At 40.7% G+C, this 138,699-nt stretch overlaps 2 protein-coding genes across 4 annotated transcripts; one reads left to right on the top strand and one right to left on the bottom strand.

Annotated features, from left to right (window-relative positions):
* Window positions 1-63,334: 63,334 nt before the first annotated feature.
* On the bottom strand, window positions 63,335-94,084 carry CCDC25 (coiled-coil domain containing 25). 3 transcript variants are annotated; one of them, XM_063086113.1, is made up of 10 exons: window positions 93,970-94,084; window positions 89,344-89,391; window positions 85,621-85,660; window positions 82,250-82,301; window positions 76,007-76,082; window positions 72,074-72,177; window positions 71,673-71,875; window positions 69,001-69,057; window positions 66,611-66,656; window positions 63,335-64,847 (listed from the first exon to the last, which is right to left on the bottom strand). In XM_063086113.1, the coding sequence occupies exons 1-10, from the start codon at window positions 93,995-93,997 to the stop codon at window positions 64,818-64,820; spliced, it is 684 nt and encodes a 227-aa protein (XP_062942183.1). In that variant the 5' UTR covers window positions 93,998-94,084; the 3' UTR covers window positions 63,335-64,817. The 3 variants fall into 3 exon arrangements, with proteins under 3 accessions (XP_062942183.1, XP_062942185.1, XP_062942184.1); XM_063086115.1 differs by lacking the exon at window positions 69,001-69,057 and having other exon boundaries at window positions 71,636-71,875; XM_063086114.1 differs by lacking the exon at window positions 69,001-69,057.
* A 2,645-nt stretch (window positions 94,085-96,729) lies between these two features.
* Window positions 96,730-132,309, top strand: ESCO2 (establishment of sister chromatid cohesion N-acetyltransferase 2). Its single transcript, XM_063083156.1, has 10 exons — window positions 96,730-96,782; window positions 97,645-98,473; window positions 101,630-101,717; window positions 109,385-109,442; window positions 112,576-112,702; window positions 113,942-114,073; window positions 115,017-115,106; window positions 115,734-115,877; window positions 120,387-120,562; window positions 132,177-132,309. The coding sequence occupies exons 1-10, from the start codon at window positions 96,730-96,732 to the stop codon at window positions 132,307-132,309; spliced, it is 1,830 nt and encodes a 609-aa protein (XP_062939226.1).
* Window positions 132,310-138,699: the final 6,390 nt, after the last annotated feature.

Genomic DNA, 138,699 nt, shown 5'->3' with positions numbered 1-138,699 from the left:
GAGCGATGCTTCCTGCTTCCCTCTTTTCATCTCTAAGACAGGGAGATAGAGCAGAAAAGGAGAAAGAGGCCAGGCCAGACCTGTCCCAAGGCGCCTGGCCAAGAGGGGTCTGCAGGAAATGGGGCACAGCCGGGTCCCCTGTGGATCAGCCAGGGCCTGTGCCCAGAAGACCTTTAAGGCATGGTAACCTCATTCACTAGTAAAACACAGCCTAGTGCAAGCCGTGGGCCCTGGTTTGCTTTTTTTTAGAGGAGGGGTAAGCAGGGCTGGAAGAACAGGGTGGGGCCTGGGGCCACCGCATGGACCTTGCCCCTTCCCCTGTGGCATGTGGCATGAGAACCTGCCTCCCGCCAGCACCTGAGGCATGTGGCGAGTTAGGTGCTCTGGGGAGTGGAAGGGGAGGTTCACGTCTCCCAGGGGAGAGGAGCACCCAGCAAATGCCAGCTCTCCACCTAGAGCCGGGCACGGAGCAGTCCAGGGTGGGGAGGGAAGAGCCCTGCAGGCAATTGCAGCAGGTGAGGCCGGGCGGGTTTGGGAAGGTGACATCTAAGTGGTGGCAAAAGCACAGGCCTCGAAGGAGGCAGGCAGGACACACCAGTGGTGTCGGTTTCCAGTCCAGGTCCCCATGAAAACCTTCAGCAAACTCCAACTACTTGTTGTCTGGGGGGCATGCCCTGTAGGGGCACTTTTGGGGCAGGCCAGCACGAGTCAAAATCCAGAAAAATTAGATCTGGGATCCGGTCCGAGGCAGTTTGGGCCAGAAAGGGAGATGAAGCCACAAGATCAAAAACTGAGTAAATGACATACGAAAAACTCATGAGTCCCACACAGTTGCCACAAACTAGTCCCTGGTCACGTGGCTTGCGAGGATCAGCTTGATCTAAAGGCACGGGGTGGCGGCGGACACCACCGAGCCCACCCATGCTGTCCCCTCAAGCTCCATCACGGAGATAAGGGAGGGGCATTGGTGACAAGGATACAGCAGGTGAAATCAGGGCTACAGAAACTGAAGGCCAGCGGAGTGCCACGGTCTCAGGTGAGGGTAGCTGTGAGCGTCTGAATCTTCTCTCCTCACTCTGCAGAATGCACTGGTCTCTTACCTCTGTCTCTCAGGGGTGGGGTCTCTCCTCTCTGCTCCCCTTTGTCACCTTCACCTTGCCCAGCATCTTCTGTCTCCACGAGGCCCGCCAGAACAGGGTGACTACAACGACTAACTCCCACTTCCTAGGAAAGCCATTCGATCACTGAGCCCTTGGGTCAGGGTCTACTCTGCTCCTGTGAGCGGTGACCGCAGAGGGAGGGGGGTGGGGAAGGGCATGGAATTAAGTTAGAGACATGGGAGCAAGAGCACGGGCAAAGCTGGCACAAAATCCGTGTGGGCACTAGAGCGACAGGAGAACCACCACAGTGACAGTAACAGCAGTCACCGTGGGGAGCTCCTCCACACCTGAGTTCCATTCTGAGCACTTTACACAGCAGCTCATTTAACCCTCACCGCAATTCACAATGTAGTCTGTCATCTTCCCTGCTATACAGATGGGGAAACTGAGGTTTGGAGAGATGAGTTAACTTCCCAAAGTTGCAGAAAGAATGAGTTTTTAGCCATATCTGTGTTGCACCTCAGCCTTGGGCAAGTCACTTAATCTCTCTGTGCTTGTCCACTTCCCTGCAAAACAGGGTTAGAATTGTACCTACCCCAGGAAGTGAGAGGACACTCTCGGCTGACTGCCTGGTGTCTCCGCCTGCTCCGGCCACCATAACAAAACACCAAAGACTGCAGGGTTTAAACAACAGAAATTTATTTTCAGTCTAGAAGCTGGGACATGTACTATCAAGCTGCCGGCTCTTCCTGGCCTGCAGATGGCCACCTATTCCCTGTGTCCTCACATGGCAGAGAGAAAAAGTTGTCTTCCTCCTTTTATAAGGCCCCCTTATGACTTCATTTAACCTTAATTACCTCCTGACGACCCCATCTCTAGACTCAGTCACACTGGGGATTAAGGCTTCAACATAAGGATCTTGCAGGGACACAGTTCAGTTCATAGCACGCAGCAATGGTCAGCCCTCCATAAACACCAGCCGCATCATTACGTTCCTTGTGACGTGGATCGGAGCATCCTGAACCATGGTAGGCACTCGCCACGCTCTTCTGCACGTGTAGCCAGCACACGAGCCCCTGTACACTCCTGTCCCCACATAACTCCCTGCACTGTGACAGCTGAAACAGAGCTGGTGAATCATCACGCTCAGCCCCTCTGCTTTTCAAGAGGCTGACGGGTTTGTTGCACGTCTGAAACCAGAACACAGGTCTGTGGGCTCCTGGGCAATGCAGTTTCCCGGCTCTCCAGCTGGGCGGCCACTCCAGTCCTCAGGCCCCTTTCCTGTTGGTTAGGACCATTAGGTGATTCCCGCTGCCCTTTCCCCAGGAGGTGACCCCCCTCCATCCTTCTCTCTGGCCCATCATCAGATAGTGCCTAGTACTAACGTGGCCCTTCAGACTATCCAGACAGTTGTAGGTGCTCCTGAATATTCAAAGAGCTGACCCCAGGGTTTAGGGGGTTGGGCAGTCAGAGCCACAAAGCTCATAGCAAACACTATGAATCCATATATCTATGAATCTTGTGAAATGAATTCGACCCCCATCAAGGCAGGTGATTGGGCAGGCTCCGTGATGGAGGTCTCTCAGTGGACATGGAGCCGGGGCAGGTCATATTGTGCCAGCTGGGCCCTTCATCTTTGTGGGACCTTTGGCCCAGCACTGGCTCTCTCTGACCTTCTGTTTCTTCATCAGAAAACAGAGGGAGTGGACCGGTCTTGACTCCATCAGGCCTGGCATGCTGCATTCCTGTCCTGTAGTTCTAACCAAGCGCTCTTTCTTTTGCCTTCTTTGTTTGCTTTCCTGGAACCTGCTCAGGCCAAGGCAGTAAAGTCTGAACCCAGATTGAGAGGTGACAGCTGGTAGAATTTCAGCCACTGGATTAGAAGCACAGCCTTCACCTTTGGGATTAGAAGCCTGGCCTTCATCTTTGCAAAGCCCTGAAGTTGCTTCTGGGCCTCCTTCTAAGAAGAACAAGGGGGATTCCTGGAAGCCACAGTCTTGGGCCACGTCCTTTGAGTGCCTCTAAAATCCCCAGGTCTGCTCACTTATTTTCCCCCTGCGACCTCATTGCCTCTCCAGCCAGAGCAGGACAAGGGTCTGGGCAGAATCTCTCACCCTTCCTCCAGCTCCTCTTCCCTGGCCAGGGCTGAACTAGCAACTTCTGCTGTGCTAGCCCTAGATACACCTGTCAAAACAGAGCCTCTGGAGAGGAGAGCAGAGAGCTGAAAAACATGGTCTGACCGCACCGAACTTTCCAGCAGGGTTGGGTCAGGTTGGGCTGGGCTGGGCGGGCTGGCAAGTGACTGATGTTCCCAAAAGCCTCGATCCACCCGCGTGCTGAGCAGCCTTCGGGGGCCTGTCTGACCCGCAGAACCACTGGTCATCTGTTTCCTTGCCTTCACCTGCCTGGCCTTTTGTTTTCTTTTGAACACTTCCAAGTGCAAGGCTCTGCACTTGATGTCGTACAAAGGCTGGTGTGGTGCTTCTCGGTGAGGACCGCCGGCCATGGTACAAGCACATCAGAGCCCACGATGATGTGGAATGTGGGCCTCCACCCCAGAGCCTCTGATTCAGAACCACAGAGATGGGTTGGGGAGGGAGGAATGGGGGCAGGAATGTGCACTTTGCCCAAGTCCCCCAGGTAATTCTGAGGTCCTATATAAAATTTGAGAACCATAGAATGCAGGAGATAAAGAAAGGAAAATATCAGCTTTTGATTTATGCATTTATCTCATTTAATCCTTACAAGCAAAGTGCATTTGCATTTTATAGGTCAGAAAACAAGACTCAGAAAAGCGAAGTAATTCGCCCACATCCATAGAGATGTTAAGTGGGTTTGAACCCGTGATTTACAGAAGCTGCTCTACTGAGCTACCTCTTGCAGAATGGTGGGGTTGGAAACTGGAAAAGGCCCGTGTTTGCATCTGAGAAAGCTGAGAACCACAGAAACGAACTTGCTCAAGGCCCTAGAGCAAGCTCGTGACAAAGCCATGACAAGTCCTCAAACGAAGGGCTGTCAGGTTCTCCTGTTCCAGCTGCCTCGACGCTAAACACCAAAAGCAAGAGCAGTGCAGTCATTAGAAACAGAAGTGCGCTTCCTGATGTGAGCTGGAGCTTCTCGAGGAGAGCTATGCCACTACCCTCTCTGTGGCCTTTTCCTTAAGCCCAAGGTCTCCAAAGTGCGTGCCCAGCCAAATCCTCGGGGGGGTGGGGGGGGGGTGGAGGGGGGGTGGGCGGGTGAGAAACAAACCACCAGATTAAGAACTTCTTATTTATGTATTCTAGGTCACACTTTGTTTTCACATGATCAGATCTGACCTAAAGTCAGCCAAAAAGTTTGGGATGACCAAGAATATGATTTGAAAATGAATTTCTATTTCCTATCCTCAATGATAAACATCATCCTAAGTACATATGATGCATTGGGACATTAGCCAATAATAGTACATAAATATAATTTGTAAATATATAAATTTATATCTATTAGGAGGATGATCCAAAAATAATTTTTTTATGGGTGGGGGGTAGTAAGTGTGATGATAATATTTGAACACCACTGCCTGAAGCCAACCCTGTTTTTTCTGACATTCTCCCTTGTAATAAAGCAGAGCTCCCCCATAGTGACAGGAAGAAAGAGAATCTCCACATGATGATTTTACCCAGATTTATAATCTGAGGGTTCCTTCTCCTGAACTCTCAGATCCTGTAAATGCCCCCAGAGGAGCCTGCCACATGCTGTCCTGGGTGCAGGAGAGGTGATCTCCAGATTTACCTTAGGTTCCTGCCTGGGGCCACCTTCCAAACTACAACACAGGGAAGTGGAGCACTAACAGAGAGCAGTGGTCACAAGCATGGAAGAAATAGAGGTCGGAGTTTGGGGCTGCCAAGGCAGCTGGAATTGGGCACTGAAGGGCAGTAGGCAGGAGGGAGCTGTAGAGAGGAGCTCAGAAATCTGCACAGACTTCCCCTTGAGTAGTTGGCTTGAATGTGCAGGAAAAGAACCTGGGGGGATCTGTGAGCTGGCTGGGGATGCTGAGGACGGCACAGTGGTGGGAGAATTTGGAGATGTGACCACCTAGGCCTTGCTAAACACACCAAGCATTCAGCCAATACACCAGAAAAGTCATCACTTGAAGGTAAATCCACTATAGCTCTGGAGTAAGAGCTACTCTAGACATACAGTAACAAAGCCTAAAAACAACATCCCTCTCTCAGTAATTGATATAATAAGTAAACAGAAAAGCAGTAAGGATACAGAAGACTTGAACATTACTATCAACCAATTTGATTAATGATGTAAAAAAACCACAACCAATAACAGGTGAATATTTACTCATTTCAAAAGCACATAGAACATTTACCAAAATAGGGCATCTTGTGGGCCGTAAAACAACAAAACAAGTCTCAGTAAATGTAAACTAATTCAAATTACACCAAGTATGTTCCCTGACCTTAGGGAATTAAGTCAGAAATGAACGCAGAAAGATGTCTGCTAAGTCCCCAAATAGCTGGAAATGAAACAACACATTTCTGACTGCTGAAGAGTCAAAGAAAAAAGTCACAAGGGAAATTAGAAAATATTTTGAGCTTCATGAAAATGAAAACATAACACACACAAAAAATTGCATGATACAGCTAAACCAGTATATGGAAGGAAAATTATAACATTAAACATTTATAGTAGGAAAAAAGAAAGTTCTTAAATCGATGACCTAAATTTCAACCTTAAAAAATTAGAAACAGAAGAACAAATTAAGCCCAAAATAAACCCCCAAAAAAGATACAATAGAGATAAGAAATAAAAGAAAATGGAAAAATATAGAGAAAAATTCATGAAACCAAAAACTGGTTCATTGAGAAGGTTAATAAGTGGATAAGCCTCTAGTCAGACTAATCAGAAACAGAAGAGTGAAGATACAAATTACCAATATCAAGAACATCAATGCAGATCCTACAGACGTGAAAAGGATAATAAGAGAATATTACTAACAACTGTGTACCAATAAAGTCAACACCTTAGATAAAATGGACAAATTTCTTGAAGAATGCAAACTACCAAAGCTCACTCAAGAAAAAATAGATAACATGAATAGCTCTATAACTAATACTACAATTATTAAAGAAATGGAATTGTAATTAAACACCTTCCCACAAAACAAAACAAAAATCTCCACACAAAAATGGGTTCACTGATAAATTCTGCTAAACATTTAAGAAAGAAATAATACAAATTCTAAACAAACTCTTACAGAAAATAGAAGAGGAGGGAACACTTCCCAACTCACTCTGAGTCCAGCATTACCCTGATAACGCAACCTGACACATATTACAAGAAAAGAAAGCCACTATAAGAAAACTACAGACCTATATCCTTCATATACATAAAAGCAAATTTTCTTACCAAAATTCTAGCAAATTGAATTCAACAGAAGGATAATTTCAGGATAAAACTTGTGGTTGTTTTAACACTCAAAAATCAATGTAATTTATCACATTAATAGAAAATAAACCAATATGCTCATATGGATAGATGCAGAAAAAGCACTTGAAAAAATTCAAAATATGTGTTTGTGTGTGTGTCTCTGTGTGTATAAACTCACAGCAAAATAGAAATGAAATGAATCCTTCTCAGTTTGATAAAGAGCATCCTAAAAAAGCCTACAGTTAACATACTCAGTGGTGAAAAACTTAATACTTTCCCCTAAGTTCAGAAAAGAGGCAAAGATATATGCTTTTACCATTTTTAGTTAACCATGTATTGGAGATCCTAGCCAATGCAATAAAGCAAGTAAATAAAAAAAGAAGTTATTCAAATTGGAAAGGAAGAAAGAAGTAAAACTGTTTTATATGAAGACAGCCTGATTATATATGTAAAAAATCCTAAAAATTTAAACACCAAAAAACTACTAGTAGTAAGGAGTGAGTAAGCAAGGCTGCAGAACACATCAATGTACAAATATCAATTGTATTTCCACATACTAGCAAGGTGCCATCGGAAATTGAAATTAAAAAATAGTAACACAATAGTATCAAAAATATGAAATACATAGTAATACATTTGACAAAAGATGTATAAGACCTCAAATTTAGAAAACTGAAAATCACAAGATATTACTGTAAGAAATTAGGGAGGATCTAAGTAAATGTAGATGTATATCATGTTTATGAATCAGAAGACTAAGTATTGTTCTGATATGAATTTTCTCCATATCAATATATAGATTCAATGTAATTCTTTTTTTTTTTTTTTTTTTTTTTTTTTTAAAGATGACCGGTAAGGGGATCTTAACCCTTGACTTGGTGTGGTCAGCACCACGCTCACCCAGTGAGCGAACCGGCCATCCGTATATGGGATCCGAACCCGGGGCCTTGGTGTTATTAGCACCGCACTCTCCCGAGTGAGCCACGGGCCGGCCCTAGATTCAATGTAATTCTAATAAAAATTCCTGCAGGATTTTTTTGTAAAAAGTGAAAAGTCAATTCTAATTTTTTTTTTGGAAATGCAAAGGACCTAGAAGAGCCAAATAAATTTTTAAAAGAATAAATTTGGAAAACCAACACTACCACTGTCTTACAGACAGTAAAGGATAATAATGGAAATATTGTAAACAAGGTTATACTCACCAAATTTAATAACCTAAATGAGATGGGCAAATCCCCTGAAAGTCAAAAATTTCAGAAACTAATATAAAATAATAGAAAATCTCCACAGCCCTATGAATAATTTAAAAATTGAATTCATAGGTTAAAACTTTTCCTTAAAGAAAACTCCAGGCCCAGATGGTTTTATTAGGGATTTATTTCAAACATTTAAGAAATAAATAATATCAGTCTTACACAAACTCTTTCAAAAGAGAAGTAGGAAAACAGTAAAGTCCAAGAAGATAAAATCATAGATGAATAATCCTCATGCATATAAATGCCAAAATACTTAACAAATTGAATTAGCAGTCATAGCAAATCAAATCTAGCCATAAATAAGGAAGATAATGCATCATGGCTAAGGGGGTTTACCACAGGAATGCTAGGTTTAACATTTTGAAAATCAATCAACATAGTTCATCACACATACAGAATTAAGGAGAAAAATTATTCGATAATCTCAATAGCTACAGGAATAGCAATTGTTCAAATCCAACAACAATTTATAATTAAAACTCTCAGCAGAACAGGAATCAAAGGAAACTTTAAACTTTGATTAAACTCTCTTAAGAAAATTCTTTAGTTAATATCACACTTAAAGGTAAAAGACCAAATGCATTAATCATAAAATAAAAAATCAATAAACTGGATTTCATCAAAATTAAAATCTACTCATTAAGAGATCCATTTATGTAAATAAGGCATGTTACACATTGGAAGGAAACTTGACAAATAATTTATAAATAGAATATATAAATATCTCTTGCAATGCAGTAATAAGATGTAAAGTTATCAGAATCAAAACGGAGTTGCTTGTGCTCAAAGAAAGAAAGAAAAAAAAAAAAAGAAACCCTGACAAACAGAGCTGAGAAAGGCCACGAAGGGAGAGTTCTTATGCCTGAATGTCACATAAAAAGTATCACAAAGGACTCTGCAAAACCACAATCTTACACAAAGACCATCACAACTTTACACAAAAAATACTTCTGCAAGGAATATGCCCAGCAACCATCTGTCCAACCTCAGACTGGCGTCACCTTATTATTGACACTTGCAGTCAAGGATAATTATCCCCAAACAATTATGTAATCCTCCATCACTTTTCCTTTAAAACCCTTTAACTTACTTGACCTCCCTGAATATGCACGTAGTTTACTACGAGTGCTGCCATTGCAATGCTCGATACCCAGTTAAACTTTACTTTACATATTTGGCCTCAGTTTCTCTTTTAGGTCCACAAAGATAACCCACAAAAGCGGGTGAAACACTTATATACTTCACAAAAGAATATTAGCATGTGAAGGATGGCTAACCTCATTAATAATCAGGGAAATGGGCCGAGCCCGTGGTGCACTTGGGAGAGTGCGGCGCTGGGAGCGTGGTAACGCTCGCGCCGCGGGTTCGGCTCCTATATGGGAATGGCCGGTGCACTCACTGGCTGAGTGCCGATCACGAAAAAGACAAAATAATAATAATAATAATAATAATCAGGGAAATGAAAATTAAAACCCTTGCACCCATATTAGAATAGTTAAAATAGAAGACCTATCATACCAAGTATTGGCAAGGATCTGGGGCAACTGAAACTCTCATTCACTGTTGGTGCAAACGTAAAATTACACAACCACTTTGGAAAACATTTGGGTAGCTTCTTAAAAAAGTTAAACAGACACCTCCCATATGGTCCAACCATTCCACTCTTAGGAACTCCAAGAGAAATAAATGCATACATCAAAAAACACTTGTACAAGATTATTCATAGAAGATTTATTCAGAACAGCCAAAAACTAAAAATAAGCCAAATGTCCATCATCAGGCAAGTGCATAAACAAATTGTGATACCAATGGAATAACAAATGCAGAAATAATGTTAAAATGCAAAAATATGGATGAAGCTCAAAAAAATTATGCTGACCAAAAGAAGCCACACAAAAAAGAGTACATAGTGCATGATTCCATTTATGTGAAGTTCTAGGACAGGCCAAACCAAAGGGTGGTAGAAATAAGATTAATGGTTACCAGAAGTGGGGTGTAATTTGACTGTAAACAAGCATTTTTTTTTTTTTTTTGACCAGTGAGGGGATCAGAACCCTTGGCTTGGTGTTGCCCGCACCACGCTCAGCCAGTGAGTGCACCGGCCATCCCTACATAGAATCCAAACCTGAAGCCTCGGCGCTACCAGCACCGCACTCTCCTGAGTGAGCCACGAGGCCGGCCCAAAACAAGCATTTTCTGAGGTGATAGAAATGTTCTGTCATCGGACAAAATTACAATAATTCTGTGCAAAGATCTTAATTGGCTTTATTTATGATTCTAGAAACAGGCAACACTTCATTACACAAAATAGAGTAAGTGTTCCAAATAGCTGAGTAGGAGAGGTTGATTTTGTAGACAAAGGAGGGCTGAAGAAAGCAGAAAGAAGGAACGACAGATTGATCATTTCAAAGTTCCTTTCCCTGTAATGCAGGGACAGGGAGACAGAACAATAGAAAAATAACTGATTGGTTATTGGTTAACTTCAGTTACCTTTTTTTTTTTTTTTTATGGTAAGCATTAAAGCAGAGTGTACGCCACTATTATGCTATAACTGGCCTATTTGGGAATTTGGTTATTATCTTTCTTTTAATTTCTCTGAAGGTCAGATAACAACTTAGTTTTGGTTTGGTGATGTGGAACTTTAGTGTAAGTGACTTCATTGTGGTTTTTAGTCTGGTCTGTTGTGTAAGAGCTTAGTCCAAAACAATGACATCCTGTAATTGTTATGTAACAGCCCTGTATCTTGATTATAGGTGACGGTTATACAGGCGTATCCATGTGTCCAGACTCATCAAATTATACATTAAAATTATGTAATTTATTGTGTGTAAATTATACATTGATTTTAAAAAACAACTAGGATACCATATCTTATTCATAGCATAATTAAAATTAAAATGACCTAAAATGTCAAATGTTAGGGAGGATTTTCCTGGGAGGAGTGTAAAACGGTAGAAGCTCTTTGGAAAATCATTTGGCTTCTTATAAAGCTAGACATACACCTGCCAAATGACTCAGCATTTCCACTCCAAAGTATTTGCCCAAGAGAAATAAAAGCATATTGTACAAAAAGATTTGTACAAAAACATTCATAGCAGCTTTACTCATAATTGCCAAAAACTGGAAAATGGCTAAATACATTGTGGTGTTTTCATGCCGTGAACGCTATAAAGGGGGAGGGGGAGGAGCAAGGGGACGGAGGGGGAAGGGAAGAGGACGAAAAAGAAGAAAAAAAGGAAGAAGATGAAATCCACAATAAAACACAAGCACAGCATGGAGAAAATTCAAAAAGAAGCTAGACACGAAAGAGTGCGCACAGCACGCTTCTGTTTATATCAAAGTTTAGAACAGGCAAATCTGCTCTGTGCTGCTAACAATCAGAACAGTCTCTGCCTCGGGTTATGCAGGAGCAGAGCAAGGACTGACTGGGAAAGCATAAGACCTGTTTCTGCTGTCACGGAAATGGTCTCTATATTGATCGGTTTGATTTACACAGGTATATGCATTCAGAGAACTCACCAAACTACACACATGATCTGTGCATTTCACGGAACGTAAATTAAAATCCAATTTTTAAAAAAAGTCATAAAAAAATACAAATTTACTTTCAAAAGTGAAAAAAAGTCAAAAAAGAAATTATAATAGAAATTAGTTTAAATAAATATTTAAAAATTTCAAACTACTTTATAACGAAAAGACTATATCTCAAAAGTTGGAAAATGTGGCTGAGGCAGTACTTGAAGAGACTTAAACATTTACATTAGAAACAGAAGAAAGGCTAAAATTAATGAACTAACTGTTCACCTTAAGAAGTGTGAAGACGTGCACCAGAATACACATAAAGAAAGTAGAAAAAAGGAAATAATAAAGCATGGAAATTAATGAATTGGAAAAAAGAGTTTAGAATATAGAAGCTCAACAAAGCCAAAAGTTGGTTCTTTTAAAAGACTAAGAAAATTGATAAACCCTAGGGAATGTTAATCAAGAAAAATGAAAGATGGAATAAATAGAAAATATTAGCAATGGGAAAGGTGACATTAAGAGGAAATACTATGAAAATTTGATGCCAATAATTTTGAAAACTTAGAACAAAAAAATTCACAGGAAAATATAACTCATTAAAACTGATTCCAGAAGTAGAAAACCTGAACAGTCTGAAACCATTAAAGAAATTGAATCAGTGGTTTATAACATTCCCAGAAGGAAAACACCAGGCCCACGCAGAAAGACTTCCAGGCAAATTCTACCAAAACACTCAAGACAAAATTCCAATCCAACACAAACTCTTCCTGAGAACAGGAAGAACAGGGAGCATTTCTCAACTTATTCTATGAGGACAGAAAACCGTGTTATCAAAATCAGAAAAGAAAATAGATACACAAATGTAGAAAGAGCATTAAGTAAACATCCACTCACAATTAAAAAAAAATCTTATTAAACTAGAAATGAAAGGGAACTCTCAGACGTAATATATAATATCTACCCAAAAAGCCCACAACAAACATCTTTCATTAAGGTGAAAAACTGAAAGTACTCCTTTTAAGAGAACCAGACATTACATGTCTCTGGTTATTTATGGAGCAATAGAAATCGCACAGCATCACCTGTAAAGTTGACTTGCCAAAAAGAAAAATCTAGCCTAAACGTAATCGAGCCTCTAGATCAATCTGCCAATTTACAGGCAACTTCTCCAAAGAGAGAAACATGTTAAACAGACCCTCACAATACTGAGGTGTTGGCCAATCAAAGAGAGAAAATGACCCAGTTTCTCCAACAAATAAATGGGATGGGGAAAAGAAAAACAAAAAGCAGTAGAGAGAATGTTATAGATTAAAAGACATTTAAGACATTTAAAATGAATCTTCAAATAAAAGTTTATTGAAAAGAGAGAGCGTCTTAAGACACATCAACTAAATGCAATGTGTGGACTGCGTTTGGATCTTAATTCAAACAGATCAGAGCATTTTTTTTTTTTTTTTTTTTTTTTTTTTGTCTTTTTCGGGACCGGTACTCAGCCAGTAAGTGCACCGGCCATTCCTATATAGGATCCGAACCCGCGGCGGGAGCGTCGCTGGGCTCCCAGCGCCGCACTCTCCTGAGTGCGCCACGGGCTCGGCCCTATAAGAGCATTTTTAAGAAAGAAAATCATAGAAATATGAGCATAGATTTGTTATTAGCGCATATTAAGCAATTATTAAGTGGGGCTATGTATTGTAATCGTTTTTTTAAAGCCTCTATATGTTAGAGATACATACCTGAAATATTCAGGGGTAAAAAGATGTGATGTCTGGGATTTGCTTTAAAATATTCCATGGGGTAAGATAAGTAAAACAAGATTGGAAAAATATTACTAATTGTAAAACTGGGTGATGGGTACGTGGAGGTGCATTATCTAGTCTAATTACCTCTGTGCACATTTCAATCTTCCATAATAAAAACTATTAAGACAAGAAACAGTAGGGATGACAATGATAACAACAACCAATGTTATTTCAAAACGAGGCGAAGAGGGCATGAGGCTTCTCTCCTGCTCACCGTCATGGAGCCCCCCCCAACCCCCCAAGGGTGGGTGTCTCCAGCCCACCTCCCTGCTTAGGCATGTGCTTTCTCTTTCTCCCAAAATTCCCTTCCTGTTTACCACTCCAGGCTTAAATCCTGCCCATCCTGCAAACCCAGCTCAAATGCTACCTATAGCAGACAGCTGTTATTAGTGCACCTCTTCTTCAGGTGGCAGCACCCCTATTTTCCTTCGGATAAACACCTTTAATCACTTCATGTGGTTCCAGTGGGACTGACCTCACCACCCCCCAGAGGTGAGCAAGCAACTTGGGTCTCACTGATGATAACACCATGTTGCCTGCAGGAATGGGCATGTTCCACAGGCTGGACCAGTTAGCCAGAGAGTCAGCCCCCAGACTTTTGCTGGAAATATTAGAAAAGAGGCCCTTTCTTTTCACTGGGTTGCTTATTCAGAAGACTGAAAGCCTGGAGTTGTTGTGGCCATTTACCTAAATATGAGAGAAGACCCTTCTTGCTAAGAAAGAAGCCACCATAAGAAAGCAGAGACACACAGCCCGATGCCAATACCAGAGTCCTTGAATATAGCCACACTCCCCACTTCAAACCAATCTCCCCCCTCAATCTTTCGGTATGCTAATTAATAAAAGACCCTTTTGCTAGAGAGAGAGAGAGAGAGAGAGAGGAGATAAAGACAGAATGAGAGAGAAAGACAGAAAGAGAGGGAGAGAGGAGAGGATGAAAGAGAGAATGACAGCAATATAGAGAGACAAGCAGAAAGGAGGAGGGAGCGAGGGGGTGCGTTCTCCTGAGGATCACGAACAAGACAGCAGGGAGCCTGCTGTCACCACTGCATTCAGCACTGGACTGGAGGTCCCATACAAGTGCATTTCAATAAAGAAAAATAAATAAATGGCAAAAGGCACAAAGAGGCTTACTTTCTGGTGTCTGAGATAATTTTCACCTCATTTTCTACAATGATGTGCTAACTCAGTCAATATCCTTTATTTTGCCGTTTGCTTTTCACCATGAACTTAATACAGCTGACTTCCACGTGGGTTACAGATCACATGGCCCACCCCCTCTGCCATAACTTGGAGGAGATTTTCTTTGGCCCTCTCTTCCCTACTATAACCTAGAAGCACAACAAGGCAGCAGCCTAACGAGGACACAGAAAAACAGACCCCCCCTGGGGTCTAGATTGAAATCTCAGCTCCTATCAGCTGATGACTTTCAAGACTCCCTTTCCTTATCTATGAAGTGAGGGTAATAACAGCTCTCCACAGGGGTTTTGAGAGATTTAAATGAGATTATATGTACGAAAGTCCATATCACACTTCCTGGCAGAGTACTTTGGTGTTTTTTTTGTTTTTATTTTTAAGTATAAATCAGATCACATCTATTCTGTGCCTAAAGCCCTTCTGATAGTTTCCCATCACACTTAGAATAAAATCCAAACTCTTTAGCAAGACTCAGAAGGCTCTGCCTGCTCTGGACCCTTGCTGACTTCTCCAACCTGTCACTCTGCCCCTTGCTCACTCCCCCAGACAAAGTGGCCACCTTGATCTTCCTCAAACAGGCCAGGCAGGTTCCAATCTCAGGGTATAAATGTGTGAATTTCATAGCCTGGAACTCTCTTCCCCATGACCTTGGTATGGCTGACTCCTTCTCACCCTTTAGAACTCGACTCAAATGTCACCTCCTCCAGGGTGGCTTCCCTGATCGTCCATCTAAAACAGGGGGAGAAACTAATAGCTTGGGGGTGGGTGCACCATGGAGAAGGAGCCTTCCACAGTTGCTGCCGACGCTGTAACGGCCTGTGTACACACGTGCTCTCCCACCAGACTGCAAGTCTCCGAGGGCAGGCACTGTGTTCTTCTCTGCTTCTCCACACATGGAGAGTGTTCAGTCCGTGTGAGCTGAAATGGACAGATACACCCCTGGGCTAGTGGTCTCAGGAGAGACAGCCCTGGGTTACCCTCTGACCAGCTGTGCCAGTTATTAAGCTATAGCTTCTCGGCCCCCAATTCTGTACTCTGATCTATGCCTGCTTTACAACACTGGGGTGGGCCTCTGCCCACCTCGTTTCTCCTAGCCCCCTGGCTCTGCCCATAGGATGAAGACTGCAAGCCTGGAACAGGAGGAGGACTCACTCCTGTCTCCTGGTGGTGGGCTCTGGTTCCTGTGAGTGTCACCCAAGCTCCCCTCACTCTAGGTCTGCAGCAGCAACGCCTTTCCACAGCAGCACCTGAATCCAGCTTAATGTTTCTCCAACACAGAATCAGCCTCATCGTAATTCCCCTCCCCTGCTGTAGACACCAGCACCAGCTGTTGGCCACCCCTTCTCAGAGGTCTGGGTCTCCTTCTCTGATCTTAGAGACACCAGCATTAGCAGAGCTGAGACTGTTCTTCAGATCTCTGAATTTCAGCTCCATGGGCCCCCCTCCAAGTTTCTGAGTCCTAATAATTCAATCTCAGCCTTTTGTTACTGCAGCCCTGGGGGTAGTGGCTGCTCCTACATTTTCTACTTCCATGATACCTTCAGGTTCTCTCTTCACCTTTTCTCTCGTGGACAGCTTGATAACAGCCAACAATTCTCAGTATTAAATTCTCTCTAGTTGAGTCACTGGCATGGTTTCTGCTTCCAACTGGACTCTGAATGGCACAGCAAACCAGGAAGTAAAGAATGAGAAATCAGACCATTCTGTCAAGTCTGGGGCCAAGAGGGCCAGAGGATGCTCAACTTGGACAGGACAAGCAAGGAAAAACTAAGAACCTGTAGGCTTCTTTAGGGTCCAGGAGGGAGAAACTTCTGAGCCAGGATAGGGCTGAATAATAGGGACCACTCCCAGAAACTTTCATTCATTCAGAAGTATTTATTAAATGCCTCCTGTATTCCAGGTATTCTAACTAAAAATGACCTCTGTGTGGTTTGCACTCTAATTATTTCCATCTGCAGGAGAGAATGTTTTGTTGTGCTCATGACTGATGGTCAGTGATAACTTATGACAGGGAAGGAGGAAAAGAGGGGATAGAAAGGACACAGATAAGAAAAGGATTACCAAAGTCTACAATATTGGCCAAAAAAAAAAAAAGGTAAAAGGAAGATTTACCATAGAAAACCACTTTCCCTCACCCATGCATTCTGATTAACTTGTTATCAACTAGGACTTCTTCCTAACCCTATTGGGTGATGGGGGCAGATGTCAGGGGTTGGGAGAAAGCAAAGTTTCAGAGCTTCAGAGACCTGGAGAGAAACAGGAATATATATGACTAGATGCAGTGAGCATGGCTATGGGGCATTCAGAAAGGAATACAGTAACTCCGTGTTTTTCACACTTGCTTAGGAAGGGAAATCTTGCCTGAAACTTTAACATATCAAATAAATTAGGGAGGGCCACATAAGGGGCTTTAGGTTACTATCAATATTCTATTTCTTGACCTGGGTGAAGGTTACACAGGTATTGACTTTATAGTTATCTTCAAACTGTACATATATGTTTTTGTACTTTTATGAAAGTGTGATATATTTCACAATTTTTTTTAAAGTGGGTGGGAGCTCTGTGTTTAAAAAGACTCTCTTTCGCAGCCCCCAAGACACCTCCTTAGAAATTGGATTTCCATGGGAAATATTCTCAAAATGTTAGTGACCAGAGCAAGGCAATCTGAAAAGTCCTGAAGATCAGAAGCAGAGTCTCGAAGTGTGTTCAGGTAGCCTGAAAGGGTCCCGAGAAGAGAGATTTGGGAAATCAGTTGTGGATGCGCCCAGGGGAAATGGAGCTACTCTCTGGGTCCAAGAGTCTGTAGACCTCCAGTTCTAGTCTGAGGGTGGGCTTGGGGGGACAGTGGGAACAGTTTTGTTTCTCAGAACCTGAAATGCTAGGAGGGAAAGGGCTCTTTGCCAGGCTGGGGGTGGCAGCTCCAAGGAACGAGGAAGTAAAACAGGAGCTTCTGATCAAAGCCTTATTATTCTGCAACTGTTCCAAGCTAAGCCAGAGACCTGAGGCGATGCTAGTGCACAGAGCAGTTTAACATTTAAACCTCATGATCTTCCCACACTGTGGAGGAGGGATTCAGGTGGAGAGCAGGGTTCCCAAGGCCTTGTGGTTGGAGACAAAGTCCTGTTGTGTTTGGATGCAGGTGTGTGGGCATCAGGAAAATGCCTAATTGCTCTAGAATCTGGGGAATCCTGTGTTTGGGGGTGGCCCAGAAGGGCCATCTCAAGGTCCCAGGGCCTCGCAGAACCCAGTGGGCCAGGAAGGAGCAGGCCCAGAGTCTCTCTCCGCAATGCTCAGCTGAGCTGGACCCAGCAGAGGAGCCTGGACCCACGCCCAAGACCGATTTGGACCAGAAAGCTGGTTTGGGTATTGATTGTGAGCAGCACATAATTACAGAGACTAAATATCTGCATCCTTTATCCAGAGAGTTGCTACCTTTGCCAGTATTAGAGGGACTGGTCACAAGTTGCCAGTTTCTTTGGAATTTCAAACACCTTCTGAGCTTGACTCTCTCAGACAAAATACAGGAATTACTCACCTCTGTACCTCATAGCACTGTCAGAAAAGCTGAGACAAACAGCACATATAATGGTCTCCCTGCAGGGATTCCTTCCAGCAGGCAGAAATTTACAGGGCCACTCCAACTATTGGCAGATAAGCAGCCGGCATGCATCTAAAGAAGGCAGGCGAACACCCTCCACATGCTAAAACGCTCATGCCTATTGACTCTACAGCTCCACTCCTGCTTTCTCTCATTCTCTCATTCCGTCTCTCTCTGTCTCTCTGTCCCCACACACAAAACACAAAACGATGTATGTTCAAGGATGTTATAGAAAAAGATTAGAAATTAACCTGAATTCTCATTAATAGGAGACTAGCTAAATTAGGATACACCTATAAGATAAAAATTATGTGGCTGCCAAAAGGTAAAAAGGCAGCTCTCTATGTACTGATAAGAAATGATTTCCAAAATATATTCAAATAGTTAAAATGTTAAAAAATAAAAAGCAAGGCGTGCAAAGAGCATTGCAGTAGACCATCATTTGTGTGAAAAGTTTAAATATACACACATAGATGTTTTTAAACACCAACACTGTCCTTGGAAGGATCCATAAAAGTCTGGTAATAGAAGTTGCCCCTGAAACAGAGGTAGGAGGGAAATGAACTTCTCACTGTTAGTCTCCTTTGCCCCTTTTGGATTTTGTGAATGTGTTAAGCAACTGTTTTTATTTTTTTATTTTCTTCTCTTTTTTTTTTATTTTTAGAATTGCTTATGAATTTTAATAAGTTTCAATTTTAAAAAAAGTATTTTACATGCAGTGCTGAAAGGTGAGAAAATAAGATTTGCAGGTGGCCTGAGGCAGGACAGGGTCACTCTGTGTTCCCCTAGGACACCTCGGGCAACCGTTTTTATTTTAAAATATAAAAAAGTAAAGAAGGTGAGTCACCTTTCCAAAGCAGGGAGTATTCACATTTTATCCAGACTGGGGAGAGCTTAGGAACTCATCAGTCCTCCCTAGAGTTCAGCTTTCCACGGGCCACACGTCTGGGTCTCCCACCCCCTCAGTCTCTCTCCCTCTGCCTTCTTCTCTTTTTCAAACACTCTGACTCCCTCCCTTCTTCTGCATTTCTCGCAACGTTATTTCAGTATACTTTCGTAACAAGCAGACATTTCCAACCTGCCTACTGTTGTCACCCCGATTGTAATTCACGTAGGCAGCCCCCTGCAGACACTGCACTCACTGGGCTGTGACTGCATGGTGAGCTGTTTCTGGAAAGGCCCTTCCTCTATCTGCTGCATTAATCCTGCCCCATGGGGGTTCCTGTTCATTGCAGTGCACAGATGACCCTTCTGTTACCTCCTGATTTCATCCTCAACCCCTTCTCCTCACACACCGTGGACCCATTTCCTTGTGAGTCCTGTGATTTCCTTTCTGCACTTAATGATTAATTAAATCTCTGATCCCTGCAGCTAAGTCCTCCCACCCTTACCATTCTCCTATGCCTGAACACAAGTCCTCCCGGCACACTCAGGTTTCAGGAAGGAGGTTATAATAAAAGACCCCTAAGATCCTATGATTCCAACAAGAAAATGCCGGACCAGGAGTCCACTTCCCCATATATCTTCTGTCCTTCATTCCAACCTCGTGAGTCAAGAAACCTTTGGTCACATTTCTTAACAGACTCTTTTTGGGAAGAGAGTGTCATTTAGTAAGAAGAGTCCAGATTGGAGACAGAGAGATGCAGGTTTGAATCCTCACTCTGTTGCTCACCAGCTGTGTGGTTGTGGGCAAGTTACTTTTGCCTCATTAAGTCCCAGATTTCTTTCTAAAAAATGAACGTAAGAATCCTTACTTCATAAGGTAATAATGAGGATTAAATGAGATTTGTATGTAAAGGGTATATTCTAGTGCCTTGACTCAGAGTCAGTGCTTAGTAAGTGTAGTTCTCTCCCAAGACATTCTCCAACTTCATTCTGCTAAATTCATTCCACAGAAACTATGCCACATACACTCTCACTAGCATATGCAGGAACACCTACTGTATGCTTATTTATATACACATTGATCTACACAGAGGTATAGATACATAGTCATATGACCCAAGAAATGAGACCTATTTAAAAAAATAGGAAAGCAGTAGCGAGAGAAAAAGCCTGTGTAGAAGAAAAAAGTAACGAGCAGGTGTGGTAGTCCCCCATTATCCACAGTTTCTCTCTCCATGTTTTCAGTTATCCATGAGTCAACCTCAGTCTGAAAATATTAGATGGAAAATTACAGAAATAAACAATTTATTCTGGCTTACCCAGAATAACAGGGGGTGTGGGGAGAAATGGAAGTCGACCATTGAAAGAAAGAAATTTGTGCCTATTTATGGTTTACTGGAAGGTGACCCTGAGCCAAAAAGAGTTAAACACATCTGTGTGTCACCTCAGATTCTAGAAGGACAAAATCACCAGAAGACAAGAATGTACCTGGGGAAGGAAAATAGAAAAAGGAAGAAACGTAAAGAGAGTAGTTGATGGACAGAGTTCAATAAGATCACCTACTCTCACCTCAGAGTAGCCCAAAGGTCTCCTAAATAGTCTACCTATCTCAACACTTTACCATATAATACAGACTGAAGTAATTTTGAGACTTCCCTATCTGAAATCCCCTAGGTGACTGGCACTTCCAGATATGACATAGGTATTGGTACCAGAGCAGCCCTTGCATTATAAACAAACATAAATCTAAGAATAGAGAATCCAGAAATCAACCCACACACTTACTGCCATCTGATCTTTGACAAAGGCACCAAGCCTATTCACTGGGGAAGGGACTGCCTCTTCAGCAAATGGTGCTGGGATAACTGGATATCCATATGCAAGAGAATGAAACTAGATCCATACCTCTCACCGTATACTAAAATCAACTCAAAATGGATTAAGGATTTAAATATACACCCTGAAACAATAAAACTTCTTAAAGAAAACATAGGAGAAACACTTCAGGAAATAGGACTGGGCACAGACTTCATGAATACGACCCCAAAGGCACGGGCAACCAAAGGAAAAATAAACAAGTGGGATTATATCAAACTAAAAAGCTTCTGCACAGCAAAAGAAACAATTAAAAGAGTTAAAAGACAACCAACAGAGTGGAAGAAAATATTTGCAAAATATACATCTGACAGAGGATTAATATCCAGAATATATAAGGAACTCAAACAACTTTACAAGAAGAAAACAAGCAACCCAATTAAAAAATGGGCAAAAGAGCTAAGTAGGCATTTCTCTAAGGAAGATATACAAATGGCCAACAGACATATGAAAAAATGCTCAACATCACTCAGCATCCGGGAAATGCAAATCAAAACCACATTGAGATACCATCTAACCCCAGTTAGGATGGCTAAAATCCAAAAGACTCTGAACGATAAATGCTGGCGAGGCTGCGGAGAAAAAGGAACTCTCATACATTGTTGGTGGGACTGCAAAATGGTGCAGCCTCTATGGAAAATGGTATGGAGGTTCCTCAAACAATTGCAGATAGATCTACCATACGACCCAGCCATCCCACTGCTGGGAATATACCCAGAGGAATGGAAATCATCAAGTCGAAGGTATACCTGTTCCCCAATGTTCATCGCAGCACTCTTTACAATAGCCAAGAGTTGGAACCAGCCCAAATGTCCATCATCAGATGAGTGGATACGGAAAATGTGGTACATCTACACAATGGAATACTACTTAGCTATAAAAACGAATGAAATACTGCCATTTGCAACAACATGGATGGACCTTGAGAGAATTATATTAAGTGAAACAAGTCAGGCACAGAAAGAGAAATACCACATGTTCTCACTTATTGGTGGGAGCTAAAAATTAATATATAAATTCACACACACACACACAAAAAAAAACCGGGGGGGGGGGAGAAGATATAACAACCACAATTATTTGAAGTTGATACGACAAGCAAAGAGAAAGGACATTGTTGGGGGGTGGGGGGGAGGGAGAAGGGAGGGAGGTTTTGGTGATGGGGAGCAATAATCAGCCACAATGTATATCGACAAAATAAAATTTAAAAAAAATAAAAATAAAATAAAATAAAAATAAAAAAAATAAAATAAATTTAAAAAAATAAACAAACATAAATCTAGACAAAATGTACACCATAATTCTTTTCAGATAGTGGACAACAGGCAGTGCAAGACTACAGTCCTTGGCCCTCATGATCACCCTGGGGACTATATCATACCTGTAAGACGGAGGGTTAAAGTCCAGTCAAGGCACAGCAGTCTTGCTGGCTGAGGAATCATAGTTCAGAGTTCGGGGCAGCTAGAATCTGAAGGGCAGGGCACTGGAGAAGAAAAAACACACAGGGAAGGGTTCCAAAAGTTGTGTTTGGGTCACTATGAGGCCTTAGATGATGGCTGGGCTGCACATGCACAGGGCAAGGCTGCATAGGACTTCCAGAGCAGCCAATAAGGGGTTGAGAATGAAACAAGATACAAGAGGTCAGTCAAGAATTCCTCAGAATATTGGAGATCCAGATCAGCCAGAATAGAGAGATGTCACTGACACCTTGTTAAGATCTTAGGCATCAGGCTGAGACACCAGAGAAGCTGTGCTTTAGGAGTAAGAACTACACCCTAGAGTAAGGCCTATCTTAGATTCACCATTAAAACAACAACAACAAAAAACCAGAAAGCAAAAAGCAAAAAACTAGTGCTAAGCCATGAAAAAATCTAAGAGATAGCATTTGGAAATTGAGTACCATGAAGTGAGAGGGTTTGAAAAATACCTTGGGCTTTTCACAGACTTACCATACCAAAGCATAAAATAAAGTCAAGACAAGTTCAAGGAGATGAACTGGTAACTTAACTGTATGCTAAAGCAATCAGTGCTCTTCAGGGGAAAATAACAGATTCCATAGTTTCTAAAATGTATCATTGACAACGTCCAATAGAGAATCAAAAATTACTAAATGTGGGGGGAAAAAAATAGAAAAACGTGACCCATTATCAAAATTTTTTTTAAAAAAGGCAATAAAAACTGATCCAGAGGTGACTCAAATGTTAGCAAAGACTAAAAATATGATAATAAATATGTTCAAAGAACTAAAGGAAATATGATCATAATGAATGACAAATTAGGGGATCTCAGCAGAGAAATGGACGTTATGTAAAAGAAGAAATGGAAATTCCCAAACTGAAAATACAGTAACTGAAATAAAGTATCCACTGAATAAACTTAATAGCACACTGGAAATGAGTACAGAAACATCAGTAAACTTGAAGACAAATCAATAGAAATTATCCCAACTGAAAAATAAAGAGAAAAAAATACAGCAGAAAACTTAACAGAACTTCAGGGGCATATGAGAAAATATCAAATGATCTAACATGGATAAAATTGAACACTCAGAAGAAAAACTTGAGGATATATACAAAGAAAAATCACAGTTATGCATTTACTATTCATACTACTCAAAACCAGGAATAAAGAGAAAATATTTAAAGCAGAATGACAAGACATATTACGTACAGTGTAACAATGATGTAAAAAACTACTGACTCTCATCAGAAACCATGGAGAACAGAAACAATGGTCAGGTAGAAATTTCTATCTAGAGGAAGGAATGGAGAGCAGCAGAAGTAGTAAATAAGCAGATAAATAGTAAAATGTATAGGTCTTTTTCTTTTCTGAATTTTCTAAAAAGATGACTGACTAAGCTAAGTTAATGAGATTGTAGGGTGGGATTTATATGTATAAAGACAATTACGACAACAGCAGCACAATGAACAAGGTGACATCTGTAAGTGAAATTATGCTTTTGTAAGGTTATTACACTAGTGACGTGGGATGGGTGAAGTGGAAGTGTCAGGTGTGAAGTGAGAAATAGGAAGTGAGAAGTGGAAATTGTGAATTATAAAGTGTGAAGAGGTAAAACACTGATTCTAAATAGACTTCTATAAGTTAAAGATGCATATTATTAACCCTAGAGCAAGCACTAAAATATAATGGTAAGATGTACAGCTAATAAATCAATAGAAAAAATAAGGGGGAATATTAAAAACTATTCCATTAACCCATTAGAAGCATGATATGAACTACAGAAGAAGAGAAAACAGAAAGAAAAAGTGAACAACAAATACAAGATGGGAGACTTAACAACTACCATATTGATAGTTACATTATATGTTGAAGGACTAAACACTCTAGTTAAAATTCAGAGATTGTCAAACTAGATTTTTAAAAAGCACCCAGCTATATGCTGTCTATATGTGATGCACTTTACGTACAAAGATAGATTGAAGGTAATAGGATGACAAAAGACTACCATGCAAACAATATGCACAAGAAAGCTGGCATCTGGCATGACTATATTTGTAACAAATAAAGTAGACTTCAAGACAATAAGTATTGCTAGAGACATAGATAAATGTGTCAAAATGATTAAAAAAAAAAAGGTAAGTCATCAGGAAGACATAACAATATTACATAAGAATAAACTTAATAACAGAGTTTCAAAATGCATGAAGCAAAAATGACAGAACCAAAGAAAGAAATGGGCAATTTTACAATCATAGCTGGATATTTTAACACCTCTCTCTCAGTAATTGACAGAACAAGTAGACAAAGAAAATCAGTAAGTATATAGAAGTTCTGAACCAACTTGAACAAATTGATACACTAATTATATTGAACTAATATATATTAATAAACTTAAACTAATTGATAATAATTGTAGAACTCGACTCCAAATAACAGCATAGTAAACATTTCTTTCAAGGAAATATAGACCTTCATTAAGATAGAACATATCTTGGGTCATAAGTTAAGTTTCAATCAATTTCAATATGTTTCAATCTTACATATGTTCTCTAATTACAATGGAATTAAATTAGACATTAATGAAAATAATATATTTAGAAAATCTCCAAATACTTATAAAGTAGATATCATCATACTATCATAACACCTAGGTCAAAGAAGATATCATAAAGGATATTAGAAAATATTTAGAATGAATGATAATGAAAACACAACGTATATAAATTTGCAGGATGAAGCTAAAGCAGTTTTAGAGGGAAATTTACAGCCTGAAATTCCCATATTAGATATGAAGAAAGGTTAAAGTCAACCTTAAAAAATTAGATATAGAAGAGCAAATTAAACCCAAAGTACAGAATGAAAAAAACAATAAAGATAGGAACAGGAATCAATGAACAGAAAACACAAAAAACAATAAAGAAAGTTAACAAAGCCAAAAGTTGATTACTTCAAGAAATTAATAAAATTTATAAACCCCTAGAAAGACTAATAATGAACAAGAAAGAAGAAACATAAATTTCAATATCATGAATGAAAAAGGGCTATCACCACATATCATACAGACATTAAAAGGATAACAAGAGACTATTATTAACAATCTTATGCCAATGCATTTGATAACATAGGCAAAAATGACAAATTTTTTGAATAACACCACTTTCCAAAACTAACGCAAGAAGAAATAAAAAATCTGAATAGTCTTATATCTATTAAATAAACTAAAATTAAAATTTAACTTTAAAAAGTTCTCATGAAGAGAATTCCAATCTCTGATGTTCTCACAATTTAATTCTATAAACTATTCAAGGAAGATACAAGTCCATTCTTATGCAAATCCTTTTAGAAAATAGAGGAAGGGAATTTTCTCAAATCATTTTATGAGGCCAGCATAAATCTGATAACAAAACCAGACAAGGACATTACAATAAGGAAAATTACAGACAAAAACTTTCATGAACATAAAAACAAAATATCAGGCTGGCCAGTTGGCTCAGTTGGTTAGAGCATAGCCTTGTAACACCAAGGTAGAGGGTTCAGTTCCCCATACCGGCCAGCTGCCAAAAAAATAAATCTTAATGAGTACAATTATCAAACATTAACAAATTGAATCAAAAAATATATTAATGTGGGGTTGTCCCAGGAATGAAGATTGGTTTGGCATTCAAAAACCAATCATTGTGATTCATTACACTAACAGAACAAATGAGGAAAATTATATAACCACTTCAACAGATGCAGAAAAATAATTCAACAAAATCCAATACCCTTTCAAGATTTTGAAAAGTAACCCCTCAGCAAATTACAAATAGAAGGAAACTTCCTCAACTTAATAAAGGACATCTATTTCAAAGAACCCTATGACTATCATATATTTAATGGTGAAAGATTAAATGTTTTCTCTCTAAAATCAAGAATAGCCCAAGCATCTCATTTTTCACCGTTTCTATTTTACTGAAGAACCTTCCCAGTGACAAGGCAAATAAAATAAATATTGGAAAGGAAGATGTAAAGCTGTCTTTGTTTACAGACAATATGGTTTTTTATATAGAAAGTCATAAGGAATCTACAAGAAAATAATTATCATTAAAAAGTGAATTTACCAATGTCGTAGTCATGAAGGTCAACATACAAAAGTCCATTGCATTTCTATATACTAGGAGCCAAAAATTGGACAAGTAAATTTAAATAATCATCTAGCAATAGCATAAAAACATAAAATACATAGGAATGATTTTAATAAAGGATGTACATAATCTTTATATTAAAAAATACAAAACATTGTTGAAAGAAATTTTTTTTTAATTTTTTTTTTTTTTTAGTGGCTGGCCAGTATGGGGATCTGTACCCATGACCTTGGTGTTACCAGCACCATGTTCTCCCAAGTGAGCTAACGAGCCAGGCTCCTGCTGAAAGAAATTTTTAGAAGTCTTTATAGATGGAGATATATAACATGTTCATGTATAAGAAGACTCAATATTATTAAGATGTCCATTCTCTCTATATTCACCTGTGGATTCTACACATTTCCAATCAAAACCACAGCAGCCCTTTTTCTGTAGAAATTGGCAAACTGATTCTAAAAACGTATATGAAAATGCAAAGGACTTAGAAAAGCCAAGAGAATTTTGAAGAAGAGTTCAGTCTGAGGCCTTATACTACTTGATTTCAAAACTTACTCTAAGCAACAGTAATCAAGTCAGTGAGATAATAGTGCAAAGACAGACATACAGATCAACTGAACCAAATAGAATCCAGAAATAGACCTACCCCTATACTATCACTTGATTCTCCTCAGAGGCACCAAGAATCTCAATAGGGAAAGAAAAATCTTTTCAACAAATGATTGTTTTCCATATAGAAAAAAATAAACCTTGACATTACGTTATACCATACACAAATATTCATCTGATATGGACCACAGACCTAAATGTTAAGAACTAAATCTATAAAACTTCTGAAAGGAAATATAAGAGATCATTTTCATGACCTTGTGGTGGGCAAAGCCACAAACCAGAAAAGAAAAATCTTGATACATCAGACTTTATCAAAAGTAAAACTCTCTGTTCCTCAAAATATCCTTTTAAGAAAATAAAAAGGCAAACCACAGACTGAGAGAAAATATTTGCAATACATAGATCAGACAAACGATTTGCATTTAGAATGTATGAAGAACTCCTACAACTCAATAAGAAAAAGACACACAGATCAACTTAAAAATTGGTAAAAGATTTGAACATACATTTTGCAAAAGAAGGTATATGAATGACATGTAAGCACATGAAAAAGTGTTTAACTTTATTAACCATCAGGGAAATGCAAATTAAACTACCATGCTATCTTACTAGAATGACTAAAATTTTTTAAGCTGACAATACCAAATGGTGAGGATGCAGAATAGCTGGAACTCTCATAACATGGATGGGGAGGTTGTAAAATGGTATGACCACTTTGGAAAAGTTAGGCAAATTTCCTAAAAATTTGAACATATACTGGAAACAACTCAAATGTTCATCAACAGGTGATAGAAAAAACAAATCGTGGTAAATACATACTCGGCGGTACAAAAAAGAGCAACACACAACTTGGGTGAACCCCAAAAACATGGCGAGCAAAGAAGTCATACTAAAAAGAATGCGGACTGTGCGATTCCATTGAGGTGAAATTCCAGAACAGGAGAAACAGATCTATACCTACAAAAACCAGACATGTGGCCGTCTGGGACGGGATGGTTAGGATGGCATTGACTATGAAGGAGAGAACTAGGGAAGTTTCTGGCGTGATGTAAATATTCTTATAGGTGTAGCAGTTACATGGGTGTATACATTTGTCAAAAGTCATCAAACTGTACATTGAAGTGTATACATTGCATGTAAATTATGCCTCAATACAGTTGATTTTTAAAAAATCTACCCACAGCTCCCCAATGTCCACAGGAATCATGATGGTGAAACACTTCCCAGCTCCCCTCCCTGGAGCAGGTCTCTGCCTTACCCAAGTCCCTGTGCCTGCATGCCCGCTATTGTAACACTCGTCACATGGCTTTATACATCTGTCGTCGTTTCCAGATCATGAGCTGCTTGAGGTCTAGGGCTAGGGTGACCAACCTTTCCAGTTTGCCTCAGGCTGAAGGGTTCCCTGGGCTTTCTGGGACAAGGGACATTCACAGCTAATACTGGGAGGGTCCCAGGCAAACTGGGATCTCGTGCTACTTATGTCTGAAACCACTCCCAGGCTCAGCACCCTCTCAGGCCTGTGGTGTACGCTCAGTAAATGTCTGCTGAAAGCCTGGAACAGACCTTCTCCTTTGGTACCCCATGCAAACAAAGGCTCTGAGACAGGAAGCCAAAGGCGGGGGCAGCTCCAGCCCCAGAGCCAAGCTCACTTGGGTCCTGCCCAGGACTCTGGTTTCTCTGCCATGCTGTGGGTGTTCTGGAAGGCAGATAAACAGCTTAGTGCAAGCCCTATTTAAGTTTTATGGAGTAGCTAACATCTCCCAGAGCCCCTTCTCCAGGAAGCCTCCTCCCTGTTGCTCGGCCTGCCACTTCCTGTTCTGGTGAAGTCATCCAACCCCAAGTGGCCCACAGTTTCCTTTCTCCCCAAGCTCCCAAATCCATTGCCCAATCCTGGTGCTGCCTGGGGTTACTGCTGACCTTTCAGGGGCAGTTTGCTGAGAAAGTGACATTATGTAAACAAAAACAGCCTTCAGCTTTGCCAGGGGCCAGCTTGTTCCCTCCTCAGATCCTGAGTAGAAAAATAAACAGTGAGAGGGAGGAGAGGGCCACAGAGGAGCGACCTTGCCCCCCTGCCCCCCTGGACCTTGGGCCTCTGTCCCTCAGGGCCTCCTTTGTTAGAACTCGGTTCTCAGAATGGGGCAGGGTGGGGGTAGCAGTGGCCTTAAACAATGCCACTGTGTCTGGCAGCAGGAGCTGCGGGCCTGACCTGATTAGGCTCAGCAAGCCTGGGGAGTGGGAGGGGACCAAGGAAGGCCACTTGAGAAACTGTGTTCCATCCCCACCCACAGGCGTTTCTTCCTTGTGTCTCTGCCAAGGTTTTGCCTCATTTCCACAGGGGCACGGTGGCCTCTCTCCTCTTGTCTTTCCTTCCCAAACAGAGGGTGTTTTTCACAGCTCTCCCTCCCAGGCCCTGCCAGGCATCCAGCTGGCCGCCACATGAAAGCCCTTCCTGTGGGGAGCCCGCACGGAACCAAGGCCTCAGCACCGCCCACAGTCCTGGCCCAGGGTCCCTCAGCACAGGGCCACGGAAACTTGGCCATGGGGATCCAGGGGAGAAAACAGTCCCAAGCCATGCAGCCTCCCATCCCCACCACCACGCCAGACACCTCAGGGAGAAAGAAGCCATGCCCAGGAGGCCTCCAAGCAGGGTTGGGGACCCTGGGGACGTGGGACGAGTGCTGGGGGTGGCACTTTGTGTTTGTTGGTGCAGGTGGAGTGAAACAGGAGTGCTGCAGTTTCCAACTCGTCGGCAGAAAAAGTGAAAGCTGAGAAGTTGGGCATGAGGCCCAAGGGGATGGGAGGGATGCTAGGCCAGCCGAGAATCAGTCTGATTGGCGAATGGCAATGCAAGGCGACAGCCTGGGGGTTCCTTGAGAGGGAATCTGGTCTCAACCTGCGCTGGGCATGGTTTCCAGCTGGCACAGCCAGGCCTATTCCCGGATGCAGGTGCAGCTTGGGGAAACTGAGACCAGAGTGGGGGGTGAATTGTTCAAGGTCACACACTGCTCACTTGAGGCGGAGCTCAAACTACACATCCAGGACTCCTGATGTCCACAGAATCTCCCAGTCGATTCTGATGGGTTCATTCTTAGAAATCAGGGAGAACATACACCAAAATGTCAACAATGTGATTATGGGTCACTTTAATTTTGTTGGTTTTTCTGGGGGGTTTTTTGGTGGCTGGCCTGTATGGAGAATTGAACCCTTGATCTTAGCGTTACAAGGCTACGCTCTAACCAGCTGAGCTAACTGGCCTGTGCTAATTTTGTTTGTTTGTTTGTTTGCTTAGCTGTGCTTTCCAATTTTTTAAGTAATAATCTAGGATTACCTATGTAAAAAATATAAAAGAAAACAAAAGTATCGGTGAAATGATAGGCCACACATGAGGTGGTTAGCAGAATGAGGGGCCAGCATTTAATAACAAATAAGCAATGGTTAGACACCATTAGCTTAAGGTGAGAAGGAGAAGAAAAGAGGGAGGAGAAAGAAGGACATCCGAAATGAAAAAGAAATGGGAGCAAAAGGAAAAGGGGAGGGGACGGGGGGGATGGGAGGGAACGGGAGGGGAGAGGAGAGGGCCACGCAGGCATGAGGCGACTCCGGGGCTTGGTGCTGACCTCTCCCAGCCTTCACCTCCCTTGCCTCCCTCCAGGTCTGTATTGAAGGCCAGGGCCAGGCTGGATTAGAGGGCAGCTCCCCGGACTCTTGAGGTTCCAGCTGGGGCGACCATGACTGGAAGCGTTAGCAGAGCCTCTGCCTGGGGTCCATGTCCTATGTCTGGTTTCTGGGACTCTCTCTCTTACACACACACACACACACACACACACACACACACACACACACACACACCACACACACACCACACACACACACACACACACACACACACACACGGCCAGAAGACACTGCCAGACAGACACACACACACACACACACACACACACACACACACACACAGACACACACACACGGCCAGAAGACACTGCCAGCTCCTTCCAGAAGCATCATCATTCCTGTTTAGAAACCAGTGCTCCCCGGGCCAACCCCGTGGCTCACTAGGGAGAGCGCGGTGCTGGGAGTGCAGCGGTGCTCCCGCTGCAGGTTCGGATCCTATATAGGGATGGCTGGGGCGCTCACTGGCTGAGCGCGGTGCGATTGACACCGCGCCAAGGGTTGCGATCCCCTTACCAGTCAAAAGAAAAAAAAAAAAAGAAACCAGTGCCCCCCTGAGGGGGGCGAGCTGGAGAAGGGAGGGATCTTTACTGCCAGCACCCCACAGGGTAATCAAACTATCCTTGGTGACATCATGTTTTCTGAGTGGATGTTTGCTTCAGAAGTGGAAAAATAATCTAAGCTTTCAACCCTGATTTCTCCCCAGGGGGCAGTGCCCTGTGAATCTGGCCACAACGGAAGTCACACCCCGGCTCATGAAGGGATCAGTTAGTGAGGGAGCCACGCTGCAACCCCCACACAAATCCCCACTGTCTGTGTTTCTCTGGGTGCCAGGTGAAGGGAAAATGAGGGTCCTGCAGGGGGTTGAGGAGGAGATGGGGAGAGAAGGGGCAGGTCTGGAAGGAAAAGGGGAGACCCCCCTGCCTCCCTCCAGGGCTGGTGTCTTTTATTACAGGCACTCGGCTGGCAAGAATCTGCTGCAGGACCTTGGCAGACCCAGGCAGGACCAGCTGGAGATCAATGCTGATGGTAAAACCACCCCCAGAGGGCCTTGGGAATTGAATCCCCACCGGGCCAGTGAGCCAATGTCAACATCTCTGAGCCAGAGGCCAGGGACTCGAAAAGCAGATGTAGCTCTGAATATAAGGGGCCCCATTACCAAACAGGGGCTGCCAGCTGTGGGCCATAGGGACCTTTCTCGGATCCTGCCTGGTGACCTTGAAAAGCTTACCCAGCCTCTCCAAACCTCACTTTCTGCATCTAAACATGGGAGTCCAATCATTTGTTCATATATCCATTTGTTCCACAAGTATTTATTGAGTGCCTATTATATGCCAGGCACAGTGCCAGGCACTGGGGATACAGAAGTAATCAAACTATGGTCCCTATCATTCCACTCCAAAGGAGCTTGTAGGTTAGCAGGGCAAGCAAAAAAGCAATTCAAAAATAGAATGAGAAGGGCTACCTGCGGACACACATTGGGCAATATAGGAGTATGAACCAGTCTTGGGGCCTGGAAAATCTTTCCAGAAGAAGCGACATCTAAGCTGAGACTTGCAGGCTAGGTAGGAGTTCTTGAAAAGAAAAAGAAAAAAAAAATCAATATGTGCATAGAGCTGGTGGGAAGACAGAGCGTGGCTTAACAGGGGACCAGAAATAGTCCCGCACGGCTGGAAATGAGGCAGGTGTGGTGGGAAGGAGCTCACGGAGGAGAGGCTGAGGGGCTGATGGAGGCCCTGGGTGCCGTGCTCAAGTTTAGATTGTATCCAACATCTGCACTCGAATGGAGATATCAGCAGGGGAAAGATGGTCCAATCTGCATGGCTACAGGGTACAGACTTGACTGGAGAAGAGAAGTACAGGAGGGTGAAGAAACCATTGGAGGGAGGCTGCCAGAGTGAGGCAGGCAAGAGACAACAGGGATCAGGACTACAGAGGTGAAATGAGGGCAGAGAAGGAGAAAGAGGGTAGACGTGAGAGGTGACGGGGAGAAAAGACAGACACAACCTGAGGACTGAGAGGATGCTGCAGTGGAAAAACAGGAGGCTTAGAGAGGGAAGGAGCCATAACTATTTTAGCACAGAGGAGGAGAGATGTGCTCATTGAGAATGATGCCCATGAGGAAAGAGCTGATCCACCCGCAGAGCCCCGGAGATGCTCAGAACATGAAGGTACCACATAGGGGGAGGGCAGGTGAGGCACCAGTAGGAACTGAGGACGTAGCATGGAAACCTACCTACCCTCAGGATATGAGCAGTCAGATACCTGCTCCCTAGGTGGGAGACAGGGTTTATTCTTAGGAGATAAGAACAGAAGAGGTTATGAATGTGGGGCTCCAGGCACCAAAGAGTGAGGATGAGGTTCAGAGCTGAAGAGGAGGTACTGACTGAAGGTCTAACCATGGAGTAGTCAGGCCACCAGCCCCATCCTCTTGTCCTGACTGCTGTTGGGCATATCTCCCCACCAGGTACAAAAACAGAATTCTTTAGAGAAGCTCAAGAGTCACCAAGGAATAAAACCTTTAGATACTAATATTATTTGAGAGGGGAGTCTCCCAAAGAAATGGCCAAATCTCTTCCCAGTCACCCCAAAGTGATAAGATACACAGAGTTTCCAATCAACTTTTGTAGTTTCCCATTCTTAAATATGAACAGACAACCAATCTCATATGCTCAGAGAAATATGAGAGGCCATAAAACAAGAACAACCTGCTATGAAAAAGGAACAATCATTTATCAAAAAAAGTTCCTGGAAATTAATAGGTAAAATAAAACATTCCATAGAAAGTTTAGAGATAAGATTGAGAACATCTCCCAGAAAGCAGAACAAAGAAATGAGAAGAGAGCAAAGATAAACAAGTTAGGGGATCAGTACAAGAGGTTCAGTAACTTACTAACAGAAATTCCAGAAGAGAGAGAGAAAATGGAAAATAAAAAAATTATCAAATAAATAATACAGGAAATCTAACCAGAACTAAAGAGTACATGTCACTGGATGAAAAGAACCTTCCAAGAGCCTGGCAGGTTTAGGAGTTTTATCCTAAAATTCCAGGACACCAAGCATAAAGAAAAGTACTTAAAAGTTTCCAAAGACAGAACAAAGAGGGAAAAAAATTACACACAAAAGAATAAGAATAGCATTGGATGTCTCCAGAGCAAATGCAGCTTAAAATTATGAGAAAAAATTATTTTCAATCTACATTTCTGTACCCAGTTAATCTATTAGCCAAGTGTGAGAGCAGAAGAGAAATGTTTTCCAGACATGCAAAGTTCAGAAAACTTATCTCTCATCCATGCTGTCTTAGGAAATTATGGGAGAATAGGTGCCAGCAAAACAGAAGAATAAACTCAGATAGAAAATATCAAATAGTCCAGGAGATGGGGTTGCAACTCAGAGGCATGGTAGAGAGATGTCTCAGATGACCCTCTACAGCAGACTGTTCAGACTGGAGAAGAATGGAGGCATCTGAAAGGGAGATCTCAAGGAAAAATATAGATTTATAATGTAAATGACATGGTAGATTATACAATGGAGCTTCTGAAAAGATGTATCAAAAATTATTCAGGTAAAAAATATGGGCAATTAATAACTCAAGGGAAAACAAAAAGCTACACAGGAAAGGGAATACAATCATAGCATACAACTTGACTCTGCCACAAACAATATTCACAAAGCCTTAATGATGTAAACCCTGATAAGAGTGATTCAATTATATTGAGAGGATGGAGAGATGACAGGTGGGGGAGATAACGAGACAGCTAATATCTCGTACACTATCATGACAGAAAAGCCAGAGGTCTAAAACTGACATATCAAGAAAAAAGCAGAATAAGCATATTATTTTTATATTATATAGACAACTACCAACAGAAATGGATGAAAATGGTTGTCTGGGTGGTGGTTGTGAGGACAGTTTTAGAGTGTAAGACACATAATTACTCTTTTTCATTACAGACTTTAAAAGACACATATGGATATTCCTCTTACACAATTTTTTTAGTTTAGAAAATTAAATGTAAACAAAATTACAAAAAAAGAAACATGAGCTCCCATTCCCATTTTCCCTCCATTAGAGTGTGAAGAGACTCCCAGCAGAGCAGCCCTTTGGTTTCAAAGTCAGGGAAAGGGAGAAAGGCAAGTTGTTGAAACTACATCTGCAGTCTTGCTGTCTTCTGGATAGACAGCACAGAGACGAAGTTGATAAAGTGCCCAGCATAGGATCTGTCCTCAAGAAATGTTGACTTTCCTTCCCCCATCCCACCTTGCAGGAGCACTTCTAGCATTTGTTTATTTAGTTAAATGAACAGTCTTCAGAGAAAGGCAAGGGATCAGGCAGGAACAGACTCAAAAAACCAAGGTTGGAAGGAGATTTAATATCTATCTGGTTGAATGCATGGTTTCGAACCTGTGTGATCATCAGAATCACCTGAGCAGCTTTTACAAGAAGAGACTGAACCATACCCAAGACCTGGGGCAACTCGGGCCCAGGGAGGAGTAAGTGACCAGGCCAGGGAGAGAGAGACTGGAGAGACAGCATTGGCCTCCTGCCCACAGCACTGTGGCCTCTGCACACTCACCTGGGCTTCAGCGCTACCTTGGTTTTCTCTCTAAAGAATCCCATTGGGTCCTGGAGGCTCCAACCATGCATTTCTTTGGATAGTAGTATTGAGATTCAGCTCTGGGCCAGGGCGAGGGGTTTAGAGGGGCGAGGGGTCAAGTCCCATGGAAACCAGCTCAGATTCACCTGCCCATCCTCAAATCCCCCCAAACCCAGAGGAGCATGGTGCTCCTTTGCCAGGTTGGCAGCTGCTTGGCTTCCTAAGACACTCTTCTGTGCCCAGAGGTACAGGCTGCTGGCCTGCAGCCAGGAAATTCAGCTGTGTCACTGGCCTGGCCCAGCCCAGCACTGATGCCTGGTTCCAGCCGACTCTGATCCACATACTTCATCACTTGGCCAGATCCCACCCATTATCGCTCCTTCCTTCCCTCTCTTCAGATGGCCCTACCTGCAGGTGGTGATGGACTGCAGACCCAGGCAATTCTGACCCAGGCAATTCCACCCCAGGACCCAGGTGTCAAGATCCCCAGGTTGACAGTCCACGGGTATTTGGTTGCAGAAAATCAAACAGAGATTTGATTTACATTCCCTCATGCTTGAATAATTCCCCCATACTTTCCACCCTTTCCCCATATTCTTAGAGCTTGGGGCCAAGAACAATCCTTTTCAGAAGAAGGAATTGAAAATAAAAACAATATTGCTTTACATTTGCATATCTTTTATACAAGCAGGCTCTTCTGCACATATTATTTCGAATATTTGACCCCCACGACCTTTTTTTTTTTTTTTTTTTTTTTTTTTGACCAGTAAGGGGCTCACAACCCTCAGCATGGTGTGGTCCGCACCACGCTCAGCCAGTGAGCACACCGGCCACCCCTATATAGGATCCAAACCCGCGGCCTCAGCGCTACCAGCTCTGCACTCTCCTGAGTGAGCCACAGGGCCGGCCCCCCACAACCATTCTTTAAGTTTGTTATTGGAGGCTCTAAGTCCGAGACAGTGTCCCTACACTGTCCACTCCACCCATGTCACCTCTTGTTTCTGCTCCCTTATTGGTGGGCGGAGGGGGAAGGAAGGTTTCCTGTCAAAGGAGGCACATTAACATGTGAAAGAGGATATGACCCTCGGAGGTGGTGGGAGTCAGGCTAAATGAGTCATCAGAGGGGAACAGACGAGGCAGACATCAATAGGCCACATTGGTTTTAGTGACATTTAAAAATACGTATCATGGGAAATTTAAAGTATAGCAAAAGTACAGAGCAAAGAATGGCCAAGTGCCAACCACCAAGTATGGATAAAAGAAAATATCAACCCATGGTTTTCGACTTTTTTTTTTTTTCCTTTCAACTCTTATCACTGCCCACTCCACTCCCCATCTCCACAAGTGGACTGTTTTGAAGCAAATCCACAATATTCAGCCAGTATTCAAATTTCCCCCAAACCTACATATCACATTTGGTTGATGTCTCTTATGGGTTCCTGCTCTTTCTTTTTCCTTGTAAACATTATTTGTTGAAGAAACCAGGTCATTTTTCCTGTAGAGATTCCCACATTCTGAATTATGCTGACTGTATTTTTAAAAACATGTCCCAGGCCAGCCCTGTGGCACACTCGGGAGAGTGCAGTGCTTGGGAGCGCAGCGGCGCTCCCGCCGCGGGTTCGGATCCTATATAGGAATGGCCGGTGCACTCACTGGCTGAGCGCGGTGCAGGCGACACCACACCAAGGGTTGCGATCCCCTTACCGGTCACAAAAAAAAAGACAAAAAAAACCCAAAAAACCATGTCCCACCGTCCCAGGATTTCCTGTAAACTGACAGATCTATAGATCTAACACATGTACAGTATGATTTTGAGTGAGAACACTTCATAGGTGATGTGGTATCACTAGGAGGTATATGGTGTCTACTGGTCTCTTTTTTGATGTGAGGGGATGTTAATGATCACGGTCTGTTAGCTCGTAAGAGGTTTGCAAAACACTGTGTGTAATATCACATCTTTACTTAGCAGCTGGGATTCCTACAGAGAGAAGATTTTTCTCTTCAGATAATGATTACCTTGAGGTACCTTTCTTGTAGCAATGGCAGATTGAATAATTGATTCCCTTTTTTTTTTTTTTAGTTTTCAGAATAAGTTGGTTTCCTACGATATCATCCAAAGATGACCTATGAGCGATCTTTGCTGTTTTTATTATCATGAACTCATGGGTTTTAACAATTTTGTGTGCATACAAGTATTTATTTACATTGGTATGGACTCATGGTTTCCTGTTTTATGCAATGGGTTGTAATCCACTGTGATCATTATTTACTTTGATGCTCAGATTATCCTAGATATGGCAGGTGGGTAGCCCTTCAGACGAGGTTCTGTGTCTCTTTGACTTGTACCCATCATTCTTCGAGCACTTCCGTATTTTCTAGCATCAGAAGATTTCCAGGCTCATCATGTGCTTTGCCTGCCCCAGCTGTGGAATCAGTCACTTCCCCAAGAAATGCAGTTCCTTCCACTGGAGCATGGTGTTTAGAAGCCAAGATCAGGACACTAGAGGGGCTTGTTGCTTTAAGGAGTGTGAATCTGTGTTCTTGGGACTTAATGAACACAGCCAGGGGAGACAAATATGTACACACACACATACACACATATTTATATTTCTTTTTCTATTTCTATATCTGTATCTATTTATGGGAAACCATGAGTTCAATTCCAACCCAACACCACAGGGCCTGTTCTGTTTCTACTTTTCTGTATTTGTAAAATCCTTCTGCAATGGTTAGAAATTTGGTTTCTGTTACCCTTAATATACTTACTCATTTGGCCAATCCCCCCTCAATCTTCCAAGGTGCTGCCCCTTCCTGTCCTGTGAGGATCCCGCTGCCTGTCCTACTGGGGCTCGGACACCCACTCTGGGCTGCCCCCACCAATGTTGCACGTGGACACCCATGTCAGGCGGCTCCTCTGCAGGCGCTGTCCTTACCCTGCACAGGCTCTACTCCCTTCCACAGGGACACCCTCTGCACACCTGGGCTCCCCTGACCCCAGCCCCCCAACATGGACACCTCCCTGACCTAGCTTCGCTTGATGGCTTTAGGACTGAATTGTTCAAGATGACAAAGGAAAGAGGAAGAAGACAAGGGAGAGGAAAAACAGCTACATTTTCTTAATACTCCTTGAGTATCCGTAATATTTTAAATTCAAATTTAGGAGTACACAATGTTGCTTAACAGCTTTGATTTTATATTTTTATCTTTTTTCTCTTAAGCTAAAAATCTTGGTTCCTAACAAACAACATCAAGATTATTACTATTTGCTCCACCTTATTGTAGGTTAAATAGTTTCAGAATAACAAAACCAATACTATTGCAAGCAATGTGATCGGTGAAAACAGTTTAAGATCTTTGGAGTTCTTTTTAACCGTAAGAGATATCCTGCTAAGGATGGACAGTCAAATTACTGCATTTTTAGGTCATTTAAAATAATTCTTCTCAGTGTGGTTAAGCCACCAATTCACAATGCACTTATATTTGTTAATTTCATTTTGCTTTTGAATTGTAGGATGATTGCAGGAAGAGAAGAGAGATGAGTATGGTAAAAAGTTTAGTAGAAAGAGCACTCTGAAAGAGGCTAGTTCAGGGTGGGTGGTATGAAAGTCCCTGAAGAATAAAGGGGGAGGTCCAAGAAATTAGGAGAGGGCCTGAGAAGAGGACCGATAAGGAACAAAAATGATATAGCCCCTTTGGAGAGACTTACATATATCAGTGTACATAGAGACTTAGCCAAGGACCCAGCAACCCTGCTTCTAGGAATCTATCCCCAAAACACACCAGCATAAATATGAAAAGATAGGTGCTCAAGACTTCAATGCAGTAGTTTGTAATAGTAAAAGATCAGGGAACGCACAAATGCCCATCAATATGCAGAGAGAATCACAAGGACGTGGGGCCTCAAGGGTCAGGATAAACCAAAGTCTGACGAAGTAGAAAATATGGAAAACAGAATTTAAGAGGAAGAAATCCAGAGAAAGAGAGAGGAGAGGAGAGAAGACTCCATGAGGACAGGCAGGAATACTTGTCAGTTCTAGTCACTAAACTATCTCAAACACGTGACATGGTACTTGGCATATAGTAGGTGCTCAGTAAATGTTTACTGACATATAAATTAGCTAGGTGGGGAAAATGAGGGAGGTGACAGAAAGACACAGTGACAGTAAAACCACACAGGTCGCAGAAAGAGAACAAAAGATGGGGATTTCCTTTCCCAGCCCACCATTTTCTTAGTTGCTTGGACCCAAAGATTCAACTCAGATTGAGACAAAATCTGCCTTTTTGTAAATTCTACCCCTGGTACACTTTGTCTTCTGGAATTATCAGAATCAGAATATGTGGCCAAACTTCTAGTTTTTTTTATTCCAATGGAAGAGAAATAATACCTCTGTGTAGGTTAAATTTGCTTATCTTTTTATTATGAGTAAAGGTGATTTTTTAAAAATATGTTTAATGACCATTTGCAGTTTTCTTTTTTTGTCTCCTTAATGTCCCTCAGGAAGTCCTTATTTCTGAGACCTCTCTATTGCCTTTGGAAACACATAAGCCCAGCTTATTTACTTTATGACAGTTTGGTTTTTAATGGCACAAAAGTTCATAGTAGCCAGACATGATAAGGTGAATGGTAAGACAGCTTCCCAGTAAATTCCAGTCTAGGGTCTGCTCCACCCTGCACCTGCAAGATCAGCCCAAACCTCTGGGAACAATAGGGAACCTTATTACATTCTCGGCAACACCATCTGGCCAGAAACCTCAATTACTCTCACCTCCTCCCTTGTCCCACTCCCTGTACTGTCTTGTCCCCAAGTTGGTGACAATTCCTCTTCTCTCCATCCTCACTGGAGCAATCGTACCAATATCCTAACTGGTCTCCTGCCTCCAGTCTGGCCCTGCTCTGATCCAGTCTCCACAGTGGGAACTCTTTTTAAGAATGGCTTAAAACCTAGAAGCCATAAAAGGAAAGATTGGCAAATTCAACAATATAAAAATTTAAAATTTCTGCATGGAAAATACACTATATGCAAAGTCCAAAGGCAAAGAGCAAATGGGGAAAAACATTTCAATTTATATTACAGACAAAAAGCTAATCTCCCTAGTATAGAGTTCTTACAAATCAAGAAGAATGTGAACAAAGAGACAGAAAATGAAATTTAAATGGCCCATAAAAGGAGAATCAACTTAATTCTCAATGGAGAAATGTTCTCGAAGGTAATTTAGCAAATTTATCACAATCACAATGCACTGCCTCCTTTAACCAGGAGATCCCTGTCCTGAGAATTTACCCTACAGATTTATCTGCACATGTGTAAAGTGGCTCTGTGTGGGGTTATTCATTTCAGCATTCCGACAGACTGGAACCAGTCCAAGTACCTATGTAGATAGATGGCACTATTAAATAAACTGTGGTGCATCTACAAAATGGAATACTATGCAGATTTTTTTATATAAAAAAAGGAATGAGAAAGCTCTTTATGTGCTAATAGGAAAGACCTCCAGGACGTTAGTGAATAATCACAGTGCAGAAAGGGTCTTTGTATATGGCAGACACTGGCTAGTTGTTTCCCAAAACATTTCCTGCTTTCTCCTGGGCACAGCTAAGCAACAATTCTCAGCCTTCCTTGCAATAGGTGTGACTACTGATTGAGTTCTGGCTAACAGAATATAAGCAAAAGTGTTTGAATGTCACTTCCAGTCCAAGCCTATCAAACTGTCCTATATGCCACCTCCATTCTCTCTCCTCACACCTGTTGCTGAATGTGTAGGATCCCGTGGAGGATCCCAAGGCCTTAAGGGATGGTGGGGCTACTAATTGAAAGGAATTGAGTTCTCAAAAGTCTATGTGATCAGCCAACCAATGCCAGACTATTGTGAGCAAGAAATAAATCCTTCTTGAGACTTAGGGACTATTCATTATGGCAGGTGGTCCACATTGATTACTACACTATGCTACTATGGTGGTTAATTTTATGTGTCAACTTAGCGAGGCCCTGACGCCCTGGTGTTAGGTTGAACATCAGTCTAGATGTTCCTGTGAGGGTGTTTTTTTAGGTGCAATTAACATTTAAATTAGTAGACTTTGTGTGAAGCAAGTTATTCTCCATAATGTGGGTGGGCTTCAACCAATCAGCTGAAGGCTATAAGTGCAAAGACTAAGGTCCCCTGAGGAAAAAGGGACAGAAACTCTGCCTGAGTTTTCAGCCTTCTGACTAAAGATAGCAATGTCAACTCTTGCCCAAATGTCTATCTTGCTAGCTTGCCCTGCAGATTTCAGACTTGCCAGCCAGCCCCACAACTGCATGAGCCAGTTTCTTAAATTGTTCTCATTCATTGCAATAGGAGTGGCTTTTGATTGAGTTCTCATGATTGAATGTCATTGGCCAGAGATGGCTAGAAATGGTAAGCCACCCAAAGAAGACATCAGAGCAGGTGGCTGGGGAAGCCTAGTGGTTGGTTTGCATGCATAAAATTGAACAAATAAGCAAATAAATTGGGGGTTATAGGAGCAGGTTTCTCACTGGCAGAGAAGGTAGATGTAAATAAGAAAAGAGGAGATGCAAGAATAAACCCCATAGTATTGAATTGGTATTGGTGTGATCTCATGGTTTACCAGATAGGTAGGTAACAAATAGATAGAAGATAGACAGATAGATAGATATAAAAATAAATAGAGATGCAAAGGGGTGTGTGTGTGTATCTCTACTGAGAGGGCCTGAGAGCAGTAAAACCCACTAGAAATTGGCACACCGGGCCCTGACATTTTGGTATTTAAATACCACTCTCTACTAAAAGGAACTAGGTGTCATGGAGAAGTTACTGCTTCCAGGGCTGGGACAACGAAAGCACAAGATGAGCTTGGAACTTTTTTTTCTTTTTTGTACCAGAAAGTAAGAAAATACCCGAAGAATAAAGGGACATGTCAGAAGGACATAGAAGCTAGCGTGAAGGGGCTCCTACTAGTCAAATCTGAACAATTTGAGCACCCCAAAAAAATGATATAGATTTTAACTCATTGGATAAAATAGGAAGTCTACTCTAATATAAGCAAACAAGCAAATAAATACATGGGAAGAGAAAGCTCTTCCTTATAATAAAATGTCAACTGGTTAAGTGTGGAAGGAACGATAAAATCAGAAAAACTATTACTTTACAGCCTAGTAATAATTCAGGCAAAAAAAATCAATGGATGCTAAACCTAGCAAGTAAAAGTGGGATAAGAAATACAGTCACATGTTGCTTAACGAGAGGAATACATTCTGGGAAATGTGTCATTAGGCAATGTCATCCTGTGCAAAGGGAACATCATAGTGTGCACTCACACAGACCTGGGTGGTGCAGCCACTACATGCCTAGGCTGCGTGGCATAGCCTGTTGCTCCTGCATGAGTAATACGTTGTGCTACAACCTTACAACAGCTACGTCACGGGGATAGGAATTTTTCAGCTCCATTATAATCTTATGGAACCACCATCATATATACAGTCCCTCATTGACAGAATTGATAATGTGGCACATGACTGTAATTACATAGTCTCAAAATATCATCATGCCAAATATCTTTTCAGTACAAAGTTGGAATACGGACACTTACAGTGGAGAAACCTGGCACACACCATCTTAATTGATTACAACTAACTCCACCAGGAATGGAACAAATCCACATCATGTGAAACCTTGCAGGGCATGATAAGAAGAACACAGCATCGCTTCAGTGATATTCTTGCCAAAGAAATGCATGATCTGGGTCTAATCACAAGGAAATGTCACACGAATCCAAATTGCAGGAACTTCTACGAAGACCGGCCTGTCATCCTAAAAAAAAAGTCAAGGGCCTGAAATTCAACCCTGTGGACCTGATCCTGATGGAAGGGGACTAGAGAGATGTGACAGCGGGGTGTGATGTGGAACCCTGAACTGGATGGGGTCCTTTGCTAAAATCTCATCAGGGCGATTTGTAAAACATGAATGGGGTCTCTGGGTGAAATTCTTTGCAAATTTCTGTAAGGTTGAAATTGCTCCGAAATAAAATTACACAGCAAGGTGGAGATGCAGATGTACATGCAGGTACAGATGTAGATAACAATAAACACTAGAATGATACCAAAAATAACCTAATAAAAGTGGGAACCTACAATAGCAGTGTGGGTGAATAACTTAATGGGGTCAGGCGTGGTGACCAGACTTCGCAATATATGCCTTTAGTATAATATTTATTTTGGACTCTGTGATTACATTAACTATTCAAGAAATAAACCAATTTTAAGGCGTATAAAACCCAACTCTGGCCACGTCCCTCCTCTGCCTAAGCCTTAACATGGCATTCAGTTCTGTCTGTCTGATGCCTTCCTCACTGTTCCCATCTCCCATCGCATCCCCTCAATCCTGCCTCTGCAGACCGTCAGGTGCCAGTACTACCACAAACACATACTGGAGGTTGCACTGAGCACTGGCTGCGGGCATGGCGTGGTCTCACTTCATGCGCTGCCACCCCGTGGCCTCTGGTCTCTGCCAGACTCTGCCCAGATGCTCCTCAACAGCCCGGTAAGTTCTGAGCAACCCTTTGAAATCCAGATCAAATCCTGTCTTCTCTGTGCAACCTTCCCTGGCCCTGTCCAGTGCATTATCCCTCCTCTATGCTCTTGGGGCACTTTGTCATCTAGTCACTCATCAACTGTTTGATATATCTGCTTCCAGCAACCTCAGGACTGTCCTCAGGAAAAGTTATCTACATTATCAGGCGCTCAGGCAAGGCCTCAAAGGGTCAGGTGCCTCTGAATGTTTGCCTAATTCACTTGGACTGAGAAAAATGCTCCCAAAATATTGGGCCAGCAGTAAAGACCATTCTTGGGCCCCAAATGGACTTCAAATGAATTTGGGAGTGCCTCTTAAAACTTCGTTGAACCCGAGTGTTCAGAAACGTGAGCACCTCTCGATTGAGCTGTACACCAGTGGCCTAACTCGGGAAGTACTTCCTGGGGAAAGTATATTGAACAGTGGAATAATTCATTTAGGCCACAAAAGATCCAATAGCATATTTTATGCAAATGTACTTTTTCACCAGCCTAAGATGTCACAGGGGTGAACTCTACATCTCTCCATTACGATTAGTCAGAATTTCAAAAAGCCCAGATGACTGTATAAAAGCAAAGATTGTATATCTGTATGTTCTCACCACTTCTTTGAGGTAATGTGCCTGTATTCTTATAACTAATTTCAGAAACACAGAGTATAACTCCTATGTGCTTCTTTAGAACCTGAAAGAAAATCATTTTCCCTCTAAATCACTGAAGCTCAGAGAGCCCAACAGTCTAAAGATACGTATGTTTGGAATATTATACCTGATATGGATAGAATTGTGTCCCCCAAGTTTTATGTATTAGAAGCTGATCCCCACTGTGACTGTTAAGATGGTGGGAAATCCTATTATGGTAAGTGATTCTTTTTGGGGGGGGCAGCTGGCTGGTATGGGGATCTGAACCCATGACCTTGGTGTTATAAGGCTGCGGTCTAACCAACTGAGCTAACTGGCCAGCCTCTATTACGGTAATTGAAGGGTAGAGTCAAAGAGGTGATTAGATTCTGAGGACCATCCCCAAATGAATGGATTAATAATGGTGGTCCTGGGCATGTTTCTGAGGGCTTTAAAAGGAGATCCTTGCATGTGAGAGTCTTCCTCTCTCTCTTGCTCCTGCCTTTCTTGCAATGAGACACCCTGTGTCACTAAAGTCACCACCAAAGAAGATCCTCACCAGATGTGTTCCCTGGACTTCGGAATTCCCAGCCTCTGAAACTGTAAGCAATATATTTCACTTTCTTACAAAGGACCCTGTTCCAAGTATTTTGTTATAAGCAACAGAAACGGACTAATACAATACCTTGGAAGGTATTTCAATGCAAAGAGAAGCTACCTCACCTGCAAGAAGAAATACAGGTTGTTCTATTCTGGGAGATTTTAAGGCCATGGAAGTTTTGATGAAAGAGAGATAGCAGCAAAGTTTGTGTGAGTCACACAAGAAGAGAGAAGGCAGAAGAATAAGGATTATCATTAGTCAGGATGGAGATCAGCCCAGGCTGTGGGACGCTGAGCAAGCAAGCCACCTCACTTCTCAGGCTCTCGATTTTCTCATCTGTTCAGTGCAATAGCAAACGAGTCTTCAAGACTAAACATCACTGCATCTGGCACAGTAAACAGCTACTGTTCATTCCCTCATACTTCTGATTTTTTTTTTTTGCAATTGGAGAAGCAAATGTAATAATTGGCAAAATGAGTGTCCCCATGCCTGACTGCCTTTAATGACTCAACCGTCCTCACTTATTTAGGACCTCTGCCACCAAATTGTCTTGGGGGTTGAGAGAGAAAAGACACAGTCCTTGTGCTCTGGGAACAACCCATTGATTACGATTTAATTTGAGAAGCACTAACACAGAGATGATTACTAAGAGCCAAGGAACACAGAGAAAGAGCGTGTAACTCAGCCTGCAGCTGCTCAGGAAGAGCTTCCTGAAGATGTCTGAGTCTTCAAGGATAAGCAAGAGTTGTCCAGGTCAGAGGATGGGAGGGGCCGGGGCTTCTCCCCATGAGAGAAGTGCAGTCAGGGAGGTTATGGAGATGATAGGAAATGCAGGGCGCTCCAAGGGTGGCTGCTTGAAAGCTGGGTGAGGAAGGACACCAGGCCCTCTCTGGCAAACGAGAAGCAGGAGGTGCTGAGCGAGCCCTGGGAATGGAGGCCCAGCCTCCGGCCTTGCCCAGCACCAGTCGTGGAGTGCAGTGAGTGAGGCCGGTGGTTTGGAAGCGGCAGGAGCTGGGGGAGCTGCGCATGCACTCTCATGCTCAGACGCTCCCTGTGTCCTTCACATGAGCTGGAAAGCTCAGGTCTCCTCCACACCTTTTTTTTGACAGAGTGGGGGAGGTTAGGCACCCTGGGCAGGACCCCTTCTCTCCCTGACCACCATCCCAGCCAGGTCAGGGTCTGCCCCTTCCTTTATCCCGTCCATCCAGCAGAGCCAAAGGGCCTCAGCCCCTACCTCTGAGAGGAGGGTTTGCCCCCAAACAGCTCCATTCTCTACCTCTTTCAGTCAGGTTGTTGCAGGTCCTTACTTAAGCCAAGGCAGAAAAATAGCTCCCTGTTGTGAATCATCTCTTTTCTTGAAGTTTGGGGCCTGGTTTGCCTGGGAAGTCAGCCAGCCGCATACGGATGTGTGCATGGGGTGAGGGGTGGGGGATGCCATTCTGTCTCTGCCCAAGACTAGGGTGGATCCCGGCTTGGGGGAGCCTGAGCTGGTACAATCTGGCAAGAGGACTTCATTAAGAAGAGGAACATGACATTACAAATACAAAATTAGCGATTGATCTGAGGAAGGGCCTCTGTAAATCAGGTGACCCTCCCACATAAGCTTCATCAGTTTTGTGATAAACCCATCTCTGCTAAGACCCTCACATCCATCCTCCACCCACTGTGTGTGTGTGGGGGGGGGGGGCCTGCAGAAAGAGCACTGGCCTAGGAATCAGGACCCTGGTTCCAGTTCAGCCTCTGCCACTACCTGGATGATCAAGTCAGGGCACATCTCTGTCCCAGCTAATTTCTAAGGTCCTTTCCAGCTCCATCCATCATTTCACAAGTAAGTCCATCTTAAGATCATCCAAGTCTCTTACTTTTTTGGAAGCCCCATCCCACTTCACATCAAATACAATAAAATGCACTTATATCACACATTAAGTATCATATTTGTATTTGCTGTACAATTTTGAAGTTTTCTAAAACTTTGCTTTGAAAAATTTCATTAGACCAATAAACATTTTTTGAGTGCCTACTATGAGACAGGCACTGTTCTAGGCATTGGGGATACAGAGTTACCAAAAATCCCGGCTCTTATTGAGAGGTGGGGTTGAGCCTAAGAAATAAATACAAAAAATATATAGTATGGTAGATGGTGATAAATGCTATAGATAAAAATAAAGGAAGAAAGATAAAGAAAGACTGGAGCAAAATTGGTTTATTGTCCACGAAGTCCACAGGGTTTAGAATTGTTCTCTCTGGCTTTTTGTATGACAATAAAAGACAAGTGAGATCAGTCCCACTGGCCTCAAGTCAGATGGTGTCAGTGAGACTGGGGTGGGGTGGGGTCTTGCTAGGAACACTTGGAACTCTGGAGCTTGCCTTTAACCCTGGGACAATTCTGATGTTGTTTGGCTTTGAGTAACTCAGTTTACAATTGTTGATGATTTCTCAGTAATCAATGTGCATTGCTAAATAGAATGAAATGTTTATGAATGTTAAACCTAAACATAAGGATGATAAACTAGCATTATTACACTTGTAGACATTATTAAATATGTATTAGACTGTGGTTTCTATATGAATTTGAAAGCCAGTGCATGTTTCCAAAGGTCTTGCATATTCTGCGTATGCCCTTAAAGGCTTGCAGGTGCAGTACAGATGAATGGGCTGTCTTGTGGGTGTGAAGACAGATAAAGACCCATGCTGGCGCTGCCTGCACAGAGCTCATAGTTGTGCTCACAGTTGCCCTGGGCTTCTGCATCTATGAGAGAGTATGCTCACCCCATAGAGAGGTTGTGAGGCTTCGACAAGACAGCCCCCACTCCAGCCCTCACGCAGACCTCCCAGCCCTTCGGGCCTCCCTCCATACGGTCCACAGCATCCCCCCACCTGCTCCTGCTGTGTCCTTCCACTTGTCAGCTGGCCTCAGCCCCTTCCGTGAAGTCCAACCCCTAAAGCTGCTGCCATGGTGCCCACCATCCCTAGCTTCATCACTGCCAATTACCACTCATTCCTAACCCTTTCTCTCCTAGCCCTTCTTGCTGACCAAAGAGTCTTCCCTGTCCTGTGGGTCTGGCTTGCCCTCTCCCCATCACCCCATTCTGTGACTGTTCCCCCAGATCATTCACACACCACTGTGTCATCTGCTCCTGTTACTTTCTCTAGCAGGTCCGCCTGCACGTCCCTGGCCGCCAGGGTGCTCCCCTGCCTAGGGATGCCCGCTCCGGCTCTCGGCTCCCTCTGCACAGCAGGCAGCATGGCCTCCCCAGACCACATCGGCACCCCCGTGCACCCGCTCACTCATCTCACCGTCACTGCCTTGCCTTTCCTACCACGACCCACTTGCCTCTCCGCAGACCCCCAATCACGTAGCCTGTCCCATTTCCCCCTGCCCACGCCTTCTTTTTTCACATCTGACATCCCCCCATGGGGTCTGGAGCCCCTCCACTCCCTTGGTGCTGCCCTCACCAATAGCCTAAACTCACATCAGTCTCCCTCAGCAGGTGCATCTGCAGCCCCGGACCATCTGCATCCCCGGACCATCCGCAGCCCCAGACCATCCGCAGGCCCGGACCATCCTGTCTTCTTTTTTCCTTCCTCTTCCCTGGCTTGAAGTTGGCTGGTGGAGAAAGTTGTCCTTCCATGGTTAGAGCAGCATTGTTCTAATGCTGCCATTTCCTTTTGGCAGTCTTTGAGCTGATTTCTCATCAGAGCATGCTCTTCCTCATGCCCTGACGGTCTCAACCTCTTTCCTTAATCTCACTCCTACTGCTGGCCTCTTCACCTACCACTTTCTGGAAGCCAGTCATTCAGAGCTTTGTCCCAATCCCTTTCCTGAATGAGAAATGCCTTCCTTGTCTAGCGTCCTCTCCACGACCTGGCCTCCTAGCCCAGATGAAGGGCACCCAGGTGCTGCAAACTTGTGAATGGCCATCTCTCAAGTGTGATTTGTGAACTTTGAGAAGTCACAGAAAGCAAGAACTAGAGATCAGAAAACCTAGTCTGATTTTCCAAAGGTCGACAGTGAATTCTTACAAGTAGAGGCTTGGTGAGCTTCCCATCGATATTATGCAAAATCACAAAAACCAAAGGGCTTCTTTATATTATTTAGAAGATGGTACAGCAATCTCTAGGAGTCCATACAAGTTCTCTATGCCACATTTTCTGTTTTTGACAAGGTTGTCAGACTGGTAGATCAGGAAGGTGCCATAAATATATTTTATCTGGATTTCAAGCAAGGCGTTTTTTGATAACTATGTGAGCCAGTAGGAAAATATAGTCCAGACTAAAATAAAATCAGGAGGATCAGTACCTGGTTGAGTGTGCCCTATGAGTACTGAAAAACAGATTAATCTCAGTCAGAAGGGATGTTTGCTGAAGGCACTATCCCGAGGCCTAGTCTATTCAACATTTTTCCAAATTTTTTGGATAATATAGAAAGAATGTTTACAAACAGGTAATGTTTGTAAAATTGATAATGTTAGAGAAAATAATTAGAACCAAAATTAACTCAATAGGCAGATTCTAACAAGATGTCTTTACCAGGGAAAATTCATCAAAAACATAATATTGAGTGAAAGAAACATCATAGAAAAAAACAGCACAATAAGATTTCATGAATATGAAGTTCAAAACAGGCAGAACGATGCAGTTTGTTGTTTGGGGAGATGTGCACCAGGGGTAAAGGTACAAGAAGAACAAGGCAGTGAGTATCTCAAAAGCCAGGAGAATCGGGGGAAGGAAAGGATGTGGTCCCCCAGACCACAGATGGATACAAAGGGGGCTTGAGGTGGGTACTGTTCTACTCCTTAACCTGGGCGATACAACACAGGTTTTATTATTATCCTTGAAAGTTAACATATCTTTTTATACACTCTTTTGTGTGTCTGTTACATCATACGGTAAAAAAAAAATTAAAAGAATAAATTTAAAGTCCTTTACCAACCTCCTCCCTCCACCTGCAAAGCCCGGAATAGTCTAATCAACACGGAAAAGACGGGATTTAATCAACAATGTAATGACTTACATTTGGCTACATTTGGAGAGCGTTGTCGCCACCTGCTCTTGCACAGGTGGCTGGGGACATGACTGGAGACTGTGCCCAGCTCGGGAGTTAGGCAAACAGGGAGAGTTGAGGGACCTCGCACTGTGCGATGTGAGAAGCCATCTCTTGTCCTCAGATGCCTGGGTCACAAAGAATGGGATGTTTAAGAGCAGTCACAGGTGGCAGCTGACAGTTGTCTTCAAACCTTCCAAGCCATCCATGGAAGAGGAATCCAACTTGCCCTGGGTGGCTCCAGAAGTCAGAATGGCAGGTAGAAGTCATGGGAAGGCTGGCTTTGGCTCAATAAAGTGACTCTAATCACCACACAAGGCTTTAGAAAGTCATGAACTTTTGTCTCTGGATGTACTCATGCCAAGGCAAGGCCTTCTGTGTAGGGGAAACAGAAGGATAAGATGGCTTGGATGGCCTTTAAGGTCCCTTCCACCCTCCATGGGCTATGATTCTATGAAACCTGTGTATTATGTGTGTGAAGGAAAGACAGACGTCGATTCCAAAACAAAAGAGATTTGTTTTTAAATACAAGCATTGTGTTTCGGCAGCAATTTTCTTTGTAAATCAACACATAATTTTGGTTTAGAAGGTTCAGATGCCTTTTTCCACCCCACATTTCTAAGTTTTCAATGGCAGAGAGCTTTGAGACCGCCCTGGAGGCATAGCTTTTTGAGATGTGCTGCAAGGTCCTGTGTCCAACCTCCCACCCAACTGCAAGGGCACCACGTGTGCTGACAGGGACAACAGGAACCTCAGCCGGGCAAAGCTGAGACCCATGCTTATTCTCTCCTGCCACCTGCTGGCCCTTCCCTTGTCCTGTTCCTCCAGCACACTGGCCGTGTCCACTCAGGATAACACATCTCCAGGAAGCCTCTGTAACCCAGAGTTCCTTCCAGTGACTCTTACTAAATCCAGGAAGATCATAAAGTCACAGATGATGAGGGCTGGACACCTCAGAGCTCACTCGAACCCAGAGCCCTGAGAAACTGAGAGCTCACAGGCAGTACACATCCCACAGACAGGCCTTGTTTGGCCCAGGCAATGTTGAATAGTTTCTAGCCAACACAGCAAAATTTGGAAATCTTAACTAAAAATCTGTATTTGTAATGTAATATGCTTTTGCATATTCATGAAGTCTCAAAGCAGAAAGCAAGCAGTGGTGGACACATCTACACTCTAGTTGTGAGACACACCAATGCAGGATGTGCCAAAGGACACCAAAACCAATCACCCCAACACCCATAAAGGAAACAATTCAAAAGGGCCACACCGAAGGGCGTCCACAGGCATAGGGAGAGTATGCCAAGCCGAATGAAGAGCCTTCGAGGACTTCTGGGTGGGCCGGGGTGGGGGTGGGGTACAAGTCAGAAGACCAGCATCTCACTTCCTTTCGGGGGCTTGCAGGGCCTGCAGGCCCACCCATGGCATGCTTTGCCATCGAGACTGATCCTGCTTCTCACCTGGAGAATTCTAAGGGCAGGAAGCTAACTAGACCTACCCACAGTGGTAGTAGCACTTGGCAAAGTGGAGTTTCCCTCTTGTCAAGTGGAAACAAAAGGAGAGAGCTGGGTTCCAGGCTAGAGCCGGACTGCCGAGAGGTCACTGAAGAAGGCTGCCTGCCAAGGCAAGTGACTCAAGTCTTGGAAGAGGATGGGGTGTACCCCTTGTGGTTGGGAAGGTTGCAAGGATTCAGCTATGAAGCATTCCTGGATCAGAGACCTGTGGCACTGATGGTCCCTTTAGCAAGCCTAAAGACCCCACACATGGGGCCCAGGAAGAACCAACACTTGGCACCTTCTGCATCAGGGCCACCAAGAGCCAGATTACAATAGCACCTGCCATGGAAGTCTGTCCCCTTTTTCTTTACCCCTTACCTTCTTCGCCTGTCCTGGAGGGCTCAGTGGCCAACCCTCCTTAAACCCATATTTTCTAACCTCTGCTCCAACTCTGGAGGAGCAGCTGCTGGGGCAGAGGGGACCACAAGGAAGAGTTGGAAGAGGCAGAGTGAAGAATCAGGCCTGAACTAGAGGTAGGCTGAAGATCTGATCTACACAAGCTTTTCGTATCTATGAGAGCTGTCATTTTTAAATGAAACTGTTCTTGTGTTGGAAAGTGATTGGGTTTAGGTGGGAGATATGCTCACTGTTCTGATTAGATCATTATATAATCTCTGCATGTATCAAAACAACAAGCTGTACCCCACAAACAGGTACAATGAAAAAAATAAGATTAAAAAAGTGATCAGAAAGTCAGGGAATCTGCTCCGTTTGTCCAAGATGCCATCAAAAGGTGGGAAGAGAAACCTGAACATTGAAGAAAGCGAATGGGAGAAAAGAGCCATCTCCTCTTTCCTGTCCTATCCAGTTCAGCTCTTTCAATGCACCCGTTATTCAATGCTTCCCTTCTACAACTGTGTTTCTCCACAGCAGTGCTGAGCTGCCCCTTCAGAAGAGCTGTGTGCTCTCCAGGTCACTGTGTCCCCGCTGCCCACAATGTGAGTCTCTTGCCTGCCTGGCCCTTAGCACTGGGACCTAGTCTTCATCTTCCAAGGGCAAGTAGAGGCCCAGAGAGCACAGATGACTCATCTTACATCGCACAGAGGGTAGCAGAGCTATACCCTTAAATCCAGATCCTGAAGGTGAAATCCAGGGGTGGAGACAATTGTGGCTCCTTTTCCCTCAGTTTCCTGCTCATGTTCCCCTCACCCTTGCTAGAGCTTTCTTCTGTCCTTCTGACAGGGCGAGAAGAGGCGGCAGGTAGGAGGCTGGGCCTCAGGAGAGGATCAAAGGGGAGCTGTGACACAGGTATCTGGAGCTGCCTGAGGCCAGTCCTGTTCCTTCCCCACCCCCAAGCACAAAGCCAGATGAAAGCAAGCGGCTCCCTTACTGTCTTGGCCATTCTCCGCTGAGCTCAGATTCTAGGTGGAACATAGAAGCATATTGAGACAACCTAATCCACCTGTAACTCAGTGTCCCAGCAGAGGTTGGTTTGTGGGTAGAGACACCAAAGGACTCCTAATCCCCTTGTTTCTCTGTTTCTGAACTCATTATCTGCCCCTAAGTCCCAGCCGCCAGGTGTGATGTCCATGAAGCCTCAGGCTATTTTCTCTTGGATTAAATGCCCCAGGAGTCAAAGGCACACAGAAGCCCCTTGCCCCTCCCTCTTTAGTGGAGCCAGCTTCCTCCAGGCCACAAAGCAGGCAGAATCCCTGAGCTTCGTCAGGCCCAGATCAGGAGCTTCTGCCTTTGGCAAAAAAAGTAGTAACCCTGGTTGCCCCCAAGAAGAACTGGGCACACTCTGACCCTACACCCTCTCATACCTTTTGAATTCTGAACCCCACATACTTATTCAAGTACATTTAAAAAATTTAACAGTTCTTCCTGACCCTGAAGCCCAGGAGGTCCCAGAGGCTTGAGGGGAGGAGGATTTCTGTGCTTATCCTCTATAATCCTGATACACGAGCTTCTCATCCGTGGCTGCCTTGTCTTGGTATTAGTGAGGTAGAAAAAAAAACGTTCAAGTAATTTATTATTGTTCTGTTAACTAAGGTTTCATTATGTCGCAAAAGCGCCTATCAATTGCTGTTTTTAAACACTACAGTATAACACTGTCACAGCGAAAAAGGGACCAGGCAGGGAGCAGCTTTCCTTGGGCAACTGGACAGGAACATACACGTCCTTCCCCTTCTTACTGAAAACAGAAAAGATTTTCTCATCATAGGCACCAATAAAGCCTGTTTTGTCATCAAATTAAGCTTTGTCTATTTCAGACCTTCCAACTCTTTCCAAAGATGCTCCTAAAAGCGATTCTAGTGTTGGAGAAAGTCACGCAAGGCTCATCAGTGCTGAGCACATTTACCGCAAAATTAAAACTGCAGAGTTTGGGAGGGACGTCATCAGCTGAGGCTAAGGGCTTTACAGCTGAACAGTTCTGCCATGGCAGGCCGTTAAAGGCACTGCATGGCCCCTCTGCTGTATTTTCTCTTTGTCCTTTTCAGCCTGTGGTTTTAGCCTGCTGACCATGGATCGCATCCTCACCAAGTGTATCAAGTCCGACAGACCAGCCTTTAACACCTCAAAGATTCAGTTCTCTTCTGAAACCACAAGCAAAACGCCAGCTTTCCCTTTGCAAACAGCTGCAGTGGCAACCAAAACACCAGCGGGAGCCCAGGCCACTCGGGCCACAGCCAGGCGGGATAGGAAGTATAAGAACCCAAATGCCCCAAGGGATCACACCCTGATCCTTCTCGGCCACACCCACCCCAAGCCCCATGCGGTATGCTAAGTAGGGATTGTATTTTAAGCCAATCAGCCTTCCCTTAAAGCCCTATATATGTGTGTGTGCTGCCTAATAAACGAGCCCTCTCCTGTGGATCGTCAACTGGTGTCGACTGGTCCTTTCATTTGGTGCCGAAACCCGGGACGGAGCTTCTATGGAGCAGCAACACTTTTCGGATCGCAGCAGCAACATCTTCCAAGTCTCCCCTCAGGGCTCCCTTGAGCTGTAACACTTTTCGAATCGCAGCGGCAGCACTTTTCGAGTCGCCCCTCGGGAACTCCGTCCCGCCAGGACCGGCCTCCCTTCCACCGCTCACCATTGACGGTCCACCCTCGTCCATTCTTTTTGGCGCTGGCTCCTTCCACTCACCACCAGCTCATCATTAGGTAAGCCCCCTTTCCTAAAGGGCACCAGCCCTTTTTCAGGCTACCACAGGGAGTATCGTCTGGTAGCCCCTAACGCCCATACCCCACCCCACCATGGTCTTCACGACCACCATAAATTCCCAAACTATAACAGGTTCCAAAGCCCCGGTAAACTTTTACTTTCATTTTTGGAGGTTAAAAGCCCCATTCTGTTCTCTCCTTCTCTCTTTCACCCTCCTGTCCACCACTCTCTTCTCTCCACTTCCTGGGTCCGGGACTGACCAGAAAATCCTGGCGCTAGGTTCCTTCAGGCACCGGGCTTTTGCCCTAGAGAAGTGCAGGTCTGAGTGACGACCCACACCTCCCTTCTCTCCTCCTGGTTCGTACCTGAACCTGCTGGGACTGACGTGACCTACTGGGGACACCCTCTAGGATCCCGCCTTTCCCAACCAGCCGAAGGATCTGTCCTATCACTAAATCTCTGTCCGATTTCTGTCTAAATTCCCATTAAGAGACCAGAATGGGTGCTTCCTCCTCCTCCTCCCTAGGGGACTCTCCACTTCAATGCCTTCTTAAAAACCTCACCAACCTTTCCCTCAGGCAGGATATTGAGCCCAAACTCCTCACCAAATTCTGTACACAAGATTAGCCTTATTATCCTTTAGATAATCAAAACACATGGCCCCCTGAGGGCACACTAGATCCTAACATTCTACGAGACCTCTTTAACTACTGCCAGCACCTAAAAAAATGGAAGGAGATCCCCTACATCGAGGCTTTTCGCCTCTTGGCTCAGAACCCCACCCTCTGCTCCTCCTGTGCTCCCTCTCAAGTCCTTTTAGCCTGTAAACCATCTTCACAGTCACCCGATTCTTCCACCTTCGACCCTGCTGATGAACCCCCACCCTACCGACCTCCTCCTCCCCAGTGCCTCCAGCGTCCGCTCCTCCTCCCCCGTCATCCGCATCACCTTCTGCACCTCCTGCGCCATCCACTCCTCCGTCTTTACCCTCCCCTACTCCTGACCCACTAAGCCCCCCTTTCACCCGTTCCCGAGGACCACCCCCCACCCCTTTAACAATCGCCCCACTACGCGAGGTAGCTGGGGCTGAAGGAGTAGTTAGGGTCCATGTTCCCTTTTCCCTAGCTGACCTTACAGAATTAGAAAAAAGACTAGGCTCTTTCTCTACCGACCCTACCACCTACATTAAAGAATTCCAATGGATCCTGCAGGCCTACAGCCTCACACATCATGACATCTTCATGCTCCTAGCCAATACCCTCCTCCCCGAGGAACACCGCAGGTTCTGGGATACAGCCCAAACCCATGCCACTGACACCCATCGTACCAATCCGAATCACCTGCCAGGCCCCCAAGCAGTCCCAGAACAGGAACCTAATTGGGATTATAACACAGCCCAGGGAATCCAGGCTCGAGACCGTTTTGCCTCTTGCTTAATAATTGGCCTCAAAAAATCGGCTCACAAGGTCGTCAATTTCCAAAAAATTCAAGAAATTGTCCAAAAAAAGGAGGAAACTCCCTCCGAGTTCCTCAACAGATTAACTCAGGCCTTTCAACAATACACTAACTTAGACCCCAACTCAGAAGACGGCCGGCATGTCCTTATGGCCTATTTCCTGGCCCAATCCTACCCCGACATTAAAAGTAAACTTAAAAATTAGAGCAGGGTCCTGCAACCCCTCAGACCGAAATCTTATCAGTGGCCTTCAAGGTTTTTCATAATCGGGAGGAGGAAACAAATGTCGAAAACAAAAGGCCGACCATGCCAACTTCCAGATGTTGGCCCAGCTTATCAAACCCCCTGGGCGCCTTCCCACAGCCTCCACCTCTAAGCCTCCACCTGGAGCCTGCTTTAAATGTGGGAGGGAAGAACATTGGGCCAAGGCTTGCCCCACCCCCAGGCCACCCACCACTCCTTGTCCAAAATGCAAAAAGAAGGGACATTGGGGATCTGATTGCTCCCTCGCCCGAAGGGGTGAGGGACCAACTGCCCCACAGTCCCCTGAACCGCGGACACTACCTATGGTGGGCCTCGCTGAGGAGGACTGAAGGAGCCTTGGGCCCTTCCCGACCATCTCTATAACAAAGCAGGAGCCCAGGGTATCCATGGTTGTGGACAGCCACCCAATATCTTTCCTCCTTGACACTGGAGCCACCTTTTCAGTCTTAAGGGAATATAAAGGCCCCACCACCTCCAGCAGCTCTCCTATAGTCGGGGTAGGAGGTAAACAAATCTTTCCCCAAAAAACCACTCTTGTAACCTGCTGCCTTCAAGGCACTCAATCCATTTTCTCCCATTCCTTTCTAGTCATGCCACAATGCCCCATCCCCTTGTTGGGTCGGGACATTCTATCATGGCTTCAAGTCTCCATTACTTTGCCCCTGTCCTCTTCCTCTTCCCCCATTTCCTTCCTCCTAGCGCTAGTTCAAGCCCAAGATCCTACTAATTCCACCCCTCCAAAGAAGTCCTTACCCATGCTAACGCACCCTGTTAACCCCACAGTTTGGGACACTGCCAGCCCCGCTCTGGCCCAGTGTTCCCCTGTACACATAAAACTAAAAGACCCCTCCAAATATATTTGTCAGGCTCAGTATCCATTAACCACAACAGCCCTCCTTGGGTTAAGCCCCATCATTCAGGACCTATTGAAAAAGGGGTATCTTCGTCCCACTATGCCTTCTTTTCCATACCCCTGGAAACCGATACTCAGGCAAATCTTTTCACTTAAACCATCCTCCTTCTATGCAGTTAACTTCCTAGCGGGTAGGGGATATCGAGTGTCCCCCACCAAGGCCCAAATCTCCTTGCCGTCTGTAACCTACCTTGGTTTTCTCCTCTCCCCGGGAAGGAAGGAAATCACCCTGGACAGGAAACAGCTTCTTACTGACCTGCCCATCCCCAAAACCAAAACAGAAATCCTATCTTTCCTGGGTCTAGCCGGATATTTCAGAGCATGGATCCCCAATTTCTCTTTGCTAGCCCGACCTCTCTATAATATGAGTAAGGGTCCTCCTGAAGAACCTTTGCTCTCCTCACCTCAGCGCCCTTTTCTCAAGCTTCAGCAGGCCCTTCTAACGGCCCCTGCACTTCATCTTCCTGATCTAACTAAACCCTTTTTCCTCTATGTTCTGCTTAACACCAAGGGTAACACAATTACCAACTCAGCTTTAATCTCCACATTAATTGAGGGATCCCATTTACCTTGTGAATTAGGAGTCATTCATTGCAGAGCCCACCAGAGGGACGATTCCCCAATCACTCGCGGGAATTGTAAGGCTGACCTTGCCGCATGCACTGCGGCACGGCACCCACAAACACAAAACCAACTTCCCATTCTTCCATATGGCTCCCAAGGTTCACAGACACCCTCCCAGCCTCAACCGCCCAATGATGATAAGTCCTCTCTCTTTCGCTTGCTCCATGACCTGTTTCACTCTAGCCCCCAAGCTTTATCCCAGTTTTTACAAGCCTTCTTCTCAATCACCCCATTTGACAAAGCCCTCTTACAAAAAATTTCCTCCTCATGCACAATCTGCCAGCGTACCAATCCTAACACCCCTCTCAAACCTGGGCCATACCCCTCCCACCAGGCCAGAGGTCTCACACCCGCGGCCAACTGGCAAGTCGATTTTACGCACATGCCTTCTGTCCGGTGCCTCAAATACCTCTTGGTGTTTGTTGATACCTTTTCAGGATGGGTAGAGGCATTCCCAACATCCAATAAAAAGGCCTCCACCATAGCCCAGACTCTCCTTTCCCAAATCATCCCACGATTTGGGATCCCAGATAATACAAAAACTCTCCCAGTCAGTCTCTCTCCCCTGGCACCTATATTGCCCTTACCGACCTCAGGCATCTGGAAAGGTAGAGAGAACCATACTAACTAAATTGTCTCTGGAATTACACCTTGATTGGGTCCGTCTTCTACCTCTCGCTACCAGAGCTCTCCCAAAAAAGCCCTCCAATCTTTCCCCTTTTGAAGTCATGTATGGTAGGCCCCTCTTAGCCCTGGGGATCACAGCAACTGAAGGACCCATACCACCCACCACGGCCTTACCCTTGCTCTCCCACCTTCGTACCGAATTATGGAAGTACCAGGACTGGCTACTTCCAGATCCGTCACTTTCCAAAAATAACCTTTCACTCAGCCCAGGCCAATTAGTATTCTACACTTCCCCGGAACCCAAAACCCCCCTAACCCCTAAGTGGGAAGGCCCATGTCCTGTCATCCTTTGCATATTTCCAGGCTGAAGCCTTACACTCAGGATCCGCCCTCGGCCACCGAGAACTCCAATAACAAGATGCAAAAGAACTTAACACACCATTCTTTTAAGTGTATCCCTCGTCCTACCGACCCTTTCAAACTCCGCCTATCCCGACCTCAGCCTTACCCCCAATTCCGGAGACATGAACCTTCTCCTTGGCCTTCTCCTGTTCTTTTCATTTCACCCAGGGAGCTTTCAGGCCCCTCTGCTAGCTTCCCAGGGTCAACCATTTACACCTGGCAACAGATCATTTCTGAAACACTCATCTTTCTCTCTCTCTCCCGGAAATTCCTCTCTCATACCCACACCGTCGCCCCACCAGGCTCTTTCTTCTGGTGCAATGGAACCCTCTCTACCTCCATCCTGCCTAATCTTACTGCCCCATGCCTTCTTGTCACCATCGTCCCTCAACTCACTCTGTACACCAGTTCAGAACTGTCCCATCTTCTTCATCCCCCCTCAAGGCAAAAAAAGGGCTGCCTTCCTCCCGATCATGGTTGGTATTTCCCTAACCACATCAGTGGTCAGAGCTGGCCTGTCGGGAGGAGCCTTAGGACACAGTTTATGGGCGGTCAAAGACATCAATGCTAAACTTGAAGGGGCTCTGACTTCCACTGCCGAATCTCTTTCCTCTCTACAGAGACAGATCACCTCTTTAGCTCAGGTCACCCTCCAAAACCGCAGAGCACTAGACATCCTCACTGCAGAAAAAGGAGGTATTTGCATCTTCCTTAGGGAAGAATGCTGTTATTATATCAATGAATCTGGTCTAGTAGAAACAAACATCATCAAACTCACCGACTTAGCTTCCAGCCTACAAACCACATACAGTTCTAACCCCTTTTCTTCTTTTATCTTAAACCCTATCCTAACTTGGGTTTGGCCCATTTTGGGACCTCTAATCATTATCCTCATAACCTGCCTTTTCTTGCCCTGCATCATTAGGTTTCTTCAAACCCAAGTGGGAAAAATCTCTAATCAGGCCTTTAACCAGCTTTTGCTTAGAAACTACCAGCTTCTAGGTACCGATGAACCCCCCGCCTCATCTCGTGAGCGCCTCAGCCGATGCTGAAGAGACACCACCTTACAGAGGAAACGCATTCCTACACACCCTTGCCACCGACACCTGGCTGCTCCCTCCAGTCTCCAACTACGAACAATGGAACTGGTGCATATTCCACTTGTGGCTTCAAGGAACGTTTATGGACTTTTCCCCTTTTGAAATTACTTGTTTCTCCACCCTCCTTTGGGGTTTCATAATGGGTATTTATGTACCTTCCTCCCTTTGCCCCCCCCACAACGCCCCAGTTCATCAGGAAGTAGCTCGATGACTTCAACGTCCCCTTTCCTAAAACAAGAAAAAGGGAGGAATGTAAGAACCCAAATGCCCCAAGGGATCACACCCTGATCCTTCTCAGCCACACCCACCCCAAGCCCCATGCAGTATGCTAAGTAGGGATTGTATTTTAAGCCAATCAGCCTTCCCTTAAAGCCCTATATATATGTGTGTGTGCTGCCTAATAAATGAGCCCTGTCTGGTGGATCATCAACTGGTGTCGACTCGTCCTTTCAGGAAGTACCATGCCAGCAGCCTCAGGCTTTTACTGCAGTGCTACAAGGTAGGCTTGGTGGAAACAGACGCAGTACTGACTTATAATTCCTTCTTTCCTCCAGTCTTAAAGACTGACACCCAGTCCCCAGGTTGGAGGACTAGCCAAGGCCACATGGGTTTAGAGTGAGCAGTCATTTCCCCTGGCTGCCATTCCTTGGCTGCTGACAAGGGCAGAAAACACTGAGCCGATGCCAAGCAGTGTGTGCCCATGGCAGAGCCGCCTCCTGTTCCCTCCGGCCACGGCACCAACCTACAGTCACAACCACTCAGGCAGGAAGCCTGATGTTCCTCCAATTACTGATACAACCATGAAACCAGAAAGCCAAAACTAAGCAATCAGTGAGAGAAACAGGTCTGTACGGTCTCACGATGAACCACGTTCACAGATAGCATCAGATAGGTATTTGTATTTTCAGTGTACTGCTGAGTCCACCCAGTGTATGCACAGATCTCTAGACTTTTCTGTGTGAAAATTCTGGTTTCAAGCTCCATTCCCCATATGGATTAATTTACTCAAATGTTTAAACCCATAATTCTAGTAGCTAAGGCAGTTAAAACCAAAGGATACAGGTGTTGCCCTGACTAGAGAGAAATATAACCCAAATGTCTTCTAACAAACATTTAAGAATTCAAATATGCCTTCACAGTTGGGAGGAAAACTTATATGTCTGTATAAGCTCCCTTGACAACAGCACCTCCCTGAAACATTCTGAGTAACACTGGAGTAAGCTGTCACAGAAGGGGTGAAAAATCTATAAACAGAACGCTAGTCCAGAGCCCTGCATTCATCAATAAAACCATCCCAGAACTCTTCATGTTTGTAGCCTCACTCCAGCCCAAATTTCAGGCAGACCCTTAGGAATCTCGGGGGGCAGAGGGCCAAAACTGTAAACTGCAAATGCTAGTGTTCAGATACCATGGCCTTTTAGTTTTGGGTTCTTCGATCATCTTCTTGGAATCCTTGGATGATCTTCCCTTTACTCTGACTTGCTCCTCTCCTGCTAAGGAGCAGAAAGGACTGCTCCTTATGTGCATCATCCCCTGTAGCCGAGAACCTCTTTCTCCCCACTCGCCTAAAAGAAGTATGCACATCCCATCAGTGAGACTGAGTCTTGGAGGAGAAAACTAAAAAGGGAATCCCGCAAATGCACATGGTTCTACTCAAACTATCAGCTTTTACTCTACAGACCACTCAAGGGGGACCTGTTGTCTCCGTGGATGGCACTGTCTCGTTCTGAAATGGACTGCAGTAGAAGTTGCATGCCCGCGCTGGACTCACGTGTGCCTGGCAGAGAAGAGCTCACACCAAGTGTCATTTGAATGTGAACTTGAGCGTGTCCTCATTCCTGAGCTGCCACACACTCACTGGAGTTGGGTGGGTTGAGACTGACATGTAGCTTGGAATTTAAGTTCTAATTGTACACTTTTGATTCTAGTTGGGTCTGTGTTTACAGCCTACTTTAAGATCAAAAGGTCACCCACTCACTCTAAAATGATTGTCTTGAATGTGGGAGTTTGTTATTTGCGTGCTGTACTTCAAAGAAAGACCAGTCTTTGACATCACAGCTCAGGAGAAACTGGAAAATTGTTCCATTTGTCTTTTGCCACCTGCTCAGTATCCTCCGTAGAGCATTCCAGCTCGGAAAACAAGATAGCCCCTCTCGTTCAGATGCAAGGAGGGAGGAAAAGCTTTAAACTGGGGGCCGGAGCTGACTCTCCCTCTCTATAACCTTGCTGGACATGTGCCTCACACCGCTTTTCCTGAGTGGTGGGAACCGTCGAACAGTTAAAAGGTTCACATAAATCTATGCTTCCAGAGAGTTAAAAACAAAACACAAAGATACTGAAGGGGTTCACCTAAAGCCTCTACACACTCTGTTAGTGTAAACACCTTTGATATTTCTGTAAATTTCCTGACATTTGTGTCCCAGCACAAGCTGTGACGAATCTGCCTTGCCCAAAGTTCGTGACCCCAGACAAATGAAGGTGGGTGAGTGTGAAATCTAAAGATATTAGAATATAACAATAGAGCAGACTTTGTGAAGTAAATTAAATGATAATGTGACACTCACCTGCATACAGATCAAACAGAGCGTGAAACCGGAGACAGTTGGCAAGGTGACTCAGATTCACAGAGAAAGCCTCAGGATGCACGGATTTGATCAAGGACAGAACTCATAAAAATAGCAACAATTTGCAATTTTCCTATCGAATGTTTAGGAAACATGCCAACAGCAAGAAATGAGACCACTTCAGTGTCACAATTTGACCTGCCTTCCCTGAGACCAAGGGAGCTGGGAGAAAAATAAAACACACAGGCAGAGGCACGGGGAAATCAGCATAGAACAAGTACAGAGGTTAAAGAGCTAGGAATTCAATTCAGAGAATTCAGAAGACAGGCCTTGACATTTTAAACCAGTGTCAGCTTAGAGTTATAAAATGTTTGGACCCCAGGATCGCTCAAACAATAGTTAAATTAGATGTATTCTTCAAAAGCTCTATCTACACATGTTGCACAGAGGACTTCTGCAGGAGCAGAAGCCAAGGTGACACAGGTATGGTGTTCTGAAGCGCTTGCAGCCACCAGGCAGGAGGCTGACCCACTGAAGAACAGCTACTAATATCCACCCTAGAGTGGGTCTGAGAAAGGTCACCACTTCCACCCAGAGGGCGTCTGGGGTAAACAGACACTTATCAGTGGAGGAGCAGGACGACACCTCTACAGAGCCTGCCAGGTTTATGATAAATGAGGGTTTTTACAGCAAGTTCACCCTCAAACCAGCTTGGGGATGTGGGCTGCCCTTTTTGTAACAAGGAAATTCTAAGAATTCATACATCAATGTCCTTCCAGATAAAAAACAATACTTTATTATCATTTTTTAAATCTCAGAACTCTAGGTTGAACAGCATTAGACACAGACACACAAAATCACCAATCTCTATAGTCATCTTCCACACCCCTTCAAAATCTGGCCAACAATTCATGCCTCAGAGAATTTTCCAGTTTAACCCCACACACAAATTTGGCATAAACAGAAACACTAGTCTTTTGGTTTTACCCACAGCTCCAAAGTGCTATTACAGGTAGAATATCTGCTGGAGGAGATCACTTTTGCTAGGTTAGAATATACTAAAGAACAACACTGCATGCGGAGTTCTGGGTGCGGCTAACGTGTGAACGTGTGTGCCTCCTGTCCCGCGGCTTTGTGCTCTTTCTCTCTCATTGCTTTGTCTTGTTCCTTCCCATAAGTATTGCCCAAAATGCTAAAATAAAACATATCTTCTACTCAGAGTCACACTGGATAGCAGGTGGTTCAAAAGAACAATAATGCTACATATTAAGTTACTGAGTCCACAATTAAGAAACCTTAACTCAGGGGTTTCAACTCAAAATAAATGCTATTTCAAGGTAAGGAAACATTACTTGGCTGGCTAGTGAAGTGCTTAATTCTTTCTAAAATCATAACTGCAACATGGACTTCTGCTTCATGCTGTATCCCAAAACAAAAATCAGGTCACCTAAGTCTTCCAAATGATGCACAGAGTACCCCTTCCTATTTCTCCCTCAGTATTGACAAAGGACTCTAGAATTTGGAAGTTGTCATATACGTGGCTTGGCTTACTTGGTGCTCAGGGAACAACTACCACAAAGCCCAACCTTGATTAACACCAACTATTTCTTTAAATATGATGATACTAAAGACGGAGGCCCCCACTCCAAGACAGCAAGGACGCAGGAGCTGGGACAAGCGGAGAACAGAGAGCACTAGGTGAACAGCCTCACACGACACAGTGCAACGTGAGTACTGGAGCCAGCAATCTTCCAAAAAATAACACTCTCATCTTCAAAACCCATATGCTTTTTCTTCTAATCAGAAAATCAGGATGGGGGAATATTCATGTATACTGCCCACCAAAACATTCTTCTTAACAGAAGTGAAGATATTTTAAGAATATGAAAAGCATTTCAAGACATCTGTTCTCAGGGACAGACCACAGCGACAGGAATACTTTTGGTTCATTCTGCAGTCTATCTCAAGGAGAAGGGCAGCCAGCTCACATGAGGTACCAAGACATGTTCTGGCAAAAAGATTTCCGCTTTCCTAAAATAATACACTGACTTCAAGTTCAACTATACGATACATAGCTAGCTGATCCTTTTCTGTCAGCAAAAAAAGGAACAATTTTTTTAAATTTCCAAAATTAATAACATCTGTGCAGAATGAAGGTAGAATTTTGGTTGTTTTTATAATTCAGAACACAGATGAAATCAAAAGATCTGCAACTGTCTCTACATTGCATCTTTCAAATGTCCTTTTCTCCTTTTACATGAATTCATCTGAATCGTTGCCATCCTGTAGGAAACAAAAAAGTGAAACCATAAAAGCCTGGAAAATAAATAACTCAATATTTTAACTTCACAATCATAATCTCAATCTATAGTCTATAAACAAGCCTCCTTCTCATCCCTAATCTCAGAGTTTAGAAAGTAAAAAGCGAAAGAACTAAATCCCCTCATCACCTATTCTCCATCTTAAGTTGTCAGCACCTGGAACAGCTGGATTACTGGCTATATTCTCTATGCTGTCATTACACGGTCTGATTACACAGTGACAAGTGACCAATGATATCCAAATTATGAAGGCCCACCTGACCCAGTATAGGATGTAACAAGTGTGACTATGAGATCCTTTAACAAATACACCAAATGAACCCTGCCTCACTACTCTTACATCAACAATGCTGCCACTATGTAAAATATTTCTGACTTAAATTCCAGTATTTTAAGCCTCTAGGGTGTCATAAATTTGTGATTTCTTTGATTTTTTTTTTTAATAGGAAAAGTTATTAGAAAGTCATATAGGCTAGTAACCAAGTTAACTAGCCTACCAAGTTTTGATTTAAAAAACCTTACATGATGGTACACAGCTTAAAGGGACTGATGTTATTGTGTGATATATAACAAGTCCTGCAGACCATGCAGAAAGGTAGAGCTCCAGATTCCTTTTTTGCCAACATTCACTAATAGTATATGTTCTGGTACATCTGCTGGACCCCAACGTTGTTAGAAAAAGGAACAGGACTTAGGCTTATATATGCTTTTCTTCTCCCTTAGCCCTTATTAAAGATGGTAGGGAGATATGAGATATGAGTGGAAAGCAACGGTTTCTGTGAAGTCTGGCTGTACCTCCAGTTTCACTCAGTGGCCCTCTTTGTGCTTCTCTTCCATTAGCACAAGGAAATGAGACCACAGTAAAAATGTCTTAGATAACTGTACAAAGAGGAGACACATATTTGTTTTATATCCAGGAACCAGGACTGCCCTAGAGTCACAAATTGAAATATGAGTATTAGCGACATCTGAAAAGAGTCATCATATATCTTCAAATATCAGCTTTAGATCCCAAACACTGTGGACAAACAATTTAGTAAGGCAATTTGGGTCTGTGACAATGAAAATGCATCACTCATAAAGGCTGTAAGTTAGATTTGCACAGTTCTCATGTGTGGGAGGCCTGTGGTTTGAGATTACAGTAACTTTTAAATACATATCCAAGATCCAAGACTTTATTTGGACAATTTTTCCAATAAGTCTCTCACATAGTTCCAATAAAATAATTAGATGTGGATGTTAAAAAGATCCTTTCTATGCTATGCTATGGGTCATCACTTTTCTTTATTCTAAGTCCTGAGGAACATGAAAACAACCAATTTTGTCACACAGGCTACAGTTAGTACTTTTATTTTAAATGAAGGTAATAATTTCATTCTCACACAATTGTAATATAGAATCTATAGTCACATTAATATGACAATAATTAAAAGCACTTTTGTATATCTAGAGAAAAAAGGAATGGACGAAAGTCCTATAAATAATAATAGACCTGCACTTCACAGTAGACAAAGTATGACAATCTCTTACCCTGAGGTGATCTAGTTAAACACATGACCAAGTCCACAAAGCAGGCAGGCAACGGCCAACAGAACCCAGTCAAGCTTATTAGCTGCCAGATCCCAGTAAGAGATTTGCAACATATAAATCACAATGGCCAGTAACTCAACTATTAAAAGCTTAGTGGATTATTTCAAGGCACAACATTAAATAACTTGAACATACCTGATTTGAAGACATATTCTCAACTTTCATTAGTGATGAATAGCTCCTAGAAGGAAAAAAAACACATTTAAAATGAAGTTACCCAACCAGAAGTATTTCATAAACATTTACCATGTATCTAGCACTACTGAGGGGCTTTAGAAGAAACACAAGAGCTACCCTCAAAGAGATTGCAACATTTAAAAGGATAAACGAACAATAAATAAGATGTGCACCGCACTTTACAGTTTACAAAGTGCTCTCTCATTCTCGTTTCGTGTCACCTCCACAGTAACCTTCTGAGCTAGGTGGCATTATTCCTGTTTTTCAGATGAGGAAATTCACCTACAGCCAACATAGACTCATAGCTAAGCATACAGCCCAGACTGTCAATGCTGCAGGAACTCAAAGGAAGAAACACATCGGCATGGCCAGAGTTGGCAGGGCATCCCTCGCAGACGCAGACACACCTTTCTGTAGGCCACATGTTTCTTCTGAATTCAATCCCTTTAATCCAACTGCCTCTCTGACATATTTTTGGATATCTTAAAGGCATTTTCAGATTCTTATGCCCATATCTAACACATGGTCTACCCCCCTACCAAAAAGAGTCTGGTTCTTTTTCCGTTGTCCCCTAGCTCAAAGAGCGACATCGCCATCCGTTCCATCTCAAACCAGAATCCCAGGCCTCTTTTTCCCTGCCCTTCCTCTCACTCCAATCTATCATCACATCCTATCATTTTACCTACAAAATCTCTCCACCTCCACGTCACCACCATAGTTCAAGCTGCCGCCACCTGTGATGTGGACAACTGTCAACAGCTTTTTTTTTTTGGCGGCTGGCCAGTATGGGGATCTGAACCCCTGACCTTACACTGTGCTCTAACTGAGCTAACCAGCCAGCCCTGTCAACGGCTTCTTAACTGGCCTACTCACACTCACTGTGGTTCCCTTTACGATCAGGTCCACAAAGTGACCTTCCCCAAACACAACTTCATTGTACTACCACTGGCTTCAAACCTTCCGTGACTTCACAGTGCCCTTGGGACGAAGAAAAAGGTGGCCAACCAGGCCTGGCAGGGACTGGCCCCTTGACCCACGTGCTGTCTCACTGCGACTGCTCCAGATGTGTGGGATTTCAGTCTGGTGTTCTGCCTTGCTGCCTCCTACACAGGGTCTTTGCATACATAGTTCCCTCTGCTTAGAGCTCTCTTTCCTTCCCTTTTTAACTAGCTAATGGAGCTTTGATCTCAGCTTCAAGAATCACTGTATCAGGGAGGCTAATCTCAGTCACTCATTCATTCGTTACAAACTAATCACTCACTGCACATGCAAAGCCCTGTGTCATATATAGGGGATGCTGGGATGCACTAGTGCTTTTTGAAGGAAGTTATAATTAGCACGAAGCAGCATGGCATGCAGAACATAATTTGTAGCAGAAGGCAGTGGGGGAGTGTGAGATAAACAAAAGGAGGTACAATCAAAGCAGTCATTTCTTGGTGAGACTCTATCATCCTTTTAACCAGTGGCCTCTTCGTTATCTCTTCTACCTGTCACTACTGAACTCATCCTGTAAGTCTACTTCCCAACATCCCAGCAAACTTATAAAGGCTCCTTATCACTTACAACATGAAATTACGGACTACACAAAACCTTTTAAGTCACTCTACAATGTGCCTAATTTTTCATTCTTTTATTTGCCTGTGTATGACCTTGACTCTGGCCTTGCCAACCTGTTCATTCCTTGCCTCAAAGGCAGCATGGTGCAGAATTACCACCTTAAGTTTAAATTTCTTCTCTGCCACTACTGATAAGCTGTAACCTTTCATACATTAACCTCTTTGCTGAAGTAGTCTTTGCCTGAAACCCAAGTTCGTGTCAATGTTCAAAATGATGATACATTTACCTGTGACTTACCATTTTACTGGGTCTCATATTTCTCTCACGTCAATTATCTGAGCTTTGGGTTCCAATTCTGAACTCCAAGACTCCCAAGTTTTAAACATCCCTATCTCAGGTACCAGAGTCCCTACCCTTGGTCTTGACTGCCTCAACCTCTGATCTGTTACTCACTCATCCTTTAACAACTGTGTTTCCCTGACCACTACTTGTTTCTTCTGGTTTCAACATCTACATGGTGGACTTGATCTAGATGTTAATAAATGTTTGGTATAATGCCACAAAAAGCCAAATCAGAGAACACAAGATTAAAATAAAGCAGGTAATAGGTACAGAATTTGATCTCAGGTAGAAGATTCAAAGACAGAAATTAAAGGGATGCTAGCACTACAAATGTGTAAAAATAGATTACAAGACAAAACAGGCATAAAGCCTGTTGGGATTTTGCAAAAGCTGCAGGCGACAGCATGCAGACAGCAGCTCTGGATGGGCCAGGCAGACTTGCTGCTCACCCCCTATCCCTCCTTGCAGCCCATTCAGTCCTCCTCTCTGCATCACGGAACAGAAAGCTGTGGGGCAAATTTTAACAGAAATAAATACACCAATTGTTTTTGTTTTTCTGAGGCTCGTGATGATTATTAAAAAATACAAGTAACTAGTGACAGCTTAGAAAATGAGACTGAATAAATCAACTTTTGAAGCAAAAATTTTTTTCAATTACATTGAGAATTTTTCCCCCTCAGTTTATATAAATATTTTATATGTTGCTGACACTAAAAGAAAGCCCAGAAGATATGAAAACTGTGTTTCAGTTAATGGGTTCTTTTGTTTAAACACCTGCAACTTTTAAAACTAGTAAAATTAAAAAAAAAAAAAAAAAACCCTAGTAAAATCATACTAAATGCCCTAAATTTTAGTAGTATGCTTGTACAGCTTAATTTTCAAGAAAATGTAATATATCTTAAGGTAAGTTATGACATCTTTAAATTACTCTGATTGATTTATATTGAATAAATACTACTTTAAAATGGAATGGACTGAACTGAGGGAAGAGGAGCACTATAATGAGTATGAGTTTAAGAATCAGAGTGAGACTGACTACATGACCTTGAGCAAGTTACTGAACTGTTTCTCAGGCACAGTTGCCTCTTTTATAAAATGCAGATAATAAAAATATCTACCTGATATGGCTATGGCTGGGATTAAATGAGATAAAGCTGTAAAACACTTTCAAGTCCAATGTTTGGCAGATGGTAAATATTCAAAAATGTTAGCCATTCTTCCTTATTAAATGTTATAAGTAAATTAAGTGATATTATATTCCTAACATATAACATCATGTTTCTAAATATAACTGTGTTAGACCTGTAAAGGGCACAGAAAGATATGTTTCCAATTTTCCCCTACTGTGAACTAAAAAACAAACAAGAATTAACTGCCCTAAATCCTGCAGCACTCTGAATTCCACAAATTTGACCACACTGGTGAAGCTGATTTTTCTTTCGCTCATGACACAAAGCAGACTCACAATTCTAGGCCATATCAAATATTTAAATCCATGCATTAGTCTGTCTCCTGTTAGTGGATTATAACTCAGGATAAAATTTCCAGAGCTTTACATCTGAATATAATATTTTAAGTTAAGCTACAGTAAATAATAATAAAAAAGAATTAAATGAAGCTACTCATCCTGTTTAGTAGAAGCCCCTCTGGAGACACATGCACGTGGATAACAAATTACAGCACATGAGAGTAACACTTACAACTTCACTCAACAATCTAAGAAACCATGGCATTCCAAGGAAACTGGGTCAGGACGTGGCAAGACAGCTTGTTTCTGATTCTATATAAAGGCAATATGTTATCAATACCTTTTTTTTTTCTTTTTGGTATACTTATCACAAATGATACCTATGGAAAATCATGGAAAAATCTAGGAGTTGTGACTAAAAGTCGCAGGATTCACTTTCTTTAGTGAAGAAAAACTAGGGGCCTCTTCAGGTACAGTACTATATATTTATACGGATTCAGTGTGGTAGGCAGAACAATGTCCCTTGCCCCGCACCCGAAAATGTCCACCTCCATCCTGATCTCTAGAACCTTTGCAGATGTGGTGACGTTAAGGACCTTACTGTGGATTGTCTGGGCAGGCCCAGTCTGATCACATTGCTCCTGAAGAGTAGAGAAGGCAGTGGTCAGAGGGGGCTGTGACCATGGATGCAATGCTGCGGGCTTCGAAGAGTAGGAGGGGCCACAAGCCAAGGAGCATGGGCAGCCTCTAGAAGATGGAAAAGGACAGGGAGTCCTTCCTGGAGCTTCCAGAATTGAACACAGCCTGCTTACAACTTTGATCTTAGCTCACTGAGAAACCTTGTTGGACTTCTAACCCAAAGAACTATAAAACAACAAATCTATGTCGTTTTAAGCCACTAATCTATGGCAATTTGTTACAGCAGCAATAGAAAACAAACATAGCTGGTATCCTCATGCCTTATTCACCTAAACTGAAGGAGCCAAACTGTATATTAACTACTTATTATGTAAACATGTAGTGCTCTGAAGCAGGCTTCATTACATTAATCACTTTAAACTTTCAAAATGTAGAAAAAGGGTCTTGAAAACAGCTTTGAGAGTTACTAGCATTGGCCTTCAGAGACAAGACAACTTTATTCAAATAGCATAGGTAGTCAATATTGAATATTTATTACAGCACCTTTTCATTTCCTGAAGAACTTTACAAACCAAACTCTAAAGATAACCTATGATGGTTTGTCTAAGAATAAAATGGTATTTTATTTCACACTTTCATATCCTGTCCCTATAAAAGAACCTTTTTTTTTTTTTTTAAAGATGACTGGTAAGGGGATCTTAATGCTTGACTTGGTGTTGTCAGCACCACGCTCTCTCAAGTGAGCTAACCAGCCATCCTATATAGGGATCCGAACCCGCAGCCTTGGTTTTATCAGCACCACACTCTCCCGAGTGAGCCACGGGCCGGCCCAAAAGAGCAATTCATTTGAGTAACACACTAATATAAATGCCTTTTTAAAAAACTCATTGAAGGCCATGAGCTTGCTGTATGTCCGTCCTTCCACCAATACATCATCCTGAAGGGTTAATGCATGATTAACATCAGCGGGAAATAACCTTGGAGGTGAGCATCAGCACCATGGCACCTGTATACCTCAGTTCATCCATTTCCCGCTTCTTCTTCATTTCTTCCTTTTCTCTCCTTTTCATTTCCTGAATCTGGGCTTTCTTCTCATTCCTCTCTTCACGGTCTCTGCATTCCTTCTCTGCTGCCAGGTCGGGGAACCGCTCTGTTTTAGTCTTTTCTAATCGGTTCAGGATCTCATTCACTTTCTTTTCCACTGTCACAATTTTTACCTTAGAGGGAGAAAGAGGAAGATATATTGAATCTTTATGTTTGTTTTTTTCTCCCAGGAGAGGGGCAAGGCTTTCTAGGGATTCAGCAACCCAGTTTAATTCCCTTTAGGAAACATACATCGTGCTTGCCCCTCAACAGAAAGATGGACGGTCCACTTAGGACCAGGACTGCGCTCCACAGTGGTGCAGGTCACTTACATCCTTCTGCCTGTGAAAGCCTGTCTGCCCCACGTCCATGTCAGCTGTTTTCTTCAGGTTGGACCAAGGTGTGTACACCACATTAACAGTATTCATCTTGCAGCCTGCCAAGAGAGACTGTCTTCAACATGCGGGCAGCATGAGGCTGAGCAACATGTCCCCCACCCACTGGCAGATCAGTCACCCAACAAGGGAGAGGCTTAGATGAAAAGTCATCCATTGTCTCAAACCACAAAATATTTTTCCAAGAACTACCCACAATCAGGGACTTCCGAGAACTCCCTAAATTTGAATGCAAAACTTATCATATGTGTTTTTTCAAGAAAAAAGGACACACAGGTTTCCTCAGATTCTCAAAGGAGTCCCTGATTCAATAAAAGTTAAGCAGTGATACAAAGCCATGGGCTGAGATCCCATAGATCTGGACTCTGTCCTGCACTACCACACACTAGCTGCGTCACTGTGGAAAAGTCCCCATGGCCCTCTGAATATCACCTGAAATATAAGGAAATTGGACTAGATTAGCAGGGTTTTTGCTTACTGTTTCTTTTAGCAATGGAACCCTTATACCAAAGAAAACATACAGACATTATCAAAGCAGAGATGCTCTAGATGAAAGGCACGCCAGGTACCCTGTTCCCTCCTGTTCCCATCCCCCAAAGCACCAGCTCCACCATGTTTCCCCTGTACCCCTAAAGGCCTCCCAGGTAGCTCTGAGAATCATAGCTGAATCACCGCTCTGACGCACCCTACTAACATTCCAAATCAGATGGCAACAGGTTTCAATGTTCATTAAATCCCACGTGCGCTGCAGAAAGTTTGTGAGCACCTCCTTACCCAAGGATCAAAGGTAACATCACCCAAAACAGGGCAAAATGACACCTGTGCTGCCTGACTGTACTCTGCAAAACTTCACTTATGTAGTATTCCTGCCAAAATATCCATAATGTGATTCCAAGAGGAAGCATCAGACAGACCCAAACTGTGGAATATACTCTACAAGTAATCCCTACTCTGAAAGTGTCCATGTTCTCCAGATTAAAGGAGGCTAAAGAGACATGAAAAGTTAAAAAAAATGCATGATACTGGATTAGGGTGAAAAAAGCTATAAAGAGACAGTAGTGGGACAATTGGAGAAACATAAATATGGAGTATATGAGAGTATTCCTACCATGTTAAATTTCCTGATTTGACTACTGTAATGCAGTTACTTAAGACAATGTCTTTGTTCTTAAGAGATACATATTGAAGAGTCATGATATCCACAATTTTCTTTCAGATAGTTCAACTAAAAAAGTTAATAATGAAAAAAAAAAAGTTAATAATGAATATGCTATATGCAGAGAGAAGGCAAATAAATATTAAAAAAATTAAAAATTGGTGAATGAATGTAAGTAAATGGCATATGGAAGTTGTATTTTTCTTACAACTTTTCTATAGGTTTGAAAGTTGCTTTTTTCAAAATGAAAGTTTAAAAAAAAAAATCTCCACATGCAAAACACTGTGGGGAATACAAACACAGGCCAGGCAATGGATGCTGCCTTCCAGACCATAAAGAAGAAGAGATAACACACAAACAGCTTCAGGGGGAGAACTCGCCAAATGCTGCTGGAAAGGTACAGGTAAAGTGTGAAGGGAGAGCAAAGGTGGGGCCCCAGGAAGCTGGAGCAGGGAAAGGCTTCACAGGAGAGGTTAACAGGGCTCAGTATTAAGACAGAAGACTTCAGAGTCACACGGTCTGACTTCAAATCCAGCCTCTACTACACTTTGGAGCTGAGACCTTGGGAAAGTTCCTTACTTCTCTTTAAGCTCAGTTTCCTCAGCTATAAAATGAAAATAGGGTTGAGAAATGAAGTAATTTGTAAAGTTGTCAGCACAGGGCCAGGCATGTAACTAATGCTCCATCAATGTCAGCGATTACTGCTATCACAACTACTGCATGGACCTCGAACCGTGGCGTGGGTCTGGACATGTGGTGATGGAGGAAAACTGCACTGAGGGCAGAGGGAACAATGCAAGCAAAAGAGCAAGGCGGAGGACAGCATGTATCTACTGTGGCTGGAGTGGGGCATACGAGATCTGCAGTAAGATCAGAGATGCTCGAAGGCCAGCTTGAGAAGTCAGGACTGACTGATATAGACGAAGGGGAGTCACAGAAAGTCTCTAAGCTTTAGAAAGTTTAATGTGGCAAGATTCATTGAGTGAACACAGAACAGGCTGACCTGCAATTCTAGATCTATGACCCAGAACAGGCTGATTCTACAAACAAGTTCTACCTAACTCCTTTGGTTCTCGTAGGTGGTCAAACAGGGAGGGAAATTTTGTAAGTACACTGTGTCACAAGTGGAGCATCCTTTGCAAATCCCACAGCAAAGACCACTTTCTTCACTCCTCAGCAGTATCTTCTGCTGCTGACTCATGAGAGCAAAATCCTGGGGCTTAGCTCCTACTCTGTTAGGTGAGCTATCACCATGGAAGGCTAGAGAGGAGAGAAAATAGTAATTCAGTGTCATGACGCCTCCCTCCTTTTTCTGTTCTCTCTAGAACCCGTAAACTCTATAGAAATTAAGAAGACAGAGGCTGGGACAAGAAAAGGAGTCCAAAGCTCTTTCAGCAAAGGCGCACCTGCTAGCCAGGGTGTGGGAAGGGACAGGAACGTGTGAAGGAGGTTGAACGAGGAAGAAAAGAGGATGAGGACTATTTTATTATTTTACTTCAGTAACTGAGGATCTTCACTGAAAATCTTAGAAAACTCTGTTCTACTCATAAAATGGAATGTCCTAAAACTCATTACAGTGTGTTGATTTATGTAGTTGAAAACCAGTAGCTCCTATAAGACAAGACTCCCCTGTCTTTGGCTAGGTACCTGGTTTGTTATTAAGGATGCCAGAGTTAAAACTAGAGAAACACAGTCTAAGTAACAGGAAAACAGGTACACCACCTAGCTCCTGTTCCATAATCACCAATTCCTGGAACCTGTGTGTCTGCCCCGTTTATCTTCTACCCAAAACATATTTCCTTCCAACTCTCTGGATTATCCCCCAGCTTCATATCAAACCGAAATTACCTCTACCCTATCTAGGTCTAAGTCCGACACCTAAAATCCGATCTATTAGCTAAATCATTCTTAGTAGAACAACATCTCCTGGCCCCTTGTCTTAACCACCATTCCCATCCCAATAATCATCCTTTTTGTTCTTTACTATTAGATTAAATCCTCTACAGTAAAAGTAAACAAACACCAAGCACAGATTCTAGGCCCTACCTAAGACACATGGGCCAATTATTCTCAACCCATGCTGCACATTAGAATCACCTGGAAAGCTTTTTTTTTTTTTTTTTTTAAAGCGATACTCAGGGATCACACCAGGCCAATTAAATAAGATTGTCAGGGGGTAACAAGATCAACTGACTGGATACCTTTACAATTTAAAGGGAGAAAAAAAGGGTGCATATAAGGGGGGAAGGGAGGAAAGAAAGCATGATTTAGAGACTCTCGTTCCAGAATCTCATGACAAATGATAAAAATAAAGACATCACTGAACATTAAAAAATAAAGTCATCAGACATATCTCTCTTGCTTAGGTATCAACATTTACCAAATTTCCAAGTCTTTTTTTTTTTTTTTTCTTTTTCAAATAACCTTCTAAGGGTAGGCAGATCTAGACAACCTTCTATTTAAGGAAAGAAAAACAATAGAAAGAGCTGAGACTCACATAGGACCATGAAAATGAGAGGGGTGGGTAGATTAGCTTTTAGTTCCTTGTTAGGCAGCAAAACTGCCATCACCTTAAAGAACAAAACAGGGAAAGGCACAGTGCATGTTATTCCTATGACACAGGCCAAAGTCAACAGCACGTTCTCTAAAAGTTGACCCATTTCAGACGTGCAGAAAGCCAGTGACCATCTGAAAAAGCCTCTCGGAAGACTGACCTTGAATGCTATTGGCCTTTACAAGGTGGGCACAGTCCATGAGCACCTCCTTTGGAATGTCTTCTATCTTCTCTCCCTGAAACACAAAAGTAAGCCAAATGGTCCACTGCCTTGTCATTTACTAATACTGGAGCACTCAAAGGGCATGTGCTGCCTTAGTTATCAGGCATGATTTTATTGCAAGCAGGGACTCTTCAACTGTACTATAGGATATTCAAAAATCAGGTAAATTTACTGTGTCCATTATGGGAATGTTTATTTAAAAAAGGCAGTAATATGGAAAATACTGGTATATAGCAAGTGAAAACAAACAGGGTATGAAAGAGAGCAGCCAAAATATTAACTGCATGTCTGAGTAATTTTGTTGACTGTCTTCTCACTCTTACTTCTAGAAACCTTGTGGGGGAATGGTGCCTATTTTTGACAACTGGCAGTCTTCCTGGCTGAGGTCCCTACGACCTTCCTTTCAAAGAGACAACTTGTAGTTTTGGGTCTTAAACATCTGGTAGGTCATCAATCTTCAGCATTCATCAGGATAAAAGCTCTTGTTGTGTTACATCTCAACCATTCACCATAAGGGAAAAATAATACAGAAATAACACTGATTATTTTTCTCTATGGAAATCTCTCTATCAAAATCAAAGATGAATAAGCAGAGTGATTCCAAAAGAACAAAAATATCTCAGTGGCAACAGTGAGTGGAAATCAATTCAGCACTGGCTTCTACTAGGCATGGAATTACAGAAACATTTGTCTGGGAACGAAATATTCTACCTAACTAAATGTCTGAGATAAATTAAGTTTATTCCATTATGTTTCTAAAACTTTTTTCATTTTAATATTTTAAATGGGAATCTCTCAAATACATAAATTTTGACCAAAAAATAAGTGATTTGAGCCTGTCACTACTTTAAAGACATATCTCATCCTGTGTACTTCCCTGACCATTTAGAGGGTTCTGAATTAAACTTCTTAGTAACACAGTGCCCTTACATTAGGCTATAATATAGTGATAGTGATAAAACATACAGAAGCTGGTTGACCCTACACTAAATAAAATCTAATTAAAAAAAACACTAATTAAAAAAAAAAGGCTACCACTTTTTGAGTACCCACCAAGTGCCAAGTATTAATAGCCATATGAAATGGACAGTATAATCCTCATTTTACCAATAAAGAAACTGAAGTTTAGTGAGGTTAATTATTTTAATGAGGCCAAGGTCCCCCATATCTAGTAAGTGACAAAGCTGAAAGATGAATCCATGTTTAAAGCCAAGCTCTAAATACTGGCCCCAGAAGGAAGTCTCTGAAGTCCACTGAGAGCAGAGCCCTGGCTGTGATGATTTCATTACGGGTGCTTCTGATGGCTTTCAGGCAGAAACCATTCGTGAAGTCACTCTCCAGCTCAGGACTCTCCATGAGGCCGAACTACTGGCCTGTAGATGTTTGGGCACAGACCACCTTGTTCCTCCTAAGGCTCCACTTCAACCACAGCAGCACTCTGACCAGTGGTGTCCAATCAATCATTCATGTACCTGCCAGTCCCCTAGATAACAGCCTATAGCGTTGCATGACACTTCTTGAGTGACTGTGTTTTGTAATCTTGGGAACAGGTCTCTCTTCCTCCTTCCCCCCACCCCAAAAGTCCAGAGGCTGACAACCAACAATGGTCACTAAGTGTTCCTCATTGAGAGCTGGAGTCTTGCAGCCCCTGGAGGGAGCAGCCTTAGTGGGGACAGAGCCTCTTCTAGTCTCCCTGGGGCCAAATCAGCCCCTGTGGGCTCCCAAGGAAGCACCATCTGTTTTCAAAGATGTCAAAAGGCACTCCTGCCTGTGGAACCTGACTGCTGCCTCCTGTCAGGGCCAGACCTTGGAAGGCAATTTTCTGTTCTCGGGGACTATTGTAATTTAAATGATTGTTTTAATAAAAACTCTAAGCTATTTAAAAAAAAAAAAATTGGTCCCAGACTATGGTGCTTATAGAGTTCTTATGAAACTGTATAGTTTCTTGGTCCTTGATGTCAGGCTATGTCCCAATTATCTCTTTCTATGACCTGTGGCTGTAACTATTCCTAAAGCAATCTCCTCTTCCTGTTTTGCTATTTGTAATATTAAAAATAATCACCCAGCTTGGTACCATGCATACAGAGTAAGCAAGCATGGAGGGTCTAAGGGATTTTCAATATGTAAAAGCCAAAATTTTGACTATCGGCTTTGTGCCACTTATGTTAATGGGATAAGAAACCTCTAGACAGGTGAGATTTTTCTATGGATTTCAAAATCAAAGAAGCCAGGCTGGCCAGTTAGTTCAGCTGGTTACAGCGTGATGTTATAACACCAAGGTCAAGGGTTCAGATCCCCATACTGGCTAGTCACCATAAAATAAAAAGAAAACATTAAAAAAAAAAAAAAAGCAACAACAAAGACAAAGCAATCTAGGAAAGAACACTGCTGAATATCTACACCCTTCAAGGCTTGGGCTGAATTCAACTGAATTCAACACACAATTATAGAAGTGCCCCTCCATCGATAGTTTCAGTTTCCATGGTTTCAGTTAGTTGCGGTCAACTGCAGTCTGAAAACATCAAGTGGAAAATTCCAGAAATAAACAATTTAAGTTTGAAATTGCATGCCATTCTGAGTGGCACGATGAAATCTTGTGCAGTCTGCTCCCTCCCGCCCAGGATGTGAGTCATCCCTTCGTCCAGTGCCTCCAGGCTGTCTCTGCCACCCACTGGAGTCACTTAATAACCTGTCAAGTTATCTCAGTGCTTGTGTTCAAGTCACCCTAATTTTACTTCATAATGGCTCCAAAGCACAAAAGTAGTGATGCTGGCAATTTGCATATGCCAAAGAAAAGCCGAAAACTGCTTCCTTTAAGTGAAAGGTGAAAGTATATACTGTATAGTGTTTGGTACTATCCATGGGGGCATCCCACGGGGGGTCTACTGGGGGGTCTTGAAACATATGCCCCATGGATAAGTGGGGACTACTGTAACAGAGTGCTTAGCACATGCCAGACATTATTCTAAGTGCTTTAAGATATGCTAGCTCATTTAATCCTCACAATGACCCAATAAGATATGTAGTCAGCCCTCTTACAGATGAGAAAACAGGTACGGTTAAGTACCTTGTGCAAAGTCACATGGCTAGTAAGCAGGAGAGCCAGGACTCAACCTAGCAGTCTGGCTTCGGAGTGTGAGTCCAACTGCACAGTCTCACTGCACCTCCAACACTTACTCGGTACCTAGTAAGTACAAGGTGCTGTGCCACTTACTGCAGGAAATCAAACAGGTAAAAGTTTCTCAAGGAACACAGACTTTCAAACTGGGCACATTATGAGCTTCCAGAAACTGAGATTACACTTCTTTTTAAACTAGTAATAATAGGTGGCAAGTGAATTTGGGACTGTCACCATTATAATTTTCCATTTTCTGACACAGTAGAAGCCAAAGAAAAACACTAATCTGTACCAAAAGGAAACTTGGTAATGCCATACTAGACTTTCTCTAAATTTGATAGTTCCAAAATGGCAAAAAGTTGCCTAGGAGAACTCAGAATTTTGCTCCAGCACAGATATCACAATCCTCCTCTTTTCCTTCACAATACAGTCCTCAAAAACATAAACAGTATATGTAAAGATGGGCACAATTAAGCTTGCTAGTAAATAAGGAAGTGAATTTTACAGCCACAATCAAGTAGCACCTTGTGTTTATTAAAATGGTCAACAGGTTTTTATTTTATTTTTTTTAAGTTATACAACCCAAAAGATTTTGGAAAATCCATATTTAGTAGATAGCATTTTTAAACCGGACAATCTGGCAAAAAAGGAATTACCAAAATATGTTTATCTTTTGACCCAGTAATTCCATTTCTAAGAATTACTCTAAAAAAATAATTCAAAAGAAAAACAGAAAGTGGTTCATAAAAAGATGTTTCTTGTTGGGAACTCACAATGCTGAAAAACTGTAAACAATCTATATTCTGATAAAGGAGGTTTCATATTACTTGTGGCACATTATCAACACAAGGTAGCCAGTCAAAATAATAACAATGAAAATAATACAGTAACATGAAAAAGTTCATAAATTGTCACTTTAAAAAGTCAGACAATCAACCAGGGATGCCAGGATGAAATGCAGACTGAGACAAAAGAATTTAACTGCACTACAAATGTAGGGCATCACACCACTGAAAGGAGTTGTGGGGGGAAGCAGCTTACATGTAACTTTGGAAAACAGTGTTTTGACTGGAAACCTTATGGCAAAAAGACAGAAATAACTGCACACCAACACTGTACTCCAGTTGATGAAGCTTTTTCTCCTGAGGATAAAGGTTAATAACTCTGAAACTATCTACACACATGCTGGAGGCAGGCTTCTCGCTGGTGGAAAGGGACATTACAGATAAGCAAGGGGGAAAAGGCTGAAATGAACCCTGCAGAGATGGATTAGAGTTAAAGACATCAGTGTGAGCACGTTTAGCTTAACACAGACACAGCAGGAGAGATACGGAAACAATGATAGATATGTGCATATCTGTGGGTTAGTATACATCCAGACATTTCCTAGCTCTATCTGCTGAGAGGGCCTAGAAGCAATGATACTGCAGGAGCAACAGGCAAACCCAGAGTCCAGGTCCTGATTTTGAAATACCATTCACCAAGAAAAGAAACCAGGGTTCCTTGAAGAAATGACTGATTCTAGGGCCGGGGCAGGGAAAATCTAAGATGAGCCTGGAGCACTTTGTAGTACCAGAAAGGAAGGACATGCTTAAGAAAAACAAAAGGATGGGAGCATGTCAGAGGCATACAGGAGCCAAGCTGAAAGAGCTCCAGCCAAAGCTGGAACAATATGAGCAACAAAATGACACAGTACTGGAATATAACCCAAAGCATAAATACATGAGTCCACACTGATGCAAATAAATAACTGAACAAGTAAATGGGGGAGAAGAGACAAATCTTATTTCCAGAGGAATTCCATTTAATACATGTGGACACCCCCCAACCCAGGAAGTGGAGCTTAATTCTATCTCCTGTCCTCTGAGTATGGGCTGGACCTAGTGACTTGCTCCCAAATAACAAAGTATGGAAAGGGGGAGAAAAGCTGCTTCTCAGTGGAAAACTTGGCAACCAGTCCCCTGGCCAGACACTCAAGGCTCACGTCCTCAGTGATGTCATGTTAACATATGCACCCCAATAGGATGTGATAAGAAGGGCACCTCACCTGTGTGGGATTCTTCCCCCAAACCCCTAACCCAGTCTAGTCATGAGAAAAACATCATATAAACCCAAACTTAGTAATATCCAACAAAATATCTAATCGGTACTTTTCAAACTGTCATGGTTGTGAAAAATAGGGAAAGAATGAGAAACCGTCAGAGACCAGAGGAAACTGGGCAAACCTGGCACTAAATGCAACGTGGTACCCAGACTGGATCCTGGAACAGAAAGAGGATATTAATGGAAAAACTGGTGAAATCCAAATAAACTCCAGAGTTTAGTTAACAGTAATGTACCAAGGTTGGTTTCTTTGTTTTGACAAATTTACCATGGTAATGTAAGACATTAACGATAGAGGAAACTAGAGGAGGGGTACGTGGGAACTCTCTGTACTACCTTTGCACTTTTCCATAAATCTAAAATTATTCCAAAGTAAAAAGCTAATTAAAACAAAAAATCAATACACATAACAAGCATAATACACTCTGTGATTCAACTATACAAAATTTAACATATGAATAAAGACAGACTGAAAAAATATTGATATTACTAGGGAACATTAAATCTTTTTTCCTTTATTACTATTATGCTGTTCTAAACTTGAAGAAGCCCCAGATAACCAGGAACATCTGCCCTCAGTGAGGCAGGAGGATCACATGAGCTTGAGAAAAAGGAACCACACATGATCTTCACTGGAGAAGACAGAAAGTCAAATACTGTCAACAGAATCAAAAGGGACCGAAAGCAGAGTTGACAGACAACACACTTGCATTGGCAGGACAAGGCAGTGTTTTGAGACAGGAAATATGTACTATGTCCCCTTGCAAGTCTCAGAAATCAGCCAGAATGTCCCTTAGTAATTTTCTGGGTCGGGAGGAGACACCTCTTCATTTGCTAACTTTAGACTTTCGTACATATTTATTATTTTAAGCAATTTAATTGTAGAAAAAGAATAAAGAACAAGATATGAAGCTCATCACTGATAAAAAAGTCATGAATCCATGTTTAAATTCAGTTACCTTATGTAATCGAAGGTACACATGAGCCGAAGAGAGTTTGTCCACATGAAACCTACAAAGAATGAAAACCGCTTTTAGCAAGGGGTACAACCATCTCCTCAGGCCACCTGCATTTAAAGCATTCTACTCCAAAAAGGATTTGCTCAGTGCCTACCACATGCTAAGCACCACGGAGAGAATAAAACACAGTCACCATCTCCAAAGGGCTCACTATCAACTTGAAAAGGTAAGATAAACATTGACAGTTGTGCAGCTGTGTGTGATTAAATGAAAGATGCGCCACAGAGATCATAAGTATTAAATGCCTTGGGAAGGATGACTTTTCAAGTGAAGAAAAGAGTTATCAGTGAACAAAGGCCTCACAGGAGAACAAGATTTGGTTGGCCCCTGACTGAAGCACAGGACTCAGAGCAAAACCAGGGGAAGAGATTTCAGGGGAGAGGAGAAGGGAATGAAAAAAGGCAGCGAGACTCCAATGCTGAAGCGTGAAAGACTTGCAGGACCACAGTTTGGTGAAAAAGATGGGGTTTTGTTTGGGACATCCTGAGTTTCAAGTGATATGAAAACAAGCCAAAGAGAATGCCAAGAACAGAGTTGGAAGAGTTGGGTGAGAACGAAAGACACCGAGCAGAACTCATCATTAAATGGGTCAGACCAACAATTCATCCAGCTAACAATGACATTAATATATGTCTCTGGGTGAGCAATGCCCTTTATGACACAGTCTGAAAAACATTCAGAATGCCTCCTGATCCCAATATCTTACATTTACCTTTCTTTAAGGCTCTATCATCTACCAATTTAATCTTTTAAAACTTACCTCCTTTTTAAACTTATGCAACATTTTGGGATATTAGATTTTTCATGTTTAGAATTCACCAAATCAAGCTTTCTCACTTTACAGCAGAGAAGACCCCAGAATTTTAGCATCAAGAAACGAACAGTAACAAGTGACTGTCACTTTGTGATTGTTAACTTTAGTCAAATTGCTTCATTAGTCCTTGCCTTTCCAGACTAAAGAACGTTCAGTAAAACCCTAAAGAGGCATCATTACATCCCATTATATATTTCTCTAGTCATTTACTTAGTATTAGATTTTTAGAAGTGAAAATGGTTACACATTCATACAAGAGGTAGACACTATGATTCCATATAAAGGTTAGAATTAGGTTGTTTCTAAAGCCCTCTTTAAAGAGCTTAAACATCTTGCTATTCACTTTGGATACAGAAAAATATTAAGCATTTCTGGCAGTTTACAATGACTCTAGGGTTTAGTCTTAATCATTACTGATAACCAGAAATGAACATAACATCTTATTTGATTTACGTTTCTCCAAGCTCATTCATTCATTTGCATTCCCACGTGAGATTCATAATGCTCACCTTTAGCTGAGCTCTTCCCTCACCGCAAAAAAACCCACATTTTTTGCAAATCTAGAAATTACATATTTCATTATACTGTGCTAGTAACCAACCTCAACTGAGAAGTAACTTCTCCCACTCCAACTGTTACTTGGTTTAAGCCAGTTCTCTTTTACAACTAACCTGACGACATATTTGACTTCAGAGGACAGGCCATTGTGCTGGAATAGAAACCAGACTTAAAAAGCCTTTAAATTCCTCACGTTTCTGGCACCTTTTGATTCCTGGGTGTGGACTTTAGAGAGGGCAGACAAACAGGAGAACATTTCCATTGGTCATGAACCAGCCCCCTCATAATGGGGTAGACCGGAGCAAAAGGAGGCCCCTTGAGGGAGCTCCTACAGATAAACCTGTGTGTTCTGAGCACTATCACATCTAGGGGTTCCTTGACTTACTCTCTGTGCAATATTTCCCCTACTAAATGCCCAACGCTGTATAAATTATTGCAAATTCAACCAACTCTTCTAAAAAGTGGCAGCCTAAACTCTATAGCTATAGAAAATTAAGTGAAGGGTCTGTGCCCACATTTGAAGAACAGAAGTCCAGAGAGAGCTGCAGCAACACTCTGAGAGAAGAAAGAAGTGACCTGAAACCAAAAGCGTAGCAGCCTGGGGGAAGAAAGCAGCAGTGATTTAGAACTAGAACTGGATCCAGTAATGACCAGAGTAGAACTGTTCAGTTTGTCTTAACCTTAGTTTCTGCATCTGAAAAATGGGCACACTATTAATAACTATTTTACAACACTGTTGTGAAATTAAATGTATTAATGGAGGTAAACAGATGCTTTAATAGTATTTGGCATTCAGTTGAGTGCTCAATAGGTGTTCATTATTACTATCTTATTAAAGCAAATAGGATCCGAGTGCTTATCTTTGGGGACAGCATTTGGTAGGGGTATAAACTGGGAGATAACAGCCCACTTAACAGGCAGGAGAGAGACATCACTAGGGTCAGAGCAAGTAGCGGAAGCTGAACATGGAAAAAGAAAGCAAACAGTGTGGGAGTGCCACAAGACAGAAAAAGACAGTACCAAGAGCCCACGCGCTCTTAAGAGGTTCTGGGTCTGAATGGTACAGAAAGGCCATCATGTGTTCTAAGACAGAAAGAGAAAAGAATTCAGCTTAAATGAAGGAGTCTTTTTGTTTGTTTTGCTATTTTTTGGACTAGGTTTTGTGAGCAGCAAAATAAATAATATCTCAGAGGGAAGCTAAGAAAGCATATCCTATTTAAACAGTTTCCGTAAGTTATTTTAGAAAGAAGGGCTAGGGTTGGATCATAACAGGGCTAAACTCATCAGGGAGTTTAGAAGACAAAGAGAAACCAGTTTCTGTGTTCCCTGTGAAGCTGGATCTGGTGAGATGTTGCGTCTATTCCATCCACACAGATGCTTGTACAGGTTGAGCATCTCAAATCTGAAAAGACAAAATGCTCCAAACTCCAAAATTTTTTGAGTACCAACACGATACTCAAAGGAAACATTCACTGGAGCATGTCAGATTCTTATTTTCGGATTTGGGAATGCTCAACCAGTAAGTATATAATGCAAATATTCCAATACGCAAAAAAATCTGAAATCCGATGTGCTTCTGGTTCCAAGCATTTCCTTGTACTTATTTTCTTCATTGCTTCTTATGGAGTTCTCAGCCATCCACTCAAGAAGAGTGGTCTGAACATGTGATTGTGGTTGGTCTCAGTAACTTACTATGGGGAAACAAACAGAAGGTAAAAGAAGGCATATGCTCCAGAGGCTTTAGCTCTCAGGCCTGAGATCAAATCCCATGACATCATTCACAACATAACCTGGTTATCACAAAGGAAGGGAACAGGCTGGCAGCTATTTACCATAGACCATGCATAAGCAGTAAAAAGCACAAATTCTAGTTTTAATCATAAGAGTTGGAGGTTAGCAAGTCTAAGAAAGTAAATGCAGAGCCACAATTGCTGCTTACCAAATATCTTCAGGCCAGCCGTACTTTATTAGATCTTCATCTACAGTGAAATACAAGAGAACAAAGAAAAGGTAAGAAAAACTGTCAAATGAAGATATGCCAGAGTTTATAGTATGATGGGAAGGGGAGAAATACCATCCACTTCTACAACTTTTTCTCTGCCTTAAGGGAGAAAGAGTAATTCAGACAGGCTTTGATACTTGAAAATACAGAAAAATAAAAATAATTTTTACAATTGAACAATAAAAACTTTTTAATTTTTATAACACTTCTAAAGTTCAAAATTACTTCTATTTGAAGATAATAAAACACTGACAAATCAGAACAGCTGAGAAGTTGGAAGATGTCTTAGAAAACTGATTCATTGAACTAATACTTATATATTAAAATTGTTCTAAAACTTTAAAACCATGGATTACATTTTACATATTTAAAAAAACTCTCGATTATAAAAGTGTAGAAAATTTGGGAGCAAAACAAACTTTTATACCCGAAGTATAAAAAAGAAAATAAAAAATCACCTAAAATTCTATAACATAGTGCAATAAAATACCAGTAAAAATAGCTAAAAGAGTTAAAAGCAATTGTCTCTGGGGGGTGGGAACATGGATAATGGGAAGGAAGGGGGTGGGGAACTGATTTTTTTTATTACAAGCATCCTATTACTATTTGACTTTTTAAACTATGTAATTGTCAGATAAAAATTTAAAAAGTTCTTTGGAAACTTGACTATCTAATTCTATCATACGGATAAGCTTTTCTATTGTTGATACTTGAATTGTTTTTAATAATCAATGCTTCAATAAATTTTTTGTTAATAAATACGTCCATATTCCTGATTATTTCCTAAAGGTATTATTTCTAAAAGCTAAAGTATTAGTTCAAAGTATATGCACATCAAGGGGCCAGCCCGTGGCTCACTTGGGAGAGCGTGGTGCTGACAACACCAAATCAAGGGTTAAGATCCCCCTACTGGTCATCTTTAAAAACAAACAAACAAACAAACAAAAAAACAAAGTGTATGCACATTTTTAAGGCTAATTATATCACTACAGAAAAGTTATATGAATATACACTTCTAATGGCCATATTAATAATTAGTAACTAATTGTATCTAATAGAGAAGTATTAAAGTATTAAAACACTGATTTAAAAACTATAATGTAAACAAAATGATTCATATATGATCATTTAAAATGTATCCAAGAAAGTATGGTCTACATAACTTGAATGGGATGTTTACTGTCCAGAAAAGTTAAAGGGTAACACATCTTGGATGAGGGCACTTTTAGCAATTGTGGATACCATGAATTATCTGAAGGGCTTTCTAGCAGCTTAAGGGGAAGCTGAGCAAAGAGCCCAACATGTAATCAGAAAAAATAAAGGGAAATAAGTATAAAAACCTCTTTTCCTCAGTCAGCCAATGACTGGCTCCCTGGTGACACCTGCTGGCTAATAGAAGGAACAGTCCTGAAAGCTTTTCACTGAAAGCAAATCATTCCACTTAAAATTCATTTATATTCTGTCCAGTCCTTAGTCTGAAGTCACCAAGACTATCAAAAATAAGTGCAATGTATTAGGAGTGCTAGACAACAGGGTGCTTTAAAATGTAAGAAAGTCCCGTTCTTACAAGGCGGACCAGGAAAAGTTGATACCTCCAAATGACTCCAAGGGTTCCTGAGGAAAAGAATATTCTATACATGAATTTTAATGACAGCAAAGTGCCACTCCACAGGCCTCTAGATGTCACCTAAATTTACATCTGTTCACATAAATTCTATATCTATATTTATATCCGTAGATATAAATTTGTACAACAGCCATTTAAAGGATTCCACAATCTAGCCCACCCTAACCCACTTCTCCACAAAGCCTTCTACAGCTCTTAGCTCTCCCCAATCCCATTTCCTATTCCTGATTCCTCTCCTTCTGCAGTATTTGCTATTAGTATCAATTCATTGTGCCCATACTTTTTTTTTTAAAAGATAACCGGTAAGGGGATCTTAACCCTTGACTTGGTGTTGTCAGCACCACGCTCTCCCTAGTGAGCCACGGGTCGGCCCTGTGCCCATACTTTTTAAAAAATAGACTTTACGGTCATGACAAATTGGACCTGTACTTATGTCTGTGTGTGCATCCTCCTGAATACCATGAAAGCGCAGACTAAAGCTTCCCCTTTGGATACCTCTCAGGGGCTGGTGTATGGCCCCACGCAGATGAGGCCCTAGCAAGCAGTAGACTACAGGGAAGGAAAAAAGAGACCTGGAGGGAATGCACTAGCATGGCTGCCTTAGGTCAGCACCACTGCTAACCCACCTGTGCAGACCAGACTCAAGGTAGCCTCCATTGTATGAAATATATTGCCCCCCCCCCCACCTGAACAGTATAAAACCTGCACAACCATACGCTGTAGCTTGGGTGTTTCTCAGTAACTGAAGTCTTGTGGTCCCGCCCTTGATGTGGCAGAAAGAAGTTGGTTTGGTCAGAAAATTTGGATTCATATCGACTGTAGATAACCATGACTCTTTGTACTATGTCTTACTGATCAGTGTAACATAGGGAGATAGCATCCCCTCCTCAGCTACATCAAGAAGATGCTACAAAAATACATAAAAATGACTTGTGATGATTTGTGGGCTACCAGGAGAAATATAAAACTTGAGTACTGATATGCTGCAGACCGCTTCGCCATTAAGTCACACCCAAAGTCAATATCATGGATTCATCTAAGAAATCTGAAGCTCAAAAAGGTTAAGTAACTACAGCTAGTTTGCTAAGGAGCTGGGATTTTAACCCAGATTGGCCTGACTTCAAAGCTGTCTTTCCCAAAACATTACACCAACCCAGTGAGAAGCGCAGCTGCGTTTTCTAAGCCTGAAGAACAAAGCTGCCATTTTCTCCAAGCACCTTGCTGTGATTCTTTCCTCCCTCACCTCCGTGCTCACACTCTGAGGATCAGTGCTGCAGACTTGCTGCTCTCCTCATCATCAAGAAAGCTCAATTTCACTTTGGTTTCCCTCCTTAGTCGCGTAGCCAAAAAGGCTACACTCTGAGGCAGTGTTTTTCTTTATAAACTTTAGTCTAAATTCATTAGAGGGCCAAAAGATCAATTCACCAGGTTGGGACTAGCTTTTTAAAACCAAAATAAAACAGAAATAGAAAACAGAGGGCACAGTAAAGAGTATGGGCATTTTCTGTAAATTTTTGTTTTAGTTATACGAATCCAGACATCAAGATATAATGTATTTCATACTGAGCAGAGTAGCAAAAGTCTGAGAAAACTAACATTTCTTAACTTAAAAGAGTATCTTTAGCCTCAAAAAACCAATAGATATGTTTCCACTAATCTTAAAAATGGTAATTAAAAAAAGAAAAATACAGAAAATGATCTCTTCAAAGTCCAAACCAGAGTATTTGATCTAAATTAGCACAGGTTACCTCTGATTCATATTACTCTAAATCAAATGATAACCACAAAATTCTTTGTAAAGTTTCTAATAAGCAACAAATGGTCCAATTAGTTCAAATATTTGTTATAACTAAATTCTAAGAAAGTTAATACTTTGGAATTCCTTATGATGGGTGTGACGTGTTTCTCTAAAACTGACGTATCAAAGTAGTTACTGAAAACTCATATCCAACAAATGGGGGGTGGCACACATGGGAGTGAAAACAACACTTACCTGGAGGAAATTTCAAAATCAAATGCTTTTGGAAACTTACTTTCATATTTATCCTTTCCCATGTAAATAGTGTAAGCAGATGAATTAACTAAGACAAAACAAAAATAAAAACAATTAGATAACTTTATCAGCAACAAAATTGTTTCATGGGGAAAAGAAGCGACAAATTCTTAGATTAGGGGTTGGCAAACCGTGTCCCATGGGTCAAATCCAGACCATCCCATTTTGGGACAGCCCTTGAACTAAGAATGGTTTGCACATTTTTAAAGGGTTGAAAAAAAGCAAAACAAAGAAGAATAGCTATAGAGACAGCACTGACTCACAAAGTTTAAAATATTTACTGTCTTGCCCAAACAGAAAAAGTTTACCAATCCTTGTAAATTACTACCTTCCTACTTTCTCAGGGATATAGCTAAATGGCAATCTCCAGTTCAGTACTATAATTTCGCCTTCATCAAGTTAAAAACAAACAAACAAACAACAAAAAACCACACATAAAAACCTATGTACCTCAACCATTTAAATACAAGTTCCTATAGTTAACCAAGTTTTATTTTGCATGATTGTATTTAGCCAATATTAGTTATATCCCAGGTGTGCTGCAAATTCTAATGGGCTCCCTACCCTATTCAGGGGAACCATGGCCCTCAAATTTCTAATCAGTGACTCTGAACCCTAATTGTATATTAGAATCATTTAATTATGCCCCAGCTCCCCCTCAGATCAACTAAAACTAAATCTCTGATGGAGCAAGGATGGGCATTTGTGTTTTTTTACCCAAGGGAATCTAATGTGAAGTCAGGGTTAGGAACAACTATCCTAAATCAAACGAAAATGCTGGGTGTGGCTTATTTTAGGAAAGACATTTGCTTTACTGACGTAGTGTGTCTTAATATGGACATCCTTGATCTGGAATCAAACAAAAAGTTGTTTCCTACTGAAATTATAACTGGGTGCTGGGTTTCCAAGCTAGTCTACCAAAACTTGTTTGACCCCAGTTGGATCTAAACTCCTGAATTAATAGCCACTGGGCCCTCAGTCTCCAAAGCCTGGGATAGACAATAAGTAGTGAAGCATAAATAAATACTGAAGCATAAATATTGATAGACAGCATAGGTCCTGGGTTGGGCTGGACAGTCTGTTGGCTGCTGCCCCAGAACACACACACGTAAATGGAGCTCTGAAGGCCAGGGAGCAACACTATCATATATAAATAAATCCTTCTCTTAGAGACTGCTTGTACTTTCCAGTAATGAGGAGCTTCTTAAATTATCAATCCCAGTTGCCTTTCTTGAGGAGGGAAATTTCCCAATTCCTCTGGTTAGCAGTTATAATGACGACAGTCCATAAGTACTTGGAAGTAGTTGTGAGAAATACCTTGAAAAAAAGAGAATGTTTGCCTTAACTGGTTAAGAGAAATACTTATCTATAACAGCATTATATTAGCTTAATAAGGCCTTAGCATAGCATATAACAAATGCCGAAAGGATGAGAATAAAACTAAAAAGTGTTTCAGTGCCTGTCTCCACACCCTGGCAATATTTCAAGTGTTTTAATTCTATAACGTTACCACTATGAGTATATCCTACTAAAATACTCCTCCAAGAAATGATGTTCTTTTTACAACCTAAACATCCAGACTAGTTAAATATATTATAGAACATTCATAAACACAATACCACATACCCATTAAAAGAAAGGATAGATGAAGAAATTAAGTGGCAGGACAATATTTTCTGCATCTATATACAGTAAGATTCAATTTATACTAAAATAAATGAATACATAATGGTGTATACATACACATGCTTACATGTGTATTTTTTATATATGCACATATTTTCTTTATATGTATGGAAGGATATACATCTGTTAACATGCTACCCTGGGTAGCTTGCTTACAAAATGTGCAGATGGCTTTTGTAATCAGAACAAAAGTAACTTTAAAAGTAATTGAAATAAAACAAAGTTGTCTCTGCAGGCCAAGCTATCTAAGTTATGCCCAAGAGAAGGACAAGGGAATGCTTTGATGATTGATCTATTAAATAAGGTGATTGAGAAATTGACTGCAACAAACCTAAACTGAAGGGCAATCTACAAAATAATTGAACTAACAATGTCATGAAAGACAAAGACTGAGCAATTGCTCCAGAATGGAGGAGGCTAAAGAGTAATGACAACTGAATGCAACAATGATTTGTAATTTTCTTTTGTTATAAATACATTAGGACGCTGATGAAAACTGAATAAAGCCTGTTGATTAAATAATAGTATTGTTGCAATGTTAATTTCCTGATTTTGATAATAAAGATTGTCTTTTGATAAGAGTATGCTCTTGATTTTGAAGCATTTAAGGGTTAATTGCAACTTACTAACAAACAGTTCAGGGAAAAAAGTGTATATATACGTGAGTGAGTGAGTGAGTGTGCGCGCGTGCAGAGAGAAAAGACAAAAAGAACGGGGAAAGAGATAAGGCAAAGGTGGTAAAACGTTAGAATTTGGGGAACCTGGGAGAAAGATACATAGGAAATCTTTTATTATTCTTACAACTTTTCTGAAAGACTACATCAAAATAGAAAATGACTTCTGAGCAAGAAGTCTGAATTAAGCCCCTTTCCATGTTTAAAAGAGGAAGGAAAAGTAAATCGAATTATTCTAGTACATTTATTATGCTTACCCAAATAATACGTTTGATTAGTATAGGAACTAGTCATTTTAAATATACCTGATTCAAATGCAGCAAACAACTCAACTTCAGAGGTGCTGTGATAATTTCACAATTTACAGAGCAACTATTTTGAGACAGATATTAAGAGGTACTAAAAATACATGTGGACTTAATCAGCCAACTGTTGGTATCCATACATCAGATGGTCTTGAATTTGACACTGGAAATATAAGTCTAATGTTCAATTATTCCATTATAGAAGAGCATGAAAGAATGAAAATGGAACATGTCTTAGAGATACTAATCTTAAACAAAAGGAAAGGCTAAAATACTTTCTACAGAAATCTTCCCGTTTTCAATAACTTTTTATGCCGTAAACCATCACTTGGTTGAAAATTTAGCTATTCATACAAATTCATTTCCTGAAGATTCGGTATGTTCAAGTATTACTAATACGTAAAGTTTCACTACTATTTTATTGGAAAGGTTATGATATTTTTCCATTAACTTTGCAATTTTAAAAGATCTTAGAGGCCAAATATTTTTCCAACAGGAAGCAATTCTGACATTATAATGGAAGCCAATGAGAAAAATACTTGTAGGAGCCACAAATCTGCTGAAGTATTCTGTTCTATTAAGGACACCTGTGTATGCATGATGCACATAAATAAATTAAAATAGCTTTAAGGGAAGCACAGCAGCTAGCATAAAATACATTTAGTACCTATATACCCTGCCTGTATATATTTTTTCCATTGTTGGGCTTGTATGGATACCTATGCTGTTGGGTACTCTCATGAGCAGAGAAGCTTCAAAGAACTGCCTTAGTTATCAAGGATGAAAGTGCTTAGAGGCCTATTAACACTGTACAATTTTTCAAGCTAGCTTTGAATTTTGTTTCTAGTAATTGTAACAATATGGGTAAAACAAACCAAATCTATGAGAGCAGAGAAATAGGTTATGGCACACTATGGAAGTCTAAACAACTGAAAAAAGTGAGACGTCACAGTGTGATGGAGAGAAAGGAGCAGGGGTCTGTGAGTTACAACTTCTCTGGGCCTCAATTTTCCCTCCTCTAAAAAGAAAGTGCCACACTGTTCAAACCCACACAAACAACATGGAGCTGGTTCCACTTCAGTCTCACCCTTAAGAAGCAGGCATGGAGAGCAGCAATAGAATACAGTGGTATAAGTCAAAAAAATACCATTCATTTATTCAACTAACATTTACTGAGAACTATCATGGGCCAGACGCTATGCTAGGGAAAAAAGAGAAGAGATCCTGTCCATGCCCTCAGGCGCCTTACACTACTATAGCTCAAGCAGGGAACATCTGACACCATGTGATAAGTGCAGTGCTAAAGGTGCACCTAGAGATTTTAAGTGAGTCCATAATAGGTATACCTAAGCAACCTCGGGTGGGAGCTAGGCCAGGAACGGCATCTTGGAAAAGATCGGCCAGAGCTCTCTCGATGGAGCAGGAGTTAACAAGGGGACCCACCTGAGCTGAAAAAAACAAAGTTGAGATGCACTATCTCCTGAAAACGAAAAGTAAACTTTTTTTGCCCGCCAAAATAATCAGAAGTATTATCATACATCACTTTCCAAGATCTGGGACGTCAACAGCCTGGTGAGTGGCCGGATCACCATTCCAGGGTCTTTTTACCGCTTTCTGTTGCACGCCGGGCCCTCCGCCCTTCCCCCGAAGGCTGAGGCGCACCTCCCGGAAGGCGGAGCTGCCGGCAGGTGTCTCCGAGTGGGTAATCACCCGGGTGCAGCCAGAATAAGGACAACAGGGGGACGAAAAAGACTTGGGATGCGGGTGTGTGTGTAAAGAAGCCCCAAGCGCTGTCCGGGTCCTGGACGCGACGGACGGACTTGCCGACAAGCGGACGCGGACGACTCCGGACACCCACACAGCCGGACGCCGTCCCTCTGCGCACCAGGCCCTGACGAGGGGACGACGCCAAGGGCCTGGGCGCGCGCGGCCCCCACTCACCGCCGTGGCTGCTGAAGTAGAACACCATGGTCCAGCGGCGGCGCGACGGCTACCGCGTCCAGCAGCGGCCCCAGACTCGCCAAGTTCGGGATCCCACCGGCGCGGCGGCCGGCCACTCCCCGGAACTCCTGCGCCACTTCCGGCGGACGTGAGGCCGCGTCTAACGCCGGCCGGCAGCGCCATCTTTAGTGCTGGCGCGGCGAAGGGGCTGGCGGAAGCGGCGCTCGGTGCAAGCGCCTGGGGCACCATGTTAACCTCCCTGTGCCTCCCTCTCCTCAGCTACGAAACGAAGGCGATACTGCAACAGCTAGCGCGTAGGACATTTTAATAAGCTAATAGGCGCCAAGGGTCTAGAACCCAGGGAGCACTCGAACGAGTTGCTGCTGATACTCACCAGAGGCAGGACGCCTCCTGGGGTTTGCACTCAGACTGTTCCGCCTCTAGGTCTGTTCTCCCTGTGAGATTCGGGGAGTCCCAAACCTCTGACCCTCAGAGAGCCTCCTGCTTGAAGTGAGGTGATCTTGCCCATGCAGAGTTCCCACCGCAGCTAGCTTGGACCTGGTTATGTCTTACTTCATTCGGACTGACTTCATTCTATGATCTTGAGTGCCTCACTAAACTACATTTATCCGGAACTAAAAATTTGCCAGACACTGTACCAGGAGCTGGGGACACAAAGATAATAATAGCGAGCAACCAGCAAGTGCTTTAGGAGGTTTCCCAAAGCAAGAATGTAACCATGTTCTGTGAATAGTGATCGTTTTCAGGCTCAATTTTTTTCTCTCTAAAATGGAAATGATACTAATACCTCGTCGATTGTGGTGAGGAGTAAATGAAACGACACACGGAAAGCGTGACACTGTACCAGGAGCTGGGGACACAAAGATAATAATAGCGAGCAACCAGCAAGTGCTTTAGGAGGTTTCCCAAAGCAAGAATGTAACCATGTTCTGTGAATAGTGATCGTTTTCAGGCTCAATTTTTTTCTCTCTAAAATGGAAATGATACTAATACCTCGTCGATTGTGGTGAGGAGTAAATGAAACGACACACGGAAAGCGTCTAAGAATGCCAAGCGCGTTCATGCCCTGATTTAACTTTTTAAATTTTACTTGAAAAATTAATAATTTTAAAACGTGAAACTAACGATCGAGCTTCAAACCTGAAAAATACGTGAGTGCCTCCAGAATCCTGAAGATGCTACTTTACAAAAACTCAACAAGTGACCCCAGGAGGCACCCCCAGCCCAACTGGGCCGAAAACTACAATTCCCAGCATGCACTGAAACATGGCCCCGGGAATGGAGCCCGGCGTTACTGCAAAGGATTGCGGGGAGGCGTGATTTCCCTGAGCAGAGAGCTTCCCGCCTCCCTAGGGCGGGAGAATCTTGGAGACAGCCTCCCAGGTGGGCGGGGCAAGGACTAGGGAGCGACCAATCACCGAGCCAGCCCTTGGAAGCGCTGGGCAGCGGCGAATCAGAGCGCAGGGGCTTGCTCCTTGCCTGGCGCGCGATCGTTTGAACACGCTCACGGAGCCAGCGGCCCGGCTGAGAAGAGGTCACCCTGCTCTGAGGTGCTGGTAACCGCGGCGGAGGGCCAGGGCGCGGGGTAGAAGACCGCGAAGAACGGGAGATTCTCTGGAACATAGGGGTGGATGTCAGGGAAGAGAGCTTTTGCTCTGGGCTTGGCGGGTCGTGGGGCCCCGACTGAAGCCACCGGCCGGTTCCCCACACTCCCGGGCGCCGGTTTCCATCTTCCTGACGCCGGCGTTGCTTGTCCGCTTGCCCTGACAGGAGGCAGGGAGAGAGACGCTTTCCTCCCCTGTCCTCGCTCAGCCCCAGAAGGCTCTTCCTTTTGCCACAGCTCGACATTAATCCCTAGAGACCCCGGTCTTTCTGTTTGTTTAGCTGTGAAATTACGCTTGTGTACTTTTTGGGGGGAGGAATATACTTGATCCAAAGGAAAGGAAGGGAATTAACTTATTGAGCAACTTATCTTCTGCTTGAGCGTTTATGTGCATGATTATACTTATTTTCAGCAGCCTCACGACGTCTAGGGCATTTTATAAATAAGCGAACTACTGGCTCAAGGTTCCTCAGCTAGCAAAATGGGGGAGGATTTTGCTTCACAACCATTTTCTTGCTGGGCTCTGATGAAAAGTGGCAAACGGTCTCTGCCTTCATTGACCGTACGGACTGTTGAAATGGCTCAACAAGAAAAGGTGTTTACGGAATAATAAAGGAAGCCAGTAGTGCAATGGAAGCAGAGAACGGGACACCTAACAGTGGGGTGGGGGAGGATGGCATGAGAACAATATCCAGGAAGGTATCCAGGAGATAAAGTGTATAAACTGTTATGAATTAAGTAGGCTAATTAAAAGGGAGATGTGTGCCCTGAATTAGGTTAAAAACAATTTCCTCCTTGTTAGGATCATTTTCCAGCTGGAAACATATGTGATTCCTACTTCAGCGGGAAAAAAATTATTTTTCCCTAATTCTCACGAGCCTGAATATATGGTCCCTGCTTTTATTTTCTATTCTTATTTGCTACTGTTGTGTAGTGTTTTCTCTTTTTTCATTTGTATTCTTGGTTTAAATCATGTTAAAGTAATTTTCTTTTTAGAAAACACTTTTCTTGGATCATTATGAAACATCACCCATCTGAAAACTTTTCAGACTTTTAAAGTATAACTTTGCTGTTGTATTTTATACCCTTTTGATGAATTTGGTTATTGTTTTGTTGCTATTAGGAATTCAATTAACATGGCAGCTTTTACTCCAAGGAAGAGGAAGCAGCATTCTTTGAACTGTGACAGGTGAGTCTCATCCTATGGATAGAAACTCTTAGAAAAATCTACTTTCTTGTATTGTTTTCTCTCTTATATGTTAAAATTTCTGTTCTTCCATTAGCCTGCTCCTTGTGGCTATAGTAATATTCTGTATTCTAATTCTAGTCTAGAAATGCAAAATATTCTAATTTCTAGTCTGAAAGTAAGATTTCATAATGAGTTATTTAGTCCTTTGGGAGGGAATCAAAGAAAGCTGTTTTCTGTGGCTAAGAAGTATGTCAAATCTTTTATTACCTTGTTTCTTTCCACTTTTTTCTGTAGTATTTAACACAGTGTTTTACATACAGTAGATTCTTGTCTGTAAGTATCCTAGAAAGTCTGTATACTCAGTACTTACTACATGTCATACCAGAGACATAAATTACTCCCCAGAGAAAAGGCCCGAGGGGGGTCAGTTTATTACAGAGAACTAATTATTATAGGTGACTTCTTGTAGCCAGTTCAACAAAATATATAGGCTATAATTTGCATATGGCCAAGACATAGAAATAGATTTCAAAACACACAACACAAATACATGTATATCAAAGCTTCTTTATAAACAATGTTTGTTTTTGTGAACATTATTGGGATCTTACTTTGGGAAGATATTGAATACTTTGTTTGATAAAGTCAGAATTTGAGAATCTTACTGTTAGATGAACTAATAGATGATTTGAATGTATGTTTGGTGGGGAGGGATTTTTTTTTTTTCTTTTAGTGTTTCCTTCTCAAAGGATGTATGGTTTTTAATATGATCTATAGGTAGAGTTTATTACATAGCAGTAGATTTACATAAATTTTGATGCAAAATAATGAACTTATCAATGGACTTTGTTTCTTTTCCTAGTCTATTATCAGACATTCCATCAAAGAAATTAATTTTGGACTTTACTGAAAATCTGTTTCCATCACCTGATAAACAGCACTTTTGTCAAAGCAGTGATGAAAATGAAGAAAAGGTGCACTGTTCTCAACAAGACCATTTAATTGCAAGTCCACACAAAATAACTAAAAAAAACAGATTGTCATCCACAAATCAAGGTTCACCCTTTAAATCTGTTTTGTCCACTGTGTCCTTTTACAACAAAAATAAGTGGTACCTCAATCCCCTGGAGAGAAAGCTGATAAAAGAGAGTAGATCCACTTGTCTAAAAACTAATAATGAAGATAAATCTCTTCCCAATGTGACAGAAAAAATGCAGGGAAAACCAGTCTGCTCCAAGAAGAGGAACAAAAAGCCGCAGAAGAGTTTAACTGCTAAATATCAACCAAAATATAAGCACATCAAGCCTGTATCAAGGAATTCTAAAAATTCCAAGCAAAATCGAGTGGCCTATAAGCCAATTGTGGAGAAAGAGAATAATTGTTATTCAGCTGAAGATAATCTGAATGCTCCTCGGGTTCTAAGCCGAAAAATAAAACCACAAGTTACACTCCAGGGTGGAGCGGCATTTTTTGTTATTAGAAAAAAATCCTCTCTCAGAAAATTGTCTCTGGAAAACAAACCACCATTCACTCAAAAGAATAAATCAGAAGTGATTGAAGATTCTGATGTAGAGACTGTTAGTGAAAGAAAAACTTTTGAGACAAGGCAAGTGCCAAAGTGCTTGTTACTAGAAAAGAAATCGAACACTGAGCTACTGAGTGCCAGAAGTAAAAATGAAGAGAAATTAAAGGTAAAGATAGCTAACAAGTTGGCTACGTAACAAAACTTCATTATAAATGATATATATATAACATAGTTGAATAAAATTTGATTTTCTTTACAGTTTGGAGGACTGGTTTTATAAAGCCAAATAGTATAGTGTTTAGTCACTAGAAAGAATTTAGAGACAGGGTGGAAAGATGAGACTTTTCTCATTTTTTTGGATTAAGGAAGCCTATTGACATTTTATTGGTATTAAGGTATTTATTTCATTAAATTCCCTCATGAGTAAACCAAGGTCTGTTAAGCTTAATAACCTTTATTTGGTAATCAGTGTTTTTAGAAAGTAGAAATAAAATTCAGCTAATATGTTTCCAGAGTGTAAGCTTATCATTTTTTGTTTCAGCTCGTTATTTAAAATAGTACGTTATTCTGGAAATTCTAGAGAATACAGAAAGTATTCTGTATTAAAAAGACAGGTTTGATCCCTATACCAGCCAACTGCCAAAAAAAAAAACAAAAACAAAAATACTTTCTGTAATCCCACTACCTGGAGATTATCAAGTTTTCACAGTTGCCGTGCTATGTTTTTTTATTTGATCTTGCTCATATTTAGCACAGCTAGCCTAGACTAGTGCTATCTGATAGAAATATAATATGAGCCACATGTAATTTAAAATTCTCTACTGCCTCATTAATAAAACTTTTAAAAATAAATTAACCCAATATATTTAAAATATTATAATTTCAATATAATCAGTATAAAATTATTAATGAGATATTTTACAATTTTTTTGTATGAAGTCCTTGAAATTTATTTCAAGTGTAAAATTTAGTGTTTATTTTACACTTAACAGTACATCTCAGTTTGAACTAGACACATTTCAAGTTCTCATAAGCTACGTGTTCCTGGTGGCTACCATATTAGACTACACTGGTCTAGACCTTCTATTGTTGATGTCTTATATGTAATCTTTTTTTTTTTGGCAGCTGGCCCGTACAGGGATTGGACCCTGGACCTTGGTGTTATCAGCCCCATGCTCTCATGAACTGAGCTAATTGGCCAGCCCTCTATCTGTAATCTCAATCAGAGAAAGGTCTTTTTTTTTTTTTTTTTTTAGGTAGCTAGAGGCAGAAAGCAATTGAGGCAGCAATACTTAAGAAAGGCTGTTTACCACTTCAGGGATTCCATGCCTTAGGAAAGACCATCCCCCAGTTCAGGACTTCCTTGTCTGTGGTAGCTTATTTATACTCATCACAGTCACTGCAGCTGGAGAAATGATAGGCTTATATAATGCCCAGAACACTCTGAGACTAATATTCAGCAATTCAAACTCTACAGTTCTTTCCCTCCTAACCCACCTCTCATCATTGTCTTCCTCACTGCCTCCTCCTAAATTTAACTAGTTTATACCTCTTGTAGTCATCTAAATTTCAAAACTCAATGGAAAGATTATAAATTGGTGATCACCTAAATTACAGAACTCAGTGGCAAAGGTTATAAATTAGTGGTCAAATCCAGCCCATGGATGTTTTGCTTGGCCTACATGATAAAAAAAAAAAAAATTTGAGCCAACTTTTTTTTTAATGCAAGAAAACAGATTTCTGGTGTCTCATGAAGAAAGGTAGGGCAAAGTTGAGCCCCCATTTCTGCATGGCAGTAATCTCAGAGCTGAGTATCGTATCATTTGACATCACACCATTTGGCAGTTATGGTCTCTTCATTTCCCTACATTAAGTCAGTGTATGTATGAGGGTGTTTCAGAAAGTTGGTGGAAAAATAGGATTAAAAGATAATACAAATCTTTCCACAAACTTTATGAAGTACCCTCCTTTATATATTTAGATCAGTCTAGCTTTGATATTAATTTTACTTAGCTGTTGCCCTTGAAGGCATTTAAGTTTGTAGTCTCCACTGTAAATGTTTCCTCCTGTTTATCAGGTATTGCAAAGTATATTGTTAAATGAAACATGTGCTTGCAGACAGTCTAATTCTACTAATTCTTCATATTCTGTTTCTACCAACAAAACACCCCTGTGTCTTGATAAAGAATTTGGTTACATGGATATGTAAGTTTATCAAAATTTATCAAACTGTGTACTTTATACCTCTGCATTTCACTGTATATGTTTACCTCAGTTGAAAGAAAGTTAGGGGCACAACTTAAGCTACAGTTTTCTCAATTCAGCGAAACAAAGTAGAGGGAGTCTGGAGTTTCTCTATCCATTACCCGATTATTATTATCTCCTTGGTAATGAAGATACAGCCTTTATATGGTGACCTGGTGAATTCTCTGCCACACCCTTTTCTGCTTTATTTTCCTTTTCTTTTTGGAGCTTCACTTTAAGAGACTAGGTATTGAGTTCTGTCTAGTTTTTAGTAGTCTGAGAAGCTGGGCTTTTGTGCATCTTAAATTTGTAGAACTGGATTCTGTTGTCTCTTCAGATTTTGCTGAATACCCACTGCTAGGATGCACCTCTGCTAGCTAAGAGTGAATCTGATTTTCATGAGGATACCTTTCACCAACTCATTATGGAGCCCTGAGAAATGGCAAACAGATGAGTTAATCCCACTTATGCTGAGACACTGTGGTCTTGAATAAGAGTTCTGTTTTAATCAAGAGTTTTTTCTCTTTTCCCCAAGCTGTGTATACCCTAGGTCTCACCCAATTAGTGGTATTAGTGAAATTTCTCAGGATTTTTCCTACTTTTCTCACTTCCCTGTTACTACTCAAAAAGTGGGAACCTTTGTGGGAGACTCTAGAATGTTACTTAAGAATGTTATTTTCCTTTCCTTGGCTGCTCGTTTTCAACGTTTATGACAAAAAGTCACTTTTTAGTTTGGTGCCTGCTGCGAAATTTTGCCATTTTACAATTTTTTTATTCATTTTATTATTGCGGAAGGGATGGTCTATAATCTTGGTTCTGCCATCTTTATCAGGAAGCACAATACATTTTTGATAGGATGACAAATTCCAATATGTGCACTCTGGCTTCTAAAAGATGATGTACATTTAATGATTACATAGGAAATTTTCCTGAAAATAGACTGAAAATCACATTATGAAATGTAATTCATAATAAACTAAATATTTTGTTTTAGAAGCAGATCTATTGGGATCCATTCACTAAATATAATGCAATTACAGTCTTCATTTACTTTTTTTTATCTGTTCATTATTTTCAGGATTCATCAGATGGAGTAGTTTCTTCAAGTGAATATAAACTTGATAAAAATGAGCCTTCAGAGGATTCTTTTTGTGAGAACAAGACAAGTAAGTAAGAAAACTTCTCATACAAGTTTGGCAACTTGTAATAATGCTTCATTATATGTGTCAATATGAAATTCATATGCAATAATATTTTCTGGGTCTTTTTTTTTTTTCAGTATTATGCCTGTGGTTAGTATCTTTGTGTTTATCTCTGTGACACTGTTATCTGTAGTGAAGCAGAACAGTGCATTTTGAAAAGCAGGATACAAGCAGATCTTGGGTTAATACCTTAGACAAAATACTGATGCTTAATTTGTGGCTGTGGCCAAGTTACTTAAGCTTTCTAGAGTTGGGTGTTCACATTATAAAATTACACCTATCCTACCTTTTCCCCAAAATAATAGGAAGGAGTAAAACAACTTATGTTATATATATATTTGTGATCAAAACCCAATTGTGAGCAGAACTTGCTAAGCCATAGAAATGACACTGAAATTGAGCATCAGGAACTCTGGGATTATGTCTAGGTCTACTGCTGTTTAGCTGTGTGATCTAGGAAGAGATCTCTAAAGTAAGGGGTTAATCTTAATTTTTAAATTCCTCTTAGGTCTGAAATCCTATTACTAATTTGTGGTGTCATTGTTTAATCGAACAGTATGTCCTAAACTGTGAATATAAAAAGGCATTAACTTTTTACTTACCAGTGAGATTCTTGATAACTTCACCTCTTTGTTTATATGTATAAATTCAGAAATAAATTAAAATTCTAGGAGTAGACATGCTGATGGTAGTGAGAAACTGTAGCTCATAGGAAGGAAACAAAAGACAAAACTAAAAGAACAATTTGGAACATAGCCCTTAGAGGATCTAATGATATATGATAATTCTGAGATGTAATGTTAATAACTAGATTTCCTAAGTGCTGAATATGTACCAGGAAGTGCTAAGTATTTAATATATGTTACGTTTCCTGTGGGTTGCACTCCTAGCACTAATATAACAACACATAACAGAGAAATAATGGCTTCTATCTACAATAGTTATAATTTTTTAAAATAAATTTATTTTAGTACATTGTCCTTAAGAAAAGTATTTAGTGAATAAAAATAACACGGATAGTACAGAACATAGTAAAATTCATTAAAGTAATGTACAATGACTGAAGTTTCTTATATAATAACTATGATTTGCCATTTAATTCTCTCAACAGTCCTGGGAAATAGGTTTTGTTGTGCCCATTTTATAGATGAGGAAATGGACTTAGGTGAAGTAACTTACCCATAGCAGATGAGACTCTCACCTGCCATGGTCTTACGCCTAGAGGAGGGGCTTTAATTGTTTTTCAGTGCAAAGTTAAAATTTGCTTTTTACTAAATAGCCCATTTTCAATTTATTATTTTTCTCACATCAACTGCTATTTTAACTTTGGTCCTTTTTTTTTTTTATTGGTCACTAGCTAATACAGGGATCTGAACCCTTGACCTTGTTAACAGCTGAGTTAACCAGCCAGCCCCTTGGTGTTTTTTTTAATACTCTTTTTATTTTGCCATAAGTTTAGATTTACAGAAAAATTATAAAGATAGTACAGAGAATTGCTGTATATTCCTCGACCTATTTCCTCCATGGTTAACATCTTATATTACCTTAGCACCTTTGTAAAAACTAAGAAACTGGAATTGGTATATTACTGTTAATTAAACTCTAGACTTTATTTGGAGTTTTCCTCTAATGTTATCTTTCTGTTATAGAATCCAGTCCAGGGTACCACATTGCATTTAGTGTAATGTCTCTTTAGTCTCCACTTGTCTGTGGCATTTTCTCAGTCTTTTCCTTGTTTCTGTATTTTTCATGACCTTGACAGTCTTGAGGAGTACTAGCCAGATATCCTGTAGAATGTCTGTGAATCAGTATTTGTCTGATATTTTTCTCATGATTAGACTGGGGTAATGGGATTTTGTAAAAGAATACCTCAGGAGTGAAGTGTCCTTCTCACCAAATCAGAGGGGGTACATGATAGCCACACGACATCACTAGAGTAACCTTCACTAGGTTAAGGTCATGTTTGCCAGGTATGTCCACTGTAAAGTTATTATTTTTCTTTTTCTCTGCTCTGTTATTTTGGAATCTAGTCACTAAGTCAATCCTCCCCTATCAAGGGGGCAGTGGGGATTAAGCTCCATCTCCTGTAGAGAAATACTGTTTGAAATTCTACTCTAAGGAAGATTTTTCTCTTTTCCCTCATTTATTTAATCATTTAAATAAATAAATGGTGTCATGGATGCTTATCAGTATGGACTCATAAATATTTATTTTACATTTGGGGTTATAATTCAATACGTTATTTATTTCATTGTTCAAATTGTTCCAGCTTTGGCCATTGGGAGCTCTTTTCAGGTTGCTTCTCTTTGGTTTCTCTCTCTCTCTCTCTCTCGTGTGTGTGTGTGTGTGTGTGTGTGTGTGTGTGTGTGTGTGTGTGTGTGTGTGTGTGTGTGTGTGTGTGTGTGTGTGTGTGTGTGTGTGTGTGTGTGTGTGTGTGTGTGTGTGTGTGTGCCTTTTCTTACTTCCTTGCACTATAAGATATTGCAGACTCGTCTTGAATTTTCCCTGCCCTAGCCCTAGAGGTCTAGAAACCCTGGAGAAATGTATTTAGAAACCAACATCTGGGTTTGTATTTAGAAACCAAGATCTGGACTCTGGGTATGCTTGTTGCTACTGGAGTGTTACTGCTTCTAGTCCCTCTCAGCTGACAACTAGAAAATACATGTATGTATACACAAATGTCTGTAATTGTTTCTGTAATTTCCCTCTCAGACAGTGAGAAACCTTCTTCCCACCATTCACTATCCACCTATTTATTTGTTTAGTCCCAATGTAAGTGTAAAAGTTTTTAGAATTGTTAATTTATACCCTGTGAGAAACAGGTTTACCAATAAGAGTACAGTGTTTAAGTACATTACAATTTCTAGTCCAAACATCGTTTGCAAAAGTTACTTGGGTCAGCTTCCCTTCCCCGCCCCCCCCCACCTCCTTAGGTTTAGTTAGTTATTCCATACAGTTCTGATACAATTAGATTCATTTGTCACAGTCTGCAGTCTATCTTAGGATTCCTGAACATCCTGCTTGATATATACAAAATGTTCATGGAAAGATTTCTATTATCTTTTAATTCTATTTTTTCACGAACTTTTGAAGTACCTGCATATGTATATACTTGTGTGTGTACGTGTGTGTTTGTGTGTCTTTTTGGCATACACTGAAGTTTACTCTTTGTGAGATACAGTTCTGTGGGTTTTGTCAAATGTATAGGGTCATGTATCAGCCATTCCAGTACTGCACAGTTCCTTCACTGTAACATTTCCCTCGTGCCGACCCTTCATAGTCAACTACTCCCCGCTGTACCAACCCCCTGGCAACCACTGTTTTCTTTTCTTTTTTTTTTTTTTTATTTTGTCGATATACATTGTGGCTGATTATTGCTCCCCATCACCAAAACCTCCCTCCCTTCTGCCTCCCCCCCTCCCCCCCAACAATGTCCTTTCTGTTTGCTTGTCATATCAACTTCAAGTAATTGTGGTTGTTATATCTTCTTCCCCCCCCCCCGTTTTTGTGTGTGTGTGTGTGTGTGTGTGTGTGTGTGTGTGTGTGAATTTATATATTAATTTTTAGCTCCCACCAATAAGTGAGAACATGTGGTATTTCTCTTTCTGTGCCTGACTTGTTTCACTTAATATAATTCTCTCAAGGTCCATCCATGTTGTTGCAAATGGCAGTATTTCATTCGTTTTTATAGCTAAGTAGTATTCCATTGTGTAGATGTACCACATTTTCCGTATCCACTCATCTGATGATGGACATTTGGGTTGGTTCCAACTCTTGGCTATTGTAAAGAGTGCTGCGATGAACATTGGGGAACAGGTATACCTTCGACTTGATGATTTCCATTCCTCTGGGTATATTCCCAACAGTGGGATAGCTGGGTCGTATGGTAGATCTATCTTTAATTGTTGGAGGAACCTCCATACCATTTTCCATAGACGCTGCACCATTTTGCAGTCCCACCAACAATGTTTGAGAGTTCCTTTTTCTCCGCAACCTCGCCAGCATTTATCGTTCAGGGTCTTTTGGATTTTAGCCATCCTAACTGGGGTTAGATGGTATCTCAGTGTGGTTTTGATTTGCATTTCCCGGATGCTGAGTGATGTTGAGAATTTTTTCATATGTCTGTTGGCCATTTGTATATCTTCCTTAGAGAAATGCCTACTTAGCTCTTTTGCCCATTTTTTAATTGGGTTGCTTGTTTTTTTGTTGTAAAGTTGTTTGAGTTCCTTATATATTCTGGATATTAATCCTTTGTCAGATGTATATTTTGCAAATATTTTCTCCCACTCTGTTGGTTGTCTTTTAACTCTGTTAATTGTTTCTTTTGCTGTGCAGAGCGTTTTAGTTTGATATAATCCCATTTGTTTATTTTTCCTTTGGTTGCCCGTGCTTTTGGGGTCGTATTCATGAAGTCTGTGTCCAGTCCTATTTCCTGAAGTGTTTCTCCTATGTTTTCTTTAAGAAGTTTATTGTTTCAGGGTGTATATTTAAATCCTTAATCCATTTTGAGTTGATTTTAGTATACAGTGAGAGGTATGGATCTAGTTTCATTCTCCTGCATATTGATATCCAGTTATCCCAGCACCACTTGCTGAAGAGGCAGTCCCTTCCCCAGTGAATAGGCTTGGTGCCTTTGTCAAAGATCAGATGGCAGTAAGTGTGTGGGTTGATTTCTGGATTCTCTATTCTATTCCATTGGTCAGTGTGTCTGTTTTTATGCCAGTACCATACTGTTTTGGTTATTATAGCTTTGTAGTATAGCTTAAAGTCCAGTAGTGTTATGCCTCCAGCTTTATTTTTTTTCCTCACTATTGCTTTGGCTATGCGTGGTCTTTTATTGTTCCATATAACTGACTGGATAGTTTTTTCCATTTCTGAGAAAAATGTCTTTGGAATTTTGATGGGGATTGCATTGAATTTGTATATCACTTTGGGTAGTATGGACATTTTCACTATGTTGAATCTTCCAATCCAAGAGCATGGGTTATCTTTCCATCTTCTTGTATCCTCTCTAATTTCTCTCAGCAGTGGTTTGTAGTTCTCATTATAGAGATTTTTCACCTCCTTGGTTAACTCAATTCCTAAGTATTTTATTTTTTTGGTGGCTATTGTAAATGGGCAGGCTTTCTTGATTTCTCGTTCTGCATGTTCACTATTGGAGAATAGAAATACTACTGATTTTTGTGTGTTGGTTTTGTATCCTGCTACTGTGCTGAAATCATTTATCAATTCCAAGAGTTTTTTTGTAGAGGTTTTAGGCTGTTCGATATATAGGATCATGTCATCTGCAAACAGGGACAGTTTGACTTCATCTTTTCCAATCTGGATGCCCTTTATTTCCTTCTCTTCTCTGATTGCTGTGGCTAGTACTTCCAACACTATGTTGAATAGGAGTGGTGAAAGTGGGCATCCTTGTCTAGTTCCTGTTCTTAAAGGAAAAGCTTTCAGCTTTTCCCCATTCAGGATGATATTGGCAGTGGGTTTGGCATATATGGCTTTAATTATGTTGAGATACTTTCCCTCTATACCTAACTTATAGAGGGTCTTTGTCATGAATGAGTGCTGAACTTTAACAAATGCTTTTTCAGCATCTATAGAGATGATCATATGGTCCTTGTGTTTGAGTTTATTAATGTGGTGTATCACATTTATTGATTTGCATATGTTGAACCAACCTTGCATCCCTAGGATGAATCCCATTTGATCGTGGTGAATAATTTTACATGTGTGTTGCTGTATTCTGTTTGCTAGGATTTTCTTCCATGTCCTTGATTCTTTTTTCTTTCTTTTTGTCTGCTTGTGTTATTTCAAACAGCCCATCTTCAAGTTCAGAGGTTCTCTCTTCAACTTCGACAAGCCTGCTGGTTAAACTCTCCGTTGTGTTTTTTATTTCGCTGAATAACTTCTTCAGTTCAGCAAGTTCTGCTACATTTTTTTTCAGGACATTGATTTCTTTGTACATTTCCTCTTTCAGATCCTGTATACTTTTCCTCATTTCATCATGATGTCTAGCTGTGTTTTCTTGTATCTCATTCAGTTTCCTTAGAATTATCACTCGAAATTCCTTGTCAGTCATTTCAAGGGCTTCTTGTTCTATAGGATCTAGAGTTTGAGATTTATTAACTTTTGGTGGTGTACTTTCTTGATTTTTTGTATTTCTGGTATCTTTTTTTTGATGTTTATTCATCGTGGCAGGGGGTTTCACAGTCCACCGGTTTGAGACTAATGACTAACTAGGATGTTGCTGTGGTTGCCAATTTGGTATGGCTTCCTCCGTGGCTGCTCAGTTGGCCTCTAGTGCCTTGTGTGTGTAGGGCAACCACTGTTTTCTATCCCTGTAGTTTTACCTTTTCCTGTAAAAGTGTTGCACAAATGGAATTGTACAATATGTAGTCTTTTAAGTCTGCCTTTTTTCACTCAGTAAAATACATTTAAGATTCATTCATGTAGTTCCGTGTATCAATAGTAATTCCCTTTTATTACTGAACTATGGATGTACCATAGGAGTTCTTTATATATTCTGTGTAAAAGTTCTTATTAGATATGATTGTAAATATTTTCTCCCAGTTTGTGGCTTGTCTTTTCATTCTCTTAATAATTTTTTAAAATTTTTTTGCAGAGCAAAATATTTAAGGTTCTTAAAGCCCAACTTAATCAATTTTCTTTCGTGTATTGTGTTTCAATATGGTATGTAAAAGCTTACCACCAAACCCAGGTTCATGCAGATTTTTCTCTAATACTTTTTCTAGAAGATTTATGTTTTACGTTATATCTGTGGTCCATTTTGAGTTAATTTTTATATAAGGTGTAAGTATGTTTAATTTTTTTGCATCTGGACATCCAACTGTTTCAGCATCTTTTGTTGAAGACAGTCCTTTCTCCATTGTATTACCTTTGCCTCTTTGTCAAAAATCAGTTGACTTTATTTGTGTGGGTCTATTTCTGGGCCCTGTATTTTGTCCCATTGATCTTTTTGTCTGTCCTTTTGCTAATACCACACTATCTTGATTACTGTTGTGTTGTGATGTTGCTTGCACAGAGAAATCCAAGACTAATGTTGGTATTACAGCTCTTTATTAGTTAACAGCTCTTTCTGGTGTTACACCTTTTTTTGGTGTTAAGCGCTTTATTGTTTGCAAGCAAGGAGAGCAGGAACATCAGACTAGTGTCTCCAGAATGAAGGAAAGGGGCAGCCTTATATAGCCAAAACTTCCTGCCCAAGTTTTCATTTAGGTCCTCTTATGCAAATGAGGGATGCAAGTCTGTTAATTCGGATTGGTTGGCTATGAGACATAGCTCCTCTTCAGTTCTGGAGCCAAATTTGCATTCGGCCCTTAGGGCGGTGCAAAACTGCTGTTACCTTTCGTTAGCACAGGGGTGCAAGGAAGCAAGCTAGGTTACAGAAGCTAAAGTTTGCAATTAAGACAGCCAAGTATAAAATTTCTGAAACAGTTTCTCCAGCAGAAAGGGGCAGGTTTAACAATCAAAATGCTCAGGGTTCCCTGCTTCAGTTGAATCTTGAAATCAAGTGATGTGAGTATTTTGGTCTTATTAACCTTTAAAATCTTGTGATTTAAAGCTTTGATTTTATTTGGTAATGCAAATTATTGCCACTTTTTTCCCCCCACCAGTTTCATCCCAGTCCGTTGTCTATCCCATCTTCAGTGTATCTTCAGTCAATACAAAAAGGTAGGAATTGTTCTTATTTTCATGTCTAAGATTTATTAATTACATAGGTCCTCTGGGTCTCTTTTTCTTTCTTTTTTGTTTGTTTGTTTTGTTTTGTCTTTATTTTTTGTTTTTTTCTTTTTCTTTCTTATGCTTCTTAATTTGGTTTTGTTTTCAGTTGTTTGTTTTTCTCTTTTTTTTTTTTTTTTGCTGGCCAGTATAGTGATCTGAGCCCTTGATTTTAGTGTTATAACAACTTAATGCTACTTAATTTGGAGAGCATTTTTTTTCTTCCCCACTAAGGGGAATAGGAAAATCATACTGAGAATAGGAGATAAAAATCATTCCCTTTCATGGAAACTTTATAAGAACTTAGAGTTGAGAGAATGGAAAAGATCATTATGGGCTTGAATAATAATAATTGCTAAAATTATTGTATAGTACCTGGCCCATAATAAGTAGTTTATTATATCTATTATCTCGATCCTCACAACAACCTAAAAAGGTAGATACTATTATTAATTCCACTTTCAGCTAAGGAAACTATTAGTGATGCATGGCTATCAGGCCCTAGGAAGGGCCAAGACTAGAATCCATATCTGAATCAAAAGCCCATTAGGCATATTGCCATTCCTGGGTGATAATATATTAATATTAGCTAAAATTTAATGAGCATGTACAACCTCATGATATAGGTATTAGCATTAACTGATTTTGTAGATGGAGAAACTGTAACCAGAGGTGTACGTAACTTGCAGCAGCTTAATGCTGTTATAAATCTAGCCAAAGCTACCACTATCCTGTTCAAAGTTAAAGACTGTGATGTGGGGAGGCATGGACAGGTAGAGAGCATGATAGATGGAAGAGCTCTGAAAAAGAAGTTTCTTATAGTCTGAACATCCTCTTCCAAAGTAGTTTTGACTCTTCTCTCCCCATTTGATGATATGTAACTTTAGGTATTAAACAAGGAACTTCTTGGCTAAGTTTTCCTACTCTTAGAGCACCTCATCTTAAATTGCTTCAGAGATTAGCATGGGTGGAAGACTTTTCCCTTTCAAAGGCCGTGTTGCTAGTTTTTCTCACCTTTCCCTTCTCTTACTCATGTTGTCTTCTTTTTTTGTCTCATTATTGAAGATGGAAGCCTACCACAATTAGCTGATAAAAGTATGTAAACTAATTTAATCTGGTATAGACATATGAGGATACTATTGAATGAATCATATGAAATTGCTTTTTTTTTTTTTTTTAAAGATGACCAGTAAGGGGATCTTAACCATTGACTTAGTGTTGTCAGCACCACACTCTCCCAAGTGAGCTAACCGGCCATCCCTGTATTGGGATCTGAACCCTTGGCTTTGGTGTTATCAAGCACCACACTCTCCCAATGAGCCACGGGCCAGCCCTGAAATTGCTCTTTTTGTAGGCCCCAAAACATCAGATATCAGCAATTTCTTGTGGTTTAACCTGTTACTTTTACTTCAGATAGATTACAGATTCTCTAGGTGTGTAGTCTCACATTTGTTGTTATTGTTGTTAGTTAGTTCATTTATTTGACAACCATTTAGAGAGTATCTATGGTGTGGTATCAGTTCTAGAAATGTGAAAATAAATAACACATGGTCTTGCTATCAAAAGGTTATGGCTAGAGGGGGACAGGCATTTAAACAAGCATAATAAAGTGTTAGAATTGCTAAGATACATGTAAAGAGATTGTGGTCATGCATGCAGGGTCAGGGAGAGCTGAGTAACTTAGCAGAGATTGTGAAAGACAGAAAGGGTCAGTAACCTGGACAAGTGTTTTTCATACTGCAGACCATTAGTAGTTTGTCAAACCAGTTTAAGGGTATCATGTTCAGCATTTTTTAAATGGAATAGAGTATCTCTCATTTAGCAAGTATGTTTAGTGAAACTTGAGTTTTAGTTATATACTCATATGTGTGTTTGTCTATATTAGTAGTGATGAGTTTGTCAAGTAAGTCTGAAAGCCACTTCTTCAGACAGAATAACAAGACAGTTTGACTTAGCTTAAAGCATTGGATAGTTTTTTTCCAATTTCTTCTTAATTGTCAGGTTTTTTTTTTTTTCTGTTTCCTGAATTTCTTACTTTGGGCAATTGGTTTTTTTCCCTTGCCTATTTACTTTTACTCTCTAGGGATTTCTATGCCTCTGGTCCCTGGAAAACCAAGGTCCTTTTATTGTAAAGCAAGGGTTACAAACTCAGTGCTCACAGAGTCAGCCAGGCTGGGTGGAGACTAGGGCCAACTGGAGAATATGTGCCCTATTTTAAAGGGCATGTGCTGTTTAGCTCCAAGTAGTAGATTCTTTGAAGGAATAAAGATCTAGTGATTTTATAGTGTCTCTTGTGATATTGGAAATGCCCATTTTTTAGTGAAATCTCTAGATTTTAAAATACTGGTAACTAATCCAAAGTTTTAAACACTATGTGGGCCAATCAAAACATATCTGCCAGCTGGATTTGGCCCAAGGGGTTCCAGTTTGCAACCTCTATAAGCCAATGCCAACATTCTTTCCTAATGGGTAAAGGTTGTCTCAGCTACATATATTCAGCCAAAATATTTTTTCCCTAAGATTTTTAGAGTACTGGGGTGCTGCTTTTGGAAAAGTGAATTTATTAGCCTTACTGCCCAAGTAAAAAGTTGTTGGATCATAATATGCTGGCAACTCTGATTTCCTATGGATTTCTGAGAGTCAGTTTTAGAGTCTACTTATTTGTTGTGGTACCCCAGGAATTTCTTTATACCTACATGGGTAAATATTGTCCTAAGATTTGGTAAAGCAAACAAACAAAAAAAGATCCTTTTTTAAGGATGAAGTCAGCTTCCAAAGTTATTCTACTTATGTGCATCTGATACAGTAGAGGAAAGTCCTTTGGACTTGTAGTTAGAAGGCTGGGATTTGAGTCTTAACCCTGCAATTCACTAGTTACTTTACCTTGAGTAAATTACTGACCCTCTCTGTGTGGGCCTCAGGTTTCTCATCGTTCCTGTCCCTGTTACTTCATCAAGCTATTGTTGGTTAGAAAACACTAAAAGTTGTAAGGTGCTTTTTAAATGTTGTATACGAATGGGTGTTTTCATTGTAATTCCTCAAGCATTTGAAAATTATCGTATATTTATTAATTTTCTATTTCAAGATCTCTAGCTGAAGAACAGTCTTCTGTGGGATCCATCATATGTGCTAACTTCCTGAAACAAAACAATACACAGAAAAATACTAATACCAGAGATACAAATAAAGAAACAAAAGACCAACTCATCATTGTGAGTAAATTCAAAACAAAGCTCCTCCTATACATGGCCCTCACATACAGAACGTGAAGTCAGACATATTTTCTTAACATAGTTAGCTAGGTTTGTAGATATTCCAAGTTTTATAAATGCCGGTTTTGTTGTAGTGGTAACATTTAAAGCTAGTTAGTAAACTTTTGAACTGATATTATTGGGCAATACTAGTATTTTAGTAGAATGCCTATGAATAAGTTACTTACAAGTAAGAAATACTATTGTTGATTAACAAAAGAGTTCATGGGAATAGCTATATTGAATTAGACCTGGGTTTGGCAAACTCTGGACATGGGCCAAATCTAATCCCCTGGCCTGTGAGCTAAAAATGGTTTTTACATTTTTAAAAGTTAGGAAAAAAAGAAGAGAGTATGTGACAAACTATGTGTGGTCTGCAAAGCCTAAAATATTTACTATCTGGCCCTTTACAGAAAAAGTTTGCAAACCCCTATGCAAGGGTACTTCAGAAAGTTCATGAAAAGATTTGCATTATCTTTTAGTTCTGTTTTTCCATGAACTTTTTGACATATCCTCATATTAGACAATTTAAACCTGATATTTTCAATGACATTAAGCAATGCTTTATGAGACAGAATGAGAGTTATAGGTCATGACATTGAATATTCCTGACTTCCCTATATTCATGAGTTTGTATGTGCTTTTCCTAAACTTTTATTATATATTATATTTGTTTTTTATCAACTTTTGGGGGCAAAGAATTTTAACATTCTTCAAGAATAAGGAATTTAATATTCCTAACCACCTAAGGAAAAACTACTGGATAATTAATATAGAGGTCCTTAAATTTTTGCCCTGCCTCTTTGAAATACAACTTTTTTAGGTCTTTCATTAAGAGCTTCATAAAGAAGTTTCACTTTTCATCTTACCTATAATTTTTATGATTTAATCTTATTCCTGAGAACTATGGATCTAGTAAATAAAGCATCTCAGTTTTTTATACTGTCCATTCAGAGAGACAATTCTATGACTTTCATCATTTATTGTCCTCATTTCATAGGTCTCCTCATTTCGTTTCATTTTGGGGGAGGGGAAGAGGTTATAGTAATTAGACTTTTGTTTAGTATTCCACTTTAACCAGCATAAAAGAAAAATAAGGAGAAATTTGAATGAATGGTTATATGAACTTAATTTAGAGCCATTTGTGATATATTTGGATTGGCTTTTTTTTTTTTTTTTTTTTTTTTTTTTTAATTACAGAATGCAGGTCAGAAACATTTTGGGGCTATTGTGTGTAGGTCTTGTGGCATGATCTATACTGCTTCCAGCCCTGAAGATGAAATGCGGCATGTTCAGTATCACCACAGATTTGTGGAGGGAATCAAATATGCAGTAAGTCAGAAGATAGTTTTTCAGTTTGTTCTAACAGAACTGCTTTAAAAGAGACATTTCTTTTGATTAAATATGGAAAGAACTACATATTCATAAATATTTCATTGTCTGCAGTTTTCTTGTCCTTAACTTTTCAGTAGTGACAGCCTCAGATTTTAACTTTTAATTATGTTGTTTCAAACTTACAATACTAATATAAGAGAGTATTGTTCTTGGTTGAGTAAACATCCTGTGTTCTTACCTCTAGCACAGCTGAACAGTCAAGATACAAAATTCAAAGACTTGGGGAGGCCCCCCCTACTCCCGCTGTAGTTTCTTTATAGATAGCCTTAGAAAAACAGCCTTTTTATGACTTCTCCAGGCTTTTCTTTTCTGAGAGGAGGTCCCACCTCTTTATCAGGCACCTTTTTAACTCAAACACATTCTGTCATTAGCCTTACCTTTATGACTGTACCTCATACTCAAATGCATTCCTTTTTTCCTGTTTTTATTGCCATAGTTTATGCCGTTGTGATATATTTAGCCTGGTTTATTAAAATGACTTTCTTACTGGGCTCCCATAATGCTACCGGAATTACTTCTTAAAACATAGTTCTAGTATGATTCCTTCTCTTGGACCTCAGCTTCTCCTACTACCCCTCCCCCACTTGCCCACCCTAATAATTCAGCTTTTCTTTCTCTATATTCGTATGAAGGGCTCTCATTTGACTTTATTTTGTTTATAATAGATTGTATACATGTCTTCCAATAGTGTGTCAGTCCGTTGAGGGTAGGCATCTTGTTTTAGACATCTTTTAATTCTCTTCCTATGTTACTTTTAGTTGGATTTTATCTTCTCTTTTTTAGATCATTTATTTAACCTTTTGTCCTCTCCAGACCAAATTATTTAATGTTGGTTTTTTTCTCTTCTCTAATTAAACTGACTTTTTTTTTCCTTTGATAGGGCTGGAAGAAAGAACGTGTAGTAGCAGAGTTTTGGGATGGGAAAATCGTCTTGGTCCTGCCATGCGATCCAAGTTATGCTATCAGAAAGGTGTGGAATGTTAATCTTTTCAATCCTTGTTCTCCCTCCACCCCCAAGAAGTCAAGCTGTGTTGAAATATAAACTACCTTTGCTGATAGATAATCCACTTGGGTACATGCCTAAGGATGACTTTCATAAAAAGTAAACTTAGAAGTGCAAGACAGAGGAGTGTCAGCTGGAGATTAAAGGAAGCAGATAATGCTCCACAGCTTATTTTTTACCTTTATCTTCCATTTGTAAAGATAAAGTAAGCTTTTCAGTATTGAGTAATTAATGGCCCCAGAGTTTGTTTCTTATGTTGGTGTTGCCTGTGTTTCTTGGGGAATATTCAGTCACCATGAACAATGAATAAAACTAAAGGAAATCTGTTTTGACACTTTGTACTACTTATCTCTCTGAGGTGTCTGAATTTCTTTCTGCTGAAAGTGATCTTTAAAATAGGTTCTTAAAACTATGTTTCCAAAGTAGTAGATACATACATCAATAGTGAAATAATTCTGGGAGTGTGTAAATTTAGGAAATAGAGATAAAAGAGGCTAAAATGATAGTAATCATATATTTTGTATATATAAGTGTATATAGTTTCTATTGTGCTTTTTAAAACAAATTCACCTCTTTGGGTTTTATCATCGTTAGGTAGAAGATGTCCAAGAACTTGTTGATAATGAATTGGGCTTCCAGCAAGTTGTTCTCAGATATCCAAACAAAACCAAAACTTTTCTCTTTATATCTGATGAAAAAAGAGTAGTTGGGTGTTTAATTGCAGAGCCCATCAAACAGGTATGGTATATGTCTTTTAAATTATTGGCATGATTTGTGAACAGAATAAAGAGAAGTTGGGAAAGTCTCAATAAGCATTTACGCTTGCTACCATTAATGACTTTTTTTCCTTCTAAAATATCCTTGATGATATGGATAATTGAACTCATTTCTATTAATTGTATTTTGCCTTACATAAGAAGGATATGTAAGCCAGTCTTATGTTCATGTAGTCATTCCCATTTCTGGGCTATAAAAGATAATGATTTTAAATAAGCAGATCTATAGATTCAAATTAGTAAACACATGGCTTGGTGAAGGTAAATATACTTGACAAAATAATCAATACTTAGTCCTTAATTAGAACCTAATTTAGGTACTAATTAGCAATGTTTGGGAAGACATATATAGTCTCTCTTTATGTTATTAGAAGTTGGAGAGAAAATCAACTGGTTTGTATTATTGGCAGTAGAAGTGACCAATTTGGCTTTTTCTTTCTTTTTTTCTCCCCTCAGCTTTATTAAGGTATAATTGACAAATAAAAATTGCATATATTTATGGTATACTGTGTGATGTTTTGATATATGTATACATTTTAAAACGACTAAATCAACCTAACTAGTATATTCACTATCTCATTCATATACTTAACAATTTTTTGTGATGAGAATGTTAACTACTCAGTCAGCAATTTTCAAGTACATATGCATAATCTATAGTCACCATGCTGTACAATAGATCTACAGAACTTATTCATTCTGGCTGATTGAAACTTTGTACCCTTTGACTAACATTTCCACATTTTCTCCCATCATCCACCTCCCAGCCCCTGGCAACCACCATTCTATTCTCTGCTTCTCTGAGTTCAAGTTTTTAGATTTCATGTATAAGTGAGATCATGCAGTACTTATTTGTCTCTCTGTGCCTGTCTGGTTTCACTCAGCATAATGTCCTCCAAATTCATCTATGTTGTTGCAAATAACAGGATTTCCTTCTTTTTAAAGGCTGAATACAATTCCATTGTGTATACATATCACATGTTCTTTATTCATTGAGCCATCAATAGACACTTAGGTTGATTCCATATCTTGACTGTTGTATAATGCTGCTTTGAACATGGAAGTGCAGATATCTCTTTGACATACTGATTTTATTTTCTTTGGATATATATCCAGAATTGGAATTGCTAAATTATATGGTAGTTCTATTTTTATAGTAAAGTTTTTAATAGGTGTAAGGTACTATTTCATTGAGGCTTTAATTTGCATTTCCCTAATGATTAGTGATGTTGAACATTTTTTCATATACCTGTTGGTCATTTCTATGTCTTTTGAGAAATGTCTGTTCAGGTTCATTGCCCATTTTTTAATCGGGTTATTTGTATTATTGCTATAGAATTGTTTGAGTTCGTTATATATTTTGGATATTACCCCTTATCAGATCTGTGATTTACAAATATTTTCTCGCAATCCTTAGATTTTCTCTTCACTCTGTTAATTGATTCCTTTGTTATGTGGAAGCTTTTTACTTTGATGCAGTTCCATTGGTCTATTTTTGCTTTTAATGCCTATGCTTTTGGAGTCATGTCAAAAAAAAATCATTGCCAAGAAGCTTCTTCCCTATTTTCACATAGTATTTTTACAGTTTCAGGTCTTACATTTAAGTTTTTAATACATTTTGAGTTGATCTTTAGACAAGGGTCCAGTTTCATTCTTCTATATGGATATCCATTTTTCCCAGCACCATTTATTGCAGATTGTCCTTTTCCCATTATTTGTTCTTGGTATCTTTGTGGAAGGTCAGTTGATCTTAAATGCCTGGATTTATTCTCTATTCTGTTCCATTATTTAATGTGTCTGCTTTTATGCCATTACCATGCTGTTTTGATTACTATATCTTTCTGTAGTGTATTTTGAGATCTGGGAGTGTGATGCCTCTAGCTTTGATCTTTTTGCTCTATATTGCTTTGGTTATTTGTGGTCTTTTATCACTCAATAGGAATTTTAGGATTTTTTTTCTATTTCTGTGAAAAATGACATCGAAATTTTGATAGAGATTGTATTGTATATGTAGATTGCTTTGGGTAATAAAGGCATTTTATCAATATTAATTATTCCAGTCCGTGAACATGGAATATCTTTCCATTTATGGGTCATCTCCACTTTCTTTCATCAGTGTTTTATAGGCTTCAGTGTACAACACATTTTTAACCTCCTTGGTTAGATTTATTTCTAACTTTTTTTTTTTTAGTGCAATTGTAAATGAAATTGTTTTCTTGATTTCTTTTTTGGGCTAGTTTGTTGTTCATATATGGAAATGCTACTGATTTTTGTATGTTGATTTTGTATCCTGCAACTTCACTGAATAAATTTATCCTAAGTTTTTTGGTGGAGTCTTTAGGGTTTTCTCTACTGCAGAGACAATTTAACTTCTTCCTTTACAATTTGGATGCCTTTATTTCTTTTTGCTGTTTAATTGCTCTGGCAAGGACTTCTAGTACTATGTTCAGTAGAAGTGGTGAGAGTAAGCCTTTTCTTGTCTCTGATCCCAGAGGAAAAGCTTTCAACTTTTCACTGCTGAGTATATTATCTGTGGGCTTGTTGATATATGGCCTTTATTGTATTGAGGTACATTCCTTTTATACCTAATTTGTTGAAAGTTTTTATCATGAAACGATATTGAATTTTGTCAAATGCCTTTTTTGTATCTGAAATGATCATATGGTTTTGTTTTTCCATTGGCTGCGTTGAACCAAGCTTGCATTCCAGGGATAAATCGCATTTGATCACGGTGAATGTTCCCTTTCATGTGCTATTGAATTCAGTTTGCTAATATTTTGTTGAGGATTTTTTGCATCTGTGTTCTTCAGAGATGTTGGCCTGCAGTTTTCTTTTCTCATAGTGTCCTTATCTGACTTTTGTATTGGGGTAATGCTGGCCTTCTAAAATATATTTGGAAGTATTCTCTTCTCTTCCATTTATTGGTAGAATTTAAGAAGTATTGGTGTTGGTTCTTTAAATGTTTGTTAGAATTCAAAAGTGAAAACATCAGGTCCAGAGCTTTTCTTTGATGTGAGATTTTTTATTACCGATTCAGTCTCCTTACTTGTTATTGGTCTGTTCAGATTTTCTATTTCTTTATGATTCAGTCTCAGTCGGTTGTGTGTTTTTTGGAATTTATTCATTCTAGGTTATCCAATTTGTTGACATAATAATTGTTCATAGTAGTCTTTTGGAATCCATTGTATTTCAGGTATTAGTTGTAATGTTTCCTCTTTTGTTTCTGATTTTATTTGTCTCAGTCTAGTTAAAGGTTTTTCAGTTTTGTTTATCTTTTCAGAAAACCAACTTCTAGTTTTGTTGAACTTTTCTATTTTTCTAGTCTTCGTTTTATTTATTTTTGATCTTTGTGATTTGCTTCTTTCTACTAACTTTGGACTTAATTTCTTCTTTTTTCTACCTGAGATATAATGTTACATCATTTATTTGAGATCTTTATTCTTTATTTATCACTATAAACTTCCCTCTTATAACTACTTTCACTGCATCCTATTGGTTTTGGTATATGTTGTGTTTCCATTTTCATTTTTCTCAAGATATTTGTTGATTTTTCTTTTAATTTCTTCTTTGACTCATTGGTTATTCGGGAGCGTGTTGTTTAATTCCCACATATTTGTCAATTTTCCAGCTTTCCTTCTGTTACTGATTTCTAGCTTCATACTATTGTGGTTGGAAAAGATACTCGATGTGATTTCTGTCTTAAATTTGTTAAAAGTTGTGGTCTAACATATGATCTATCCTGGAGAATGTTGTACACTTGAGAAGAATATGTATTCTGCTTCTGTTGGATGGAATGTTCTATATGTATCTAAGTCCATTTGGTCTAAAGTGTAGTTCAATTTTTCTTTATTGATTTTTCTGTCTGGATCATGTATACACTGTTGAAAGCGATGTATTGAAGTCCCCTACTATTATTGTATTGCTGTCTATTTCTCCTTTCAGTTCTGTTAATACTTTGTTTATATATATAGGTGCTCCAGTGTTGGGTGTATATATATTTACAATGGTTTTATCCTCTTGATAAATCAACCCCTTTATCATTATATAATGATCTTCCTTGTGCCTTGTGATGGTTTCTGACTTAAAATCTATTTTGTCTGATATACAAAGTGTAGGTACCCCCCACTCTCTTTTGGTTTCCATTTGCATGGAATATCTTTTTGCATCCCCTCACTTTCAGTCTCTGTGTAAATTGATTTTTACAATTTTTTTTAAACAATAAAAGAAGAAGGTTTTATAATGGTATAGAATGCACTATGATGTGGGAATTTCTCAACACCACTAGTATTTCTTAAGCATTTTGTGACTATAAGTGGATAAGAATTCAAGAAATATCAAAGAATTTTAATATTTTTCATGGACATATAAGGTTAATTTTAGATACTTAAGGTTTGTTTAAGGAATGTTTTTTAAAAAGAACTGTGAACTTGTCTGTACTGCTATCTGTAAATGATTCTGTGTATCATTGCAGGCCTTCCGTGTCCTGTCTGAACCAACTGGCCCAGAATCCCCAAGCTCTAAGGAATGTAATAGGGCTTGGCAATGTTCAAATGTACCAGAATCTGCAGTCTGTGGGATAAGTAGAATCTGGGTTTTCAGATTGAAGAGAAGAAAGCGCATTGCAAGACGACTGGTAGATACTCTCAGGTAAGAAATAAAATTAAATGGATCTAGACCCAGAATCTTAGTTTCTTAGCTTTTCCAAAGCCTCTCTGCTCCTGAGCCAGGAGGATGCTAGAAGACACTTCTTTATAAATACTATCCAGTTCAGACCAAGGGAAGCATTGGCACTGGCAAAAAAATGCTACCTATACTCAGTCTAGGGCTTAACATTCTAAATCTGAAACATTCTAGCCCAGCACTTTGCAAACTACCTGTTGTAAAGGACTAGTTTAATTTGGCACAGAACAACACTTCAATAAATTTTTTTAAAAATGGACTGCTAGAAAAATGGAATGGAAAAACGAAACAAAAATAGAAAATAGACGCCCAAAATTTATTAGATTCAACAGATGTAAAATTGCATTTCAGTAAATATAATCTATACAAACAAAACATAGGTTTAAAGAAAGAATTACAGAAATTGTACATGTTCATTGACAGTGTGTAACTAGGTAATTAATAAAAGCTTGGCTGTAACTCTTAAATATAACTAAACATAATAGTGAATTAGCAAGACAACCCACAGATGGGAGAAAATATTTGCAAATTGTTTAATAAGGGTCTATATCCAGCATATATGAAAGAATGCTTACAACAATAAAATGACAGCCAGTTTAAAAATGGGCAAAGGGTTTCAATAGACATTTCTCCAAAGAAGCAATACAAATGGTAAATAAGCACATAAAAAGGTGCTTAACATCTTTAGCTATCAGGGAAATCCTGAACCAGCACCACAGTGAGATGCCACTTCATACCCACTAGGATGACTGTAATCAAAAAAAGGGAAAATCACATGTGCTGGTGAGGATGTGGAGGAAACTGGAACCCTCGTACACTGCTGGTGGGAATGTACAGTAGTGCAGCTGCTGTGGAGTAGAGTGGCAGTTTCTCAAAAAGTTAAACTGATCATGTGGCCCAGCAATTCTGCTCTTAACTATATACACAAGAGAAATGAAAGCACATTTCCACACAAAAACTTGTATATGAAGGTTCATAGCAGCATTATTCATAATAGCCAAAAAAGGGTAAACAATCCAATCTGTGATGAATGGCTAATTAAAATTTGGTATATCCAAACATTAATAACAATGGGATATTATTCACCATAAAAATTATGAAGTAATGATACATGCTGCAACATGGATGAACCTTGAAAACATTAAGCTAATTGAAACAAGCCAGTCACAAAAGACTCCATATTGTATCATTCTATATATATGAAATGTCCAGAACAGGCAAACCCATAGAAACAGAAAGTAGATTGGTAATTTCCAAGGACTGAAGGAAGGGTGACGGGAGAGCAACTGCTAATGGCTAAAGGTTGATGAAAATGTTCTGACGCTGTATAATGGTGATGCTTGGACTATTTTTGTGAATATACACAAAACCACTCAGTTGTGCATTTTTATTTATTTTTTATTTCATTTTATTATTATTTTTTGTGGGTCTGCTTTTTATTACCACCATGCACAGTCTGTGATAAAATCAGAGTAAGTTCTTAATGGTGTGTATGGATTCCACTAGAACACTGGTGGCAAATTGCATTTCCTTTTTTTTTTTTTTTAAATTTTTATTGAATCAAAATTGGTTATATGTATTTTTGGGGTTCAACATTGAGGTATGTTGATCAAATCAATATTACTATCATATTTATTGTTACAAATTGTAATTATTCTTTATGCCCCTTGTCCAATCTCTCCTCATCCCCCTTTCCCTTCCCCTCCCCCCTCTAATCACCCTAGATTTCTTCTCTCCCTCTGAAAGAATACGGTTACTCTGTTGATTTGCTGCCCAAATGATCTGTCCAATGCTGAGACGCATGATCACTATGAAATGGGCTCTGTGGAGAGAGACATCCTCCTCCTTTCTTTATCTCTGCTGGTGACTCTCCTTGTGTCATTGCACTCCAGTGGCTGGCAGACCATCTGCGTGGCAGTTGTGGCATCTAGCCACCTTCATGGCAGCCATGGTTTTCATGGTGGCTGTGGTGGGCCACCCACGTGGAGGAGATGTTTTTGGAATGCTTCTTGGTGCTGGCAATGTGCCTGGTTGTGGAGAGAGTCCAATCCCCAGCTACACTGGCAACGGATGCCTGGTTGTGGGAGGGGGATCCTGTCCCCGGCTGCTAGCCCCAGGTCCCTGGGCAAGCCCCAAGACTTTGGTGTTGTGCCTGGATGTAGGAGTGGCATCCAGTCCCCGGCTCCAATTCTCAGGTTCCTGGGTGGGGCCCCAAAGTGCTGGTGGTGTGAGTGGTTGTGGGCAAGGATCCTGCCCCTGACTCCATGCCTCATGTCCCCTGGTGGGCCCTGAGGCGCTGGTGGTGTGCCTGGGTCGGAACTAATTTTTTATTCTTTGCTTACTTCTAACATGGGGGAACTTGCTGTGGGAACCAGTACTTGAGCTGTGTGGTTGAGCTAAATTGCTGCTTTACTGCTGTTTCCCTAGGGAAGGCGTTTTGTGCAGCTCAGGGTTTAATGGTTGACCTTGTGGGAGGTGCTTCCAGCTCTCCAGATACTCGGTGCACCAGGGTTGCATAGAAACTCTGATCTGGGCCTGAGTTTTTTCATCAAACTGCACCCCATGCAATTCTGCATTCCTGACCAGTCTCCTCTGAGTGGTCCTGCTCTGACTGGAGAGTGGATCGGCTGTCCTTGCTGTGTCCCATTGTTCTCCCGGTGGGTCCATCTCCTCCACTACCCGTGCTCCAAACACTTCCCTTGGGACAGGCCCTGTGCCAGTCCCTTGCGTTGACTTACCGGCCTCTGAATGGCTCCCCTTTTGCAGCTGTTCTGGCTCCTTGCTCCTGCATGGGTCCACGGGAACCCTATTAGTGGTGTTGCTGCCTTGGGGGCCACCAAAGTCCTCTTCTCCCCTTCTGCCTCCAAGTAACTCCATCTAAAGGGCACAGCTGCCGCTTCTGCAGGCTCCTGCTCCTTGTGCTCCAGCATTAAATCAGCCGTGGCACAAAACACTGAGAGCAGTTTTTTCTTTCTCTCATCATGGTTTCTCCCACCTTCATGAACTCCATAGGTCTCTCCTCCTCTTCACCTGAGCTCCAGCGGCCCCAGCTTGGCTGATGGTACACTTTTATTGTTGTAAATTCATTGATTTGTGGGAGAGAGTGACGCTGGGGACCGTCTATTCCTCTATCTGGACCGAAACCTGCAAGTGCATTCTCAGTTGTGCATTTTTAAAGGGGAGTCTTACTAATCTTGGTTAAATGAGTTTCAAGGCACTTATTCTCTCAACCTCTGTACATATATCTCATTGTGGACAGATAACAGATTATAAACTAGTGACCACACTATGAATAGCATTATTTAAGCCTTGTGAGTTCTATGCTACTTTTAAGAATGAATACCAAGACCACCATGGGGATCCATTTTGGGGCTATAATCCTAGTCATCCTCATATACTTACAAAGGATATCAGTGAGAAAAATTGGTGTCTTATAAATATTTTTATTTGATAGTTATGAAGTACCTCTATTATCTGCGTTTTATATTGATACATAAATTTGGTATGAGGAATACCAGTATCTAACCTAGTTCCACCAGTCCAGTACTTCTCCAGTCTGAAAGTGCATGTGAATTATCTGGGAATCTTATTAAATTGCAGGTTGTGATTCAGTCGGTCTGGGATTTGGTCTGAGAATCTGCATTTCTAATAAGCTCCCAGGTGATGTTCACTGTTGCTGGTCATACTTTGAGTAGTAAGAGAATAGGTTACCTATAAGCAATAATGAACAAAAATTAAGTTCCCTTCAAAGGAGAGATATAAAACTCATTCATTGCCTCCTCCACCCCTGCTCCGCCATTTCTGCCATGTGAGATCCCTGGGTCACTGTTGCCACCACCAAGACCCTCACCAGATGTGTTCCCTGCACTGTGGACTTCCCAGCCTCTGAAACTGCGCGGCAGGTCACTCCGGACCGCGGCCTCCGGAATGAGAGCCCCGAGCTACTCTCTGTGCCGCAGCTTCACCGGTGAGGGTGACCGTTAACTACTGAAAAAAGGGACCCAAGGTTCATGGCTATCTTCTTAGTAGCAGTGGAAGGACCTGTGGAAACCTGCGATCCATTCTCATTAAATAAATTTCTGGACCCCGGGTGCAGCCGGAGCGCAGGGCGCGGGTCCCCAGAGTCCGAGCCCAGCGGATCGGAGCCCGCAGATCGGAGCTGGGTCCTGGAGGTCCTGGTCAAGATGGCGGGAGAGCTGCCTGCCGCTTTTCCGCCACAAGTAGAAGCAGCCTGAGGCCCACGCCAGATGCAGCTGTAGCAGAATTGGTGCAAAGGAACGGCTTCGGGCTTCGAAAGGGTGTCTTTACCCTGCCGAGAATTGGGAATCTTCCCCCAATCTGCACGAGCGACCGGCGGGTGCGCCGCAGCCGCAGACGTGGAAACATGGAGGCCTGAGCCAGCGTGTGTCACCCCGGGCAGCAGTGGTGACCACAGCTTCTGACCCCCCGCCCCCACCCGCCCATCCCTGGAGCTGGAAGCGAATCAACCCGTGGCCGAGACAGGGAGACGTCCAGTGGGAGAGAGGCAGAAGCTCCACGGAGACCACACGCCCTGCGGGGCGCAACTGCGTGATCCAACAGGTAGGCTTCACCTCCGCCACCCAGCTTCATTCCCAGCCCAGCCCAGTGCGCACAGAGCGGGGAGACCTCCTGCAGGGGTGGCGGGAACTCCACAGGGTCCACGCTGCTGCCGCTCAATCCAGCAGCAGGTAGGCTTCACCACTGCCACCCAGCTCCATCCCAAGCCGGGCCTAGCTCACACAGAGCAGTGAGACATCCTGCAGGGGAAGGGGAAGCTCTTCAGAGACCACATGTTCTGCGGTGCCTCGGTGCATCCCAGCAGCCCAGACCAGAGCGCACAGAACAGGGAGTCACTGAGGTAGCATACCAAATTGGCAACCACAGCAACATCTTAGTCAATAGTGTCAAACCTGTGGACTGTGAAACCCCCTGCCACAATGAATAAACATCAAAGAAAAGATACCAGAAATACGAAAATCAAGAAAGTACACCACCAAAAGATAATAAATCTCAAGCTCTAGATCCTATAGAATAAGAAGCCCTTGAAATGACGGACAAGGAATTTCGAGTAATAATTCTAAGGAAACTGAATGAGATACAAGAAAACTCAGCTAGACATCATGATGAAATGAGGAAAAGTATACAGGACCTGAAAGATGAAATGTACAAGGAAATCAATGCACTGAAAAACAAAGCAGAACTTGCTGAACTGAAGAAGTTATTCAGCGAAATAAAAAACACAGTGGAGAGCTTAACCAACAGACTTGTGGAAGTTGAAGAGAGAACCTCTGAACTTGAAGATGGGCTGTTTGAAATAACACAAGCAGACAAAAAAAAAGAAAAAAGAATCAAAGGCATTGAAGAAAATCTGAGAGAGATATCAGACAACCTTAAGCGCTCAAATAACCGAGTCATGGGTATTCCAGAAGGGGAGGAAAAAGGAGATTGCATTGAAAATATATTCAACAAAATAGTGGCAGAAAACTTCCCAGGTATAGGAAAAATCACAGATCTTCAGATCCAGGAAGCTCAACGATCTCCAAACGTATTCAACCCAAAAAGGTCTTCTCCAAGACATGTTATAGTCAAATGGGCAAAACTCAAAGACAAAAAGAGAATCTAAAAAGCTGCAAGAGAGAAGCGTCAAATCACCTATAAGAGAGCCCCAATCAGGCTAACATCAGACTTTTCATCACAAAACCTAAAAGCCAGAAAGGAATGGGATGATATATTCAAAATACTAAAAGACAGAGATTGTCAGCCAAGAATACTCTACCCTGCAAAGCTATCCTTCCTAAATGAAGGGCAAATAGTATATTTTCAGACAAACAAAAACTGCGGGAGTTCACCAGCACATGACAACCCTTACAAGAAATTCTCAAGGGAGTACTGGGTTTGGTTCCTGAAAAATAACTACCACTGCCATAAAAACCCAAGAAAAACCTAAACCCACTATTATAATAAAAATGGCATTCATGAAGACAAAACAAACAAACAAAAAGGCTATCTACAACCTAAGGAACCAACAAACACAGAAACCAAACAGCAAATCAGAAAGCAAGGAACGAAAGACACCTAGGACAAGAATCAACAAAATGCTAGGAATAAATCAACACTATCCAATAACAACTCTTAATGTAAAAGGCTTAAATTCCCCAATCAAAAGACACAGACTGGCTGACTGGATTAAAAAGGAGCACCCAACTATATGCTGCCTTCAAGAGACCCACCTCACCCATAAAGACTCACATAGACTAAGAGTGAAAGGATGGAAAAAGATTTACCATGCAAACAGAAAAGAAAAACGAGCTGGAGTAGCTATTCTTATATCGGACAAAGTAGACTTTAAACTAAAAACCATAAAAAGAGACAATGAGGGACACTACATAATGATAAAAGGACTGATCCATCAAGAAGACATAACAATCATAAATATGTACGCACCCAATGTTGGAGCAGCCAGATTTATAAAACAAACTCTATTAGACCTAAAGAAGGAAATAGACACTAATACCATAATAGCAGGGGACCTGAACACCCCACTGTCAATATTGGACAGATCATCTAGGCAAAGAATCATCAGAGAAACACAAGATCTAAACAATACTCTAGACCAATTGGACATGGCAGATATCTACAGAACATTCCACCCAACAACCTCAGAATATTCATTCTTCTCATCAGCACATGGATCATTCTCCAGGATAGATCACATATTAGGTCACAAATCAAGTCTCAACAAATTCAAAAAAATTGGAATTATCCAATGTATTTTCTCAGACCATAATGGATTAAAACTAGAAATCAATAACAAACGAAATTCTGGAAACTATACAAACACATGGAAATTAAACAGCATTCTACTTCATGACATATGGGTCCAAGAAGAAATCAAGCAGGAAATCAAAAAATTTATTGAAACTAATGAAAATAATGATACATCATACCAAAACCTGTGGGATACTGCAAAAGCAGTATTAAGAGGGAAATTTATTGCATTAAATGCTCACCTCAGAAGAATGGAAAGATGGCAAGTGAACAACCTAACACTTCACCTTAAAGATTTGGATAAACAAGAACAATCCAAACCTAAAGTTAGCAGACGGAAAGAAATCATTAAGATCAGAGCAGAACTTAATGAAATTGAAACCAAAAAAACAATACAAAAGATCAATGAATCAAAAAGTTGGTTTTTTGAAAAGATAAATAAAATTGACAAACCATTAGCATGGCTAACAAAAAAAAGAAGAGAGAAGATTCAAATAACAAAACTTAGAAATGAAAAAGGCAATATTACAACTGATGCATCTGAAATACAAGGAATCATTCGAGACTACTATAAACAACTATATGCCAACAAGTTTGAAAATCTGGAGGAAATGGATAAATTTCTAGACACACACAAGCTCCCAAAACTGAGCCATGAAGATGTAGAAATCTGAACAGACCAATAACAATAAAGGAGATTGAAGCTGTTATCAGAAGGCTCCCAACAAAGAAAAGCCCAGGACCAGATGGATTCACAGCAGAATTTTACCAAACATTCAAACAGGAATTAACACCGATTCTTTACAAACTATTCCAAAAGATTGAAATAGACGCAAGTCTCCCGAACTCTTTCTATGACGCAAACATCATCCTGATACCCAAACCAGGTAAAGATATAACCAAAAAAGAAAACTACAGGCCGATATCCTTGATGAATATAGATGCAAAAATCCTCACTAAAATACTAGCAAACAGAATACAGCAACACAAACGTAAAATTATTCACCACGATCAAGTGGGATTCATCCTAGGGATGCAAGGTTGGTTCAACATGCGCAAATCAATAAATGTGATACACCATATTAATAAAATCAAACACAAGGACCATATGATCATCTCTATAGATGCTGAAAAAGCATTTGATAAAGTTCAGCACTCATTCATGACAAAGACCCTCTATAAGTTAGGTATAGAGGGAAAGTATCTCAACATAATTAAAGCCATATATGCCAAACCCACTGCCAATATCATCCTGAATGGGGAAAAGCTGAAAGCTTTTCCTTTAAGAACAGGAACTAGACAAGGATGCCCACTCTCACCACTCCTATTCAACATAGTGTTGGAAGTACTAGCCAGAGCAATCAGAGAAGAGAAGGAAATAAAGGGCATCCAGACTGGAAAAGATGAAGTCAAACTGTCCCTGTTTGCAGATGACATGATCCTATATATCGAACAGCCTAAAACCTCTACAAAAAAACTCTTGGAATTGATAAATGATTTCAGCACAGTAGCAGGATACAAAATCAACACACAAAAATCAGTAGCTTTTCTATTCTCCAATAGTGAACATGCAGAACGAGAAATCAAGAAAGCCTGCCCATTTACAATAGCCACCAAAAAAATAAAATACTTAGGAATTGAGTTAACCAAGGATGTGAAAAATCTCTGTAATGAGAACTACAAACCACTGCTGAGAGAAATTAGAGAGGATACAAGAAGATGGAAAGATATCCCATGCTCTTGGATTGGAAGAATCAACATAGTGAAAATGTCCATACTACCCAAAGTGATATACAAATTTAATGCAATCCCCATCAAAATTCCAATGACATTTGTCTCAGAAATGGAAAGAACTATCCAGACATTTATATGGAATAACAAAAGACCACGCATAGCCAAAGCAACGCTGAGCAAAAAAAATAAAGCTGGAGGCATAACACTACCTGACTTTAAGCTATACTGCAAAGCTATAGTAACCAAAACAGTGTGGTACTGGCATAAAAACAGACACACTGATCAATGGAATAGGATAGAGAATCCAGAAATCAACCCACACACCTACAGCTATCTGATCTTTGACAAAGGCACCAAGCCTATACACTGGGGAAGAGACTGCCTCTTCAGCAAATGGTGCTGGGAGAACTGGGTATCCATATGCAGGAGAATGAAACTTGACCCATACCTTTCACCATACACTGAAGTCAACTCAAAATGGATTAAAGAATTAAATATACACCCTGAAACAATAAAACTTCTTAAAGAAAACATAGGAGAGACACTTTAGGAAATAGGACTGAACAGAGACTTCATGAATACAACCCCAAAAGCACGGGCAACCAAAGGAAAAATAAATAAATGGGATTATATCAAACTAATGAGCTTCTGCACAGCAAAAGAAACAATTAACAGAGTTAAAAGACAACCAACAGAGTGGGAGAAAATATTTGCAAAATATACATCTGACAAAGGATTAATATCCAGAATATACAAGGAACTCAAACAACTTTACAAGAAAAAAACAAGCAACCCAGTTAAAAATGGGCAAAAGAGCTAAGTAGGCATTTCTCTAAGGAAGATATACAAATGGCCAACAGACATATGAAAAAATTCTCAACATCACTCAGCATCCGGGAAATGCAAATCAAAACCACACTGAGATACCATCTCACCCCAGTTAGGATGGCTAAAATCCAAGACTGAACGATAAATGCTGGCCAGGTTGCGGAGAAAAAGGAACTCTCATACATTGTTGGTGGGACTGCAAAATGGTGCAGCCTCTATGGAAGATGGTATGGAGGTTCCTCAAACAATTGCAGCTAGATCTGCCTTATGACCCAGCTATCCCACTGCTGGGAATATACCCAGAGGAATGGAAATCATCAAGTCGAAGGTATACCTATTCCCCAATGTTCATCACAGCACTCTTTACAATAGCCAAGAGTTGGAACCAACCCAAATGTCCATCATCAGATGAGTGGATACGGAATATGTGGTATATCTACACAATGGAATACTACTCAGCTATAAAAACGAATGAAATACTGCCATTTGCAACAACATGGATGGACCTTGAGAGAATTATATTAAGTGAAACAAGTCAGGCACAGAAAGAGAAATACCACATGTTCTCACTTATTGGTGGGAGCTAATAATAAATAAATAAATTCACACACACACACACACACACACACACACAAAAAAAAAAAATGGGGGTTGGGGGGGAGACATAAGAACTATAATTCCTTGAAGTTGACAAGCAAACAGAAAGGACATTGCTGGGAGGGAGGAGGGAGGGAGGTTTCGGTAATGGGCCACAATAGTCAACCACATTGTATATCGACAAAATAAAATTAAGAAAAATAAATAAATAAATAATTTTTAAAAATAAAATAAAATAAAATTCATTTGAAATGAATGAAAGTCTTTTCTCACATATCTGAGTTGAAGATACAGATAACGTAATTGATAGCTATCCTGTACATGCAGAGCCTTAGGCTGAATTCTCTCTTGTCCGTATAGGTAATGTATGTTTGAGTCTTCACAGCAGTCTCACAGCAGTAGAGTATAATTCCTAGTTGTTTTACATGGGAAGCAGCTGACACTCAGGATTATTTGTACAGATTCACACTAATGAACTACTAAAAGGGCAAAGTTAGGACTCAAACACTCTGGTCTAGTATTTCTATTGTTAATAACACTTATAAAGATAGTAACAACTATTTAAACAAACATTTGCTTCAGATTCCAATAAGTTTAGCAATAAACTGTATTCAATTAGAGTAAGTACTAGAAGCTTACATCTTGACCTCTAATTGAATCCAATTCCTTAAATTTTTTATCTGAAATCATTTTAATCTTACAAAAAAGTAGCAAGAATAGTAAAAAGAACTCCCATGTACTTTTGCCCAGTTTCATTAAGTTCAACACTTTACGACTTTGGCTTTACCATTCTATGTATAGATACATTTTCTTCCTGAATTATTTAAAAGTATGTTACATACATTATGCCCCTTTACCCCTCATGCTTCAGTGTATATTTCTTAAGAACAAGAATATTCTGTTAACCACAGTATAGTTGTCAACTTCAGGAAATTTAATATTGATACAAAGCTTTTATCTAATCAATAGTCCATGTTTCACTTTTGTCATTTGTCTCAAGTGGTCTTAATGGCATTTTTTTTTTTTCCCTGCAGGATGACATACTACATTTAGTTGTCACATCTCTTTAGTCTTCACCCTCTTTAATGTGGAACAGTTTTTCAACCTTTCTTTGTCTTTTGATATTGAGCAATTTGAAGAGTTCAGGCCAGTTATTTTATAGAATATCTCTCAGTTTTGTTATGCTCTTTTCACCATTTTATTACTTTTAATCCTAGTTGAGTGAGTAGGATCAAGGAAAGGTGCAGTCAAAATGCAGATTAGTTTTTGCCTTCTTAAAGCTCTGAGTGTATGTTTTAATTAAGAATATATTTATTGGTTAAAACTGGTGATTTTTTTTATCTTAATTATCTGTGGATTTTAATTAACAGTATGATCTTATATTAGTTGCTCATTAGTATGGATAGCCTAGAGTCAGCTGGATGGTTAGTATGGTTCCCTTTGCCTCTCAGCAGAATTTTTTCTGGATCTTCCTTGGTTTTCTTATCTGAAATGATATTATTAGAATTTTATCTCTAAAATCTAAACATTTTATCACTTATTGGAATTAATATTGATTTTTTAAAATTGTGCTCATGTTTAATCAGAATTTTAAGTTGGATCCATTGTTAAATCATCTTTTCCTCTTTTTCAGGAATTGCTTCATGTTTGGCTGTTTTCTCAGCACTGATGAAATAGCATTTTCTGACCCAACACCAGATGGCAAGTTATTTGCAACCAAGTACTGCAACACCCCTAATTTCCTTGTATACAATTTTAATAGTTAAACCTGATTTCAACCATAAAACAGTTACTATGTGGATAACTTCAGACAGCTCCTTATTAGACAATACAAACTATTTAATAAATATCAAAATAAAAAAATACTGATTCTCACACACACACCCACCACAGTTTTGTTCCTTATGAGTTGAAAAGTCAGGGATAAATATGTTGAAAATTATCTGGGGATTCAATAAAAGGAGAAATCTTTGGATAATGTACTGATTAGTACTCCGAATCTTATGAAACTTTGTAGCTATAAGTGGAAAATTACTTGCCTCCTACATAAGAACATTGACAAAACAAGGTGGTTTTCTACAGAATGTGACCACTTCTTTTTTATAAAGCACAATTTGACTAGGATAATCTCATGCCTCATCAGAAACAAAGAGGCAAATTTAAACCCAGGCACATAATTTTCATGCCTAGCTTTTCAAAAGTAATTCCTGAATTCTGTATCCAAAGTTCTCACTTTATAGGTACTGTCTGTAGCATTGCAGTTTGAATATATTTAGGAAGTGTTTTGAATTTCTAATTTGTAACAAGAAAAGATGGTAAAGAATGAGTAAGATATCTCACATGCATTTATGTAGGGCAGAATTCTATAGCTTACTGTTAATCTTTTGAAAATCAAATTAATCAAATGCACACCCGTCATCAGATCTCATTAAAATTATACTTAGTAATTGCACTATTGTCATTTCATTGATTTTTGCTGTGTGAAAATGCTGGTAGTGCTGCTTTAAGGAACTCGTTACTTGTGATTGATGTCATTAACAACATGGATGCCTATTGGATTAGATAATTCATTTTGTTTCATTTTTTGATTTTTTGCTTGTTTTAAATACACCTTACTTGTCCCAAAACATCTGGCAAAAGTCTTTACAAAATATATAATGGAAGCAAGGTTAATAAATATATCTAGGCTGCTAGACTAGAAAACATGATGACATTATGTAAATATACCTAAAAGGCCACACATTTTTCTAGCATAATTCTTGGCTACTTTGAAAAGCAAAATATTATTCATATTGTTTTGATTCTAAAAAATCATCTAACTGCTATCTGGCAATAAGATTCTAGGGAAGCAGTTTTCCAGGTTGTAACTCTATATAGAATCTGTTCACCTGCATTCTTTTTATTTGCCCGAAAGTTAACATGGTTTCAGAATTTAAAAGCCTGAATTCTAAAAAGAATGTGGAAGTGTTAAAATGTAATTATGCAAATATTTTAATGCTATTTTCTGCACTTGTTTTTTTAATTCTTTTCAATATTTTATTTTAAAAGTTTTATTAACGTTATTTGTTCAGTGCTTTTGTGATGAATCTATTAAAATTCTTTTAAATATTGTTAGTCTGTTCTCTATACAACTGAATGCTCTAATTTTCTTTTTTATCGTTATAGAATATGCTCTTTGTAAAAAAACATTCAGATAATACAGAAATAGAGATTGCCAAAAGAAGCAGCTTTCCTATAATTATACTTTGGGTTTAATGCATATTATTTCAGGTTAAATACATATGAAATTATTTTGCAACTTGCTTCACTTCAGTATGTCTTATACATATTTCAAGTATCTCTTTCTATTTTAGATGCATGCCATGATTTGCTGTGAGGTTTTTTTTGGGGTTTTTTTTTTTTCTTTTTTATCTAAGTATAACACGTACAAGAAGCAAATGCACTGGGAGGGCCTCAAAGCAACAACACCCCAACAGCAGTGAGCAAACCTAGCACCCAGAACGTGGTTTCTAATACCTTTCTCCAAAAAAGGAACTGGGGCTCCTTGGAAAAATGCTCATTCTAGGACTGGGGCAGTGAATGTATGAGAGCCTAAAACCTTTTGTAATGCCAGAAAGTTAAAAAAAAGTGCTTAATAAAGAAATCCACAACAACGGAGGCATGTCAGAGGGATGCAAGCCAACCGAAAGAGCTCCCAGTGGCTAACACTGGAACAATTTGAACAACAAAATGAAGTAGCTTAAAATAAATGTCCATGAATCCATACTGACAAATAATTGAAAAAATAAATGAGGGGGGAATAGACAAATCTGTGCAGAAAAATTCCAGATAATCTATATAGATCCCTTCATGTAACTCCCTACTTCCTAAGCACATAGTGACTTCCTTTCAAAGAGTACAATATGGAGAGGAAGTAAATAAGTACAGTGAAGAGTCCTGGCAAACTTCCTCAGCCAGGTGGCCATGGTCAACATCCGTAGTGATGTGTCATGTTGATACGTGATGATGTGATGTGATGAGAAGGGCACTTTACCTGTCTTCCTCCCAAACCCCTAACCCCAGTCTAATAAGAAAAACATCAGACAAATCCCAGTTGAGGTTCATTCTACAAAATACCTGACCAGAACTCCTTAAAACTGCCAAAGTCATCAAAAACAAGGAAAGTCTGAGAAACTGTCACAGCCAAGAGGACATGACAACTAAATGTGGTGTCCTGGATGGGACCCTGGAACAGAAAAAAGACATTAGGTGAAAACTAAATAAATCTGAATAAAGTATGGACTTTAGTCAATGGTAATGTATTAGTATTGGTTCTTTGTCACAGATACACTCATGTAAAACGATAATAGGAGAAGGGGATGTGGGGCATAGTAAACTCTTACTCTCTGCAAATTTTCTGTAAACCTGAAACTATTCTTTAAGGTTTGTTTTTTTAAATGTACAATTCAGTTATCACAAAGCAAACACCGTAACTACTAAACAGGTGAAATAAAATGAAAACATTGCCAGCACCCCAGAAGTCTTCCTCATACTCTTAAACTATTATCACATCATCTTCCTCAAACATAGCTACCTTTTGACGTCTAACACTAATCTATTTTTGAACTTTTTATAAATTGAATCTTTAAGGTGCATCCCTGCTGCTGCATGTAGCTGTAACTCATTGAGAAGTATACCATAATTTGCCTATACCATTGTTGATGAGCATTTTCAGTTGTGACTGTTCGAGTTTCTTGCTCTTATATCTGTTTTTTGTTTTTTACTTACTGATGTGTAGTTCTATATATATTCTCGATGTATATTTGCCAGATGTGTTAGAAATATATTCCACTCTGTGGCTTACTTTATTTTCAATAGTTTTTTTTACCTTGAGATTTTTAATTTTAATGTTCAGTTTATCAGTCTTTTCCTTGACGATTTTGCTCTTTGCCTTGAGAAATCTTTCTATTCTAAGAATATGATATTATATTAACCATGTCTTTTATTTTTTGTATTCTGATGCTTTGACATCTGGGACCTTACTGATCCTGGAGAGAATGCCTCTCCCAAGATTAGCCAATTCCCAAGAATACTAAGCACCCCCCCCACACACACACACACCCCATGCAAGCCAATCAATACAGAGCCCATTTCCCCAAACACCTCCTTTACTGGAATCTCAAACTTCAGGCCACTATCTACCTGCTTTAATCACCCCAGGGACAGGTACCAGAATAGTTACCGACTAGGGACAGCCCCTATACCCCAGAGCCTGCTGAAGTTATTCAGACTAGCTGGTCCTGAACCTGCTCACCCTGCCTCGCCTGTTCCTTTCCATGGAAACCACGGTAAGGGCTCTTGCCCACGTTTCCCCTGGCTCCCTTTTCACACTGAGCAACCTGGTGCTTCTCCGGGTAGCCCTGTTGCCCGCCTCCTCTTTCTGGGGAAACGAAGGTAACAAACTTCTTCCTTCATGACACTTATTTCTCTATCTGTGTTACCAGAGCTGATTAGAACAAATCTGAGGTACCCTTAAAACAATATTCTACTATATTATAACAGCTTTACTATTTACCTTTCAAATATATGAGGGTACTTCAAAAAGTTGGTGGAAAAATAGAATTAAAAGATAATACAAATCTTTCCATGAACTTTTTGAAGTACCCTCGTGGATCTGTAATCCACTTGGAATTAATTTGGGATGTCGTGTAGATATCCAACTGACACCATTTTTTAAAAAAACTTCTATCTCCCACAGCTCTCAATGTTACCTTTGTCATAAATTGTGCTCACACATGTGACGTGCATTTCTGCCTGTTTGTTCCCACTAGTTTTATTGGTTATCGTAATGCCAGTACCACACCATGTTAATTATAATGTTGATGTTTGGTAAATTCTCCCACCTTTTTTTTCTTCAGGAGTATTTTGTCTATTGTGGAACTTTGCATTTCTGTATACATTTCACTATCAATTTATTAAGTTCCACAAAAAGCTACTAACAACAAAAAAACCTGTTGGGATTTTATTGGAATTGTATCAAATCTACATCAGTTTGGGAAGATTAATTTTAAGATAATTGAATCTTTGTGAACATGGTATATTTATCCATTTAATTTTGTTTAGTTTCTCAATAATTTATGGTTTTCTGTGTCTTGAATATTTTATTTAGATTTAGAAGTATTTGATACTTTGGAACCATTGGAAATAATATATATTTTTAAGTTTCATCTTCTGTTCACTGATATATAAAATATAACTAACTTTTCTTTATTGACTTTGCATTCAGCAACCTTTCTAAACTTATTTCCTTCTAATAATTTATCTGTAGATTCTTTTTGATTTTCTATGTACATGGTTCAGTATCACTGTGAATAATGAGTTTTATTTTTTCTTTTTAGAATCTTACAGCTTTTATTTCTTGTACTTATAAAATTGCATTGTTAAGATCTCTAGTCCAGTACAGTGTCGAATAAAAGTAAAGGTAGTGTATATCTTTGTTTTATTCCAGACCTCACAGTGAAAGTTTTTAACATTTCATTGTTAAATACGTTTATTATGGTTTCTTTGCAGATATAGATACCCTACTCTGGAAGTTTCCCTCTTTCTCTGTTCCTAGGTTTCCAAAAGGCTCTCAAACATCTTGAGGAGATACTTGGATTTTACGGAAAAAAAAAAACTCTTTCCTCCATCTTTTGAGATAATTTTGATTTTTCTTCATTGTATCAATACACTAATTGCTTTGTTCTTTGATGCCAAATCAACATAGCCTTCCTGAAATAAACCCAGTTTTGTCTTAATGTTTTTCCTTTTTTTTTTTTCCTGGCTTTGGTTAACTAATATTTTGTTTAGGATTGTTCATGTGTTCATGATGAGGCTGGGTATCTGTAGGATCTGCACCAAAGTTTCCTTTTTTCATTCATGACATCTTTTTTCTCTTGCTAGGAGTTATCAATTTTATTAATTTTTTGTCTTTTCTTTTTTGGTGGCTGGCCAGTGTGGTGATCTGAACCCTTGACCTTGGTGTTATACCACACTCTAACCAACGGAGCTAACCATCTAGCCTTTTTATTAGTATTTTTAAAGACCCAACTTTTGGCATTGTTGTCCTACCTATCACAGGTATGTTTTCTATTTTCTATGATAGGTTTTATTTTTTTATTTCTACTCATTTTTTTTCTCTTCTATTGGAAGGAAGGTCTGAATGTTTGTGTCCCCACAAAATTCATGTGTTTAAATCCTAACCCCCAAAATGATATAATACAATACCATCATAAGAAGTGGGGCCTTGGGAGGTAACTGGATCATTAGGGTGGAGCCCTCATGAATTAGGATTAGTGCCCTTAAAAAAAGAGGCCTGAAAAAGTTCCCTTGTCCTTTCCATCATGTGAAGACACAGACAGAAGTTGCTATGAGGAAGCAGGCTCTCACCAGACACCACCTTGATCTTGGACTTGTCAGCCTCCAGAACTCTAAGAAATATTACAGTATTTTGTTATAGCAGCCTAAGAGGAAGCTTTTTCTGTTTTTATTCTTAGCTTACCAATCTTTCAGCCTTTTCCAATACAGCATTTAAGGCTATAAGTCTCAAGCACATCTTTTGTTGCATCCCACAAGTTTTCATATATAGTCATCCCTCAGTATCCGTGGGGGATTGGTTCCAGGACCTTCCGCAGATACCAAAATCCACAGATGCTCAAACCCCTGATATAAAATAGCATAGCATTTGCATATAAGATACACACATTTTCCCAAATACTTTAAATCACCTCTAAATTACTTATAATACCTAATACAATGTAAATGCTATGTAAATAATTGTTAAACCGTATTGTTTGGGAATAATGACAAGGGAAAAAAGTTTGTACATGTTCAGAGCAGATGCAGTTTTTTCATCCACGCTTGATTAGAATCCATGGATGCAGAACCCACAGATACAGAAGAACAACTATACAGTATTTTCATTAGTACTTAAAAATCCTTTCTTTTATTGTGGTTAATAAATTGTAGATTAGCTACCAGGAGACATGAAAGAATAATCCTTAACATTTTCTTAAGCAGCTGCTATCTATTTTGTACAGGTGCAAACAGGCTCCTACAGCCTTCTACTTAGAAAGCAGCAAGATTTTCTGGGAAGGGAGAAAGCCACCTGGGAGAAAGCTGTTTTGATCTGCCAACTA

Source organism: Cynocephalus volans, chromosome 2, assembly GCF_027409185.1.
Source record: "Cynocephalus volans isolate mCynVol1 chromosome 2, mCynVol1.pri, whole genome shotgun sequence".
NCBI lineage: Eukaryota > Metazoa > Chordata > Mammalia > Dermoptera > Cynocephalidae > Cynocephalus > Cynocephalus volans.
The sequence above is the reverse complement of the archived record's forward strand: the minus strand, read 5'-3'. Positions and strand labels throughout refer to the sequence as shown.

What these genes read in the sequence shown, in the direction of transcription:
- CCDC25 (XM_063086113.1), bottom strand. Translation starts at nt 93,997, where the DNA reads ATGGTGTTCTACTTCAGCAGCCACGGCG. An exon ending in TGTACCTTCGATTACATAAG is followed by an intron (nt 76,083 to 82,249) that starts GTAACTGAATTT and finishes TTTGTGTTTCAG; the next exon opens with GGAGAGAAGATAGAAGACAT. An exon ending in GCTTTCACAGGCAGAAGGAT is followed by an intron (nt 71,876 to 72,073) that starts GTAAGTGACCTG and finishes TCTCCCTCTAAG; the next exon opens with GTAAAAATTGTGACAGTGGA.
- ESCO2 (XM_063083156.1), top strand. Translation starts at nt 96,730, where the DNA reads ATGGCAGCTTTTACTCCAAGGAAGAGGAAGCAGCATTCTTTGAACTGT. An exon ending in TTTTTGTGAGAACAAGACAA is followed by an intron (nt 101,718 to 109,384) that starts GTAAGTAAGAAA and finishes TCCCCCCACCAG; the next exon opens with TTTCATCCCAGTCCGTTGTC. An exon ending in TTGCAGAGCCCATCAAACAG is followed by an intron (nt 115,878 to 120,386) that starts GTATGGTATATG and finishes GTATCATTGCAG; the next exon opens with GCCTTCCGTGTCCTGTCTGA.